Genomic DNA, 144179 nt, shown 5'->3' with positions numbered 1-144179 from the left:
TTAACTATTATCAAAACATACTAGAATAAGTATAAAATGACACATATTGATGAGTTGACAGTAACTTAAATTGTATTTACCTTTAATTTTTTGCTGTAATGTAAGGCCTATTGAATCGACGACATTGGATCCATCCCTCACCACCCTTCTTGTCCGAATAAAGCTCATTGCAGTGAATGCAGACAGTATAGTCATCCTGCTCATTGGCTCATCCCTCATTTGCTCCTTCGTTTTTTTTTTTTTTTTTTTTTTTTTTTTGAGTCTTATTTTCTTTCTGTTCCTTTTTGGCATCTATATTATGTGACCTTTTCTTTGATTTGTTTATCTTCCTTTCAGGTTTTTTTTTTCTGCCGTCCAACTTAGATCTTCTTTCCATCATTTTTCTTTTTCATCTCTTCTAATGTTGCCTGAAGATGAATCTTGTATGGGGAGCCTGTCAAAATGAGTTTTTTCTTTTCTCTTGTCCTCTTACGGCTGCGTCTTTCTCTCAGTGTTTGAGGGTAGTACCCGGTTTTGCCCCGCACATACAGCTTTCATAAAAAATGCCGTCATATGACTATACAGAACGCTACAGACAATTACTTAGAACGATAATGAAGGTAATTAAATGTTGTACAAAGAGAGCTACATACCTTTACTGTTGCAGAAATAGGAACGTAGTATAATCAATCTAGTTTTGTTCAAACATTTTAAGCAAAAACCACTCAAACAGAATTTTCTTCACAGAAACGAAAGAAGCGAGTCTATTGCTTTCTAATTTAATGGCCACTTCTTTTTCATCAAGGTGGAAGGTAGGTCCTCCCTTGTCCACGCGATTGCAGCGCTTACATGGGCTAGAAAGGGGCACCCGGTTTGCTCCCGACTTCCCGGATTCACCCCACTTTCTCCTAATGTAAACTTAAATTTTCCAAAAGATTTTTTTTTAATTATTTTTTTATGAGTCATGCGATGAATGTACAAAATTTTGAGTAAATTTACTTATGAATGAGCGAAATAGCCATTAAACTTACCAGAGACCCACATAAATAGTGTAATAATTAAAAACGTTTAAATAGGTAGCAATCGAAAAACCATTTTAAGACATATTTTTGACCCAAAATCAGCTTCCCTCCTTCGCCTGTTGTCGGGATATATTAAGGCTTAAAATCTGCCAAAGTTTCAGGAAAAGCACCAAATTTTAAAACTTGGCTAGGAATTAAACACTCCCACCGCCTACATCCATCTACAAATCGTGTGAAAGATGTCTTCTATTACTCACTAAAACTCGTTAAATTTGGAGAGTTTTATTAAAATTTCGCAGACTTTAAGACCATTTATTTCGATTACAGAGAGACCAGGGTAAAAACTTCATGCGTGTAAAAACAGTTTTTAAAATGCTTTTGCGATTGCTACTCATTTAATTTTTTCCATTATTACACTGACGTGTAGTTTCCTAGTTAGGGTAGTCTTATTTGGCTCACTTACTAGAGCAAGAAATTAATCCTTATACTTAAAAGAAGGCTTGTACTTTTTAGCAGTGCATCTGCTCTATTAGCTAATCTGTCTTTTGAGGCAGCTAACTATAAGTAGGAAATAAGATTGCGATAACATCCCATACCTATTGTTTGGAATGCTACTCCCATTTTGCAAAGCTTAAATGAATCGTTTATTTCCGAAATCCGTCAAGTGTGAACTTTTTTAAATTTTCAGAAAACTAAAGAAAAAAATATCCTCATTTTAAAATAAGTAAAAATTTTGGCGTGGAACAAATTTATGGTGTTTCTTATTGTATTGTGTGTCTAAAGTTGGCCATTCATACTCTATAATAATGTCATATTTAAAAAAACATTACAGCTGACGGGTTTCTGAAATAAACGATTTAAATAAGATCCATCTCTATTGCATACTGGGCACTGTGGTGGCAAATTTAATGAAAAGGTATATTCTGACATTCCTTTTTATTGGTTCAGAATCAGTTATTGGGGCGTTTAAGGCATCTTATTAACAGTCATATTCAACGGGCGATTCGACCCTTGGTCAGACAGTTAAACCAACGGTCGAAGACTTCTTCAACTGATAAGAAGATCTAAATCTGCGGTCATTTTCTTGCGTCACTACTGGTTAAGTGCTGTGGTTAAAAACGTGCAGCTTTCAAAGTTTTATTTGACCATTTGAGACTTTTACTGGTGTATATACCTCGTGTGCTACCTCATGTAACAATTTTATTTGTTTTGAATGAGGACGACAAAGAGATTGATTTCCATTGAATTTTTCGTCATGATAGGCTTCGAATTTTTTATGTACTTTCAGAGTTTATAAAATGCACATAATTTTATAAAGTTCATTTCTGCCAATTAGTCCGGTCAATTTAAACAATGGAAATAACAAAAATTCCGATGGAGCCAAATTTTTGTAGAGACCTTGTGTTTACCATTACAAATAAAGTGCCAAAAGTCCCCATCGATCCCATGTGAGTGATCCAAAAGTTATTCGGGGTCAAAGGTAAAAATTTTGGTTTTTTTTTTTTTTTTTTTGGATTTTTCCCGATAAGGGTTAGTTTTATCGAAAAGAACCTCTGATAAAAATTTTAGATCTTAAAATACTCAATAAAAGTGGTCTCTATGATTTTTTTCTCAAAGACCAACCATTTCCCATGTATCGCATACTCTCAAAAGACAGGCAGTCACTTACGGAATCATGGCCTTGAATAACATCTGGCTATTCTAGTCCGCGTGACGTCGTTAAAGTAACCAGGGGTGCCCACACCCTAAGGGAAAGGGCGCACCCTCTCAATATCGCGGAGACCCCCTAAAACAAGCCCCCCTCCCCAAAAAATAAGAAAAATTATCCTCAAAACAACTCCTCTAAACATTCCGATGGCGCAGACTGCTCCTAAGGTGGGCACCCCTGACGTACCTTCTTCTTTTAGAGTTAAACATGCAGTTCGAGTGAATAAACGTATTTATTACAAGCGTCTACTGTTTGTGCTGATCAATATTTAAGAAAAATGTCACAATTTTGCTTAATTTGCAATAATCTTTTGACTGAAGGTGAAACTGTTGTGGTTAGTCGTGGAATGCCAACTTAAATTGATGCAAGTGTCAGGAGAAGAGATAAGTTGGCTGATTATTTAAGAAGTCAAAAGTCCGTTACAATTCACGTGGATTGCAGAAAATTATACACCCGGAAAAGTTCAATCTATGCAGCAACGTGAGGCTGAACAAGCCAGTACTTCAAAAGTAAGTCCACCTCGTACTGGAATGCGATTAAGTGATTTAGAATCCAGGTTTGTTTTAAAAAAATACTGCTCATCTTTTGGCGATTAAGATGATGAGAAGAAGAAAACCTAGAATTCTAGTAGAAAAATTCATAAAGCAGACGTACTAAATCATACTCAAAATTAATACGTGCAAAAAAGGACATCTTTTGCAACTCTATTAGAACGATCTTTAGCTAATTTTAAAAGGGATTCTTTGAAAGTAAGTGTAGAAACTTTATGAATTTTTCTGCGATAATTCTGCGCTTTCATCTTTACAGCCTCTTCGTCCGCTTCATCGCCACAATATACACACAGTGTTTTTTAAAACAAAAGCTGGATTCATATTCACTTAATCGCGCTCTGGTACGAGGTAGACTTACTTTTGAAGCACTGGCCTGTTCATGTTCATCCCCACGTTGCAGCAGAGATTGAACTTTTCCGAGTGTATGATTTTCTGCAATCCACGTGAATTGTAACGGATTTTAGACTTCTTAAATAATCAGCAAACTCATCACTTCTCGCGACACTTGCATCGATTAAAGTTGGTATTCCACGACTGCCCAGCACTACAATTTCACCTTTAGTCAAAAGTGTATTGCAAATAAAGCTAAATTGTGATATTTTTCTTAAATATTGATCGGCACAAACAACAGTAGATGCTTGTAATAAATACTTTTATTCACTCGAACTGCACAATTAACTCTAAAAGCAATGCAGGTACGTCAGACTTTGGGACAAGTGGTATTTCACAATATTTGCTCTTTAGTCCTTCAAAATAAATCTTCGGCAGGGTCGAATTTACCTATAAGCTAAACAAGCTATAGCTTAGGGCCCCCGTTTTGTTGGGGCTCCTTACTCCCGTGCGTAGCTTTCACAATGCTGCAAGGTTATGTTTACGACCCCAACCATAGAACTTTTTATACATGTATTAAACACATTTAACCTACTAAAAATTCATTAATATTAATATATGATATTTTAAATAAATTTCAGTGATGAATTAAGTTTCAACTACTAGATTTTTTTTTTACAGGAACATTTTAAATTTAAGCATATTAGCGTTTAATATCGTATGAGGAAGAAATCCGTAGAACTGAATTACAACGAAAATCGTTTCTTCGCTCAATTAAAATTTCATTCTGCAAAAGAATTGAGCACAAATAATTGAGTGCATTATTTGTGCAAGTCATTGCAAAAAATTTTCATTTTTTTTTTTTTTTTTTTTAAATAAGCGCGTGCCCAATCCACCATGCTACATAGCCTCAAAACTTGGGGGACTAAATAATGTTCATATACGATACTGCAAGCATCGTGTTTCCAAAAATAAATATCGAAATTATCAGATATCATAATAATTTTAAAATAAACAGCGGATTTATATGTACTAATAATATAGCAGCAAACTCTGCGAAAACAGGAGGAAATAAAAAGAACTAAAATGTTTTTAGAATGTAGAAGCCAATTGATTCAAAAGTGCACGCTAGCAGATTTAAAAATTTAAAAAAAAAGGTCAAACGTACACTAGAATGTAGAAGCCAATTGATTCAAAAGTGCACGTTAGCAGATTTAAAAATTAAAAAAAAAAAGGTCAAACGTACACTTACTAATGGTTTTAAAGCAACAACTTTACTATATAAATTACGTAAAAGAGAACCCTTCAATTATCCAGCTTCGATTGTAAATACAAACTTTTTAACTTTGAGTACAGTAACCCGATTGGCGCGTGTTTAAACTCCGAATGTCGCCAAAGCATGCTTTTTTCATGAATCGGAAAATCCAACATTAAAACTAATATTACAGGAAAGAAAACACTATGAATTTCGAAAGAAAATAAGTTAACACATTAAAGTACATCCTAAATGGATTGGTTTGCCATCAAAGTCAAAAATATCGCTTAGGATACAAAAAACAAAACCTTGAACGTAAGCCTGGCAAAACAAAACAGTTTTTCACAAATTCCTGGGGAAATTTTCTCTTTAGTGAAGGCAAGATATAGGTAACAAACAAGTCAAAGAATGTAAAACTAAAAATTAAATTGCATAGTTTTCTGTATTTTAAAAGGAATACACCTTTTTTCTTTGAGCGCGTTTTGCGCGTACTGCTAATCCTATGGAAGGGAACTTGAGCGTTGGACGGTTTTTGCCAGTGACTAATGAACGCGCAATACGCCTGTGTCGCATCCCTTCTCAATGGTCGCATCTCTCAGTATAAAGGATTGCTAGGGTGAAACAGAGACGTTTGGTTAGAGACTGAAAGCAGTGGCGGCTCATGGGAGGGGCCAAAGAGGGCTTAGGCCCCCCTCACTTTTTCAGACAATAATTTACAACTTTTTATTTTTTTATTTTATTTATTTATTTATTTTATTTTATTTATTTTTTTTTTGTGCGTACGTGCTGGAAATTAAAAAAAAAAAGGTCTGTACCGTACTTTCGTGTGTTAATCCGCGGATTATCTATTAAAAAAGTGTAAAATTTATGAGCTGCGGATTTACGATGTCAGGGATTATCTGTGTGTGTGTGGTTTTTTTTCCCCTCAACACTAAACGCACTGAACCTGAATATTTACAGCAGGATTCGTCAAGACCGTTACAATGCCTGCAGGTTGTTTATTTTACATCGCTTGAGTGTTCTTACGCGGTTCAGGCTATGTAAAATAAACAACATACAGTAAAGGAAGAAGCCTTCATTTTCACAAGATTAGACCGTTTGCTCCCTTCTTGACTCTTATCTTCAAATAATTAGCCTACTATAATGACAATTTGGAGAAGAAATCATTATTTTTTATATTACTTTTTTACATTTTATTTACATCTCATTTATATTACTTCTTCACGTTTTCATTTTTGTTGCTAAAATCATATGTTAAATCAAAACGTCGTTTTATTGCATCGTATTATCCGCGGATTATACGAAGATTTTTTTTTCTTCACGCCGATTTTAGGAATTCCATTTTGAAAAAAATTCCACGGGAGAGCTCCAGAAACCCTTCCCGTAAAAATCTTCTAAGTTTGTCTACAATTCAGTTTTTGGAACTGCAATTTCGAAAAATTGGAGGGGGGAGGAGGAATGGGTGCGATCTCAGAAAAGATCATGGGTGCGCCCATGACCAGATAATGGGTGCGAGTGCACCCATGATCACTTTTTCAAGGCACGAGCCGCCACTGACTGAAAGTTTCCGAAAACGTCAGGGTGAAATAGTGCAACATCTTCGCTTTTCTGCATGATTTTCTTATCGTTCATGCTGCCATCTTGTGGATAAATGCATGAGTATCGATCAATAATTATTATAAAAATAAGGTTGCAAAGCCTATTAATGGAGGTTCTCCTTCTTTCTTTTTTTTTAGTATTCATTTATTCTTTATAATTACCAAAAATATAAACATTCGAATAATTAAAAAGGCTAATATTTTTGTTTACGGTGAAAAAAAAAATGAAAAGATACTTTTTCATTTAAGTGCATGATTATTTGCATTAGATAGTGCAATCTCATAAAGGAAAGAGAAGAAGAATGCATTGTTATTGGTTACACTTGGTATAAATAGGTGAACAAATAAATTTAAAATTCAGTAATATGATAAAATTCAAATTGCCTACAATTGTTAGTAATAGTAAAATTATTCAAATAGACAAGAATAAGGTAGCATTATTAAAGGTTTTTTTCATTTGTGTTATTCTGAGTAAGTACACTGCGCATTCACATGAAATAGACTTAATATATGTAACAGCTACGATTCATGAAAACAGTAATTTAAAATTGGACGAAAAAAAAATACGAACATTGAACGTTCTTGGAAATAGGTATTTGTTACATTTGGAGGATGTAAAATAACTCCTCTGAACAAAAAAAAAAAAAAAAAAAAATCATGTAACTTCAACTGATGAAAGTATTCAATCAACTTCGCTCAAAAATATTTTAGAAATGAAAAAAAAAAAAAAAAAGCATTAATAGAATTATTTTCTTTTTATTCATTTACTTTTTACAATTAGCATTCATATGAATTAATGCCAGATGAAAAATAACTATGTACAGTAGAATAAAAGTTATTAAACTAGTTTGTTGATAATCATATTTTTAAAAAAGAAAATGGTGCTGAAAAATGTCTGTCAATTAAAAGTGAACAACGAAAATTTTTGAATGAAAAAAAAAAAAACAATTCAAATTCGTTTACAACAAATTTAATGATGAACATTTCAGTTAAAAATATGAGTTTCAGTTTTACAGCAACTACATAAGATGTAAAACTGAAGATAAATAGCTTTATAAACTTTAGATAAAAGCACTCAAGTATTTTACTCTGCAAGACTCTCATATGTGAAACACATTTTCTATGTTAAAATTCTATATGAAAATTGTTTTATTGTAATAATGATAAAGGTTAAAAATGACTACTTAACATCATCAGAGATTGTGATTTTTTAATTTTTTGTAATCAAAAAATTCGGATTTTTTTATTCAGATTTTTTTAGTCTTGAAACATTTGTAGATATCAATTAACATAATTGATCTTTTAGTGCAAGTCCAGAGGCATAGTTCATAGTAAATTTTGATCATAAAATGTTTGTACATTGTGCATATCAATCTAGAATTTTTTCCCCAGTCCCTTCTCTCCCTTTTTTCACGCAGTTTTCAAACAGAATTTTCTCTTTTTATAAAAAGAAAACTGTCACACATGATGACAGAAGTTTTACAATGACAATTAGAAATCCATGCGTACAAACTTTGATTATCAACCACTACGTTTCAACTCTAGCTGGTCTGCCCCCCCCCCCTTCCCCAGCTACTACCACCAATCATTCAACTATACTTCTAGGAAGCATTGGTACTACTATATTTCCTAGAATTATAACTTTTATACTTTTTTCAAGATTAATTCTTAAAATTTGACAATTTTTTATGTTTATTAGCTCAGAGTCGACTAAAGTTCTGAAATAAATTCAATTGGGGTGAATAAGGCAATTATTAGTTAATTAATAAATTAATACTTAACATGATTGAATAAGTAAGCGAACTGAACTATGTCACTTTGCCCAGCATGCACTTGACTAATTTAAGAAAACGTTTAAAAAAAAAGTTCTTGACTGACAACAAAATATTAAAATATGAGCACCATTTTTATAAATCCTAATTGTTATCATTTTTTAATACTCAATGTGTTCATAATTTGGAACCGTACACGCTTTCGATTTTGTTAATACTTATTGTGAACTGCTTGACAATCTTACGTAATGTTAAGCAGTGTTCATTGATTTAAATCAGCTTGATTTAAGTTATAATTAAGTAATTCAGAAAAAAAAAAAAAAACCCGTTGATTTGAATCAAGAAATTGTTTTAACAAAATCATTGATTAAAATCAGTTGATTTTATTTTTATTAATTAAATTTGAGTTTTTTAGATTGCGTTGCTTTAAATTTAACTGCACTGCATTATACAATCTTAACTTCAACTCTGGCAACTACATAGATTACTCTTGTGTGTGTGAAACAGATTTTAAGACACTTGCAATATTGCTTTTATTCCAAAATTACAGTTCAGAAAATAGATATATATAAAAAATTGCATTCTTTCTTATACTCCATGATTAATATGTTTAAGTAAAGTAATTGTTTAACATATTATTTTACACTATAAATGTACATGATGATGGAAACTTTATCATTAAGCCAGGGGTGCCCACCAAGGGAGGGGAAGGGGTCATGCCGCAGGCTTATCCATTGAAATTTTTACGGGGGTTGTTTTTAGGGGTATTTTTCCCAATTTTGGGGAGCTCTTGATCAGGGGGGGGATTACGTGACATTTAGGGGGGGTGCTCTTTCCCTTTAGTGGGAGTGGCACCCCGGATTAAGCAAAGCGTAAAACAAAATCGCATTTTATCTAAACGTTATAACGTATTTATGAATCTTAAATATTTATTGAATATTTAGAGAACTAATCCTAATTTTAAGAGTAAGCTGAAAGGTTCATTAGTTCAGACTGCTTCATAATCAAGTTTTAACATTTGCCTTATTCACCCCAATTGAATCTATTTCAGAACTTTTGTCGACTCTAAGCTGATAAACATAGAAAACTGCCAAATTTTAAGATTTTTTTTCTTAAAAGTATGAAACATATAATAATAGGAACTAGTGGTACCACTGTTTCCTAGAAGTATAGTTGAAGGATTGGTAGTAGTAGCTGGGGGAACGGGAGGGGGGGCAGAGCAGCTAGAGTTGAAACCTAGTGGTTGATAGTCAAAATTTGTACTGAAGGATTTCTAATTGTCATTGTAAAACTTCTATCATCATGTGTGACAATTTTCAGTTTAAAAAAAGAGAAAATTATACTTGAAAACTGCTTGAAAAAAGGGGGAGAAGAGACTGGGGGGAAAAATTGTAGATTACTATGCACAATGTACATGTACAGACATTTTATGATAAAAATTTACTATGGACTATGCCGCTGGACGTGCACCAAAAGATCAAAATAAAAATTCTATGAACCTTTTTTTTAATTTTAAACGCTAAATTTATTTTGAATCATACATTATTTGTGTTAAAACTGATCTACTTATACCTATTATTCAAACATAGCTACTGCCATGAAATGGAAGTAGCTAAAAAGTTGCTGTTTCACCTATTGTGTGGGAAATACAGCCCGAGTAAAAACTTTAAGGCCAGTAAAAAAATTAGAGAATACGGGAAAAGGAAGGTAAAGGGATTTTAATATTGTTGAACTAGTAATCATTAATGTTCATTTGAAAGAAATAACGCAATATTTAAGTTTTTTAAAGTATGCTTTTACCAGAAAAGTAGTAGTATATTCAAAGTTAGTATTTCAGAATGAGTAACAACTTTAAGGCCACCAGTATTTCTTAAATACTAAATGTAGATTTACTGGAATAAATATCACAGCAGTTATTGAGATTGTGGAAACCCTTCAACTTGTAGTTTTTTCATTAATTTCTTCGAAGTTTTGGTGCTCTTTGTGAAGATGTCGAAAGGTAAGAAGTTAACTGATCGTGGAAGAGGGCAGATTGAAGCTTTTTCTCCAACGGGGATGAATATGAGTAGCCATACTATTGCGAAAAAAAATAGAAAGATTAAAGCCTGTGGTCAATAATTTATTGAGATTGAAAGACAATTATGGTAAAAAAATTCCGGTGGAAGACCTAGAGCTTTGTCCTCACGTGATGAAAGACGTGTTTGCAAACTTACATCAACTGGGAAGTACTCAACCAGGAAACTTATTCAGGCGACAGGCTTAAATGTTTGTCAAAAAAAAAAAAAAAAAAACGATGTATAACACATTTAGAAGGTGTGAAAGTTTTGTTTACGTGGCAAAATTGGCTAAGCCACATTTACTGAAAAGGCATAAAATAGAGCGTTTGAACTAAAGCCAAAAAGTCATGACCTGGGATAACCAATGGATACAAATATTTTTTCTGATGAAAAGAAGTGGAACTTGGATGGACCAGACGGATGGAAGCATTATTGGCATGATTTACGAAAGGAAAAAGAAATATTCTCAAAGCGCCAATTGGTTGGAGGCTCTGTCATTACTTGGGGGTGCTTTTCTTACAATTGTATGGACTCAATTGCGTTTGTTTCGGGTAAAATGAATTCACAAGCATATCAAAATGTCCTCCCAAGTCATCTTTTACTAAATACTGAATTTATTGCTGGAGAAAATTAGAAATATCAGCAAGACAATGCACCTACCCATTCGAGTAAAAGTACACATAATTGGTTAAAAGTCAACTATGTTGAAACTTTGAAATGGCCAGCTAAGTCTCCAGATCTCAACCCAATCGAGTACGTAATTGGTGACTCAGCAAGAAGAGTTTATTCAAATGGGAGACGTTTTACATCATCAATAGAGCTGAAATCTAGTATCGAAGATGAATGGTATAAAACAGATCCCGAACTTTGTCAAAAACTAGTTTTATTTATGCAAACAAGAATATTTGAAGTAATTCGCAGAAATGGCTCCTGCACAAGATTCTAAATGCTTGTATTTCTTTCTACCTATGCTTTTTTCTATGTTGGCCTTAAAGATTTTACTCAGCTCCTTCAGGCTCAAATAGTGATCTGTAGTATTTTCTGATGATAAAATAATTACAAATGATTGCTTTGTCGTTTTTTGTTTGTATTTAAGGTTAATGATTTTCACTCAAATTATGATTTGATCCTCAGTTAAAGAAATGGCCAATTTCTCAAAAAAATTTACTGGCCTTAAAGTTTTTACTCAGACTGTATATTATGTTTTTAAATGTAAAGTAGGGTTGGTTGGGGTAAGCGGGACCCCTTTTGAGAATAGTTCGTTTTTGAAACCTTATGCATAGGTTTTGAAGCACAAAATTTAAAACTTATGGTCTTATTTTATCTTATCCTGATGTAAATAATAGCCGGTGAGGAAGTAACCCGCGTGTTTCAACAATGAAACTCACGCCACGGTATGATAATTTGATAATATGTTTTGGTAATGTTTGATATGCATGGAAAAGTTTTATTGTGACCAGGCCGAACTCGATTCGGCGACTAAACAGTTTTACTGGTAAGACTGTCATTTTAGGAAAACGAAGGAACCAAAACAATTCGCAACTCCAATAAATTATAGGGGGTGCTGCAGCCACTGTCTAATGGCGGATGAAAAAGGTAAACAAATACTGAAACTTATAACTTGCTTTGAAGATTAGTGAATGACAGTAATTTATCATAGTGTTTGTAGGAAGCTTTCTTTTCTATTGTTCTGAAATTACATTACACTATAAACTATCTGAGGCCTGTAATTTACCCAAAAGAAAACATGTTGAATGGATGAATGTTTTACCTTTTTCGGTAGTATTGTAAATCACAGCAAAGTAGCGTATTCTAGCTCTGGAGATGCGAATATACGCTATCTACTGGAGTTTAGGGTTAATCCTCTGGTGTTAGGGTTAAAATTTAAACTATTAAAAGATCATCAAACAGGCAATTGATTCATTCAAATGTAGAAACAATTTTCACCCGTCATACCATGACGGGCGACTTTCTAGTCTATGATTAATAAACAAAAGTTCTTCATTATTTTCTAAAATAATGCTTTAAATATTCTTAACGATTATATTTTTTAAAAAATCGGATGGGGCTCCCACTTACCCCATAGTAAGGGCAGGGCCGACTCTAGTAGTTCTGCCGTCCTAGGCGATATCGACTAGTGCCACCCCCCACACACCCCCATTGAATAATAATAATCATTATATAAAATAATAATATGGGTTTTGCATATCCAAGCTGTGGTACACACTTTAATTTGTCTTTTTCATAATTAAAGTAGTGCATCTTATATCACTGAAACGTATATTAATATTTTCAAAAGACTTTTAAATCACGCAATTGGCCGCCTCTAAAACTTAATTGAATTTTTAGTTATATTTCCGAACTATGCTTTGCACGTCCAAACACTGATACACACTCTAAATTATTTGTATAAAAAAGGTTTAAGGCGGTTTTACATGATAAAGTATGTACATTTTAGTGTGATTTTTTTTTTTTTTTTTTGTAAATGCATCCATCAGATATTTACTGTCTTTTAAATCTGTATCACGGAAAATTTTAAAACGAAAAACAAAGCAATTTCATTTGTCAAATTTATTGAAAGCCTATAGGGACATATATTTTACTTTTACATATAAAGGTGTGCTTAATGAACGTAATACAGTTGACTAAGGTCAATTTGAGTAAATTTGCCAAAACTATAAGTTAAAAAAAAATAATTGGAAAAACTAAATGACTGCGTCTTTGTAAAGTTGGCTAAAAAAAGAACCATTATCGTTTTATCCTCAGTAATTATCCCAACATCATCTGCACAATGCCTATAAAAAGTGTCACTACTTCTTTTCGTTCTTGAAAATTCAATACTATTTTTAATTTGTATCATCAACTTCCAACATTAGACCTACTTAAATCGAAATGATTTTCTGTCATGTATGTTTCACAAATACATTATCACCAGCTTTAGCAGTTTTTAGCTGAACTATCAATTCCTATACTAAGTCGTCATAGTTGTCTTGTATTTCACCAATACAAATACTTAATCAGAGTTTCTCTTTATTTTGAAGTCCCCATTTTTATAGAGGGGCCCAATTACCCGATAGTGAGGAGGTAGGTATAGTACCCACTTACTTAGTAGGTGGGTGTAATACCCACTTACCACATATAGCAAAAATCTACGGGATAAGTGAGACCCCTCCTCTTAAACACTTATTTATAACTAGCCGCCTGCGGCGACCAGCTGGTTCGCCTTCTAATGCCATTTGCCTTTCTGTACAAGCAGCCACCTACGGCGGATGTTTGGCTAACTTGACATTTACCTTTTTACTTCAAGTTTGCCTCCTTCGGCGGCTGTTTAAATAAAATCGGTAGCAGTATTAATCAATCCATCTGTATCTTTTTTTTTTGTGAGATTCACACTTTTTAGCCAAGATTGCCGCCTTCGGCGGCTATCTACCTTTACGATCTATCTCTAAGTTTTCTTATCCATCTCTATTTATTTTAACCTCCCCGCCCATCTCCTAATAAAAACAAAGATCACTCAAAAAACCGCTTTTTTTTACTTAAGTAAAGCAAAAAAAAAAAAAAAGCTCAAATTTCCCGCAGTGTGCAAAAAGTAGCGTTTGACAAAGATAAAAAAATCTCGCTTTTTTATTGAATTAAATGCGCACAACTATGAAATGTAACGTAATACAGAAACAGCAAAAGATCCAGCTTGGGGGGGGGGATGGAAAAAGAAATAAATGCAATCCCTAAATAAAACAAAAAAAAAAGAAAGAAAAAAAAGCAAGCGCTGCCGGAAAAACACGTGGTTATCACGTCATAAAATGTAGAAGTAAGCCTAATAGTAAAAAAAAAAGATTAACTTTGCTTGCGATTAAGATTCCATCGTAAATATCGAATCGAAATCCAAGTAGTGACGTCACAAGCATAAAAGATTGAAGAACGTTTTTTTCGACCGATACGTGCAAAGACATGATGCGTTCATCATTTAAAAAAAATTGTAAAAAAAAAAAAAAAAACTATTGCGTATTTTTAAGAAAATTTTTTCTGAAGAGGGCGAAGTGTTTTTACTATTACCAACTTAAATTTCAGAAATGAGGCTTTGGATTCTTCTCGCAAGATGATATTAGAAAAAAACAAAACCCAGAAAAAAATGCAAATTAAAGGTTTTTTTAAAAATTCATAAAAAATACAAAAATTGTTCAATCTTCAAATTTTTTTCATTTATCATATTTAAAATTAAATTTTCTACACTATAGTACAAAAAATATTTGTGTGTTGCGATTGGTTCGGGGTCTGTGAGGTAAAAAGTGCAAAAAAACACATAAAACATTAAATAACTTTTTTCTAGTTAAAATATCAAAAATCGAAGCCCGAGGTGCACATCTTTGGCCAAAACTGTACCTGTATACCAAATTTCATCTTTCTAGGCCTTACCGTTTTCCCGGGAAGCGCGCCACACACACACACACAAACATCTTATTTTATTTTATGTATAGATATTTCATTCAAAAATTCTTGTTGCTGTATGAACTTTAAGTTATACAATTGGTGAAAAATTAATTATCATAAAAAATATTAAAAACTAACCTGGAAACACTTCTTTGAAAAATGTTGCTTGAACTCTCAAAAATAATTTTTTCAGATTTTTTTTTTTTTTTTTGACTAAGTGCTATGACTTAGAAAAATTTCACGAATCCCAAATATGTGCTAAACCAGTTACTGTGATGAAGTTTAATATGATCTGTGCAAAAGAGTTTGAAAGAGTTGAAGAGAGTTTGAAGAGTTTTGTTTATCCCTATTTCACTTTTAGGGGGGTAACCCACTTACCACAGTGACCCACTTCCCCCAACCAACCGTAATTAATATCTACAAATGTTTCTAGATTTAATAAAATCTGATAGAAAAAATCCGAGTTTTTTGATTTAAAAAGAAAATTAAAAAATCACAAACCCTGATGTTAAATAATCATTTCTAATAACCTTTATCATTATTACAATAAAAAGATTTTCATAAAGAATTTTAACATAGAAAATGTGTTTCACATATAAGCGTCTTGAAGACTAAAATGTTTGAGTGTTTTTTCTGTATTTGATGTAAAACTGAAACTCATATTTTTAACTGATAGTTCATCATTAAATTTGTTGTAAACGCATTTAATTTTTTTTTCCAATTAAAAATTTTCGTTGCTCACTTTTAATTAACTGACATTTTTTCAGCACCTTTTTCACTTTTTAAAGATATGATTATCAACAAACTAGTTTAATAACTTTTATTCTATTATACATAGTTATTTTTCACCTGGCATTAATAATGAATGCTAATTGTAAAAAATAAATGAGTAGGAAGAAAATAATTCCATCAATATTTTTTTTAATTCATTTCTAAAATATTTTTGGCCGAATTTAATTGAGTACTTTCATCAGTTGAGGTTACAGTAATTCTTTTTGTTCAGAGGATTAATTTTACATCCTCTAAATGTAACAAATACCAATTCCCAAGAACGTCCAATGTTTTCCGTCCAATTTTAAATTACTCTTTTTATGAATTGTAGCTCTTACATATCCTAAGTCTATTTCATGCAAATGCACAATGTATTTATTCAGAATAACCAAAATGAAAAAAACGTTATGCTACTTTATTCCTGTCTCTTTAAATAATTTTATTATTACTAACAATTATAGGCAATTTGAATTTTATCATGTTTTATATTACTGAATTTGAAAATTTATTTATTCACTCAAAAAAAAATACATTCTTCTTCTTTTTTCTTTATAATATTGCACTAATGTAAATAACTATGTATGTAAATGAAAAAGTCTATTTTTCATTTTTCTCCACCATAAACGCTAAATGTAACCTTTTTAATTCTTCAAATACTTATATTTTGCCTAATTATAAAGAATAAATAAATAAGGAAAAAAAAAGACAGTCTTCATCAAGAGGGTTTTGCATTCTTATTTTATAATTAATATTGATTGATACTCATACATTTGTTCGCTAGATGGCAGCATGAACGATAAGAAAATCAGGTAGAAAAGCGAAGATATTGCACTATTTCACCCTGACGCTTTCGGAAACTTTCGGTCACGAACGTCAACCAAAGTCATTCATTTCCTTGCGTCACCACTGATTAAGTGCTGTGGTTAAAAACGTGCAGCTTTTAAAGTTTTACTTGACCATTTGAGATTTTTACTGGTGGGTAAACCTCCCAGAACAATTTTATTGTTCTGTATGAGGAAGACAAAGAGTTTGATTTCCATTGAGTTTTTCGTCATGATAGGTTCCGAACAGTGGCGGATGGGGCAGCATGAACCGGCCCTAGCATTTACAGGTCAGCCGTCCCCTGCTCCTTAAAGAGAAGAGCCCCCCCCCCCCCCCGCCCCCTTCCCTCGTTACTTTTTTCAGATGTAAAAGAGAGAGCGCATACAGCTTCTAGTTTTAGGAGGGAGTCACCATTAGAATTTGAGGATTTAAATTAGGAGAATTGCGTTTACGAATGTGGAGAAAAAGAATTAATAATACGAGCACCTGCATAGTAAAAAGTCTCATATTCGTGCAGATGATGGAGGGTTCACGGGCTATCCCGCGGAAAATTTTCGAAATTACAGCTTCAAATACGTTTGTTAGACTATTTTTAGATGACCCTGGGCGATGTTTGCGGGAGGGGGTATTTAAAGAATTCCCACAGAAGGTTTTCAAAATCTGAGCTTTAAAACGTATGTGTAAGCTATGTTTGGAAACACTAGGGGGCGGGAGATGGGAAGGGGTTCGAGAATTCTTTCTTGACAAAATTTCTCAATTGAAGTTCCCATAACGCCAATTTAGGTTGCAATTAACGCTGTTTGGATGAGAGCGATGTTTTTTGAAACTGAGCTTCTTCAACAAGTTTTTACCGATTAATTGCCCCCCCTCCCCCCGTGCACTAAGTATCAGAAGGTCTTATGGGCAATAATGATTGAAGAGAAGGAATTTTTTTCGCAATATCGCGTGAAAACGGAATGTATAATTTTAATAAACGGCTTTACACTATCTCTGACAATGTTAATGAAAGCAAAGACCCGGTGCCCCCCCCCCCTCTTTAATTTTTTAAATTTGTTATCTTAAAAATGCATTCTGGATGATCGTAGGTAATGTTAGAAAGGAAGGAGGTTCGAGGAGACTCTCCAGGAATTTTTCGAAAATAAAATCTGAAGGAAGGGATTGTAGGTATTCTTTGATAACGGAAAGGGGACCGACAATTCTTCGAAATTGAAGCTTAAAAAATGTTATTTTCTTCGACTTTCAATGAAGTGAGGGGGAGGAGTTTTCGGAAGACAGTTCAGAATTGAAGCCCCTAAAACGAAATTTAAGGCGACCTTAAGTGATGCTGGGCGAGCATGTTGGGCACGCTCCAACGAAAACTTTCAAAATTAGCTTTTAAAACGCAGTTTTTGACGATCATTGGTAATGTTAGTGGGAAGCTGTTCGGGGATCCTCTTTCGGCAACTTTTCGAAATTTGAATTCTAAGACGCAGTTGTAGAGGATATTCGCTGATGTTATCAAGGGTTCGGGGTTCTTCCCAGAAAATTTCAGAACCATCTTTGGTGATAAACATAGGAGGAAAGGTTCAATAACTTCTGAAAATTTTCTAACTGGAAGTCCTAAAAACAAAATTTTAAATGATCTTTAAAGATAGTGGGGAGGCGTTTCTGCAGGATTTCAGTGATCACTCTCCTAGAAGCATTTCGAATTTGAAGTCCTAAATACGAATTGTAGGCCATCTTTGATAACGGTAGGAGATAGGAGCAGGGGCTGGGTTCCGATCTGAAAACTCTTCCCTTGCATTTATTCAAAATAAAAATTTTAAAACGTGTTTTTTAGCTACCTTGCACTTTAAAAAAAATTCCGAAACGTTACTGATTATATCCGTGGAACGTTTCGGAATTTCAGAGGTTTTCACCTATTTCCCCAAAAAATCAAGTATCTCCGCAAAAAAGTTTCCTGAATTCCTAAAAGATGCACGAACGCAGACCTTGCACTGGTATGAAAAATATTTTTGCTATCAGTTTAAATATTGACTGAGCGTGTTCATTAAGTGTATCGGCTTTAGATTGGTTACGACCCGTCCGGATTGACTAAGCCCCCAATGGGAGCAAAAAAGTCACTGGATAGCTACAGCTTTGCGAGTGTTTGTGAAGCAAGAATTGCAGGCAAGGAATACGCTTGGTTCTTGCTTGCGATTTTCGCGTAACTTTGGCCATGGTTGTCTAATACTTCTGGAGCTGTCTTGGTGAATCAAATAAATTACACCTATTTAATTTTTCTAGAAGGTTCACGACTGGCTTTACCAGGGGAAATTTCTTAATATTTCAGAAAGGTTACTGACTTTTTTCGGAAAACGTTCCTGGTTTTTGTAAAATATGTTACTGGTTGAAATTGGACCCATCAGCTGCCTATTATTTTCCAGGAACGTTTCTGACTCGTTTTTACAGTGTGGTGGTGTAAAAAGAAGGGTGTAAGGCTCAAGGACCTACCTCCCTTTTGCATTCTTGGTTAAGTCCCTATCTTCTTTTATCAAATTATGAATACAAATGTTGTGGAAATCAACCCTCCCCTCCCCCCCCCCCCCCCCCCCCAATATTTCTTTTCCAACACCATTTTAGTTCTTTGGTATTTCCATAGTGAAATTTTTAATTTCCAACCTGATGTTTGTATTTAATTGAAATTAAAGCGTTTATTATTCGTTAAAATGATCGTTTAACATTTTGGACTGCTCAGTGACACCGTAGGTCTTCTTTTCCCAACTTTATTTTATTTTAAAAATCATTCCTCCAGCTAGAATCTATTGATAAAGTTTTGGTTTACCTTCGTTTTTTGTACATTCAAACACTTAGCATTCATTACAATATTTTAAATCTCCTTACTGCATTTTTACCTTTTCTCTATTTAAAACATGCTTCGGCGCCGGCGGCCCCTATGAAACTCACATGCTTATTTATCTATTCATTTATTGTATTAAGTTGAAACTTGTACGGCGGCTCCTATGAAACTCACATGATTATTTATCTTTTCATTTATTGTATTAAGTTGAAACTTGTCATAGGTTTGTTCTATATGTATTAAATACTTTTTTCTGCTAAAAAAAAAGTTCGAAATTTGTCGGAATGTCTCAAAAAAATTCAGTTGCCTTTAGTTAGGTTAATAATAATAAAGAACCGTGGATGTTCCTAAATAATGTTCAAACGTTTAATTGTTTAGTATTCAAGGGTTGCATTTTCTTTTAAAATTTTGCTGAAAAAATTCTTTTTGTCACTTGATACTTTATTACTACTATTTTTTTTAATACTGAGGAAGTTTTCTTTTCTCTCTCTCTCTCTCTCTCTCTTTTTTTTTTTTTTTTGTTCATCACAAAAAAAAAAAAAAAAAAAAAAAAATTGGCAGCCTCGGTTCTACGCCTCCCTTTGCGACGGCCCTGCCTTTACGTGTGCATTTTCCCCTAGAGCAACTTTCTTATAAGTCGCTAAGAAATTTACCGGATTATTATGATTTTTAGAGATTATTTATTTATTTATTTTTTTAATTAAGAAAAAAGGGGAAGGAAAAGAAAAATCATGGATATTTTTTTTTTGTACTATTCAATTGAAAAATTCAATGCGGCCCAGACAGAGGCGGCCCACCGGGCATTTGCCCGGCTGCCCGCCCGCCCCATCCGCCACTGGTTCCGAATTTTTTATGTGCTTGAAAGCACATAAAAAAACATTAAAAACTTTGAAAAGTTTTTAAAATGCACATAGTTCAAATTCATTTTTGCCAATTGCTACGTAGCGGGATACAAAAATGATTGCGAAAAGACAAAACCGCTTAGTACATATGTGGCCTCATCTGTGAAGAAAGACGAGAAATGCAGATAGGTGATTATTCAGTGCTCAATTGAGAATTTTTAATTAAACGGCTTTATCCCCTATTAGGCATAACGCTGCCGCTGTCTTTTACGCCAAGATAAAATGAAAATAACCCAGTCGCGTTTACGCCGTTCAAGCAACCGTTCAGAGGAGCACTTGAGGTTGTTACTCAGGTAAGTTCGTCATTTTGATAATTCATTGTTTTTGAGCTTCTTCCGAGACTTTTAAAGAAGCTTTTTATTTTGGAGCAGCTAATCACTCAAAGCAACGCAGTTGCGGATCTGGATGATCCTTCTGGGAGGGGCGAAGTAATGCAGAAAATGGGGAGAGTGGGAACAGAAGTATGATGTTTTTTTTTTTTTTTTTTTCGAATAATGTGTATGATTCAAAGAGTTTAAATGAAATTTGAGAGTGTTTCGAGTACCAAGAATAAAAAATCGAAAATTGAAAGAAAAAAAGGAAAAATTTCTACTAATCAATTCTGGATCTGATCTATATCCAAATTAAAAATCTTCAACTTTTAAATCGTTTGAGTACTTGTCAAGTATTTTCAGTAGACATTTAGAGAGAGAGAGAGATCCTGATTGTACCCTTTTCCTTGTAAAAGAAAGGGTGAAGTATCAAAATGGCATCTCTTTACCAGTTTTCGTACCGAACGCAATGAAATACAAAAATTGCATTTGTAAATAAAACTTGCAGAGAAGATAGATATGGATTTGTTTGATGATTGAGCTATTTAATAACCATGTATAAGTAGGAGTGTCTGCGGGCTCTTCCCCGAAATTTTTTGTTAGAAACACATTTTTAGATGCTCTTAGTTGGTTAATAGGAGGAAGGGAGGTTTAGAGGTCCCTCTCCGGAAAACTTTTGAATTTTTAGGGTATATTTTCGAAAACACAATTGTTTTGCCTTGGAATGAGAAGGAACGTTAGGCATCATTAAAAAAACAATTTAAAATTTTTTTAAAAAGAATAAAAAATCTATAATGCAGTATTATCTCAAAATTGCCGAATCGTCAGCAAAATTCGCCGAATAAGGAATTTTTTGGGAAATCACTGTGACGTCTCTCATCGGGGCGCCCCTGAATGTGAAACGTCATCATTTTTTCATAAGCTTGACAGTTTAAATTTCAGTAACACTTTTTTGCGTGTTTTTCTGTCCCAAAAATCTTGCTTCTTTTAGTGGGGGAGGAGCAGTGGCGTAGATACGTTTTCTGCCGCCCGGGGTGGGTTCTTTAATTTGCCGCCCTTTTGATGGGAAATAGTTAATACACTAAAGAGTCAGAAGTGTTTTAATAAGTTTTAATAAAGAGGAAAATAAATATTTTTTCTTCTTATTTTTCTTGCAGAAGAAAAAAAAGGAACACCGAGCCCCATCGAAAAATTCCAAAAGTTAAGTCAAAATTCGGAATTTTAAGCAATTTTTGGTGACGCTAAAAGAAAAGAGGCTTTGAGCTCCCTCCAGATTCTTTTTTTTTTTTTTTTTTTTTCAAAATCAAAACAGTTTTATGTTTTCTTTGGTGACGGGGGTTGGGACATCAAGGAAATTTGCCGAAATTGAAGTCTTAAAAAAGCAATTTTAGTCTATCTTTGGATACGTAAAGATATTGGAGAAGGTTCAGCGGCGCTGTCCGGAAAGCTTTTCAACTAAACTGAAAAACACGTAAATGTAGGTTGTATCTATAGTGGTGTAAGGGCTTCCTCTAACTCCAACAAGACTGGATTTTCCTCCCGAAATATTTTCAAACTTGAAACCAATTTGAGTCTATCTTTGATTCGTTCGGGACTTTTGATTCATATTGAACGCTGAAGCTCCAAAAACGCAATTGTAGGCTCTCTTTGACGGTATAAGTTTACAACTATTTCCAAAAATGTTGGTAAGCCAGATGGTTTTTCCCGACTCCCGATGAAACTTTTTGAAAATGACGTCCTAAAAACGCGACTTCAGCCGTTGTTTGACGGACAACGTCATGAGAGAGAGTTTGGAAAGATGTTTCCCCACCCAAAATCTTTTTCGAAACTGTTGCTCATTTTAAGAAGGCTTTGCGGTCTTCCCTCAGAAATTTCAAAAAACAAAATTTGGAGCCAACTGTGACGACATTAGGTGATTTCGTGCACATTTGGACTCCCTACCATAGACTTTTTCTGAAATTTAAGTTTCCAAAATCTGACTTTAAGCTATTTTTGGAGACATTGGATGCAATGGGGATTTTAAAGTTTGAATTTGATATCTTTAATACACATATGGATCATTCCACGCATAAATTAAATAGTCGGCCGTGCTTTCATGTCTCCGATTTTTTCCATTATTTTTTTACGAATAGATATCTATGAGAAAAGCTCAAATTATTATTTTTTTTTCTAGATTTTTTGAATGAAAATTACGCTTTGGAGATTTTTTTCAAAAATTCGATTTTTGATCATTTTTCGGTGTTACCGTTTTGGCATAAATTCAGAAAATCTCTCTAATTTCTTTTTTTTTCAACGAAATAAGCTGATATTTGATATCAATTTCAAGCTAATATTTTTCTCTTTCAGCGTGAACGACAGAAAGTATTCTACGAACAGTTGGGTGTTGCCACTCTTTATCTAAAGTCATTTTTTATGTTTTTTCAATTGGGAGATTAAATAAGTTATGTCTCCGGAGTAACTACTACGATCTGCATCAATTTTTTTCGCCGCGTATTTAAATCATTATCTTGCTATGTAGAAAAAAGTAGAAGGGTGTTTTTTGTTGTTTTGAAATAAAAAAATAAAGTTTGTTTTGCAAAAAATATAAGTTTTCTATTACTTTAAATCCCTTTTAAGCTTAAAAAAGGTCAAAAACTTTTCAGAACAATTAATACTGGACTCTCGAAAATTTATATCAATAGTCAATCGCTGAAAAGTTGTTTACTTTTGCAAATGACTGTGCAAAAACCTCTGTTTCAGACTTCGCAAAAATAAATATATTAATTAAAAAAAAAACACTTTTGATTGAAAATGTACTAAATATTAAGAATAATAATTTGAAGAACAGTATAAAAATATTTTTAATGTAAGAATTTTGCTTTTTTTTTTTTTTTTTTGACATTAAAGGATGGAAAAAAAAAATACTGTTGAAAACTTTTTATAGCATAATCTTGTTTGAATTACGTTACACTTAACAATGAAGTTCCACATTTACAGTAAGTACTGAACAACTCCAGATTTCTCTGAAGAAGATTATTTTTGCTGATTGAAGTATGTTTTTAAACCTCTTTGAAACTTCTTGATAGAAATTCGGACTTTTTCATCTTCTGATATACAAAAGAAATAGTAATCCTTTTAAAAAATGCCGTCCACACACGCATGCCTTTCATTTCACATTTTACAATCAACGAAAGCTATGTGTCGATTAACTTTCAAAGCGAAAGAAGAATGATGCGTATTGCATTAGATTGTAAGAGCGGAAGATCATTGTCAGGTGTTATGTAATCTAAACAAATTTAGGCTATGAAAACTTTTCAATAGTAATTATTCTTCCCCCCCCTGTCTTTTATTTTCAAAAAAAAAAAAAATTATCTCCGGAGCACCTACTACGATCTGCTTCAAATCTTTTGTAGCATATTTAAATCATTTTCTTGCTATGTAGAAAAAATAAAACGGTGTTTTTTGTTGTTTTGAAATTAAAAAAAAAATTAATTTTGTTTTGCAGAAAATACAAGTTTTCTATTACTTTAAATCCCTTTTAAGATTAAAAAAGGCCATAAACTTTTCAGAGCAATTAATACTGGACTCTTAAAGGAATTGTATCAATAGTTAATCGCTAAAAAGTTGCTTACTTTTGAAAAGAATTGTGCAAAAACCTCCATTTCAGACTTCGCAAAAATAAGTAAATAAATTTTTAAAAAAACCTTTTTTGATTAAAAGTGCACTAAATATTAAGAATAATAATTTGAAGAATAGTATAAAAATATTTTTAATGGAATTATTTTGCTTTTTTTTTTTTTACTATTTTTTGCTTTTTTTTACTACGTATATGACAACCCACCTATCCTGAATTAAACACTATTTTAACAAAACGCGAAAGTCTTTCAGACTAAACGTACTCAATTACGTTAGGTAGTAGTTTATAGTAAGCCATGACTTCAAATGGTTATTAAAAATTAATGGATCGTATATAATTAGATAGGTATTAAAATAATTCATCATATAGTAATTAGAATCGGTGTTTATTTTATATTTGGGTGTTTAATTTTGTTGATTTTTGTACAGGAATTTTAAAATAAATTTGATTTATACGTTTTGGGTAGGAAATCGTATGTAAATATGACCAATTATTTTTTTTACTTTTCAGTTCCTCTTTGTTTTTTGAAGTCGGTTCTTTTTTTATTTGAAAGTAATTTATTTTCCATCATTAAAAATGGCAAGAACTTTATTGGTTGCCTAATATTTTTAGATTATATGAAGACTCAGCTTTGGGACACATTTACAAAATATTTCCGCGAATTTAATTTCAGGGCAAAACGTGATGATTCCATGCAGCTGTTTGACGAATAACCCAGAGGATTTGGAAGAATACGACACATGTTATGCAGCAAAGCCTACCCGATTGCAGCTACATTTTTCTGAATTTGATATATGGCAGTATAAATGGAAGCAGCAAAGAGAAAATAAAACTCTGCCATTGAAAGTGTTTTGAAGTGCATCGCGGCCTATTTTCCTAACATTAATTACCTTCTTCAAATTTTAATACCATTGCCAATCAACACTGACAATTTGCCAGAGAGAATTTTTCCACTCTGAGGAGGCTAAAAAGGTATTTAAAGAATTCTACTAGGCAATTATCTGAATGGCCTGGTTTTAATGAGACATTTGTAGAGATTTATACATTTCAGTGTTGATGACGTTACAGAAAGGTTTTCAAAATCTGATGGAAAACGCCGTATTGTTCTGTAAGAGAAGATATTCGAGAAAACTACAATGAAAATAAGTACTGGTTATATATCAGTGAGTTTGTACTATGTTTCAGCAATAATTTCATGAATTTTTCTAATGAAATTGAAAAGAACAATAATATTAATAAAAAAAATTTTCAGAAAAAAATAATAATAATAATTTTTTTTTTTTGGAATCGTTTTGGTAAAAAAAGGGGGGGGGGGGGCTCCATATTCTCTACTCTAATTTCCGAAGCTCTAGCTTTATGTTTATTCTCTTTAATTAATTAAATTGTCTCTCCTTATTTTTTGCCTACTGAATTAATATTTCAAGTTTTCAGTTGCTTTTAAAATACGAGGTACCTTTTAACATTTTTCAAACTTGTGTTTATTGAAATAAATAGACTGCAAACATAATTATATGCTTCATTTTTGCAACGATTAGGACTACAGAAATTGATAAGTTACAAATCCGATAGTATAAATTTTGTAAAGATTTTTATTGAATAAAAATTGTAATCACTTTTTTTGTAAACACAAGGTGTATGCTGACATGGACAAAAATACATATTTTACGGATGTGTTAAATACTGCGTTAAGAAGATCAGTATCTTACTACAATTGGGAAAAAATGCTTTCGTTGTGTTCATTTTTACATAATACTCATATGTACTTTAAGAGATGGAGATTTTTTTTTTTTAATCATAATAATACAAAAATCTTTGATATAAAAAATAACATGTATTGAAACACAAAAGCAGCTTCGAAATTTTGAGAAATACCACTTTCTGTGCAAAATATGCACGACAAAACGTTTGGAGGAACAAAATACATAAGAACCTCATTTTTTTTTACTTGCTGTTTTTATTTATTTATTTTTTTGTTTGTATCACATGTGAACCATATTCTGAGGTACATAAAATACACCGCAAGCTCAGTCATTCCAGTCGAGGACTGCAATTTCGTGCTTATTAGTACTCATCAGCCCGGCATAGGAAGTGACTGAGCTGGAGGGGGGAAACCTATTAAGGGTGCCAAGAGTGCCAAACAAACTGGTAGCTAATACAGAATTAGCACTGACCAGACGAGTGACCGAAGCAGTGGTTCGATTCAACTCGAAGATTGAAAGCAAAGCATGGTATTTTCAAAAAAAAAAAAAGAACATTCTGAGGTGTCTAGAATGAACATTAAATGATATCTTTTCATTTTTGGATACTGTGCGGAAAAATCATCTTTCCAAAGGCTTTCCTTTCGCATACGTTTATTCTGTTCAACATGTTTTTCATATGTTAAGTTTTTCCTGTACGTAGGCTCTTTATTTTCAAAAAGTTCCATGTTTTCCTTTTTTTTAAACGTACTCTTAGTCAAAGAGCTTCATTTCATATGTATTTTTCTTTAGTTTTATTTCTTAAAGTGCGTATTTCTTGATGAACATATAATTTCTAGATTTAGTTATGATAAACCTCTAAAATAACAAAAAGCATTGAATAATTCATATTCAGGGCTTTAGAAAAGCTCAAATGGAAATTGCTTTATCACATTTCATGATTTTTTTGCCTAATACTACAAATCAAATTAATACTATCGCCGCAGTTCGCGCATTTGTTTAATTTTCATTTTAGTATAAATTTATAAATTTCTCCTTACGATAAAAAGAGGTTTATTTAATTCACATTTGTACGCAAAGTAGTAGTTTTTAAAACCAGTTAAGTAATCAATTTCGGGATGGTTGTCCGGATTTTTTTTTTTTTTTTTTATGAAACTTAAATTGTTGCAGAAGAACAAGAAATTAAGTCTTAAATAAACGATGAACTCCAACCAAATTTATATAAATTCAGCAAAATGTATCGGAAGTTTAAAAATAACGAACATTTCTCGCACTATTTCGCAAAACCAGAAAAATTCAACAGTGTTTCATTAAAGGAAAGAAACATCAAAGAAAAAGGGAAAATCTCTTTCCGAAAAAGAAATCATGAAACTCAATTTATCGATTTTCCATCGATATTTTGTATGCATTTATGAAAGCTGTTTGCTTGGAGTTTCAAGGTTTATATTTTTCTTTCGTTAATGCGAAGAGATATCCTTGAGCACTGGCAGTCATTATCTCGTTAACGGGTTGTTACTGTGTAATTAAGACTAATATCCAACTCCAAGGTACTATTTTGACGAAAAATAGCTAAAGAAATGTAGTGTTGGCCAACTGAGTGGACTCAATTTAATTCATGTTTCCTCTTTTTTTTTTCAATGGATTTTTATTGAACCTTTATTTGGTTAGATTTACTGTATAAATTTTTTTTATCAAATACGTTATAATGACTTCTTCAAGATCAATGAATTTATCGAAAGTTCGTTTTTCCCTCTATTTTATTTATGCATTTCAAATTTTCTGCAAAGTTAATTCTTTTTTTTAATTCTTTTTGAAAATATTTTGTTCTATAATCCAAGCGGTTTAAAATTTTATGTTAATATCCACTAAAATTTCTTTTAGATGCGTTTGATAAAGTGAGCTATTCAACTGTTAACAGAATCTCCCAATTAAATAGAAGCAGGAAAGAAGGTCTTGCAAATGCGTGGAAGCAAGCATGATTTATAAATACTGCAAGAATATTTAACAAGTGTTGCTTATTGGGGCGAGTAAAAAATTTTTAAACAGTAGTGAGAGAAATAAAACATATGCATAAGAAATGTAAGGAGAAACTTGCAAATGTTTTTAATTTCTGAGATGGCTTTCTGTACAAAATGGAAAACGTTTTATGACGAAAAAAAAAAAAAAAACCATTGCGCAACATCTTACGATAAAATGTCGGAACAAACTTAAGAAAAAAAAAAAAAAAAAAACTTTTCATTAAGCAAAGAAAGTCAGAAGACGATTTTATTTTTTGATGGGTATGACTTTAGAAATCTTTTTTATTTATGCAATTGATATTTTTTGAACCTTTGTTGACAAGGGCTCAGAAGTAAAACGATTCTAAATTTATTTCAAAAACATTCAATGCCGACAAACAAAAAATATTCAAATGAAAGAAGGTTGACTTGCTTTGCAAAATTCAAAGTTTTGACATTAGTTCTATTTTGTACTGAACGGGATTGAAATAGTAGACGATGACCTGTGAGCATGACAGAAAGTCACAAAATCAATGCCAGTAAATGGGGAAGTAGGCTCGATTAGTTCTGGACTTGAAAAATGACTAGAGCAAGTAAAGAGAGCTTGGCGGCACAAACGAAAACGGGAGCTGTTTATCGTCCAATTGCGTCAATTATCGTTACAAAATCGTACAAGTTCGAGACATTCTTACAGAATTAAAAGTTATACTTTCATTTCATTTATTAGAGTTTTTTTTTTTTTTTTTCTTTTAAGCTAAACGACATTGAAATAGGAGAAAGACGAAGACCTGTTAGTAGACACGAAGTCACAAGATGAATGCCAGTAAATAGGAAAGTAAGCTCGATTAGTTATGGACCATCTTTTTAAAAAATGATTGCAGTAAACTCTCGATTATCCGCAGAATTGGGTGGCATAGGTGGCGCGGATAATAAAAATCGCGGTTAAACCGTAAAAAGGCAAAAATTGAGGACAAATATGGTAAAATTTGTCCTTCCTCAAAAACTCGGCTGTATTGATGCATAATACTTTCTGTAAACAGCGAAAATATATACGGTGCAGTTAAAATATTTTGTATTTTTGCACAATAGAACTTAAGATCAACAAATGTCAAGTGTATGTACGATGAAGAAAGCATAAAAAAAAATACATGTAAGTAAAGAAATAAATAAAACAAAGGCAACTGTGATTAAATTGAAAAAATAAGCAGTCATTAATACTTGTTTTTTGCTTAAAAATATACGTTCCTGATGTTGATTGACTCGCGCATAATACGCTCGTGGATAATCGAGAGTTTACTGTAGTATGAGTTACGAGTTTACGCGCGAAACCAAAACTGGAACTGTTTGTCGTCCAGTTGCGTTAATTATCGTTACAAAATCGACCGTTGCTCCGGAACATTGGACACCGGAACATTGGTACACATTTCATGCGTAACCGCAAATGAACTTCCGAGAGTGGCAATTCCACAGTCAGAAAGATATTCCAGACGAAAGCTAAGACTCAGACCTGAAACAAGCGCTCGAAATGGGCCACAAGGAAGGAAATGTTGCATTTCGCTTCTCGTGCGTATACCCCCGTGACACTTCGAACACCCTCAGGGAAGAAATCAAAAAGAAAAAATAATCTAGAAAAAAACTGGAATTTCGGAAACTTCGTCAGAGGTTGGTGGACTGAAGTTAGAACTGATTTTGAGTTTATCGATGGAAGAAACCTTAAGTAATGTTGCCGGTAAAAGAATGTAACAACGTGGGGACTTAGTTTTGTGACGTCTATTGTTTTGCTCGTCTTCCATTGGATATTTTTTTGTGAGAGTGCAGTTGTCATATTTAAGGGATACAAAATGGGTGAGTATTCAACCAAACATCCTTGATCTCTTTTTCATAACTTTTTATTGATGTTTGTCTCTTGCGCTAAACTACTCAGTTGACTTCAGTAATTAGAACATAAGGTAAAGACATGTGATATTCAAAAAGAAAAAAGAAAAACATTTTGTTCTAGTCCAGGCTAGTAGACCGTATATCTCTTTTTCGAACATATATAAGATTTCTCGACTGTTTCTATACTATCTTGATCTGCTGATTCCGAATCCGTTGAGTGCCAGATGCTAAACCTTGAGCGTTTTCGTCAAAATGGCGAAATTCAAGATGGTCGCTATAAAAGGTAAGAAGCAAAATAATGGGAAAATGCGTGCAATGAAATTTATTGGAAAATTTTAAATGATAGTATTTTTTTAGTCAGAACAAAATTTGCAGTAAACCCTCATTCATCCGGACCCCTTTCAGCCGAACGTCACTTAATCCGGACAGCCATTTAGAAGCACATATTGTTTAAGTACAAGGCAAGGCCGCTCAATAATGCATTGTTGCAGGCCTGTGTCATGCATGTGATATGGCAATAGAAACTACAGTAGCATGGGCGATGTCGAATAGAGTCAATAACAGCAAGCTGGAGTGCTGTTGAGATTTTTTCCTGCTTGTAGTAGCTTGTTTGTGAACCTTGGCACAATTTATAGGTTATTTTTTTTAATCTAATCTTTTTTGGATCCTCTATTAGTCCGGATTAATCAGGTTCTACTCTTATTGGAAAGAAATATTTATAAAATTGGATACGAATAAAATCACTATGCACACATATACAATAATAGATCAATTTGTTTACTGAAACGAAGAATAATTGACAAAAGAAAAATGATAAAGTCATACGACTCTGCCCAAATTGTGCTTTAATTTTCTCTGAAAAGTAGTTTTATAACTGTGACAACCATTATCGCTAGCACTATTTTCATTTAATGGTTTTGAGTAATTAGTGCAGTCACATTCATGACTTAAGCAGAATAAAATCCAGGATATGGATAGAATAGAGAATTTACCACATGAGTACAGTAATATTCTGCATTTGCAACTACAACTCATTAAGTTGAGCATTTCGCTGTGAGCTGACAGCTGGTCATGGCTGACTTTCGCTGTCCGTAATACACTTTCAATTATTTCCTATCAAGAGGGTTGAGAGCCAGTGGGAAAAGTGATCCAGCTGATTCTAAAAAACTGTTTGGTAAAGTGCAAGTTAGCCGTGAGGATTAAAATCAGCTTCAGTAGATAGTAAGCTGCTAAGTTTTGGACATAAATGTTTCATTCCGATCATCACAATTTGAAACGTAATTGGCCTCAAATTTTCTAGAGGCAGCTCATCATGCTAGTAGCCATATTAACTGGAAATAAATTTTGATGCTGACTGTACCACAAAATCTATTGTTGTCACTAAAACATCTAGATGAATTATGTCCTCACACAAACTAAGCTTTTTTAGGACAAGGACAGTAGTTGACTTTCCAATAGAAGAAAAAAATGACCCTGTATCACTGCCAGTTAAAGTGTGTGCTGCTAAGAGGTTTGAAAAAACAATTTTTTTTTCTTGTTTCTTTATGACCTCACTATTGCAAATGATACTTCGGCCCTGTGAGCATAAACTTATTGTGTTCAACTCAGTTCACTGATGCATTGCACAAGCTCTTATGTAAAGATGATGAGCTAAGATGCAAAGAATTTCTGTGTCATCAGAAATTACTCTTACATGTGACTTTTATTTTGATTATTCGCGAACCATGAAGTGCCATAATCGCATCAGCTTCTCCATGAGAAATGGGAGTTCGCTTACAGTCCAACCCTAATTTCAACTGAAAAAAACTTGTACCATTAGCAATTATTATAAATTGGCTTGGAGGAACATTCATTAAACTCTGTCTGCTCACAACAAATCTTAATTACTTGCATCTGATTTGCAGCTACTTCTAGTCTTATATCTCTATTGGGAAAGTGATGATTCTTCGTTCAGTTGAAAATCACGACAGAAACTTTTTTCTCGTGTGACTTGGTGCTAAAGTTATGGTATCTGCCAAATACAAAGTTGTTCCCTTGACGATGCCATTCGTTTATTCTAGCATATATAAATCCTGTATCCAGCGAATGATGTGAGTCGCCAATTTTCGTCTTCTTTTGGTGAATGAAGTTATTGCTTTAACCGTTTTTCTTAGCTTCTGGTGGAATCCTTGAGGTCAGCTTCTCATAAGCATCCCACTGTGACTTGATAATTTTAAGAATCTACTACATTTAAAATTGTACATTAATAAAATTGATCATACTAGAGTAAATGTTAACCACTTCCTTGGCTTGGTGATCGGGCTATTTAATGCACCAATGCAGGCAGAAAGTGTTTCACAAATGTTTTGTCTGTCATTTGAGTCTGAAGCACCACGAAAGTGACACTCTTTGACATGACAAGTGACCGCATTTTATACCTCACCGTTCTTTATTAAATCCAAATTATTTTTCAATACACCAAGTATTCCAAGTCATAGTGCCCAAGTAGCAGCTGTTGTTTTATTTTGTCAATGTTTTGCTAATAATACCTGAAGGCCCATGACTATAGCGTTTTATTTGATACTTTTTAAGTCTTTTTAACCCCTTAGAGTTTACTGTCAAGCTAAATCAAAACTTTTATGCTCCCTATATATCACTGTTAATGTTTATCTTTGGTAAAACATTCTATTTTTTTTAACCGATTAATGTTTAAAAGATGATTAATACCCGAAAATCCAACCTTACATTTTTTCGGCTGACATCTTATATTTTACCATTTTCATAAAAACGCTCAAGGTTTAGCGTCTGGCACTCAACGGATTCGAAATCAGCAAGTCAAATTCTTATAGAAACCACCAAAAATCTTACATATGTTCGAAAAAGAGGTATCACGACATTTCAATGGACACTAGCCTGAACTATTCTGGTATTTTCATGACATCAAGAATTTAACAATCATCAGGGCCATAACGATATCACAAGAATTTGGGAAAATGAATTTGGTGGCTCCAGAATTATTATAGTATATGGAAACACACATACACACATGAATTATCTCTCTCTCTCTCTCTCTATATATATATATATATATATATATACAAAAAAAAGGTGTATCATATTTTAAGATTACATTATTTCAAAACCTTAAACTATAATTATGTTCCAACACTTAATAGATCTGCGTGATTTTCTTTAGGCTTCCGTGTTTAATAGAACATTGAATGTTTTGAAATTTGATTGAAGTTTGTTGTTTTGACGTAAGAAACTTACTGTAAGAGTAAAGGGAAAAAAACAAATGTAATGTGTGTAAATAGTAATAATATTAAACATTTCAATTTACCATATACATAATCTTTTGCTATTAAAAGCAATAATTTCAGACACTCTGAAGAAATTTGAGAACATTAATTCATTATTTTTATGTATGGAAACAAATTAGGAAGGAAAATAAATGAGTCGGAATATTTCGTGTTGGTTTTCAATTGAAACAACTCACAAACTGCCGTATAGAAAAGTAGCACAAAATGAAGTACACATTTTTAGGCATAAACTTAATATAAAATAACGTAATATAGACAAAAAAAACACTTCCCTCCATAAAAAGCAATTTAAGTCCTCTGTTTTCAGATCTAAAATAAAATGCTGAAAATTAACCACAAGAAAAGACCAAAAAGGTTACAAAACACGTAAAAGGTACCATACTTAGTACTTTCTTTTAATTGAAACAGCTTCGGTTTTTTTTCCGGAAATCGTAATTCTAATAATGGTTAATCTATATTCGAGTTTGCAATTGCGTCCTAAGCGTTTTTTTTTTTTTTTTTTTTTTTCAACTTTGACTTTTCATTAGTTAAGCCGCAAATTCACTGTAGCGAAATTTTTTGTTTTTTTAACAATGGTAACTGTTTTAAAAAACAAAACAATTTATTATTTTTTTTAAAATCATTATCCAAAATATGAGTACAAATGAAAACATCATTAAAAGTTCAACGTTTGTAGACCACATTGAATAAGTAATATAGCTCTGAATACTTCAAAAGATTATCACTGTTTTTTAAAACTTTTCAAATAAACGTAACCTTATTTTAATGTTTGCACTGAAAAAGGTTGATTTACTTGTGCTTTGTGAATTGTTTTTGGCATATTGCTCTGAGGGCTCCAGCCATTTGTCTTCTTTTTTTACTCAGATTCTGAATTTGGAATCTTGACGTCCATTAAAAGAATTAAAGTTCGAGGTCGATTTGCAATAGACTATGGCTCCCTTTTCGCTTATATTCTTGGAAGTACTACTTCTATTGGAAAAAAAAAAAAAAACTCGTAATCTGATTTTAAATATGAGAGGAGTCTTATCAAACATCCTGAAAGACGCCAGATACTAATCGCGTATTTTTATCCTGTCTTAAAGCAGCTTTTGTAATGCAAGGTTTTGAACCCATGACCTTCCAAACTACGTGCATTATTAGTTCCGTGAATCAGGGAGTTTGAACACTTTATATTTATTACTAGAAAATCGCCCGTCAAGACATGATGGGTGAAAATTGCTTCTAAAATTCAACGAATCAATTTTCTGTTTGGTGATATTTTGATAATTGAAATTTTTACCCTAACTCCTTTGGATTAACTCTAATTTCCAGTTAGATAGCGTTCATCTCTGACCACTTTTTCGTTTCTTCATTCTTTTAAAATTATAGTCTTACCAGTAAAGCAGTTAAGTTGCCGGATCCAGTTCAGGCTTGTCTAAATAAAGCATTTCCCTGAATGACAAACATTGTCAAAAAAATATCATATTACAAATAACTTACTAAGTTTTTGGTTCTTCAACAATGAAATAATGCCGTCAAGCAGGCTATGGCGCGAGTTTCATTGTTGGTGACGTCCGAGCGTTACTCGATCAGTAATTTTGGTTGTTATATATATGAGGGTAATATTTTTCAAATTTTAATTAACAAACTTGCAGAATATGTGTCAAAAAAGTTTTTAAAAAAAATGCAGGCAAAGTCTTTCAAATGCTAAAACTTTAAGAACTGCATCGATGCAATAAAGTTTCAGATAAACAAACTATTTTAGCAAATTATTCAAATTCAGGAGGGAAAATTTCAAGACTTAAATATCACATAAATATAGATTTTAAACTTGAAATTATAAAAAAAGGCAATAAAATGGCTTACAAACCATTTATATTAAAGACATAATTCAAGAACATAAAACTTCACAAGCAAAAAACATTTTGCTATAGTTATAAATAAATTCCAAAACAATGAATAGAACTAAGTCGGTTAAAGGATTTAATTTTCAAATTTATTCAAACGATAATTTTAAATGTTCAGTTTTGGAAACACTCCTTTCATAATGCTTTGGTCTACAAATCCAGCAGTAATACTTTTTTTTTCGAGATGTGCATCTTACGACAAGAAACATTAGTATAACTTACTTAATCTCTACGTCTGTAAATACTGTAAATGCTTCTAATGTTGTTGTTGTTTTCTTGTGTTAGCTAGACTGGCAATTTGGGGTGAGCTGTTCCACAGTACACACATGTCATAACGACCCGTTTATAGGATAGCCCAAACGCAACACAACAACACATTCACATGAAGGAAAGACAAGGACAGGAGAGGAAAAGTACATCCATGCCCTAGCCGGGATTCGAACCCGAGACCACCTCATTGCAGTCCGAATGCTTCAAATATGATGCTAAAATTAAAATGGATATTTCATCTAAATTTAAAATTTTTCACAGAAGTCGAGCGTTTTTTTAGTAGTTCACATGACGGACTATTTCTAGCTCATTTGCATCTATTGAAGTTTTTCTTGGAAAAAAATTATCCTGTTTGGAAATAAATTGCATGAATTTATTTACAATATTCATACCTGGCGAATAGCAACTCGCAGAATTAGTTAATTCATTAGTTCAGGAATTCTAAACAGCTGGTCAGATGGACCGGCACCGGTCAACATAAAAATTTGAATTGTCCTCGGAAAATTTGCATGCATTTCTTTCGTGTGTCACCATTAATGCGCTGATGCATGACACAATAGTGTTTTTGACGCCCAGTTTCTACCAAATGGAGGCACCTGGGCACTCATTTAAGGCGAAATTGCACTAGAAATTTAATTCAGCTAAGGGATATTCCAAGCCAAACGAATACCCAAGGGATCTTTTACATGCCGCATAATCATACGATATGGGCGCTAAAGATTTTTCGCATCTGGAAAACCCACCGATTGGCCACCCAAGCCAGAGCCTGGGTCCCCAGGCGTAGAAGGCCAGCGCCTAACCATCACGCCACCAGCCGGCCTTTTTTTTTACATTAATGCCATAAAAATTAAGTCATAGAACTCATAATTTAGTCCTTGAAAGCTGGAAAACGATGGGTGTGATGGGGTGTGATCCTACTTTTGGCATTTCCTACATCTTACTTTTTTAACTGGTCGATGTGCTTGTATCAAAGAAAGAGTCGTAATAATTCTATATGCATTTGTTTGCCACAGATTAGATTTTCGTTACTTCTATCAGTTGTAAAGGGTGTCCCAAAATTAACGCAAGATTTGAATTTGCCGCCATTTTTGCAATAAATTGTGGGCAATCTTGAAAAAAGAACAATTTGGCAGCTGAGGGTCTAGGGTTATTACAAATGGAGCGTTTTCGATTCTATAATGCGTTTTCATCATCGAACAATTATTTGAAAAATAATGAAAGTTTGGGCGGGTCAAGCAGTTTACTGTTATTGACGCTCGATATCGCAATTAGGTAATGCGCAGGTGGTTGTGGGATTGCTGACATAGACGTTTGACTTCAAATAACCCCATAGGGAGAAGTCTAATGATGTAAAATCACACGATCTAGGGTACAATTCATATCACCGAAACGAGAGAGTACACGAACAGGAAATTCCTTATGCAGTGATTGAATTGTTTCGCTGGCTGTATAATAGCATAACACTCCATTTTTACTAACCCTAAACTCCCAGCTGTCAAATTGTTCTTTTTCCGTGGCTGCCAACAATTCACAGCAGAAATTGTGGCAAATTCAAATCTTGCGTTAACTTTGGGACACCCTTTATAAAAGACAAGAATAACTAAAGTGCGGGGTTACGTGTAAAGTGCAAGATATCGGGTTTGTTTGACTTCGTTTTAAGGGTGATACTGATTATACTATAATATACTCGCCACAAAATCTGACTGAATACTGACTATAATCGCTTTCAATGAGTTTTGTTACTTAAAGTGAAAACTAACAAATATAAGTATTTAATTGTCGTGGAGAACGGTTGTAGAAATATTTAATTGTCGTTGTACGGTTTCATCTGAACTGAGCTGATTCAGAGAAAAAAAGTATATCTTGCGTAGTGCGTTAAATATATGAATAAATAATAATAACAACAATACTAAAACCAAACACTGTGGCACGATAGCCCGTGAGGGCTACATCCTACTGTGCTCAACTCAATTTTCCTGACCAGGGGCTATAGGCTGCAAGGCAGATATTCCGGTTAGGTGGTCAGCCTAACGCGGAACCCCCAGTGTTTGGTTCCCAAGTACACTTGGTACCAGTGGCGGATTGGTTGAAAAAATCGGCCCTGGCATTAGGAGATGTAGCGGCCCCATAGCTCTTACAGATATTAAATTTTACCTAACGATTGGGATATCACTTAAATATGAGGAAATTATTCTTAATAACTAAATATGTTTTATTTAAACAAAATTTAGCACATAGGAACACTTCTGTGCTTCGATGGTGAACAAATTGATACAGTATTAGCTAAACCTTATTTTGGGAGAAAATTGTGATTGTAATTGTCCATTTAAGTATTTTTATAATGCCCGGAACTTGATTGAATATTTCCGCAATGATAACACTGCTTGGCTAGTATGCCATTTTCTGCAATCATAACAAGTAACTTCATTGCCCTGTTTTATGAAACTGATCTAGCGATGTTCATGGGTGGAAGACTATTGCCGTCTTAGAACGTGATGGGTCCCTCAACAGAAACACACATTACTGGATCCTGTCATAAACATTCCCTTTTTTATACTGCCATACTCTGACGACCCCCAGACTCGATACGAGGTCAGTAACCTGGTAGGTGGGGTCAGGTACGAGTTTGGCAGCCCCTTAATTTTTTTTTTCAAACGCATGTATCAATACAAAGAGAGAAAGTGGACTTAGCTTTCTGGATTCTGGGAGTCATTAAAGTATTAGCAATATAAACTTAATGGAAAGATTAACATTGAGTCTGAAAAGAGGGATCCAGGGGGCCTCTCCCCCGGAAAATTTTCGAAAGTGTAGTCTTAAAATCTCCATTTTAGGCAATATTTGGTGACGTTAGGGGAGCGTAGGTTCAGGGTTTCTCCTGCTGCAATTTTTCGGAAGTGGAAATCCAAAAACAGAATTTTAAATTATCTTTGAGTATATGCTATGAAGAGCGGTTCCGGGGACTCTCCTCTGAAATTTTTAAAAAAATGTTAGCTCTGAAAACGCAGTTTTAGAAGATCTTTGGTGATTTTAAGTCGAGATAGATTCCGAGGCGAGAATTCAGAAAATTTTCAAATTGAAATCTTAAAAGCCTTTTTTGGTAAAGACCAGGGCACCGGCAGTTACTCTAAAGTTAAGTTCAAAAAACGAAACTTTTTCTGACCTTCAGTGATGTTAGGAAAATGAGTTTTCAGGAGGTTCACCGAGGAAAATTTTCGAAATTGGAGGACTAAAAACGAGATTTAAAACGTTCTTCATTGATGATGCCGAGAGAGAGGAGGGGATTGGGCACTTTCTCAGAAAATTTTTGACACTGTTAATTTAAAAACACAGTTTTGAGAATGTTAAAAAAATGGGAGAGGTTCGAGTGCTTTCCTCTAGCAAATTTTCGAAACTGGAATTCCATGTTATGGCGGGAGTGGATTCGGCGTTCTCTTATGAAGTAATTCAAAATTGAAGTCCATAAATTTAAATTTCACACGATCTTCGATGATATTAGGAGGGGGAGGGAGGTTCTGGGAACCACCGGAATTCTTTCAACATTGGTTTTTATCAACTTATTTTCTTTTTAAACTGAGAGGCCCGAAACCGTGATATTGTACAGCGCACAGAATACTTTATATTTCGTCAAAAAATGTTTGAAACTCACATTTCGGCGGCCTTTAGCCTTTCATTTGATAATCTTAATAATGTAAAGTCTTTCATACTCCTCTCAATAGTACTTTAAAATTGCATTTTTTAAAATAATTTTACGGGAAAAAATATTTTCTCACTTTTATTCCAATTGTTATAAACAGGGTCGTCGAGAGCAAAAGGGAAAAAAAAATGACATAGGTCAATTTTTTTCACAGGCCCCTTCTACACCTTTCACCTTAGGATATTTTACCCTCTGCACGAGTTCAATTCTGAGCCGGGGCCCTATTCTCCAACTAAGCTGACATGACCTCACGTCGGCCTTTGTTGTAAGTTGCACTTTAGAGCGATTGTGAATTGTCATTTATAAATAAACCGTCAAAGAAACCAAAAGTATTTTAACTTTTTACGACCGCTAAGGTTTCCCTGTTTTTTTTTTTTTTTTTAATTTATTCATTTATTTTTTATTATACCACTAAAAATATATTGGCAACCCCAGGGCCCGACTAACTAAAAGCAAGGCTCTAGGCCCACATTAATTTGGAGGCCCCCTGAAGAATAAGCAGTGTTTGATTTACATTTTTAAAGCACGAATGCACTTCTGGAGACCTCTTTGTCTAATCACACAACTATGTATAAATCACTTATGTGCATTTATGAATCTCCCTTGGGCCCCCTCATAATCGTGACCAAGGAAATTCGTTACTGGCAGAATGATTAAACATTCTCCTTTAAAGAAGTTTTTTCCAATTAATAAGTCATCATTTTTATTTTTTTAAATACATGTATTTTTCATATCGTTGCAATGCTATGCATAATTCTTTGAAAAATGTGGAGCCTCTTAGGAACATGGGGTCCCAGGCCTAGGCCTAGTCAGCCTGTGTGGTAATCAGGCCCTGGGCAGCCCCATTTCAGAAATTCCCCCTCCCCCCTCTTGGTGACGGCCCTGCCTCCAACCCGCAAGCTTTAGCCCATGCGTAAAGAGGAGCTGAGGCTGTGTTTTGCGAATTTGCGTAATTCTGAAGACATGCGCGCAAAATTTACATTTTGCTGTTAGAGAGGCCCGAAATACTTTGCTGTTAGTTGATCGACCCAAAGCGTGACTGGCCCACCGGGCAAATGCCCGGTTGCCCGCCGGCTGTATCCGCCACTGCTTGGTACTCATTTTATCGACCCACTGAAGGGATGAACGGCTGAGTCAACCATGCCAAACCCGGGCCTGTAGCGTGGGAGCGCGAAGCACCTACTGAGCCACTGGGCTAAATAATAATAATATTAATAATAATAATAATATTAATAACAATAATAACAATAATGAACAATAGTTTTTCTCATAAAAAACCTTAATTCTTACTAAATATTGTAAAATTTAAATCTTTATCCTTCATGATTGAAGAATTTTTATTTAAATGGCTGAATCTGCAAACCTCCGGAATAATTACGGAAGGGTTCAATGTGTCTTCCACCGACTCTGGCCAGCGCATTTGCCTATCCTTCGGCAAAGACATGATTGCGGTCATGGAATCCAGAACAGACCTCAAGGACATACGTTTTTGACCTGTGGAAAAATCCTTCAGTTTTCCATGCTTCTCAAAATGAAAGAAGCAACCGGTAGAAGCAGTCATCCGGACACGTGGGGCGGAGGATGCACTAAAACGTTTTAAAAATTAAGGTAAGGGCAATAAGTTAAGGTTTTAAGAAAGCGAAATTCAATCAATTTATAACCAAGTCTAAATTCATATATATTTTTAAAAAGCATTTGTTTTAAGTTCCTTGCATTTAAATCTTCGCAATTCATGAAAAATGCGCTCAATTCATGCTGAAAATGAGTAATATTTTTACTGAATTTTTTTGTTTGGTTAAATTTGAGTTTTAAGCAGTGGAAAATGATGCGTCCCTTGTCTTATAAATAGCTTCTATCATTTTGCTTTCTTTCCGTATTTCTGAAATAACTTTTACAAGCGCAGAAACGTTAAATAAAATAATCTTGGGCTATGATTATTTTCTTTTTATTTTCTAATAAAATAAAAGCATCATGCTCAAAAGCGCGTGATATCCCCTTTAGAATAGTCCCCTTGAGGGCTCACTAGCTATAAAATCCCTATATGAACCTATTTGTTTAGACAACCATGAAAATGATAACTTTTTTTTGCGGGGAGGGGGGACTTTCTTTTGTTTTGATTTTGGGGTTATTTTGAAAGCACATCAAATCTTCTTTGAAGCTTTTGCGGAGAAGTAGGCAAAAAGTTAAATTTGACATGATTTAGGAAGTAATAACAAAATGCAAAAATGCTTTTTTGCATTTTAAATGTTTAAAATGTACGCCATTTCTTCTAATTAATAGTATGTCTTTAAAGTATTACTATAAACTTTTTCACCCAGATGAAAACTTTCGGCTAAAAAACAATGGGAAATCCTCTTAAAGAAACATTTAGAGATTGAGTAAAAAACATAAATTCTTCCGTAGTTCACTCAGTAACTAAAGCTACACTTAAGGGGCGTACCTAAGGGGGTTTTGGGGAAAAAATGTTGGGGGCTCCAAATTTATTTCCAACCCCGTTTTTTTACCTCGCGATAACCCAAGATGTACCTCCCCCCCCCCCCAATCATGAGCTAGGTATGTCACTGCTTCACTTCAAAAAAAAGTACGTTAAATAATTTCAATACTTCAAAGTTGGACTTGAGACAAAGAACTCTTCTGAGTGTCAAGACCTAAGAAAGTTTGAAAATATTGATAATATCCGGTCAATGATGAGACTTATCTTAAAATATGAAATTACGTTATTCTAAATATGTCTGATATCCGAAGAAAGTCAAGCACGAAAAAAAAAGAAAAAGATTAATTTGAACTTTTACATCTTGAATTCAAATTATGTTTTTCGCAATCACGAGTGTGTGTGTGTGTGTATGTAAGCGTGTGTGTTTGTGTTTGGAGGGTATGTGTTTGTGTGTGTGTGTGTGGGTTGTTGTGTGTATGTGTTTGTCTGTGGGGGGTATGTGTGTGTGTGGGTAGGTGTGTGTATGTGTAGGTTTGTGTATGTGTAGGTGTCTGTATGTATGCGTGTGTATATGTGTTTGTGTGTGTAGGTGTATGTGTAAGTGTAGGCAATTAAGTGACGCAACCTGGAGACGGTTTTCGCTAGAGGAGCAGCATCGTGAGGCGGCCGGCCGGCCGACCGTGGTGCTGCAGAGGGAGGCGGGGGGAAAATAAAATCATAGGAGTTCAAAACTGTCAAGTGAGAACAATAAGTAATCGTGATTTCTCAAAAAAAAAAAAAAAAAAACATTTCTAATAAAACGTTTGCAGGGATGCGAATACTGTAGAGCTCCGTCATGCAGCGGGAATTTTCACAAGAGTATTATAACATAACCGTGGCATAATGAAACTTGTTTTTTTTTAACCAAATGTAATCTAACAATAGTAAAGTAGTTCTGTAATATTAGATCTTGATACAAAATAACATTAACTCTATTTTAAGTATGGCAAAAATTATGACATTGCTAAACAGTTAGTGTATTTTCTTTAAACGTACAGAGCTTGGAATGAAATGTAGAAGTAGATACATCGTATCGTAAAAAAGTTGGACGAGCGAAACTAGAGAGACTTTGCGAATGAAAGAAAGCTGGATTCTTCTATCTATACCGAGGGACATGATGCTACAGTAAAACCTGTAAAGTTGACTACCCTTGTAAGTTGACCACCTCTCTAAGTTGACCGCTATTTTCAGGCACAGACTTAGATCTATATCATATAATTCAACCTCTATAAGTTGACCACTAAAGTAGTGCACTGCAAGTGGTCAACTTACAAAGGTTTCACTACTCGCAATATTATCGAGTTCATGATATACCGAGGTGTAGTATAACGAGGTTCGACTGCAGTTGCTTAAAAACTTTTGACGTCCCCGTCTTTAGCGCTAGTTTCAAATATCCGGAATGCTGAAAGATAAACAAACGCCCAGTTTCGTACAAAATGTTATTTCAAAATATTTACAATTTGAATTAATGATGGATTTGGTGTGCCGACAGCAATAAAAAATATTTAAAATGTACTGGTCCCAAAGAGTACACAAAATTTATCTACTAACCTAAACTGCTATTCAGGTGAGAAGGATAGCAGTGTAAGTTTGTTACCATGCCGATGATTGGATAAACAAACGGAATTGTATGAAAAATGTTAATTAATTGCATATAATTTGACTTTTTTTCCGTAAACCCAAGTATAAAATAACAGTAGTGTAAATCATATAAAATTATTTTAACGCAAGTTATAAGTAACTTTTAATAATATTGATTCATAATAATAATGAGGAAATGTACCTATCTTCAAATACAAATTCCACGCTTGTAGTTAAAATGTACGCAGTTTTGATTTTTTGCGGATGTTTTTTTTTTACAAAACCTTCATTTACTCGTAAGACTGATTTACACTACTCTCATTCTAACCACTACAAATAGAACTAAATTTCAAATCTGCGTAAAATGAAAGAAAGTCTGTAGCTGAAATGTTGCTTTCAAGCAAAACAAAGTAAAGGAAGTTTTTTAAAACCCAATATCATCAGTTTAACTTAATCCCATAATTTGCTCCAACTCTGATTTTCTTTCCCACCAAACCAACTTGATTTACATAATCTGAGCATTAACTTAATGCGTGTCGAAAAACTGAATTCAATGCATTACTTGCTTTATGCTATACAGAATTTCCACGCTTGAAGACAAAAGGAAAAAACACCATTTAGCTGCATCGAGTGTGTGTGTGTGTGTGTGTGTATCTGGTTTATTTCTTTTCGCCGGATATGTTTATTTCGACATCCATCGAACAGGTAGTTTGTGCTTGGAACTTTTCTTATGTTCCGTCGTTAATAGATATGGGACAAGAGAAGAAAGCAGAGCAGTTGTTTTATTTTAGAGCACGACTGCTTGTCCGCTGAGTTCATTTGCAGTCAGGGTTATACTGGGTGAAGGTAAAATGGTTAACATGTGACTGAAATAGACAACAAAGTGAAACTGGTTATGGATGTTTTTATACTTGGATTTATTTTTAGTTGCAAAACGAATACGTTATTCTATTACCCAAACGCAACACCTATGCAATAAAAATCAGTTTTACAAATTTGACATTATGTTCCTAAAGTTGGGATGTAATTGACTAAAAAATTTTTAAAAGTAATATATTATAGTTTTTTTCTGTATTTTAATGTCGAAAAATATGAAAAATAATGCCATTAGAAATGTTTTTTTTTTTTACAATATTCTTCTTTTTATTATTCTTAATCTTTAGTATATTTTCAATCAAAGTTTTTTTTTTTTCTTTTTTGTTGTCAAGTCTAAAGCTGAAGTTTTTGCACAATTCCTTTCCAAAGTGAACAACTTTTTAACGATTAACTACTCAAAAAAATCAATTTTTATCCGTTGACATTTCAGTAGTAATTGTTCTGAAAAGTTTTTATGGTTTTTTAAGCTCAAACGGGCTTTAAAGTAATATAAAACTTGTATTTTCTGCAAAACAAACTTTTTTTTTTTTTTTTTTGAAAATAACAAAAATCATCTTTCTAATTTTTTCTACATATTGAATGATTTAAATATGCTAAAAAAAACATTGATGCTGGTCATAGTTGGTACTCCGGAGATATGACTTATTTAATCTCCCAGTTGAAAAAGCATAAAAACCTGCTTTAATTAGTGAGTGGCAAAACCAAACTATTCACAGAATACTTTCTGCTATTTACACTGAAAGAAAAAAGTATTAGCATGAAATTGATACTAAATTCGTCTTAGTTGGTTTTAAAATAAAGAGATTAGAGAGATTTTTTTCTAAATTCATGCCAAAACGGTGACTCCGAAAAATGACAAAAACCGAATTTTTGAAAAGATTCTCCAAAGATTAATTTTCATTCAAAGAATCTAAAAAAATTAATTTCAGCTTTTCTCATAGATATCTATTTGTAAAAAAATAACGGACAAAACCGGAGACATGACGGCACGGCCGACTGTATAATTTAGACGATTTGACGTGGAATACGCAAAAATTGACCTTATGCAGAAATTTATACACTTAGAGAAAAACAGGAAGTGAAGGAAAAACAATGGAAAAGAACAAAGCATAAATGTCAGGGAGAATACTCCAAAATATATATATATATATATATATATATATATATATATATATATATATATATATATATATATATATATATATATATATATATATATATATATATATATATATATTATTTCCAATGGCACATTTAAAGACAGTTGAATATCAAAAGGATAACAACAAAACTATAAATGAAAACGAGCAATCCAATAGCGTTCCCAGATGGATGTCCGAGGGAGAGCAGGACATCTGGACAAATGAGGCATGTCCATTACTTCGTGGATATATATAAAGTCAGTTATTTGTGTACTACTTCGAGGAAAACTCAACAAAATAATGATTTTTTTACGACATTTGGGGATTGTAAAAATTTGATTTAATTGGTATTAAACTACTATTTTTAAATTAAACGGAATTAGCAATATTTATGGGTCTTTTTCAAACAAAAATTTTCACCAAAAATGAGATAATCTTTTTTTTTTTCTTCTAAATTTACAGTTACCTAGTTGTAGAGTACTCAGCCAAAAATATATATCGAAAATAATAGAAATAAAAATTAAAAAGAGCAATGTTAAATCACACGGAAACGGAGCGGATGGTGCCGGCGAGCAGCTGGGCATTTGCCCGGTGGGCAACCTCCATTTGGTCCGCATTGAATTTTGCAATTGAACAATGCAAAAATTAATCCAAAATTTTCGTTTCTTTCTTTTTTCTTGGTTACAAAATTAAAAATGCATACTTATGCTGTGAATAATAAGATGTTTCTGTGTGGCTGTAAAATCATCGGCCGATAAGACAACTTCGTTGCTGGATTCAGGGCCTGATGAATACTGAATAGATCGACTAAAAATATCTAAACTGTTCTATCCAATGGCAAAATTGTAAAGTTTGAACACAGAGACCCTCAAAAAAATATTTATCCTTGGGCCCCCTAATATCTTAATCGGGCCTTGGTTAGACCCTATAGTCCTGACAAAAAGTCTCTGAGAAATGAGACCACCAATTTCAATTTAGCGATTTTTAAAAAAAAAACTTCTCTGTATTAAAAAATTGTAATAGATAATACTAAATGGAGCAGAAGTGACAAAAAGCATTTTTTCTGCAAAAGTTTAAAAGAAAATGCAATTTTTGAATATCATTTCGAAACCAATTAATTAAAATTTCCCTAAGAGAAGGCTGCCGTAATGTATGTTTGAAAGAAATTTTTAACGAAGAAAAATAATATTCAGAGCATAGTACAAACTCATGATAAACCAGTTTCATTAAAAATGAATAGATAAATAAACATGTTAGCTTAAATTTAGTTAGACACACTTATTAAGCTTGTATTTCAAAAAATTGCCCGGCCCTTTATAGTTACCTAACATGGCCTACAACAGGGTATCGGCACCAGAAACAGACAAGGGTCCAGTAGACAGACGTAACTTAGGATTTAAATAAGAAGAATTTTTGGCGGGTAAAACTGATGTTACTGTAGCCTATAAATACGGTGCAAACATCTAGTGTAATTAGAGTAAATTTTATGAGCCAGTTGGAATTTACAGAACAGTGGTGGAAGGTTATGAACAGCTACCACGAGGTCAGCTGGTGTTTCATGTTTATTTGAATTTAATAAGGCTTTAGTTCTAGAAATATATAACTTTTGCTCAGTTTGAAGAAAAAGGGGATTTCGTCCATTACTCATCCCTTCCTCATCCTATCTGTTACTGGGTTGTGGTTATCATCAGATATTTCGGTGTCTGTTACTAGGGGTCGAACCTTTTTTTCAAAATGGAGCAAATTAAAACATAATTAACTAATTCAGAGGCTCCAGAATTAGCCAAACATTAAATGAGATGCTTTTGCATGAGAGAAAAATCGTTTAAAAAGTCTAAATACATTACGAGGCTCAGAAAATTGAGTTAACCTGATAGCGATGTCTTAAGCATGTTTGTTACTGGTGCAGTTACCCTACAGGTTTTTGGATTTCAATTTCGAACATTTCTTGGGGAGTAGTAATTTTTTTTATCTTAAATTTTACAGTCGATATTTAACGAGTCATCAAAATCGCGTTAAAATTGTCGATATTGGGAAAATAAATCTCTGTAAAACACTTTTTTCATCGCTTCGTGACAAACTTGGGTAGAAAATATTGAAAATGTCCCCTTGTTTTTTTAGTTATGAAAAAACGTGTATTGTTAATTAGATGTAAAAGGAAGTAGTGTAGTGTTCACGTCAGATTTTTTTTTTTTTTTTGAAGGTATGAATGCACAACCAAAAGTAAAAAGTAATTTTTTGCACTCAAGTTTCAATATAAACAAAATAATAATTTAAAAAAGTAAAAAAATAAAAATAACACGCTTTTGTAGCAATATGAACTAAAAAGTAAAGAATAATCTTTGGATGTAAGAACAATATATGACCAAAAGTATTGGTACACTTTCAAAAATTTACATTTTTACGGATTTCTCGAGAAATAAAAGACTAATTGCTCTGTAATTTTTTTTTCACATAAAAAGTATACTCCAGCGACAATTTTCCAACAAAAATTAAGTCTAGCTTTCATTTAAGGGGACGAACAACAAAGTGAGGAAGCAAAAAAAGTTTTTGATCATTTTTCATTGTAAATAGCTGGGAATAAGCTATAAATTTCAGAAATAAGTTAAAAACCTATCAAGAATTTATTTTTATATTTTCGTGAAAGTAATGTAGACCGGGGCACATTTACGAGGGTTTTTTTCAATGAATTTTCTAATTTTTATGTTTGAACCTAGGAAATTTTAGACATTGTGGTTTTATGAAACAGTTAATGAAGTCAAATTTTGTACATTCAGTTGTTGCTCAATTTGTGTTTTTAACTGTTTAACTGTATTAAAAAAAAAAAAAAAAAAAAAAAAAAAAAACGCTTTTTGAGTCCAAGTCGGTTTACGCATCGAGTGGGGCACGTTCACGCATATTAAAAATGATACCAAATAGTAAGTGAAATAGATATTTAAACAAATATAACTATTTTATTTCTCTTTAAGCACTTTAAAAATAAGAAAATCACAAATGATTAATTACAGATCATTTTATAGGTTAAACTAAAATTATAGGACTTATTGTTAATTAAAAACAGAAACTATTTAGCCATCTTCTTCCTCACTCTTAGATTTTACTAACAAAAATAATGTATTTCTTTTCACATACTTGTCATGGGACTGCGTTTTGACATCTAAGACGTTGAACACTGTCTAGTCCTTTTTTCGATTGGTCGTGTCCTTTCAAACAAAAGATGCAAGCGCAATTCTCTACTTTGTAAACAGAATCGTTCACTAATTTCCTTTTTACAGAGTGTACTAACTTTTCCCTGTCGCAGGTTACGGTTTCATACTTTTTTCTTTGATATCTTCTATTTCTGCTTCAATAGAAACTTGTAAATTTTAAAGTAATTTTAACTTTTTGTTTTGTTCTGCCCATTTTGTTTCTTTTCTTTGTAGCTTCTAACTGCTCTTGTCTGAGGGCTTCTTTAATCGGAGTATCAGTTAGGATTGTGAGCATCCCCTTTTTTTCCTTTCCTGGTTCCTAAGCTTTGATCCTACTTTTTCAAATGGTTTCAGTTGGGGTAGTCCATATGTGCTGATGTGGAAGGTTTATTGAGAAAAATACTTGGATTAATTGATCAGCCTTTTCATTATTTTGACATCTAACGTGGTTCTGTTAGAACATAATAACTTACCATCTTTAAAATAAAGAAAATATATCAGAGGCTGAATAGTATATAAAGTTAAAGCTGAACACGCATAAAGACATCACTCTATGACTGTAAGCTATAAGATACGAATCTTTTACTTAATTTAAAATGAATGGTTATTTTTTAAAATAAATAACCTGAAAATACTAAAGGTTTGAAACAGTACAAAGCAAAAAAAGCGTCCGAGGCCCGTTTAAAAGTAAGACAGAGTAGTAAGACACATTAAGAACGTGCGTAAATGTGCCCCAATGAAAATTTGTAAACGTGCCTCGTCGGCAAGTTTTCATTTTTTTTTTAATGTGCAACAAAATTTAATAACTTTTCTGTCCACACACATATAATTCTCAGAAAATGATAAAATTTTGCTTATTTTTATATGTATTTATTTGTTCTTAACTTAGTATTATTTATTCACAATAAGTTTCAAAATGTTCAACACAAAATTTACTCGACTTGGTAGAAAACAGATTTTCCTATACACATGCTAAACCAAAGCTCGACTGATGCTCAAAAACGTGTGAGAATATTTGCTAGGGAGCAGCATCAATCTGGTATGACTGTTGGCTCTCCAGTTATAACTCGTTTTCGAAAAAGGGCACTGCGTGCCCAATGCGTAAAGGTGCCCCGGCCTACCCTATCTCTCATACCCACAGAGATATAAGTATTTCTTTCAAAAATACAAATTGTTTTTGAAGGTTTTCGGCTCATATCACGCAGAGTTTTCGTCCAACGTTACTAAACTTTCGGAATATTTGACAGCATATTAAAGAAAGATAATAATAAAATACCAATCTAAGTCAGGGCAAAGCATCATGCAAAGATATCAAAAGAATGTATGTATTTTACTCATAGGCTCATACCGTAAGGTTCGCCAGCCTCCATGAAAATTTTCAGGAAGCATTTAAAATTTAACAAATATTTTTATTTTTATAATGTCTGTAGATTTAAATGGTTTAAGACGCTGACGACTGATAGAGCTGTAGAGAACTCTTCTTTCTGTACATGTTATTAATTAACGTGTGAACACGTGCTCAAATTAGGAAATAATTAGGATTTTTTTTTTTTTTGTCATGAATATTTTTTTTTTGATTATAGAACGATATTTGGACAATAATTCAACGTCTTAAAGTAACTTATTTCCCAGAAGATAAAGACAGAAATTAAATAATATAGACATGCTGAAAAATCAAAATTTTCGAATTAAAATAGTTTCAATAAAGTATTTTCTTTCTTTAAGCTGTGATGTTCTTCTATTTCAAAAGTTTTACTAAATTCGTCTTGTGTTTCCCTACATCCCTTCAATAAGATAAATTGCTCGCTCGTTTGAGTAACGATAAATTTGCAGATATATCTTAAACATCAGTTCAAAAAAAAAAAAAAAAAGAAAAAATAAATAAAAAAAACACCTTCACTTTCATAAATGACACGATTTTTACGATAGTAATATTATGCATGAACTTGTGATAAAGCTAAATGGCTCGTTACTTAAAAAGGCCTTTGTTCAAACCATTTCATGGAAATATCGTGGAAAAAACTAACAAACAAGTTTTGTTATTTAGTCGTTTTGATAAACCTAATAACTTTGAAGCCATTACTTTTATCTTTTCATTCCAAGATATTCTCTATATTTGCTGCATTTTCTACCAGTCATTGTTTGTGGAAAAGAAAACTTTCAGGATTAAATTTCGACTTAAGATTCGACTAACTATAGTCGAATTACTTTTGCGCGCTTTAAATAAATGCAGCATATTGCTTCCTCTTTTCATCAAGATAGTAAATCTGTAGACAACTGAGGCTCTTTTAATTACTTCTATTGTTTCAAAAATCATTTCAGTTTAATTTTAATCTTCCTCTGCTGAACTTCAAACCTTATACGTTTCTTATATTCGTAAATAAGGAATTAGTTTAAAAGCAAACATTTAATCAAATGTAGCCGAATCAGTTACCTAAAATCGAAAACGCGATTAGTTATTAACAATTTAAGAAACTTTGAATGTACTTCGCTTAAAAGTATGCTGAAATTACACTCATCACGCCAAAAGTTTTATAGTTTTAAAAAGAAGATTAAGAAAATCTTCAATCGCTAGCTCACACTTGTCAAAGTTATTAACATTTTCAGCACAAAAAAAAAAAAAAAAAAATCTGCTTTTCTTCCCAACCTATTTCATTTTTATAAAATAAATTCATGTTATGCGTTTTCCTTTCTATATTTCTGCTCTGACTTAAGGTAAAACTACTAGTAGTCGACACTTGAAAAGAAAAAATATACTAACTAGTGAAACGTTGGTGCCAAAAAGAGCAGCTAACAACAAGCTAAATGGTAAGCATTGCAAATTTAGATACCATTTTACATTTTTCTAGTTAATTTATTTTTTCTTCACAAGTGCCAACTACTCGTGCAGTGTCAACTACTGGTAACTTTATATAATTTGTTTATAGATATTTCATTAGGAAAATAAGTAACTATCGCAAAAAAAATCGCATACATCGCATAATTAATTTCCCTTTCCAATGCAAATACACACACACACACACACACACACACACACACACACACACACACACACACACACACACACACACACACACACATATATATATATATATATATATATATATATATATATATATATATATATATATATATATATATATATATATATAACTTTGAAAAAAAAAGAAAAAAGTTAAGGGACAAAACTCTTTTTTGTAAAGATACTATGTTAATCTTTATTGCATCCTCCCCCTGCCTTTAAAAAAAATTCATGAAGTGCTACTCCGAGTTCAAAAGACGAAAGTATACTTTACTAAAAAATTTCAAAGTAGCTACCTTCAAATCTCCTTAAGCTAACATATTCTCCCTCTGTTAAGGAAATAGTAAGCCAAATAAAAGTAATGCTACGCTTTTTTTTTTCCTTTTTCATGTATTCTGAGTTAATTCTTTTATAAAACTTTGATCAGAAAAAAGGTAAATATCACCAAATTAATCATATTTTCTGAAAATAATTTTCACACCTAATCCCTACACACAAAACAAATTCCCAAAATTATTGTTGCCATTTTATATTGAAATACTTCAAACATCCATTGAAAATAACATTAAATAAAATATTCAACAGAAATTAAACTTTGAAAATTAATCGAAGGTGTTTTATCTTTTTTTTTAAATTTCCTTAATTTTTAACATTAATGAACTCTTTAAAAAAGTTATTACTCTTAAGAAAGTTAATGATGTTATGAATAATTAATATGTTTTTAAACAAACGAAAAAAAACTAGATTCATGATATTATGGCTCTCTATGTACAATAACCTCAATTTATATGCAAATTGAAACCTTTAAACAAAGTTAATTCATTACAAAAAAAACTCAGTTTAGATTAAACCAACAAAAATCTGTAAAAGTCGACTTCAAATGGAATTAGGTGGGATTGACGGTCTGTAGATCCTACGACAGGTGGGGGTTACTTCAACACTATATCTTCAAGCCCTACTTCAAACTCATCGTCATTGTTAAAAGCAATTTTGGACGTTGATGACAAGGCACAATTTTGAGGAACTTCACGTTGTAAGAAGACTCACGTGTGACCCAAGGAGATTAAAAATTGCCGTCCGTGTGTACATATGGTTATGTGTCCTTGGGTACAAAGGTACGCCATTTTGGTTTTGCAAGCCAGTCTCATCGACAAGACCACAGTTTTAAAACATTAAAAATCAGAAACAAAATCTTCATATGTAGGGACTCATGATACCTACAACAAAAATAAATAATACAATCCACGAAGGACGGGGGAAAAAAAAAGAAATTGCTTTTTTTTTTTTTTTACTTAGATCCTACTAAAACCGAAAATATGTGATAGAATCTTAAATGTTCGTTTGATGGCGTTGAAACTTCCTGGAGTACTGGAGAGGGCTGTGACATACACGTTGAACCCCAGTTAGGATCTCCCTCAACGATACCCAGAATTTCCCGATCAACGTTCACAGGTACAACCGTCCGTGAGTACAGCAGCTTCCCCTATCATTTTGATAGATAAACTGTGTTAATTTTTATTTCCTAAAAAATACTTTTCCAAAAAAGTGTTACTCTGAGTTCAAAAGACGTAAGTAAACTTTAATAAAAAGGTTTCAAGAAAAGTAGCTACTTTCAAAGCTTGCTTAGCTAACATAATAAGCTCTCTTTTTCAAGGAAATAGAAAGTCGGAAAAAGAAATTCTGAAGACCAGAACAGAATTAGCATACTTACTCTGCGTCGAGACATCTTATAATTTGAATCCTGTTGAAGATAATTTTCTTGAGAAGAAAGGTTAAGAAAAACATTCCCTCGAGACAACTAAATTAGCCTCTTTCTAAAATAAGCATCGTAATAGGTTTTATTATGTTATTTGTATAAATATTAGTGCGTAGGCTTCAAATAATATCCAAGGAAAAAGTTAAATAAACTGTTTTTAGATGTAGGAAGAAAATGTGTTTAAAAGCTGTGAAAGTATCTATTTTAAAAACACAGTATTACGCCCACTTATAAAAGGGAAGAAGAAGCTAAAGCGCCCATTTTTCTTACTTTCCATATTTTTTATTCAATTCAAAAAACTATGCTTAAACTGTGCTTTAAAATAATTCACAGATTTTAAAACACAAATTCTGTTGAAAAATAAACTGATGAAAATAACGACACAAGATCCGGAAAGTATTATTACTTAACTCTTGCATTGCTAGTTGAAAGATGTTACGGTCTAGGTCGAAAATAAGAGTTGTGTCTAGTAACGCATGTTCGGCATCAGGCTTAAATAAAGGAAAAAACAAATAATGTAAAACTTCCCGTCGACTCAAAATTTAAATTTACACCTCTTTGATTTTTTTTTTTTTTTTTTTTTTGAAAATTCCAAAAATTTAGTCATCTTTATTAATAAGCGTAAACATTCCGTTTCATGGTTACCCCCTCTATGTGAATTCTTGAGCATTAATGGACCTCTGAGCGAAATTTGACGACGTAAACTGTGGATTTGTATAAGGAATATGATTTCGCCCCTCACAGAGGTGCGAAACCCATATACGTCAATTCCTGAGCATCAAAGGACCCCCTTGCCAAATTTGACAAAGATCTGGCGTAAATTGTAGATTTGTATAAGGAAAACAGGGAGTGGCGGGGAGGGGTAGGGTAGTTCAAAAAAATTTTTTAAAAAAAAAGTCCCTCCTAGAAAACAGGACACCCCTCAATATTTTTAGACTTGTGGATAGTAATATACTGGAAGAGTTTTAGCTTCCTATTTCAGCTGAAAGAGGGTGCTCAACCCCCTCCCCCAAACTTCATTAGTATGGGGAGTGGGAGCTAAAAAATACATTGAACTGAAAAAACAATGCTACATATTATTATATACACTAGTAATATGCATGTACATTGCAAAAAAATAATTATTTACAACAAAAAAAAAAACAGCTGGGGAAATTAAATGTTTCTAAATTTGTATCATTTTCTATGCTACGGCTAATGTTAAATTAAGGGGTCATTGAGCACCGTCTTAAAATTTGAGAAAGAAGTTTAAACTTTTACAGCATAATACTGTTAGTAAGTCTAAAAAAAATAAGGGATGTTCTGAACTCTAGCTGAAAAAAAGTTCTTTTGAGCCACCCTAGGGGGGGGAGGAGTAATGTTGAAAAGGGGGCCATGAGCAAAAAGTTAAAAAAGTTTTAGCACCCTTGATATAGACAAGCATGTGCAGTTAATGTTATGCTAACGATAACTTAAATTTAAATACGAATTACGATGTCACTAATTAATTCCTATGCAAAGCTCAGATGTGTAGAAGACATGCAAAGTTTTTCAAAACAATGCGCCTTCAGGCACTTATCTACTTAACCCCTTTTTGCTTGATGATCAGTTAAAAACTTTAAACATAAAAATAATTTTAACTTTTATTGCATATCACTGAAGTATTCTTATTGTGGAATGCAGGTTCAAACAAAAACATCATTCATATTATAATATAAAGCATTAATTGAAATCAAAACAACTGGCAAAAATAAATTTACAAAAAAAAAAAGGATGCATTTGCAAATCCAGTAAAATTAAAATTGCTCAAGAACTAACAGTAGACGCACCCCCATGTACGCACCCCCCCCCACCCCCGAAGTATCTGCAATTTTTAAGCAGCATGTCGATTTTCAAGCATTTCTATAATTCATCCATATTTTCCGTTACGACAATGAGTCTATATTAATTGCAAGAGACATTATTCTGCGTAAAATCTCGTCACCACGCTCCAACCAAATTGCTTTTTCTTGACATTACGACTTTAGAAAGTAGCAAAAACGTTTTTCATATTTCGAAATACTGCAATCAACAAGCGTCGAAAACCAATTTTTGTTCCTAAACGAAATCGGAAGTTAAGAAAGCGGAAAAAAGCCGTCTTCAAAAACAAGGCGTGTGGCAAACCATTAGCTGGGCCAAAAACACTAAGGTACTTTTTCCTTTGACATAGTTCTGCTCTACAACGCTAATCAGGGCAGCTCTGGTTTTGCCAATCACATCCTGCCCATGGAGAATCAGGGATGCACAACTTCCTTAAAGTTTAGATAACTCCAGACAGTTCTTTGTGTTGTCAGTTCTCGATTTCTTCACAAATAGCGATGTTTAGCTCTCTTGAGCAATTGCTTTTCATTTGAATTAAGCATTGTATTTCAAAATGGTTCAAAACTCTCCCTAATTTTTCATTAGGATTATTATTATATTCCATGGTTATATTTATTTATCTATTTGAGAATAGTTTTCTCTATTTCCTTTAATAATGTCACGCACTCACCATGTTTTATCTATTTGAAAAATTACTTAATGGAGGTTATTATTGGTGGTCATAAAGTGGAGTAGCTCTAAAAGTAGATTGTTTTGAACTTTTCCGCTAGTTTTGGGTAACTTTGTGGGAGCAGTAAATGGGATAACTTTTAGGTCATTATTATTTGAATATATATACTGCAAATGGATGAAGAGTCTGTGCCTATATTTATCACATCAATAAGTATTCTCTGTTTTTTTTTAATCACTTCAAGTTATGGAAGAATATTTTATGATAGTTGTGTTTAGAGAACATTTAAATGACGAATATTAAAAATAGACGATTAAACATATTCAAGTCTTGAAACGCATTCATTTCTTTTATTCTTTAAATGTGATAATTATTTGTCATTTTTAATCAGTTTTGAACCTTTTAATACAATCTGAAGCAACTAATTTTAATATACACCAATAGTGTGCAGTAATATAGTGCAATAATTAATTTAAAAGTCTCACTACTTTTTCGCAATTTTTTTTTCTTCATATGTTTTTACGTCAAATGAATAAGAAAAGAACCACATTAAACTTGCTCTGCTAAAAAATTCATATAACACTTTATAATTAAAGATGTTAAAAAAAAATGTTTGCAAACATTTTATACCGTTTTGGATTTAAAACAAAAGTAAAATAAATTAAAATAACTCATGCATTAAAAGCTGATGGTAAGAGGGAATCAAATTATAAATGGTTATGTCCACTTTCGTTTCCTGCATTTAACATATGATAGAAACAAAGTCCGGCCAAGCTTGTAAAATCTTAGGATCCAGTAGAAATGTTTTTCTCTTTTCAAAAAAATATTGATTACGCCACAGCATCTTTAATAACACATTTTTAGGCCGGTAAACCGCCGCAGCTAAAAGGTTTGTTTACTGTACTCGTCTTTAGTTACTCTGAAATCTAAGAAATTCTTCTACCGTCATCCTAACTCCGTCGTTATTAAGCTAGGTTAGATACTCTCAGAAGGATCTCCAACCGCCATCCAACCAGCTTTAATTAGATAAGGCTAGGAAGGGTAGGCCGGCCAGTTAATGAACACTTATGCGCAATTTCAGTCACAAAAATTCGGAATTTCGCTAAAAACTAGCATTTAAAACATGGCAATAAAAACAATTTAATCGATGTGCACAACTATTTCAAAAAATTAGGAGAACCTTCACAGTTCTACGTCTGGGTTTTTGTGGGGTTGAAATAAAACAAATGTGCCAGCCCAGTGAATTGGCGTTCCAACCAGTGGACAAACACTGCATTTCTTAGTTGCAAATGAATAGAAGGTAGTTACTAAAGCAAATTGTTCTAAGGAAAGAATAATCTAAGCCTAATTTAGAAAAAAAAAAAGGAAACGTTCATTCACTGGTCGGTCTATTCTACACTCTGAAAGATTTTCCTATCCTCATCCTGACCGGCATCCTTAAAATATACTAGATACTCGAAAACACCAAATCATACTACTTTTCATTCTAAAGTACATTATTTTAGAAATTATCAAGCAGATTATGCTATCAAACCGATCCCCGTTAATTCTATTTAAATGCCCTCAAACAAACCCAACTTATATTCTACCTGTCCTTATTGAATAATGCAAACACTGAGAGGACTCCTACCGTCCAGGGGTGCCCATCCCCCCCCAAGCTCAATGGCGCAAATTCCCCCCGAAAAATTTTCTCGCTTTCGAAACGAGTTAAACATAATAGTTTTTAGAGTGGAAATTTCCAATCAAATTTACGGGAGAGGAGGGGGAGCGCTAACAAATACCATTTGAACTGAAATGTTGTTGGATTGTTGATCCGCCTTGTCCTTCCCAAATTTTACAGCGTGGACCTTGAGTAAACAAGTTTTGAGTACCCCTGAATTTTGCTACACCTTTTTTTTTTCGAGCGCAATGAATAATTACAGGGAGAGTGGATTCGACTTTCTGGCTTAGAATGGAGTCATTACTAGATGTATGCAATATGAATCTTGAAAAGGAAATTTATCGTCACTTAGATAGCGGGTTCGGGGGTTTCTCCCCTGGAAAATTTTCGAAATTGTAGTTTAAAAACCAGTTTTAGAGGATCTCTGATGTTAGGGGGATAAAAGGTTTGAGGGCCCCTTCCCGGTAATTTTTCAATATTGAAACATTAAAAGCGCAATTGTAGATACTCTAACGTTGTGTTAAGGAGGGCTCTCCTTTGTTTTCAAAATTGTAGTTCTAAAAACGCAGTCTTAGACTATCTGTGGTAATAGAGAAAGAAGAGATCCTAGGGCTCGCACCAGGAAAATTTTCAAAATTAAAGTCTTAAAAACGCTATATTTGGATGGGGGAAAAAGCAGTTTTCTGAAACTGAAGCTCTAAAATCGCAACTGCAGTCGATCTTTGTGACGTTAAGAAAAAGAGTTTTCGGCAACTCTCCTGAAATTTTCTCGAAATTGAAGATCTGAAAACCAAATGAAAGACGATTTATTTAATAATGTTGACGAGAGGGGCGGGGGGCGTTCCACTTAAATTTTCAAACTTTTAGCTTTAAAAACGCAGTTTTGATAGATCTTTATATTGTTAGTGGAAGGTGAATTTCGGTGCCTTTAACCCGGCAGTTTTTTGAAATTTATACTGCAAAAACGCAATTCTAGGCATGTCTTTGATCGTGTGAAAGAAAGAGGGGGGAATCAGGGGCTCTCTCCTATGAATTTTTCAAAATTGCAGTACTAGAAACGCAATTTTAGATGACTCTCATCACTGTCACACGTATTCATGCAGAATTGTGCTACTTCCAGAAAATGCATAAAAAATTGAAAAGTCAAATCGTCGGATCCAGCTTTGAAACGGGCACCAACTCCATGTCGTCTGTGATGTGTTCCCTTCATTGAAAAAGAGACACGGTCATTAAAGTTTGGAAAGAGTACCAGGGCCATCGCTAGGTGAAAAAACTTCTGAGGAGGGGGGGGGGGGGGGGGTACGCTTTGGTGGGCCCTTAATTGTTTCAAACGCATCCATGTTTTAATGTGCAGAGAGAGAGAGAGGGGGAGAAGATTTGGCTTCTGGTTTAGCAGACAGGGATAGTCATATTACTAGACCTTAGTACTAGTAATATAAGTTTAATCGTAAGGATAATATTCAGTCAGAATTAGGGGGGTGTCGGAGGGCTACTTTCCTGCATTATTTCGAAATTGAAGACATAAAAAACACAGTTTTAGACTATATTTTAAGTTTGGGAGGAAGGGGAGATGAGGTCCAGGATAGCATCTTCCGATATTTTTCCCAAATTTAAGTTCCCAACACAATCGTACGTTTTATATTGATTATGTTCAGAAGAGGGGGTCCGGGGCATCTCCCCCGAAAATTTTCAAGATTGTTATTTGAAAAACATAGTTTTAGACGATCTGTGGTGATGTTAAGGAAGGAAGAGACTCGGGGTCATCGTTCTATAATTTTTCAAAATGCTAACTCCAAGCACGCATTCCCAATTGTGAATTATTTCTTGTTGTGACATGTATAAGGAGGGAGGGGTCCGGGGGTTCTCCCCCGGGAAAAATTTGAAAATTGTAGTTCGAAAAATGCAGTTTTAGACCATCTATTGTGATATTAAGGAAAAGAGATGCGCCCCCACCCCCGAACTTTTTTGAAGTTTTGAAGCCTTAAAAACGCGATTGTAGATTTTTTTTGTTGAAAATTTAGTGCACCGCCAGTTTCTTGAAATTAAAGCTCCGAAAACGTAATTTAATCGAATTTTTGATGAAAAGGGGGAGGGGGGAGTTTTGAAGGAGCTCGAGACCAGAAACGTTTCGTAATTGAAGCACTAAAAGCTAGATTTAAGACATTTTTCGATGATGTTGGAGAGAGAGAGAGGAAAGAGGAGGGGGGGGGGAAGCATTCTCTCGAAAAACTTTCGATCTGTTGAAACCGCAGTTTTAGAAGATTTTTGGTAATGTTAATGGGTGGGGAGATTGGAAGTCCTCCCCTGGCATATTTTTAAAATTGAAATTCAGTCAACGCAATCGTAGACGATTTTAAATAATGTTAGAGGGGTAGAAGGTTTTGAAGATCTCCCCTGAAACATTTTATGAATGGAAGTCTTTTACAATGAAATTTTTAAAGATATTCGGTAATATTTGGAGAACGACAGTTTCGAAAAACCTCAGCGAGTTTTTTTTTTTTTAAATTAAAGTAGAAAAGACGAAATTTATTCGGCCTCGAATGATGATGAATGATTAATTTTGAGGGCGTTTCTCGGAGGTTACGTTGGGAGCACTCTCACGGTTTTTTGAAATTGCAGTTCTAAGCTCTCAGGTGTAGGCCATGTTTAATGACGTTAGGGTAAGGGATGGGGTTTGAGAAAGCTTTCCCGGTAGTTTTTCAAAACCTAAGTTTTAAAAAGTCACTCACAGGCCAGCTTAGGGGACGGAAAAAGAAGGGTTTGGAGTTCCCCACTCTTCTTTTCAGTTTGGCTACGTCTCTCCTATCTTCATTGCAAATTTTAATTATTAGTAAACATATTGTGTTAATATTTTCTTCCAATTTTCCTTTGCCAAACACGATTATTTGCTTGGATTTTTCATAATAAAGTTTTCAATTTCCTGCCTAATATTTTTGTTTTCTTGCAATACAAGCGTTTGCGGACTTAAAAAAAGGACTTTTAACATTTTGAACGGATGTGGTAATTTTCTGAGATACCTCAGGTCTTTATTCCACTTCATTTTATTTTAAATATGCCACCTGCATCAAGATTTGATTATTTACTTACGATTTTTACATTCAAGCAATTAGAACTTTTGTTGTGAGTATTCATTACAATACTTTGAATCTCTCTTTGCATTTGACTTTTTTTTTTCTCTCTCTCTATTTCAAACCTATTTCGGCGACCCATACATTTTTCTCCACTTAGTAAAGATTTTCAAGACAACATTTTTCATCAAAAAAAAAAAAAAAAAGAATGTTTCGGCTACCCCTATCATATGGGATATCCCAATGAAGCTGTCCTATTTATTTATGTTTTTTTTTTTTTAACTGAAGAACCATGAAACGTGGTTTTGTATAACCAGAGCCGCCGAGAGACAAGGCGTGCACCATGTTAGTTTTGTTGCCGGTCCTCTCTTCCTTTATGCTAATTTTACTCTATGCACAATACTTTAATTTGAGCCGAGCCCATTGTTTTCGACTAGGCAGACATACCCACTCTGCGGCCTAGTGAAAAGTGTATTATACTGAATACTTCTTTTTTCGTTGATAAAAATGTTTGAAGCGTACATTTCCGCGGCCCTTACTTAGATATTCTTAATGAAAGAGAATCATGGATGTTCCTAAATTGTATTTTAAGATTACATTTTCTATTCAAATTTTACAAAGAAAAAAAAAAGACTTTTTGGCACTATTATTTCAATTGTTCATTTGAAGTTACTATTTTAATTTTTTAAAACAACGAAATTTCCCTTTTTCTTCGTTAGTTGCACCGCTAAAATGAAATTGGCGGCCTCACTTCTGAAAACTGCGGCGGGGGGGGGGGGGTACGGAGACTGCCCTCAAGAGTACGTGAAAAAAGCACTATTAATGCATCTATTTCTTGTTGAATGAGTTTAAATATTTTTTCTGTCCAAAATTTAAAATTTTCATGTTCAAAACAAAAAACTCTCCGGAAAAAAAAATCCCCCCCCAAAAATTTTGATGGCGCAACTTGCGCCATAATCCCCCCCTGTGGGCACCCCTGGCCTACCGTCATCCTACGTCTTTTGATTCAGAAACATAAAATTTTCATCAATATAGGGTGAACTACCACTCATTGATCATTGAGTGGAAGTTTCCACAAATTCTACTTAGTTTTCCTAACAACATCACGGGGAAAAAATTGAATGTTTCTCTGAATGTCATTAAATTTATCAAGATTAACAATAATCATTTTTCTGTTTCATTTCATATAATTCAAATTATTTTTAATAATATTTTTAAAAAGAAGATTTTGCTAGTAATTGACCACTTATGTTCAGTAAATGACCAGTGTCAGTCAGTAATTGAACACTTTTTCCACACAATAAAAATCAAAAGCTACATTGTTAAAATTCTACCATATCTATGTACGTACCTTTGTATGTATGTCCGTTTCCATTCCGAGCCGGGCCCCTCAACAGGCCCTGCCCAAGTTTCCGATTTGGTAGTCTCGGCGGCTCTGATGGTTTTTCTTACTAATAGTGAATGCTTTTTATGGAAAAAAAATCAGTTATAAATTATAGCGGTGAGTCTCTTATCTGCAATTATTTAGTGGTTGACTAAGAGCCTTTATTAAACAAACTTTTACTAGTAAATTGCTGCGAAAAATATTATTTACCAAATAAGATTTCTGTTAAATTTTATCTTAAGCAAAAATGCTAGTAATAACTTTGGTTTTGAGAAACAAGAAGCGTTAAAACCGTCAAAAGTTCATTACATGATTGGTTTGGTCAATTACTGGCACTGATAGCGTTTTAGACAAGTAGTTGACCACCCCTTAATCCCAACATGTATGGTTAGTTATTAAATGATTTTATTAATTTGCTTAAAACAAACATTAATGATCTGTATATCACAATAAATGAATCTATTAAATTAAATTTAACCTCAAGCAATGCAATTAAACATTTCATCTCATGACTTCTCTCACTACTAAAAGAGACATTCTTGAAACTTTCTAGATAATTTTCTAAGGGTTTCATCCCGAACTCCAATCCTTATAATCCAATCCTTATTCAAATCTTCCAAAAAAAATAAAGTTACAAGTACACTACTGTTTGTGAAAATTGCAGCACCACAAAGGACTTACGCGAGTGAGCTGAAAATTGCAGGAAATGTAAAGTAGGGCATGATATACAAATGATTAGAATTGCAGATCGGTAGCGCATGCGTTTGCTGAGCAGCACCCTCTGAACGGCGGATCGAACAGAATATAAATAGACGGCTGTAGTGAGGCGTGTATGATTATCGGTGGTTAAATGCTAGAGTAAACGTTAACTGAATCTTTACTATGCCTCTTCGACGAAAGAAAGCGAAATTTGAGCAAATTTTGGAGTTTGAACGGGGCAGAATCGTCGGCCTTCGTGAAGCTGGATTGTCTTATCGTGCAGTAGCCGCTCGTGTGCAGCGTAACAGCTACACAATCATGCGTGTTTGGAAGCAGAGGACGGACAAAGGTCGGACAGTTCGGAAACCCGGGAGTGGACCCCGAAATGTGACGTCAGCTCGCGATGACAGACACCTGTTGCGTATGGAACTGACGGATCGCACAGCTTCTTCTAGATAATTGGCAGCACAGTGGTCAACAGCTACAGATGTTTCATTGTGTGCTTCATCAATTCGGAGACGTCTGCTGCAGCGTGGGCTGCGCGCAACGATTCCTTTACTCAGGATTCCTCTCACGCACAACCATCGCCGCCTGCGGCTACAATGGGCCAATGTGCATAGGAGCTGGCGTGCTGATTGGCAGCAGGTCGTCTTTTCTGACGAATCCCGCTTCAATTTGTGGCATCATGATGGCTGAATTCGTGTCAGGCGCTATGCCGGTGAACGGCACATTCCAAGGTGCATTATCGAACGCCAAAGTGGACGAACACCCGGAGTTATGGTCTGGGGTGCCATAGCATATCATGGACGATCACAATTGCTACGAATTGTGGGCAGTTTGAACAGTACTCGATACATAAACGAAGTTTTACAGCCCCAAGCTATTTCTTTCCTGCAAGGATTGCCAGGGGCTGTATTCCAGCAGGAAAATGCCCGTCCACATGTCGCCAGGATTGTCAAATCCTACCTTGATTCGCAGCAGGTACAGTTTCTTCCTTGGCCTGCATATTCCCCGGATATGTCACCGATTGAACATGTGTGGGATTTCGTTGGGCGGCGTCTCGCTCGTGATCCTCGTCCTGTTGCTTCGACAGACGAACTTTGGTTGCGCATACAAACAATATGGAATACTCTTCCGCAGGCAGATATTCAAACTTTGTTTCACTCCATGTCGAGTCGTGTAGCAGCTCTTATTGCGGCGCGTGGTGGCCACACAAAAATTTCTATCTCTTTTTATTGTTTATTTGGTTTGAAAATGTAATCATTTATTTGTACCATTACCACTCAACTGTGTATTAAATTTCATTCAACTATGATGCTTCCTTCATGGTGTTGCAATTTTCACAAACAGGAGTGTATAAATTATAACAAAGCATTTCAAGGGAAGCAAGATATTTCTTCTAGCAATGAAATAAAGAATATGTGCTTATTTATTCCTGTTTTTTACATTTTTTGCTCCACTGACCTATAACTGGCGGATCACCCAACATACATTAGCCTTTTTAAGCATGGGCATATTTTCACAGCTTTTAGGTAACCTGAAATCTATAGTTTTCTTTCTGAAATGGTACATGGCCAAAAGCAAACAAATTCAATTTTCTACGACTGAATTAGAGATGGGCAATTTCGTTCCTTTTAATGATCCTTTCATCAGAGGATCGTTCATTCCTTTGATCCGTTCATTCAAGTCGTTCATTTGAACGACTTCATTCATTTAAAAAAGTTGCAGGTAATCTCTCTTCACGAAATAGTCACGTACATTCGAAATGTTTCATTAGATCAGCAATATTCTTTGAAGAAAAAAATTACTAAAATCATCTAAAAGTAAGAAAATATACCTATGAGGGATGAATAAAAAAAAATTTATTGAGGTTTAGATGTACAGAGCAATTATAATTCATTTTCTAAGACATTCCTCAGCTGCCGAACAGTAAGATATGGTTTCCATTCCAAAAATCGCAGGTTCTATTTCAGCATGTCACAAAATTAAGTTATTAAATTTTACTATATGTAAAAAAAAAATTGTTTGTGACGTCAGAAAAATTTCAAAAATGAACTTAACGTGAAACAGTGCACTATTTCTAAATAGAAATATCATATCTCTAAGTGTAGTAGTCTCAGGTGAATATAAAACAAAAAATAATTTTGAATGTGTAGTTTAGGTTATATTTTTAAAAATGTAGATCACGAAATAAATAAAAAAGAGAACACAGAAAAAAAAAAGAAGAAACAGGTCATAATACAAAACACGATAGTAAAGAAATGTTCATTAAAACTATGTACGGTTAAATCAGGGGCGGCATTTCAACATTTCATTTGGGGGGTCGAGTTTTTTAAACATGAATTTTCTCAGTGTGGAATAAAATGCGAGTACATTTTTTTTTTTTTAAGTAAGGTCATTAAAGAAATTCAAATTTTAATATCCACATTTTTAATTTATTTTATAGTCAGCTATAACAGAAAAGATCTTGATACTACCGTCTCTAAAGTAAATTTTTAATGCACGATTTTTGGAATCTAGAAGAAGAGGAAATCTTGGTACTATATTCCGTCAATATCCAGCGGCATGCTCTTGGCAGTATAGCTGAAGATGAAAGTCTCGCTTGTCCCATCATGCACCAAAAAAAAAAAAAAAATCTCTAACCTTCTGAGAAACGAAAATGATCTTTCACAGTTAGCTGAGTTGATTGGGATCGGTGAAAAAATAATTGAAGCTACAAAGTTATGTTAGAAAACGCATCTTTAAAATTTTTCTCTTTAAAAAAAAATCATGCAAGTTTAAAATTTGTGCTCTAGTCTTCATTTTTCATCATTGAAGTACACTGGCTCTTCGCAAAACAATTCTTTTTGCTTCGTTCAACAACTTTTACTTGTAACTGAAATATTTTATTTATCTTGTTCACTAACCTGCACATATGATATTGAACTTAGATTTATCACTAAATCTTGTGTTAATTTCATTAGAAACTGAATGAATCTATTATTTGATACAAAATATTAAGTCAATCATTTGACTTTGCATCATCATCATGTGGATTTTTGTCACTTTTTTATTTATTTATTTTTTAATATGTCCAATAAATCCAAATTAACAAGAAGTTCTTAATAGGAGCTCGATCAAGAGTTCTAGCTTCAACTTTTGAGGACCATTTTGTACCTCACCCAGCAAAAGTATCTGTTGATGCACGAATTGTTTTCAAAAATAGCGTGTCTTTTGTAAGAAGTTTCCATGAAAGTATACAATATATTGAACTGCTCAAATATGCCTCTTAACAGGAGGAATCAATGTTCACTCACTAACTGAACGTATATTTAAAATATGAGCTCAACAATAAACTCAAAATACCAAGAAACTTCTCGTAAAAATCGGGCCAGTCACACTGCACTGCCCTTTCACATTGGAAGCAGAAGCATCATCTTAACACTGCACTTACAAGCACAGTAAAACCTGTAAAGTTGACCACCTTTGTAAGTTGACCACCTGTCTATGTTGACCGCTTTTGTCAGGAACGGAATTTATCCTATCTTATATAATGAGGGAAAACCTCTGTAACTTGTCCACCTCTCTATCTTGACCACCTGTCTATCTTGACCACTGATGTACACCAAATTTGGTTTGGAGTATTGTAAAAAACCCTTTGTAAGTTGACCACTTGGTTTATTTTTTAAAACTTAATTAGTAAATTATTTTATTTTATAATATTATTTATTTTATATCTTTCCAAAAATATTTTCGATGCCAGACCAGCATTTTACCAACTAAATAAAACAGCAGCATAACTAAACCTCCTTGTGAGTTTAACAACATGGGAAAACTACTAAGAACCCTTTTACTCTCCAAACTTGTTTTTCTTTTCTTCTATTTGAGATTGCCTTTTGTACTCTCTGCTCAATGAAAACATGTGTCAGTAGAAAAGTACAAAGTATTTTTTTCCAGTTGCAATATTTTGTGCTAAAGAGTAAAGTTACTTGCATTGCAGTATTTCTGGTGCAAGGGATTAAGAGATAGGGAATTTTCATTTTCAACAGCCTTTTTGAACTACGAAAGTCCATCTTGTTATTCTTTGTGTTACAGTTTTACATAAAATGCCTTCAAAAAGAAAGTTAGTTGAACTTGAGATTGATAAAAAGTATGAAATATTAAAATTAATTGAAATGGGAGAAATCCAAAGAAAATTAGCTGACACATATGGAAATTCTAAAACTAGAGTTTAATAAATGCGCGAAACTTCAATAAGGAATTATTTTGTTGAACAATAGTTCATCATGGTTATAAATGTATATGAGAAAAAAAAAAAGCGAAAGATTTGTTATTTTTGAATAACTATGAATTTTTAGGAGCTATTAATATCAAACAAGTAACTTTTCATAAAAAATAAGATATAAGATTTTTTTTTTTTTTGATCAATTTACGGAAATTTTAAAATTGCATGACACATGACACATTATACGTCATTCTGGGAAAATTATCTCTAAAATATTTGAATAACATTTTACATTTTTGTTTCAAAGTAATGTCAAACAATGAAAGTGAGTTGAACAGAAAGAGTAAGTGTCAATTAGTCAAAAAATGAAAACATGGTGCAAGAAATGACAAAAAAAAAACATTACCCCCTTTATAAGTTGACCACCTGTCTAAGTTGACCACCAAAGTACTTCACCGCAAGTGGTCAACTTACACAGGTTTAAACCATATGAGGAAATTTCTTCTTTAGTTGAAACAAACTTATTCTCCATCTATTTTTTTATTATGAAAGTTCTGAAAATGATTCATGAATTTCAAAGTTTTTATCCAAATAGCGAAAAACACTTGCTCGTGGCTGGACAGGTCTCGAGTTTCATCAACTTTTACTAAAGATCATCTGCAGATTTTTTTTTAACTTCCTATTGCATATGATCACTGATTTGCGCGTTAGGTAAATTGAATTTCCTGATTTCTTAATATTCTGCGCAAAATATTTGGGGGTGCAACCGCCCCCTCTTGCTCCCCCTATTTGCCGCCCCTGGGTTAAATGTACATAAACTTAACAAAAAAATTAACATAAAGCGTCTGTTTTTTGAATAAAAACTGGCGTAAGTTGTCGAAAATGATTGTTTCTGACTCCGAAATAAATATCTGTCAACCATGACATCTCTCCAAAAGAAAGAGGAGTAGTTTCCTTCAAATATTTTTTTTTTCCAGCTACCTCACTGTAAAAATCGCGTTAGCTCTAAAATTTTTAACTTGGGGGAAAAAATTCGCGTTATAGCCATTTCGCGTAAGTCGAATCGCGTTGTAGCGGGAGTTGACTGCAGTTGATAGGAGGAATGTTATAGAAGACAAAAGGATTGCCAAAAAAGTGATAAAAGGTAATTTTAGAAATAATGCTGGCAACAGAAAGCACGAGAAGGATTTTAGCAGGTGCGTGGACAGGAAGTGGAAAGTCCAAACATTTTATTAATAGTCCAAATAAGTTATGCAAAACATTATTAATGGCTACAGTGGAAAATTGCAAATGAACTGCAACGGTTAAAGAAAAATGATGTATGAAGCGTAAAGTAAAAAGTTTCAAAATGAATATATTAAACTGCTCTGAGAAAAAGGAAATTTGAGATTCATTAAGAGTTAAAAATTTGAAGATGAATGTATAATTCAAAAAATAAATAAATGAATAAATAAATAAATAAATAATAATAAATAAATAAATAAATAAATATAATTAATTAAAAAATGCGATTTTTCACTAGTGCATCAATACAGTGCTCCAAACTGCTCAACGTTCAAAAGAACGGTCGTTCATTTTTTAGATGAGCGAACGGATCCGTTCATTTTAAAGATTCGTTCTTTTTGACCCGTTCATTCATGAACGACACATCCCTACACTGAATACATATTTTTTTTTTTAATCTTTAGATTGTATTGGACTTCCAGTTTTGTTTTTCAATAATTTTTTTAACTTTTTATTATTATTATTCTTTAAAAATCGCGTTTGTAGTTTGTTACCGGTAGTAAGTTCAATTATAGTTTATAATTTTGATTAAAACATTTACAACTTTAAGAGCACATGAAAAACATAAGTAAATACAAAAATTTGTCAAAAAAGAATTTATTTACACTGCTAGTCTTTCGCAATGCTTCTAAATATTATTAATGAAATAATAAATAACAAATTATCATCATAGCGCAAAACCCTTTTTTCCGCCAAATTAGTAGAATAAACCTATTAATTTGCTTTCAAATCCTTAAAACATAATACGTTTTAAGCCTAATTCCTGGGGTTCAGAATAAATTCACAAAAGTCTAAACCATATTAACCTTCTTTTCTCTAAAATATATCTTTATTGTTCCTTCATGCGTATATATTTTAGCGTTGCAGTTAAAGCATTAAAAAACATGCGCTGAAAAATAATCATTTGAAAATCATTTCGGAATTATTTTTTTTGTACACAATTTTCCAAAATTTTCTAAGGTATTGCATGAATCATTAGCACTCAAATAAATTTCAATAAATGGTAAAATGTTCAGCTGTTTCAGTTCAAGACAGAACCTTTCAATCCGTATCAGACTCAAATCAAAATGCTTTGTATACCTCTACAGCAAGCATTTAGAACATGACATTTTTTTTTTACAATGGTCATACTATACGTATAGTATGTATGCAGTAGATACTATACGTATCTACTTAATTAAGGAATATATCAATAAGATCGTAATAACTGAGAAATATTTTGACAACATTATAATAAGATAAGAAATGTTATAAGAAGATGAATCAAATTCAATGATGATAAAAATCTGGTTGGGAAGAGCTGTAAGGAGATATTCGGAAGCTCAGAGAATAAGGATAAGCGAAAAAAAAATCTTGGGTGTCAGCAGTATAGATTTCGTAAATTTACACGTTTTTATTTCAAAACAATGACCCTTAATATCTGTGACTTCCATCCGGGTCCTACTCAACTTATGTTCAAAAACTAATTCATGAGTACAGTACAGCCTGGGAAGGTAAATTGCAGTATCTGTAGAAATGAGTTCTTGAGATATTTCAAGACAAAACTTTTGGATTCCATACTAACAATAGGGCAATGTTGGAATTTGACTTTTTTTTTCATGCTTTATTACCAGCAAAAACCAAATAAGCAAAGCCTGTACGATACAGCTAAAATACAATAGCTGACAAAATGCAAAATTTGCAGATACTGTGCTTTATCTTCCCACGGCAACGTACTTTTCCTAACGCGGGTTGAGAAAAGTATCGTGTGAAATTTTGAAATGTGAACGGGGATTTAGCAATAGGTGTCCGTTCCTCCATGAGTGTTATCTAACTCATTGATTTTATAAAACACGATTCACCTTTAAACTAGAGTGCCGCAATCTCAGTAACGTATCACCTCACACTCTAAAGCTTTTTCATTCAAAAGACTTGTACTTGTTACTGATGGCTAAAAGATATTATCGACTAAAGCTCAAAAGCAAAAAGCATTCCTGCTCGTCTGTATAGTGTTTCATTAATTAATTAATTTATTGTTTTCATTTATTTGCATTACTGTGTTTAAAAGATAAAACAACGATTAAAATGTAAATAATAATGAGAAATTTGGACACGTCTTTCGAGTTTCACGGTCACCCCGAAACACGTGCAATTTAGTTTTTATTTGTGGATTTTCAGCGTAGTTTTATTGTTTTTAATTTCACACAAATGCAAATGTTTTAACTGCATAACGATGCGTCAGGGTTGAGAACAAATCTTAAAGTTTTGTAACATTTTGTTATTGCTGCGATATTTTTTTACCATAAGACGGAAGTTTTGATGTTGTCACGGCAAGTTTACATGTCGCTTTTGAGAAATGTTTACACATGTAATGACTTTACTTTTTGTCCTAATTTTATCAACATTTGTTTCCTTATTTCCTGCTTTTGGCGTCTGATCTTCTGGATGTTATTTTAAACAAATTCTACCCTTTTATTAATAATAAAGGAATTAATTTCAGCAATCAGTTTTTTGCTCTAATCGTGTTTATCATAAAGGAAAAATTTTTGACACTGTCGCCGAAAGGTTTCTGAACTTTAAAAAAGTTATTATTTTTTCTCATTCACATAATAATTTCTTTTTTTCCATAATTTTCATTTCTATCAAATTCTTAAAAAATATGTAATTTTCGCTTATTAGATGCCTGTGTTTTTTCGATAAATTTTGAAAGCTCCTACTAATTTTAGCTCCCATAATGATTTGTTTACGGACATTAATTCTCGTTTCTCTACACTTTCATTTTTTTCCTTCGCTACTGGCATATTTTGGCTGTATGAAGTATTAAGTAACTAAAACTAAATGTACAACTCCACCTATTCTCTTATGTATTTTACGGTTTATCATTAAGATTCACCTCTTTTGTTGGTAACGCTATTACCAAACAAGAAAAAAAAAACAAATAAGCTTCATAGCATTTGTAAATACTTAAAAGGACAACTTAAAACACTTAATCCGTATTACAGGTTTAAAGTTATGCACCTTAAAAATTAAAATTGGAGAGCCGTGTAAAAATTATTTCATTGTGTTGACCAATTGTAATTCTTCTCATCAGAGTAATTTTCTTTTCTATTTCTTTTTTTACCTGGTAAAGGTAGAAACATCCTCATTAGGACAACTCTATGGTAACAGACGTATCAACTGTTACACAAAACACTCCACAAGGACACCAAATGTGTCAGATTGTTGTTTCATGGCATGAGCCTTATGGACTTGAAATTAAATTTTGAAGATTTCCATAAATAATCTTCAAATATATAATAGCGAATTCACTGATTGAGTAACGCTCTGACGTCATCAGCAGTGACCTAGCATGATAATTTGATAATATTTTTTGGTAACGTTTGACATTCAGGGAAATGCTTTATTTTGACAAGGCTGAACTGGATCTGGTAACTTAACTGTTTTACTAGTAAGACTAATTTTAGGAGCATGAAGAAACGAAACAGTGGTCAACAATGAACGCTATCTACAGAAGTTTAGGGTTAATCCACCAAAATTAGGGTTAAAATTTCAACAATCAATATATCCCCAAACAAGCAATTGCTTCGTTCAAATGTAGGAGCAATTTTCACCCATCGTACCTTGACGGGCGATTTTCTAGTATTTAAATATCTGTGTTTTTTCCTTCAGAAGATACGTCCGTTAATGAGTCCAAAAATATTATTTAAATAGTGTTTCTGGAAGCCTTTATACTTTAGATTCATTTTGAAGAGATAGAGTCTATGTTCTTTATAAAGATCTTTGCATAAAACAAGAATCTAACATTTTTGGAATCACTGTAGGGTGTTTTGTTCAACAAATGACATATCTATCAAAACGGATTTCCCACAAGGAACTCAATATCCTTTTCCAAATAAGTGTGCATCAAAATAATTTTCGATAATGAGAAAAAGTACATAATTTTATTGCAGAATTGTAATAAAATTTATGCATGAAATTATTATACTGCTATTACATAAGTATAAGCTTGTGTATACTAATAAAACAGCTTTTGGGAACAATGCAATTATGTATGAAAAAAATCATTTAAATTCAACTGCAGTACTACAACAACTTACTGTAAAAACAGGTTAAAATAATATTTTTGAAAATGCTTGCCGTTATCGAACGGAAAATACGAAAACGAACCGTTTAAGTACAAGAAACAAATAAGCCGCTTTCTACAGCTAAACAGTACCCGTAGTACAAAAATAAATCTAATCTGGATTGTTGCATCAAAAATAGGTTTGTTAATTCTACAAATTCTTCAACCGGAACAGAGTTCTTGCGTCACATCATGTGACTTAATCCTATGCTTGAATAACGTGCACTCCTTTTTGACTTTTTGCCGATTTCCTTCGTCAGAAGATCATTATCGAATTTTCCCTTGGTTCAATGAGTTAGAACCTTGAAACGAAATCCGGATAGTAGCTGTTTGACATTACAACGATCAAAATCATCCAGCTTGATGCACGAGGGCAAAGCACTCGCTGGATTGTAAGTTGCGTGTCTAAGTTTTAATTGAAAGAAATAAAAACTAATTCATGTCAGTTTGTTTAACCTGCAGACATTACATAGAATCAACAAAAGGGGGGATTTTATTTTCTTTCTTTTTTCTGTCTTCCATTTAATTAGCAATCACGATCGCTTGCTGATTTCACTTTGCCAAGCCGTTTTTTTTTTTTTTTTTTTTTTTTTTTTGCTTTATGTAATTGGTAGGTATCGAGTCATATGATCCGAGACCCCAACATAAGATCCAAAACCAAAAGATACATGGTCAAAAAGTCCTACGAGCCGAAAGTCCACTGGATATAAGATACAGTGATCCTATGACAAGATAAAATGAATTAGGAATAAGACACACAAACTTAATGGCGTTTTAAGACGCGATAAAAAAAAATTAAGCATTAAAAAATAACTTCCTTTTTCGAAATATCTTAATAAAATTTATGCTCTGAAAAGATGTTTTTACATAGAACTAATAATTAATTTTATCCAAACTATAAGTGTTTATCCGTCATGAGAGTAATCCTGAATCCTTTCCCGTATTCCTGAAAAAGAAAATAAAAATTATTGTTGAGAAGACTGGGAAAGGAACTTCCGATAACTCGAAAAACCGATTACTCTAAAGATTTTGCAGATCTTTTGGGACTTCGAGTTGTTGAGAGTTGACTGTACATAGTTAGAAAATAACATAATGATTATACATAAGCTAAATTTGGCGAACGAAAATGAAAAGTTGTAGCAATGGAATAATTCGTTACATTTTTTCCATCCATGTATTTATTTTGCTGTTGTCGCTCGATGAACCTTCCCAACACAGTTCTGTTTATAGAACTTAAAATTAAAATAATAATAATAAAAAAAAAAAAAAACACAAACACACACACAGATACTGTACATAGAAGATAGTGTCTTACTTCGCCAATTGAATTTCCTCAACTACGGGTTCGATTTAACGTTTCTTAAAGAGTACACCAACTTACAACGCATAGGTATAGGCAACTAGCTCCACGAGGAAGTAGTTGACGAATATTTATTTTTCTTACGACAGGTTTCCGTTAAACAAAAACTAAATAAGCTACAAACTTAGAGCTTGTGGTGTTTATAGCCAAAAAGTGTGTACCTTTTAGTTTCAGTTACAATTAAATTTTACTTAAACATTTAATCAGAAAAATTAATGAAATCAATAACTGAAAAGTGTGCCTATTAGACCCTTTGATGCTCAGGAATTCACATAGGGGGGTTTCACCTCCTCTTACAGGGGTAAAAACCGCTCTTCGCCAAAAAAAATCTATGTAACAGAATACGCCTGTTACAACAATGACTGAATTCGCGGAATTTTAAAAAGGTCCAAAATGGTCTAAGCTTCAAATTTGAGTCATAAAATTGCTCTTTTCTTCACGTTGATAGGAAATTCTACACTATTTTGACTTGATTACTTGAGCCTGATTGTTGAACATATGTCACTAGACACAACTTTTATTTTCGAGTTAGATCTTACAAAGCAGTTAGTATGCTACAAACAAGGCGTTCCACATAAATGTTGGTACAAACTTGCAGGAGGCGTTGAAACGCTTCGTAATTGTCTATAACATTGCAGAGTCGGAAGTAGCTCTTTCATGGGGTAGAACCGGGATCGCAGCGAATCTTACGAGGTCTCTCTACGGGAGATCAAAAGCACACAAATGATTAGGTTGGATACTAAACAATTAGAAAAAGTATGATTTAATGCATCGACTAATGTTTAGCGTCTTAAACTGAAGTTTTTTCTGAATTGAAAAAATAATTCCTCACTGTTAAAAACGTGTGTCAGCAGTTTTGAAAATATTGTGCTTTAAAGACGATGGTTTTATCTTTTAAAGTAAAATGTTCTAAAGCAATATGCTTTAGAACATTTTACTTTGAAGAAAATGTTCTTTCAAGTTAAAGAAAATGTTCTTTCAAGTGCAAATTAGAACATTGTGCTTTCGAAATCCTCCTAACGCAGTCTTACCATCTCATTAAAAGGGTCCAGTTCCGACTCTGCAATGCTATATGATTCCGAATCATCCTTCAAGCCCCTACATCTCCTGCAAGTTTGCAGTACCAACATTTATCTATGGAACACCATATATACACATATAATATATATTAGGGTGGTCCTTATTTATATGGGAAAATTTTTTTTTCGGAATTCAACAAGTGACGCCCCCTAGTTTTGTGACACTATAATAAAAAGTAACGTGTGCAAAATTTGAACTCGATCGGTCAATAATAACACGTGCCCCTAGGCCGTTGAACTTTAACACTTTTGATAATTTTCTCACAAATTTTCGAGTTTTTACTTTAGACTCAGTGCATCGGTTCTCCTAGGTTTGCAAATTATTTTTACAGTGAGGTAGCACTAAAATTAATCTTTATAATTATTTTATATCAGCTAAAGATTTTACGTTGAATAAGAATGAAATAATGCTTTAGAAACTTTCCTTAATCGTACGCTTTTCTCAATGTATCTTGATAGTGTGTATTTTTTCCGATAGTCTTGGACGGTCTGTAAAATAAATTGTTTTTGTGACTCATATTCGGTAAATTAGTTGCGAAATTCTTCGATTCATATATTGTGCTCCTCTTTCAGTTGTATCATTCACAATTTTCAGTATTTTAACGATCTTTCTTCCCTTTAAAGAGTTTCCTCCATTTTGCCGTGAATCAAGATCAAATAGAAAAGAATCTTTTAGTATTTGTAACTTATCAAACAGTTTTATTGACTCGTAATTGATTCTATGAAGAGGAAGATCTTTACCATGAAAGTATTCCAAATCATCTACAGATATCTGAAATTTGTTAAACAGTCATCAGACACGTCTTTCTTATCAAAAGCATTTTTTGGACTAGTCTTTTCCTATCTTCAAATTTAATTCCTTCATCCAATACGGACAAAGCTACTAGTTTATCCCCTAAATACCATAAGTGATTTATAAAATTTCCAATCCTGCTGCATGTTTGTCGTCATTTTGAACGCTGCTAGCTTTTCAGACATATTATATTATTCAAAGGAGCCTCGATTGGGTTGCTGCGAAAAACCATATCTTCATACAGCATATAATTGTAAAACAGCTTTGTAAAACAGCATTGAAGGGTTTTCTTTTCATGTAAGGTCAATTTAAATTGTTTCCTAAACATAAAATTTTTTAAAATAAAATCCTTTTGCCACCTATGTGGCTCAGGGATAAGCTTCAGGTTGCCGAAAACATATCCCTGTAGGAGGAAATTCACCAGGAAATATTATTACAAGTTATGAGAATTACCTGTAATCTTTCTCAATTCCGCTTTTTACGAACAATAAATAATGTCACCAACTTCGGCTTTTAGAATTTAAGTGGTATGTGTACTTGATTGAAATGTTATAAGTTCTAAATGATGGAGTTTTTTCACAAAATTTTGAAGCGCTTAAATAATTGAATATCTGATCTAGAACTAAGAAAAGCAAGAACTTCTTTAAGGACACACTCTGCAGTATGATTTCAAGTGCATGATGATGGCAGTCCTAATGTAATATATCACCGTTCAGTTTTTGCTATAAAAAATTGCATGCACAATTCATTGGTATTGCAAGTCGTTGTATCAAACACTATAGCTAGAACAGTTAGTAATAAAGAGCTATCATATAAGATATCATAAGCAACTGAAGAAATATCTAAGGAATTCCGTGTAGCTGTTCAATATTAGGACTTGAAGCTATCACGGTAATCCTGTCGGCGTTCTTTTTCCAGTTACATCTGGATGTACCTTTGTATCCCAGTGAATAACTACAAAATCTAAATTTAAATTCATAAAATTTAATTTTACCTCTCGAAGATTTTCTTTTGCTCTCTTAAGGAATGTACCATTGATCACTAGGTCATTTGGATTCAAATTTACTGCATCTATATAGGCTGTAAATAATTGAACAACACCTTTATCTCTAATATGGCATTTGTCTAATAGTGATGAAAGGCGAGCAGATATCAATAGTTGTCAAGCTTTTTTGCATTGAGGTAGACTAGCTGTAGAAAACAAAAGTTCAACAGTTTAGGATAGATATCCATTTCGGATTCTCATTCTTGCGAATCGCAAGAATTCGATGATAATAAAGGACTATGTACTGAAGTAGAAGAAAATTAATTTAAAGTATAGATTTCTACATTGTTCTGATCTGGATATTTTTTTAAATTTATATTTTAGCTATGGAAAATACAGTATATTTTTATGTTAGGAGTAATCGAGGATTTTTCGAAATTTATATTTTTAAAATTAAAAATTGTATAAGCATTTAGGTATGTTTATAACTAAAGAACAGCGAATTAAAATATAATTGCAATTACTTATATTTATAGCATTGAAACCTTGCGACTCTATTTGTCACACCTATTACATACACAGGGAATTTTGTAAATCAACACCCCCAAAGCCTGGAGGAGGCAATTTGTTGCTGTCAAAGATCATTCATTAATGGTCTAGGCCATTCATTAATGGCCTATAGAACCCCTTGTGTCCATCTTGGTGGGAAGAAACGTTCCCCTGCTACTTGGGTGGAACAAGCGCAGAAGAGCGTTACGCTTGACCCAAGGCAATTGGTGTATATGTACCCTCTGTAACATGTTAAATTTTGCAGAATGAAGGTGAGAGAATGGTCGGTCTGGAAGTAGCAGCCCCTGTTGAGGTTCAAAATTACTTTAAATATAAAACGTTAGAATTATTTTTACATAAAAATGAGAAAATCCGCAATTTTTTCTTCGAAACTCAAAAAAGGGGGCCCTAGGGGCACGTGTTAATATTCATGGATTGACTTAAAATTTTGCTGGGATCAATTATTTGTATAATGGAACAAATTGAGGGAGCGTCGCGTAAAATATCTGCAACTTCAAAAATAAGGACCACCCTATATATATATATATATATATATATATATATATATATATATATATATATATATATATATATATATACACACACTCCTGTGTGTGTGTGCACATACTCTTGTTATGCCCCAACTCCAACAGAATGTTTAGCTGTATTCAAATCACGTAAACAGATTAAATGATCTGTATTTATCTTTTGTCTTAAAAGAGATTAACTGCTATTAATCCCCTTGTCCCACGGCGGTTATTATTTCTCTTCCTGTGAAGAGCTTACGTAGCGAAAAAGCGAAAGGAAGCCAGTCCTGAAGGGGGTGACCTTCAAACTGCAAGGATTCCTTGCCCTATTAATGATTTACCTGTTCTGCCCGAGGCAGAGCAGCCACTCACGTGTTGCGTTTTTCTTGCGTTTCAGATGGCGACATCACCGAATCGGGGGGCATCTAATTCGTGGAGCCCTTCGGCGACCAATCATGGTAGCATGAAGATTTCGTAAACACTTTTAATGGTTATCGGCAGCGGGTGAAAGAATGCGTATCGACTAGCTGCAGAAAGTAAGACGCAGCGGGAACCGCTCATCAAACTGAGGGCTGGGCTTTGTTTTCTTTTTTTATTGGTAATACCTTCATTAACTGTAAATGATAACAGAGGATGCCAATGCCAGCAATGACGTGGATTTTACTTTTTGAGGATGGACAAAACAAGCGAACCTCCTTCAGCTGGTATGTTTTCAACTACGGAATATGATTTTTAGTTTAAGTTTGTTACTTTCACTAGTGGAATTTATGTGCAAATAATTTGTCTCGAATTCATATTTTATTTTCTTATGAGCTAATGGAATCATACTTAATCTTATATGTTTATGATTGGTCTAAAATATAATGTACCGTTAACCGGGAACGACTTTGTCAAGAGAGACATCTTTACCGGCATTCGAAAACCGTGATATTTCGCGCTCTCTACTAAGTTCCGAAACCAGCTAATACTAGGTGCGGAAGAGTTTCTTTTTGCATGTGAAAACACTACCGCACATTAGCTGATTTTGGAAGAGAGCCAAATATCATAGTTTTGGAAAACCGGCAAAGATGTCCCACATCCCACCTAAGTAGTCCCAGTTGACGGAACTATATATGCACACACTAAGCTCCTGATTATCCGTGTTTAACGTTTTCGGTTCACGCGGACGATTAAACATTGTTCTTCCGAACCATAAATAAGTTTAAACGAAAAATAATACTATTTTCAATACATTCCGTGGACCTAAATGCTCATTTCTGAACTGTCCAATGCTTGGCTGGAAAAAAGAGTTACTCATGCTCCCCTCTCTCGTTGACACCATCCGTAATTTAACTCTTTTGATCACAAACTTGGCAGAACAGAAATAGATTTTTATGCAAAAACATAATAAATTGGCGACGTTAACAACATGTATGTAAAGATTTGTGAAAATTGCTGTATTAGAATTTGTGCAAATCGATTTGATACATGTGTCTATATGATCAATTAGGAATGCAAAACTACTACTATCTTCTAAAATTTGATGATATCATTACTCAACTCAGAGATGTTTGGATAATAATAACATTGCTTTCATTTAATGTTCAAGACTTTTGGATAAAAATGAAATCGTGTTGAGTGAGTGTGGTGAAAAGTCAAATAGTGAAGATAGCTTACCATTTTCAGAATGAACAAATTGGAATTTTGTTTTTGAAAATTACAGTATATTAAGAAACGATGTATTTTATTATAAAACTTGCATTGAAGCATTACTTTACATTGTTGGTAGAAAATGTGTACCTTCAAAAAAAAAAGGAGAAACTGTTAATTTTTTTTTCTCTGTGGGCCAAATTGAAAAACAAAATATTTTTCTCATGAAATATTTCCTATTTGATCAATTAAACATATTTTTTATAAAATGAATGAGTTACTAAAAGCATGAATGAATTAATAAATGGATACCGAAACAATAAATGAGTGAATAAAATAGTGAACGAGTAAGAAAATAAGTGAATGAACGAATAACTAAGAGAATCATTAAATGAATTAATTAATAAATGAATGCGTAAGTGACTTTTAAACGATTGAATAAGTAAATAAATTAACTATTTCACTTTGCCCCGCATGCACTTGACTAGATGTGCAAAACATTTAAAATAAAAATAAAATTTATCTTTACTAATAATAAAGCTGAAAGTCTCTCTGTCCGGATTTCTCTCTGTCTGTCAGGATCTCTCTCTGTCAGGGTTTCTGTGACGCGCATAGCACCTAGACCGTTCGGCCGATTTTCGTGAAATTTGGCACAAATTTAGTTTGTAGTATGGGGGTGTGCACCCCGAAGCGATTTTTCGAAAATTCGATGTGGTTCTTTTTCTATTCTAATTTTAAGAACAAAGTTATCATAAGATGGACGAGTAAATTACGAAATTATCATAACGTGGAACCGTAACATGGGCACAAGCCAATTGGCGAGATACGAAATTATCATAACGTGGAACCATAACATAGGTACAAGCCAATTGGCGAGAAAATTCAGCATACATTATTTGTAAATATACAGGTGAACCACTTTTAATTTTTCTATTACGGGCAAAGCCGTGTGGGTTCACTAGTATTAAATAAATAAATACTGCGCCGAATATTAGTAGGTCTCAATTAATATTTAAATTGTTAATAAAAATAAATTTATAATTTTATAATAGCAAAAATTATATTTCATTTGCAACTTGCAACGAAATATTGCATTACATTAACATACATTTTTATAAATTGCTTGTATTATTATATGCTTTGATCTTCAGAGGCAACTCTCCCTTGACTGGAATAGAATACATGTTTTTCATGGATAATATTTTTTCTACTTCAAGGAAAAATCTGATTATCTGTGCACACTTGAATGGGAGTTTGTAAATCATGTATATGTGTATAAAACTATAAGAGACGATTTTTTTTTTCTGCATTAAAATTAATTTCCGTCTGAACATAGTCAAATTTATCATAATTATTTTTTTAACTGATTGATTTTATTCCAATACAGAAATGTTCCAGAACAATAATAAATAAAAATATTTAGAATAGTGTTTAAGGGAAAAAGTTTTTTTTCCTCCAAAATTACGCAGCTAGATTTTATTGCTGCACAATGCCTTATAAAATGGGAGAGAAAACATTTATATAAATTCATAATGACTAATATGCTTCATTACTTTTGAAAAAATTAATTTTCTCAATTGAATTTTTTATTTAAAAACCAATCAAATGACAAAATTGCAAATTTTAGGAAAACATCTATATCACCATATTAAATTATTCAGTGATGATAACAACTGTGTATTGAAAGAAATATACCTAAATGTGTTTCTCTTTCAGTTTAAAACATAGTAATCCTTATAGAAAATATTTAATACGACGGTAAAAATCCTTTTTCGAAATTTTAGAGTTTGTCGCTTGACTGGTTTTTGAAATAAACGGTTCAACTGTCCAGCTACCGCTAGGTAATGGATGAAATGCAGCAACATTGCTTTAAAAAAAACATATTTTGTCTTAAAGCAATTAGCTTAGGATTTGAAAAGGAACGAATAGCTGTGTGTGAACGACACGTGAAAATGTGCTGCATAAAATCATAATTAATGCAAGGAAACAACGCTCGAATACTTCCTAACTACTTGTTTACCTTTTGATTTCCAGCATTTAATCTTTTCCTCACTCTTTAACATTGCATGTCTGTTAAGTTTTTGTCGTAACATTCAATTCTTTTCAGTTAACATAAAAGTAACTTGTCTAGAGTAGGAATAGGAAGTTACATTTTCTTTTAGTCCAAAAATTTCGAAATTTACAACGAAATTTGATTCGAAGAGCACTTGGATGGTACAATATCTAAGTAACCCAAACTTTTATGAAACTCTATGTACTACGATTGTCTCGTGCGTGTTAAATAAATCAGATAAATGATGTGGTGGCCCCACGTGTTTACAGGGAAAGGAATCGCTCGAATGAACAGCTATTGTTGAAATAGACAACATGACAATATATTAGATAAAATTAATGTTCAATCATTTCAACCTACTTTTTTTATATGTGATTATCAAAATGTAAATTATTTGACAATTTAAAACATTAGACAATCTAAACCCAAACTAACCAATTTAATTCTCTTTTAAAATATTCTTTTAAAAGTGATTTAGGATAAAAACCGACTAGTGAATGAACACTACTAATTGAACAGATTTAAACACTAAACGTAGAAAAGAAAACAAAAAGAAAATGCTTTGTCTGTCCTCTGTTTCCTGGTTAGAGGGTGTTTATTCACTAGGTTCGTTCACTTTTTTCCTTTTAAACCTCCTAAAAATTAACGCAGAACCGTAAACGTTATCCTTATTTTGAAATAATTACTTATATCTATTAATTTTTTTATTGTTATGTTCTGTATGCCGGTATTAAAGCAAAAATTAAATGCTAGCTTAAAAGCTTGTTATTTGGAAATGTATTAAAGGAGCTAATTACCGCGACTGATGGATTTGGCAAAAATTTTAAACCAGACATAGATAAGGACAGACTAGGAGACATTTGGAAAATTGAGATGACTTACGGAAGCGTGCAATCGTATGCATGTGTGTGTGGCGAAGAGCTAAATCTCATAACTGAAGTAAATTGTGCAAATTCAATCCCTTTCTTACCTTTTTCTTTTCATTCGAGAAAAACTTCTCAGAATTTAAAGCATGACATTTTAATTGCTCAGAAACATAGATACACATGCACGCATACACTTGCATATCGTCGGCTCTGTAATACAAGAAGGTTATTGCACATTAGGAAGAATGCTTCACTTTTGTTGAAATTTTTTGTTCGAAAGAAAACATGGTGATATTTCATCAATACAGTATGAAAAACTTAATTGTATCTACCTACTTGTAGCATTAATACCACGATGTGTTCATGCAGGCTTTGAAAAATGATGAAGGTGGAAATAGTTGTAGCTGCACATTGTCTAAACCTTCCCTGATATATTTTCCTTTTTTTCTTCGATTCAAGATATGATTGTCCCGTCAATATCGCTTTCTTCCGATCATATCCTAATGGTTCAGAGCTCACTCAAAGCTGAAGGTCTCTTGGCAATCCATAGAGTTGACATAAACACTAGAGTACGTGCTAATTCACACGAAAGGTAAAACTTCTTAGTGACACGAGAAGAAGGGGACTCTGTGGTCGAGCGTTGAGAAACGACAACTCTGATAGCTGCCTGCGAGCAGTAAGTGAAGTCGTGAGTTCAATTCCCTGGGTGTTATTTCCATCCCTTTCAGATGTAGCTTTCGTTCCGACTTGTGGTATCCGTGCTGATGTGTTGTACTTAGAGTGAAGCACGGAAAAATGCCTGTAATAATTTTAAAAAGATATATACATATACATACATACATACATATATATATATATATATATATTTTTTTTTCAACATCGAAAATAGAGAAAGTAGTGGTCAAGTAAGAGTTTTTGTCTTTGCCGACTTTCTCGCCACACCATGGTGAAGTTAAGTTACTTGCTCAACTAAGTAAGCAAGTAACGCACTTGGCTGAAAGCTGGACCGTTCCTCTAACCAAACTATAGTGGTCAAAATCGCTCCTGCGTCAAGCAAAAATAACCCTGGTGCATGTTCTAATGCTATTGCTACTGTATGAGCTCCTCATGTTTGACCAGACAAACCTTTAACGTTCATAACAGGTCGATCATCTGGGTTACAATAGAAAGGAAGAAGGAATGAAATTTGTGTACTGTATGTCAAAAAGAATAACAAAATTTTAGCCGCAACAGCCAAGTGGATGCGTGCGCTGGAAAAAATGGCTCAGTATAGCTGATAATGTTTCGATTTCCACCCTAACCTCAGATGCATAGTGCGGTTTTCTTAAATTGATTTTTGACCTTGACAATGTTTACCTTATTAAGGGAGATCGGCGAAAAATGGAAGCGTTATTGGTACGGAATTCAATAGGAATACTTTTACAAAACTTCTACTCTGTTTATGAGTAACCCAACTGAACTCATAGACAACTCTCCATCTCTATTACCCCCAAAAGAGGTAACATATTTCAAGGTCATAGCTCAACTTATCAGATCCACACTATACCCTCTCTCTTAGTGTTTTAAATATTTTCTGTGTATCTGCCAAGTAGTATCTATATAATTGTAATGGTAAAGTTAGATGCATAGTTTGTAGTCTTTACCAGAAACGTGAACAAACGCTCCAAAAGATAAATATAAATGTAAGCAGCGCAAATATAAGTAAAATTCTATAAATCTTCTATCTTTTAAAGAAACGATGTGTTGCAAAAGTTATTTGTGCAAACTAGCTCTGTAATTATTTAAATTATCCGTTTAGCAGAGGAATCACACATTTCATCAGATCAGCAAAAAAATTATATTTTCAATGAAATCCAGCCGAATTTGCATGCATTTTAACTTCTCTCAACGCGTAACCTTGCCGTTTAGTACGTAGAGGCCGCTAGCGGTGAAAACCGAGGTTGAAAATTTAATCACTGCAAAGGTTATATTTGAGTGTTTGAGTGCTCTTTGTAAAACCGGGTCGCTTGAAATGTGAAGTGAATATATTAAGATAATTATGTTCAACGTGTAGTTATTTCTTATAACAAAGAAGTTCTTTTATAAGGTAATTTTGCTATTTATCTTGTGTCGCAATTGATCCGCGTCAAGTGATTATTTCATCTCATAAATTTGTGCTAAATTTAAAGGTCTTTTCTTTTTCGTTCTTTTTGTTTTCAGGAAAATTAAGTAAAAATACATACTGCATACAAGGAATTATTTGAGTAAAATTTACTTAAAAATTCACTTTTTAGTTGTTGGAAAAAAAAATAAACGGCATTGATTTTATTACTATTGTAAATTTACCTTGTTAAGATTAACTTCTAAATAAAATTAAAGTTTACTTTATTCTTTTCTTAAGGCGAAAAGAATTATGAAAACTTGAAAGAGCATGGTTTTTTAGGATTGTTTACATGCATCCATAAATAAATACTTTGTTTTCGTTTGTCCCAGAAAAGATATTTTCAGTATTTTTTTTTTTTTTTTTTAATTTCTTCTTTTTCGTGCTTAATTGTCTCTAGGTACTATTCATAAATATGAATCCCGATTGATGATACTGCATAGTTGCAATTCAGTGATATCAGACCTTAAAATCTGCTCTTTAAGTTTCACTGTTGAGCTGGTTTTTGTAACGTATTTGGTAATGTGGATTGAATGTAATTCCAACATGCCTTTTTTGCACTCCACATAGTTTAGCAAATTAAAGTACGCAAAATTTATTGATTTATATGAATTCAACTAAAACACTACCGTAGATGACAAGCCTATACATATAAAGCAACATAGATAAACCCTACAAAAAGTTTGAATGTAAAACTCCAATTGTTCTGTGTTGCGAGACTCCCCACTTCGCCAGATACGGGTTTAAGTTGGAATTATTAATGTCTCAAATTAAAGCGATTAAATAACTAATTTTTAACACGATTCGTTACAAAATTACCATTTTTAGGGACACGTATCTTTGCTGAAAATTTTTATTGCAACTAAGAAATCAGTTGAGATTATTCAAATGACGGAAAAGTCGGCAAAGAAAAACAATTTCACTTAGAAAATATGTTAAATTTCCGTGAAGACATTCACTCGAGGAAAACAACTAGATTGGTTTGTTTTTCCGTGTTTTACATCTGTTAGATTTTGACGTACAATTCGATTCTTCATTACAATCTTAGCTAATTGGCAACTTACTTTCCTCAAGTGGTTGAATTCTTTTGTTACTTTTCTATTCGTTATCCAAACATGTTGTTCATTCATTGATAATAAAAGTTTCGGCACGTTTAAACAGTGTAGTGTTTATAGTGTGGCTCTAAAAAGTTGAGCTATGTCCTTGATATTTTTTTACTTCGATTTAGAGAAATAGTGAAGGCTCAGAGTTAAGTTGGGTTACTTTTGCAGTAGTTTTTTCGCAAGTGTCCCAAATCAAATCCGCACTAATAACACGTAATTTTTCCAATAAACTCTCCAAACAGGGGTAGTCATCATCAAGGTCATAGCTCCAGCTTTGAGAGCCACACTATATTTTCATTCACATTAAATGGATGAACATAAATAGACTATCTTAAGCGATAGAAGTAAGTTGTCGTATTTAAATCCAAAAGTGTCAATCAAGGACAAAGTTAAACAGATGAGAAGATAAAAGGTACATTTTTTAGAAGGATAGAAAATCTAACCATTTTGTCTGAGTAACATGTAACTTCAGTTAATATCTGAGTGCTTCTACTCCATTGAACCAAGGCATTAAATGTTACTTAGATTCAAAATTAAATGACTTGCGCTAGTAGAGTAACTTTTCAGTTCCGCATAATATGCTTTTTGTCGCGTTGACTTAAGAAACAAATTTGCCTTTTTTCTTGTTACTCAACTTCATCCATTTATTTATCCTCTTTTAGGCACTCCTTTTTAGACTCGATAAGTGAATGAACACTTTAGAGTAATTCAATTTTCAAAAATTCATACCATTGTTAGAAACTAGCATTTGGCACAAAAATTCTAAACATTTTTAGTGATATGTTAATTTTTAAAAATCTGGTAACTTTTAGAGCTTTCCGTCAGGTTTTGGGGGGTTGAAATGGAAAAAAAAGGTGCATTGACTCGATGAATGAACACCCTCAACCAGTGGAAAGACAAAGCATTTTCCAATCAATTTCAGTTTGAGAAAAAAGTAGAAGTTACTACTACTAATAAATTAAACAAATTCTTGATGTCTTATTTGATTTCAAAAAAAAAGCTACTTTGTCGAAGGTCTGCACAACTCTTTTAAAAAATTGATTGCTTAATTTATTAAGGTGGCGGCATAAAGCAGTTATACAGCAGGTTGGCGCGTATTTATGAGAAATAATTAAGGATGTGATTGAACTGAAACAGACGTTAGTAAAGCACTAATTATTAAGAAAATACAGCCTCTGCTGTATTTTCTTGTTAATTTGTGCTTGCTTTACTTTAATGATAAAACACCAATCAAAGCTTCATTTCATCACTTTTTATTTAACAGTTACGGATGGTTTATGTAATGTGTATCATGGGGGGGGGGGCATTCAGCGGTAGAGATTAGGGACGGAAACCACCTTCCGCTTACTATCTTAGGTGAAGTGAATGTTATTAACCAGTATCTTGAAGTCAGGCATAATAACATGGAATTCGGTAGATCTAATCGACAACTTGTTTAGAATAAAAAAGGACTCATTCTCGTGGTTTCTTAACTTTTAAATGAATGTGGGAACACTTAATGTCATTATTTGTAAGGAATTGTGATTATAGGTAACTTAACCCTTAATTGACGGTATTTGGGTAATTAATAAGGTATTTGGAGACATTTTTTATGCAAGTAATGGGGAGGGGGACGTAACATTATAGATTTCTTGCGCGCTCAACAAACTTCGGCAGATTAAAGAAGGAAAATTTCCCACGACTTCTGTTTATATCAATTCAACTGAAACGGCACCGTAAGTGACATACATGTAAATATTACAATGCAAAAGTAGACTCCTTAGCTGGTGTAGGGGGTGTGTAACACACCAGAAGAATTCAAGATTCTGGCTAAACACTGATGTACTTCACCACTCCTGAAATCTTTTAGTTTACTTAAAATATTTTTTAACAATACGCAAGGATAAAATATTTTAGACATACTTGTCATTTATTTTTTGCCAATGAATCATAATTTCCAACTGAAAATACCTTACTTCATATCTGCTTCTTGGGCACCTTGGCAATCAATATTATATTCTTTTATTGATGAATTTATGCTTAGAATTGTTTACCCTTGACCTCTCCTCATAGTTTAACATTTCTTTATCATTATATCATTCGTATAAGAAGCACTCTATACAAGAAACAACTTAAGTAAAAATACTCATTTTAACGAGAATATCCAAAATTACGGTCAAGTTGTTTATCCTAAACCGGCTTATTTACTTTCTAAGCTTCTTTGTCCAACTTTTCAATATGCTTACAAAATTGAGTTTCGATGAAGAAAATGCAGAAAATAATAGCAAAAATATCTATTTCATTGAGGTTTCTATTAATATGAGAAGAGATTAACAACAAGGAGCTCTGCATTGGTAAATTCAGTGCTCATGATCAGCATTGCGAAATTTGTTTCTAAATTTATCCTAATCTGATGAAAAGAACTTAGGGCAAAATCTTTAGATGGAATCTGCAGTTATTTATTGTTCAGGGTCATTTCTTTCAAATGTGGTCAAAGATCAAGAGCTTTAACAAAACAACCCTCGGACTCGATCACATAGTGAAATACAGACTTGGCTAAACATTGGTTTGACGTCACATCGTGCAAGGGGTTTAAGATTAAACCATAACAGGAATTTGATCTTTTGTGTTACAAACATTTGATCCTCACTGTTCACTGTCTTGATATTTCTTCCTACTCTACAATTTTGATTTACTTCAACCGCAATAATGACGAGTTCAGGTAAGAAAGTATATTCCATATAGATTTTTTTAATCATCTTTGTTAATGGACGCATATTTTTTATTCCCATATTTGAATGATTTATTTGCATAAATAAAACTAGTCGTGACTCTGTAAATATTGCCATGATGGAAGAATTTCTATTGCAACTCAATGAGGAACATAAAAAAATGCTTCGAAATTTTAAGTTATGTTTGACCTAGGTCGTGCTGCCACAAAAAAAGGAAAGTCTGGAAAGTTAGATTTGTAATGACATTAAAGGAATATTGTTTTACACAACTTAACATTAGGAATCAAGTGAGTAATTAATACCGTATTAGGTTAATTTTTAAATTAGGATTGCACTAAACACTTTCTATTGAGTAAAACGACGACTTTCTATTAGTGATGTTCCGGGTATCCGTATCCGCGGATATCCGAGAGAAAATAAAAATCTGTATCCGTATCCGTTACTTTTTCGACGGATCTAAAACTGATCATTTCTATTCTAAAAATTTTTAAATATTTGAATAATACTCTTAAATTCCGTTTAAATTAGGTTTTACTCCTTATTTAAATTATAAGGTATCATTTCAGAAGTTAATTTGTACCCTCCCCCTTCCCGTTGCAAAAAGGAAGGGGAAATAAGTTTTAAAAGTGTGTATCTGTGTCTTTGTGGCATCGTAGCTCCTAAACAGATGAACCGATTTTGATAGTTCATATTTTGTTCAAAAGGCGACTTGATCGAAAGTGTTCCTAGCTTGGCCTCGTTTATTTAGAACTTTAATTACCGGAGATATTAATTAAAAACAGAGTTAACGTTTTTCACAAGCAAGATATCTTTCTAGACTTTGAGAATAGTGTTGTCAGATGGTCAAATCCAGATTTCCTCACTTCCCTTTCAACTTTTCCCCAAAAAGGGATGTTTTTTATTGAAATTCCCCAAATTAAAAAATTATTTTTCCACCTTTTCATAAAATAAATGTTCTTCGTATGAATTTTTTTCTCTTTAATTCCCCCCCCCCAAATAACCGAATTTTCTTCTATAATTCCCCAACTTTATTTCATTTTCGCTTTTTTTTTGTCTACATAAGCACCTGCATCAAGAAAGGACTTTTACCCATATCGGATTTGATTGGATGGCCCTGGCCGACCGAGAAATTAGAAATAGCCGAATATTTTTCCTCTACTCGCATTTATTACTCGGCCTTCTGTTCATTTAATTTATGAACTTTGTATATATTTATCCAAGAACAATCTTCATCAGTCTCGCTTATTTTCACCCGTTTCACGGATCAACTAGTTACTCACGCAGAAATACGAGAATTTAAATACGAAAAAAAAAACTTTTTTCCTGAGGATTTTTTTTTCCTCAGGTTTTCCGCAAGAAAAAAATGTTTCCCCAAAGAATTCCCCTCAAAACCCATTTCCCCAAAATTTCCCCAGACAGCACAAGACTTCCCCAAAATGGGGAAATTTCCCCCAATCTGGCAACACTGTTTGAGAAAGCTAAAAACATACTTAAGGACAACTAAGTATAATAAAGGTTTAATAGGGGTTCTTGCACTATTGAATTCAAGCAATGTCATCGTCACACACTCAGGAAGTTATAAATAAAATCGAAAAACGAACAAGAAAACTAGAATTTATTCTACAATATTTTCTAAGCCTAATAGAGACAGACTGGTGTCTGTAAATGTAATAATCATGTTTTTAGTTTTGTAATTACAGATTAAAATGAGATTTTTCTTGGTCTTCAAACTCTGTGCTTCTAATAATGAATTTGATTCGGTATTTTAATTTTTGAATAATGCATAAATTCTTGTGCTTTCTGGTGACTTAATTTAGTGTCTGTTATTATAGTTTTTGGATTAATTAGTGCTAAATATTTATTCAATAATTTATTTTCGAGTTTTTTGTTGTCGAGAATCAATAAAATCAAGTGAATATAATTGACGCATATTGGGGGGGGGGGGGGGGGGGGGTGAAAATGGGACTCTAAACTCTGGACCCTCCCCTTGCAAAATTCCTGTGTGCGCCACTGTCCAGTATCCTACATCTACCGAGTAAGCTAGAAATAATTTTTCACATTACATCTAAGCATTAATGCAGCGCTCACCCATTCCTTACAACTTTCCCTCAATTTTAACGGAGATTTCTTTAAGAAGTAAAACATAATCTTGATTACATTTTTGTCGCAGTTGACATTTTTTGAAGAAACTGCCACTATTCTGACGGGAATACCTTCCGTAACAAATTTTACACTTAGATAGTTGAATTGGGAAAAAAAAATTGAGATCCGTATCCGCGGACCTTGACACTAATGATCCGTATCCGCGGATCTACTTTTTTAACGATCCGGCACATCACTACTTTCTATTGACTAAAAATTTGTTATGATACTTACGAACTGTATTCTTCATTTAAATTCGAATTTATTAAAGTAAAATGCAAATGATATCTTCACCACTGTTTTAAGAAAACTCGTCATATGTTACTAAAATTAGGACACTGAGGAAGTTTCGATGTGGAAAGAGCAAAGAATATGAGCAAATCTTTCAATTACATTCCTTTTAGTTTCATTAATAAGGAATGTCAAGATGATGAAAAACATGCTGTTTGATTAGACGTTTGATACCTTCATTACTTCTTAAGCATGTTTGCACGAGCCTTATAATGATGTCAATCAAAGCAATAGGAAATGTTTAAGAACGAGAGATATTCATTCCATTAGGTTTGCGAAGCAATTAGCAGTTCCATGCGCGCTTGACTGAAAGAATTCAACAACCCGGTTTTGAAGTGACTTTTTTTTCAAATATTGACAAAAATGTGACTTGATTATTTTACCGGTGAAAAAACCAAATATTTTATTTCTCAAGTATAAAGCATTAAGGAAGTTGTGGCGTATCCACAAAAAACACTTTAAAAAAAATATTGGCTCTGTTTAACGACTTTCAAGGGACCGCGAAAAATCGTCCTTAAGTAGAAAGCGTCCTCAAATAGAATGCTTTTAACACTACAGTGGACCATTTGGGACCGTGAAAAGCTGTCGTTAAATAGAGAAAGTCGTTAGAGCGTCGTTAAACAGTCAACTGTAATATCGCACACAGGCAGTTTAAGAGGCACATCTCAAGAACACGGCATTGGTTGGAAAATAAAGGTTTTACGTATAGTAGTCGTTTTAAGTGATTTAGTCTCGAATGTTAGAATAGGCACAAAAAATGGATGCTTACTAATTGGTTTTGTAGCCTAAATTAACAATGCGTACTTAAAGTTTGAAAAATGTTTCTCTCAAATTAAGAAATTTTAATTGTCACTATTGTTTATGTAGTTTTTACGCCAAAACGCACCAGTTACTTAAGCTAACTTTGTGCTACTTTTGTGGCAAGAAATTTCATTAAATTTAGATTTTAAATCAATGGTAAGTTTTTCTCACATTTTGAGTTGTGCCCCTTTCTATGCCGGTGTGCGACATGATGCGATTTGTCGTAATAAGTTTTTCTGATTTGCAAGACTCGCAACTGATTTAGAATCCTGTAACCAATGATAATATGCTCATAGAAATTTGGATCATTATACAGCTAATAAAAATTAACCATTCAAAAATTAACTTTCATGTGGGAAAATTAATCTCGCTCTGTTGGGACGCTCTTACCAACTGAGCTAATGTGCCTTCATCTCGAGATGCTATAAATTTATGCTTCTATTTTGTTTATGTATTTGTAACATGTTTTACTGAGGCTTACAACATTAAAATTGATGTATTCTTTCCTGATTTTAACAAGAACAGAACAGTAGCTCAGAATCCTGCAATGAGTTGCAAGTTCATTTAAATTTGGATTAGAGCTCTGCTGCAGAAAATGAGTCATCAAGACTAGTTTTCGACCCATGGGCATCGAACTCACAATCTCCGCATTATTAGTACGACATTCGAACCAACTGAGCCAATAGGTCTCTATTTAGAGATGCTATGAAGCTATGTGTAATAAAAACCAGAATTTATTTTTTCGGCGAAACAAAAAAACATTTGAGTAATCTCTATTTTTCAGCGAAAACTGAAAAATAGTCAAAATGATGCTTTATTCATGGAATTCAATAAAGTATTGATAAAATTTTAGCGTTCCCTCCCCCCGCAATAAAAAAAACCTTTGGGAAATAATATACATTTTTTGTAAAGATAAGTGACGATGCAGAAGACATAGGTACAGTTACGATTTGGAGAAGGCATTAAATGTAGGGGTAATGACAAAATTTGAACTATAAAAAGGGCTTAATTTGTATAGAAACGCACAGGAGCTCGGCTCCCGCATTCGCTCTACGATTTGAAATCTGGAAGAGATCCTGGTTTGTAATCTGTTTTTCTCTTCTCATCCCCAGCATTCTACAGCAAGAATTTTCTCCTTGTGGTGGGGAGTTAAGTCGTTATTTGTATTTGTTGGAACCCCGCTCAAATCGGACAATGTTCGAAAAAAGGCTCGCAACGCGCATGGATCACTGATAAATGCACAAAGGCCAAAATGTTACATTATTTCGGAATTTGTGCACAATAATTTGACTAGTTAGCGATTTAGTAAAACACTGGTGATCAAAGTTAAAACTCCACGTGAAGGATGGTCAAAACGCCCCTCACATCCCTATAATTGAACTGAATGTCAGAAAACATGAGTTTTTTTACTCAATTTTTCGATGAAATAAAATCAGCAAGAAAATAGTTTTAACGATGTGTTTCGAATTTTGCAGCCAAAAAAGTAATCCATAGGAAAAAATTCTACGCGACAATTCAATTCTATTGTGACCTAAATCCTTACGAGATTCTGAAAATTTCGCAAATATGCCAAACATATCTTGGTTTGGTCATACGTCATTTTTGCAATGTTTTATATATCGCAAATAGTTACTACATTATACATTTTTATAGTATTCTATCGTCCTTAGATGTCTGGAGCTGCTTGTTTATTTTTTTCTCCACACTGCATTTCTCTTCCACAATTGACTCGTTTATAAAGGTTGGGTTGTTTCGACCATACATTAAGTGTGAAATCAGACTTTGATCATTACTAGTTTGGCGGAGCCCAAATTGATCAAATCCAAGTGGTAAAAATAATGCACGAAATAATGCAAGATTTTGTACTTGCCGCATTTGTCACTGATCCATTCGCGTTGTAAGCATTTTTTTTTTTCGGATATTGTCAGATTTCGGTGTTTGAGTTTCAACATATTCAGGCACTAGAGGCTCGCTATATAGCTTAAAGTAAAGGGCTTGGGGAGGGGTTAGCTCTCAAAACTAACCCTTCCTGCTCCCCTGCTCCTAAACATCGTATGATTCGGGTATTATCGGGTATTAAATCAGTCTTAAGCTTTAACATTCGTATTTAAAATCTTTTAATTTGTCGCTGTTTGTACCTTGTGAAATGAAACATATAAATGCCTTTTTTTCCATATCTTTCTTTTTAAAATCAAATTATAAATCAGTCTTTAATTTGTATATTTGTAATTTAATACATGTTGCCGATTCATTTTAGACAGCATATTTGGTGAGATTGTGGTTTATTTTCCTATAAAAGGTGTCTAGAAACTTGACCTTGATGGGAAAGCGTTTCTAAAATATGTAAATCTTTAATTGCAGAAATAATTTTTAAGTTCAAAGAAATCATTTTAAAACTTTAGCTCTTTAATGCAGACTTAGTTTTTAAATTGCGACAGCGAAATTTTATTGCTATAAGTTCAGGATTTTCATATAAAAGATTTTTTCGAAATAATTCTAGAAGCACTAACCTAAATGAATTCTGAGAATAAGTCTTACATTTGATCTAAGAAAGAAAATGAAAAGTTTCAACTTTTCGCCCAAATGTTTTTAATTTGAACATTAATTGAAATAAAAAGAAGCTTCCAGACAACCCCGAACAAATTTTTCTGCTTCAAGTATTTTAGAACGCAGACAAATTTGAAACTAGTGTTAACTAGAACTACTAATTTAAATTAATAGTAAACTTATGTACAGTTTTCCTCGGGCAAACATTCTTACTAATTAGAAAATGGGAATTTAACTACAGAAACACATAGACGGAGAATATAAAGCGTGGTGGAATGTAATGTCAAACAATTTGATCATTATAACATAGAAATCGCAAGATATATGTATAATTTTATATAACTATGTAAGCATTGATTTTTTTATATAAAAAACGTAATGCTGTGTAACGTGAGTGGTAAATCGTATGTAATCCCAACATTATATTTTTATGCACTCCACAAAATTTAGCAAATCAAGGACACTTCCAAAGATTTTTGCATTTATCTGTATAAATGCAGCTGAAACAGTACCGTAAGAGTGACATATATATAAACATATTAAGTCATATAGCACTCCACAAAAGTGACGTAGCTCAAAATTTTGGTAACGCACTTTTTTTTAACTATACATTTAAAAACTAAATTCAATGCTATTTCTTGCAACAAAACTTGCATTAAGTTAGCTTACAATAACTGGCTTGTGGTGTCGTTAAGACGATGTAATCAATAGTGACACATAACTAAACTTTCATAATTTAGAATTTTTTTCAAAACTTAAGTATGCCTTAAAAATTAACATAAAAATAACAAATCATCACAATTTTTCGCGCGTATTTTAATAGGAGACTAAATCTGCTCTAACAGAAGACCTGGATTTTCTACAATGCTACTTTTTAAATGTCACTTTCGTTACCTGAGTGCAATGTATGAAAGTTTTACGTATTTCCTATGAGGTGTAATACACCGCACCTTAACAGTTAAGTCTTTTGGCTTTATGAGAACAAGTTTATGGAAGAAGTGAAAATAAACTAAATATTCTTCCTCTTGCATCAAAATGCTAAAAAATTGCAAGTTACGGAAAATTTCAAAAATTAAGGATCCCATTTCTCAATGTAAAATAATGAGGGATGAGTAGAATATTCCGATAAACATTTCTTCAGTTATTTTCATGCATCATTTATGTTGCCAAAAATGAAAAGTATATTGTCCAATGTTTCCAAGCAAAAAAAACTAAAGCGGTTATTTTTGAAACTTTTAATCGTGTGGAAGATTGAAATTAAATTTAGTTTCCAGATAGATGAAATTGCCTTTGGAATTATTCTTGTCATATTCCCTCAAAGAATAAATTAGAATCTTGACACTTTATGCCAGTATTGTTGTACGTAAAGACGCCGGTCTCACTCATGGAATGTGGAGTTTGAGATTTTCAATTTTATAGTCTAAGAAACGGCTACATATTCAATAGGTCTTTCAACAGTGACACGATTGAATCTTGCCTATTCTTTCAAGATCCTGAATACGTCCTTCTCAATTTTGTTAAAGATTGTAAAAGAATATCATGAAAATGATTGACTTTGAATATAATATTTCCATTCTTGCGAAAAATTGAAATTTTGAAGTCTGGTTGAATCACGTGGGATAACACTTCACAACTCTGCTGGTCTGTATATGATTTCAGTTTTCTACTCTTGCTTTTTCAAAGTAAGTTAGAAACACTGTACACAACTATATTTATTCACAATTCAACCATTCTGTAGTGGTTGCTTAAAAGCTACTTTTGAGTGCTGATTTGAAGTTGTTTCAGTCTCTTCGTTCCTTACATTATAATATTCTACGCACTACAATAAATATAGAAATTTTATGTCGCTATGAAATGCAAATAGTTTTAAAACTTTTTGAAGTTTGACGTTTCTTGCTCAAAGTTGCACTATTATGAAAATTTATTTTACGTCACGTTTCTCACACTATTCAAAATTAAGCCTAGTAGTAAGATAACTTTGAACTATGTTAATAATTAATTCTATAGTTTTATAATTTTAATTGCTTTATAATAAATTTTAAATAGTTTAATTAATATGCGATAACTTTAAGGGGTTTTTCTTCAGTGTTCTGCCAATTGATGAGTAACTCTAATAAAGAATGAACTATTCAATTGAAAATAGATTGTGTATGAAAGTTACCCTAAATGGTCATATCAATATATTTGTAATATAACGGCACTCAAGTCCCACCCATAAATAAAGGATCAAGGTTTGTTTTAACTCTCTTTATGATCAGATCACACTTCACTTGTTTCCATAATATATGGACGCATAAAGAGCTTTTTATTGCCAGACGAATAGTTGCCTTAAATTTCGTGTACTAAACGCACCCCAAGTTCCAAAATTACGTAGGTGTTTAAAAACTGAGGTAATAAGAGCTCTGTCGGGTGGTGCGGATTCTCAATCAATAAACATTAAGCTAAAAAATGATCAGAGCTTTCAAACGATACTGGTGGATGGAGCTGGGTGTGCAATAGAGGGGGAAAATGTCTGAAGTTTATGTAAATCAATAAAACTAAATTAAAAGCGAAGCTACCCTTGAATCACAAATCACTACGATTCAGTCACCCTACTTTTTCTAGTAGTGTCTAAGATGTTATCGTGATCAAGAGAAGAGATCACGCACGCAAAGCCTTGACCTTGGCTTCAAATGTTACTTCAGATTAAACATAGTTTAGCAATGCCACGCGTTTCGAATTCGACCTCTGCATCAGAAAATATGTCCACGTTTTACCCCCATATCTCCGCCACAACTGTCGAATATAGCATTATCGATTGCCTATCAACGCGGTTTCTCATTTCGATAGAATAGCGTGAGATGGTCCAAAGTTTAACCCGAACGCACGCTACAGTTCCAAAGTCTTGAATTTCAACTTTGTTTTTATTATTGAATAGGCATTTGGTTAAACGATGAAGCTTTGTTTATTACAAATGGCGTTGTATATGTTTTATACTTGACTGTAAAAAAATCTAATCCTGTGAAATAATCCTTGTTTGCTATTTTAGGAAAACCGCTTATTAAATTATCTTGCTTGAATTTATGGAGTGCCGAGATTCTTTCAACCTGTGTTCTACACTGCAGGAGAATTAATTTTGCTTACACTTTGTCTTTTGACTTCAAACATTTTGTATTACAAAAATGGTTCAGTATGAATACGTATATCACATAGGGTACGCTGTTTAAAAAAAAAAATCCTGAAATTTTACAGTAAAAGTTACTGACACATCCATGTTGCCAGTACATTTTTACCGTAAAATCCTATTTTACTGTAAAATTTTACGGTAGAATAAACGAGTTAAAAAACGCAAATTGCGAACAGCAGGTTCGATCTCGGGATCTTCGGATTGGCAGACGGTTTTTCTGCCCACGATACACGAATTGGTACACAAAGTTAGAGGAAGTATAGTGTTATCTACTACGCACTGTAAGTCACGTGGTGTATCAATTGGTGCTGTAATCTTGTATTTTTTCTGTACAATTGACTGTATAGAAAGAAATTTACAGTGAAAACTCCATTTCACAGTAATATTTACCATAAGTTTCCTGAATTTTTAAGTGTACAGCTTCAGTTGTATTTATAAAAATATAATCATTTTAAATTCTCCTACTTTAATTTGCTAAACTTTTTGGAGTGAACAAGAAAGATAATGCTGAGCTTATACATCCCACTTCGGTGCTTACATTACAAGAAAATCACATCACCTGTTACGGGTTAAGCAAGTTTTGAAAAACTGTTGTGAAGAAATAATTTAAATGTTAATTGGCATTGAGTGTGCAGTCACCTCATGCCCATTTTCTTCCTAACGGAGACACCCTCATTTGCATTGACAACTTGCTAACAGGATTGAAATTTCAACTACGTTTACTTGCATCTATCAATTTCGTGTTTTAAGAGTTTGCATGCTTAAGATTAGAGAGTGATTGCACTTTTTCTCTTGTGTTAAGCATTTATAATCCATGGGAAAGAACGAAGCAGGGTTTTGGAGTAGTGGAGTCGGGAGTTTGACTGATTTTGGAGCAAAGGAATAAGGAGTCGAAGGCTTGAAACTTCGAGAGTCGGAGTCGCGGTCATTTCCCCTCAAAGTCTGCAACCCTGCCAGTGCTGTCGAAGTTTGAGTCGAAGATTCTAAAACTCCGGGAGTAGGTATAGGTCGGAAAAACAAAGCATGAAAATGTGTTTCAAATGTGTGTGAATCATCCAGCGAAAACATGATTTTACACCCTAGGTTCTCAGATCTGGATGAAATTTTGTGAGGTTGTTCTATGTGTATATAAGAATAAATAGAAAATTTTATCTTAACATATCAGTTACTTTTTGAATAGCAGCACTTAAGTTCTCCCTAAAACTTGTCGTTTAGCGGAAACCGCAAATCCAGCAACCGCACATGCATATACAGTTTTCACTCCAAAAGTTTTTTTTTTTTTCAGATAATTGATTTTTTTTTTTTTTTTTTTTTGCATTTCGATCAGTATTGTATTGTTAAGTCAAATTTACAATTGAATTTAAATTAAAATAGCCTAAAATCTTTAAACAGCAAAATGGAGTTCAATTTCGGACATTGACTTGTGCTCAGTGTTAAATAGCAATTTTAGCTCTCCAATCTTCAAAATCCAATATATTCCTAAAAACTAGATTAAAAATGGTACACACTGATGCAGTAAAATTGGTGGAGTTTTGATAAAGTTAGAGATGATCAAAATTTTACTTTTGAAATGTACAAAAATTAACCAAAAGTGTCCTTCTTGATCAAAGAATACACTGAAAAACTTAGGCTTTCAATACTATTAGGGCATGTTTATTAGATAAACTAAATTGAAGAAAAATATTAATAAATGTTTCTTTTTTTTGATAATATTTAGGACGACTGCTGAATTTAAGAGAACTCTTAACTTCTAAGGTTGGGCTATTCTATCATACATCAGATGTACAGCAAAATTGCCAGTTTCTATGGGAAGTGGATGCATTTATTAGCTCCTACAGATTTCATCTTCAAAGTTTTAATCATGTTATGTTATAAGTTAAAATCTTACAATTAATTCACAACGGACCTATACGACATAATTTTGTACACTATCTTCATAGTTATATTAACGAAACAACCCACGGTATATTTTGTTTTTCAACTTTAAACATAAAGACGTTGTTACAAAATAATCACTTACTAAAATAGTTTTATTTTCACCTTCTATCATTCTCTAATTTAGCAATTTAAAAGTTACTTCTTACTGCCGATGTTAAATTTAAAATGACATTGTATGCTTGAAAAAGTAAATTTTTGGTAAACTGACATAGATGAAACAAATTTTCCATAAGAGGTTTAGGTGTATTTAAAAAAAATTGACAATCGGAAACTTTTGTCATAGAAGAAAGCTAAGATCAAGCAGACAATAATTTAGATACAGCTTTAGATTGACAACCTTTCGAGTGGACAGTTGGCAAACTAGTGTAACAAAAACAAATGAATCCAGTAGAGGGAAAAAAAGGTTCTTAGTTCATAAAATATAATAGAGTACTGAAATTTGAGTTGTTATGAAAATAAATTTATAAAAAGAACCAAGTAGTTGCGACTACCAAGAACCGTTGTGAAATAATTGTAAGCATTTCATTTATAACATGATTAACTTTTGAAGATAAAGCTGGCATCTCTAAAAGGCTAATAAATGCATCCACAAAAAAAAGTGAAATTGCGGGGCAAAGTAAAATGGTGAAGTATTTACTCTGCTTTTAGCGCAACCTATGTGGTAATATTTTAACTATACAGTAGCACATGTAATCTATTCCAGTCAATAAAAAATACCACAGAAGATTACAGCATATAATACAGGCAATTTTCAAAAATTGATACTCATATTGTAATATTGTTCGAAGTCGAATTATTTTGTTATTAGAAAATGAAGTTCTTGTTATTAGCATTTTAAATATTGAGACCTTCTAATATGCGTATTCATTTATTAGTTCATTCATTTACATTCAATTAGAAATTCACTGATATTTATTCATTCACTTATTTTCTTATTCATTAGCTCTTTTTTTACTTATTTTTCTTATTACATTCATTAATTTAATTTGCAGTTTATCGTTTCAATATCTTTTAATTTACTCATTAAACCTTTTATTTACTGATTCATTTGATCAAAAATATTTTCTATAGTGGAATAGAAATTATTTCATTAGAAAAATTTCATTTTTTCACTTTTTCCCGTGGGAAAAAGTGCAACATTTTCCACTTTTTGAAGGCTCAAATTTACTGCCAAAAATACAAAATCTTGTTTCAATGTAAGTTATATTACAAAATAGCATGTTCTTCCTTTATGTACTGTAATTTTCAAAATAAATTTGCAAGTTTTTCATTTTGACAAAGCTCAGTGATCTTAACCATTTCATTTTGCCCCACATCCCCATAATTTGCTTAGGAAAAAAAGCTGTGATTAACAATTAATATAGATCAGTTAATGTAAAAAAAAATAACTACTTAACTCGAAATTTTTAATGTTTCTATTAAAAGGATCAATTTTAATATTGATAGTCATTTACAATCGTGAATCTATTCTCTTAATTTGCACTTTTTGACATAAAATTACGAGTATTATTAAAAAATAACTGGTGAAATATTGTTTCCAATGCTGCGTATGTATTATGCAATGCAGAGGGTTTCATATGGTCTTTTCAGTAATGTTTTGCTTCTAATAGAGCTGATACTTCTACTGGAATGCAATTTTTGCCAATCGAAACGTTTTAACATTTGCTTATCAGATTTGAAAAATTACTGTCCACTGTTTCAAAACTTAATATTTTCCTGCTAGGCTATGTAATCATTTTTGACCTTCTGATAAAAATAAGGAAGCAGACTTTGGATTATCGATCGTAAGGAACGTATGCTATTTATGACGTGGATTGTTATTTTACGTCTTTCCAAATTCAATGTAAGAAGATGGGATTTTAATTTGCGTGAAAACATAGTGCTTTCTTTTTTAGATTGTATACGTTTTACGAAGATTTAAGAGCTAAAGTAATGTTTTTTTTTCAGTGGTTTAACACATAGTTGTGTTCAATGAACTAAATTTTGAAACGGTAAGATTTATCACATTTTGTTGCTTTGTTGAACATTTCGAAGCTGTTAACGTAAGGAATCTTTTGGCAATCTTCATTGCAAAATAAGAGCCCGCTCGAAAGTTGCTACACTTACCCAATAGTAATTTTAATGAAGTTGCACGGTTTCTCAACAAATCTCATAAGCAATATAGTAAATGCTAACAATTATGAAGAAATATTAAAGTTTGAAATCCATTATGAAATGTATATTTGAACTGCAAGTTTGATATTTGATTTGGAACTTTTTAACTAGTACTTTTAGTATTTAATAGTGTCTAAGTTTTTTACTTACAATATTTTCTTCTTCCAATCTTTACATTATGTTGTCAGATTTTTTTTTTTTTTTTGGCTTTTTTACTAAGCAATTCAATTTTCTTCCGTACGAATTTGCTTTCAAATTGAATGTAGCAGAGACAAAAATAAAATGAAAAAAAAAAAAACCGCGTACTGTTTTTTACGGTAATTAAAAGTCGGTACTCCTTAACTTATGTTTCTGAACCTATGTTTCAAATTTATTGGTCTAATTTGAAAACTTATTTGCTTTAAGAAAGTTCCTTCGCTTTAAAAGTGAGGGATAGAGGACAAAATCCAAGAAAATCTTCAGCCTTATGAAGACAGTACAAATTGAATGTAGCCGAAAAGAAAAAGCGAATTTTTCACTTTCGTTCACCAAATGTCACTTTCAAAGGAAGCAAAGATCACTCCTCAGTTAAATGCACATTTCCATTTTTGCTTTTTTTTTTTTTCTTTCATCTCACAAGTGCGGAAAATTGAAAACGAAAATTTAGCAAACTTTCTTTTTGAAGCATCAATTCATATTTCCGCTTTACCATCGAAGTAGAGGTCATTTTTATAGAAATAAAGCTCCCATGTAAATACTGTCATATCATCATTAGCATCGTATTCTCTCTAAAATGACCAGCTATTGTGCGTGTAAAAAGTAAAACCGGTTTCAGAATCAATCGCCGTCAATGGATACATTTTTCTTTTCAAGGACTTAGGCTTGCTTTTATAATAGTGCTTTCGCATCAAAATAAATGGTTAATTTAGCGCTATTTACAATTGTGCCTTAAGTCTGGAATCTCCTGTAGTGTCACGATAGTTTCCTTACAGACCGGAGAGTTAAGATAGGTGCTATCTTGCTGCTAAATGTTCATTTAAAGTGAGACTACTTAAAAGTGTCGCAGATTCTTTCATCATCTTAATTGATTACCTTTTTTCACACTTTGGAGTATTCATGACGTCACCGAAAGTTCAGTGATTCAATGCTAATCTCTTTAAAGGTAATGTTTGAAAAGGTGTTTGCAATGTATTTCAAAATGATATCGTTTAAAAGTAACTTTCTTCGGTACTCGTGTTTTTTTGATCTCGTGTATTAAATTTAAAAAATATTAAGCAATTTCAATCGGCACTTTCTTTTCTTATTTGAAATGCAGTGGCGTTAAATAACTCATTAGTAATTGGTTGGCATGTAGTCTTTTTTTCAAACACGGTATAAAATCATTTTTTAAATTAATAAGCAAACTTTTGAGTGCGGAAGTTTTTAGAGTAATTTTTTACAAAAGACTAAAAATTAGTCTTTTCTCCCAGATTTTTATGTTCTTTCAACGTTTAAGGTGTTAAAATTTCTCGTAGATATTCGCATTTCCGTTTTTCGGAAGCGGGTCCTTTTTCTTTCAAAAAAGGAAATTATAAAGTAGTTTCTACGGATTTTTTTGTTATGTTTTTTGACCACGTACATTTTTAAACTGCTTTTTTGAAATTTTAATTTGAAACTCAGTGACTTTAGTGACTCATAATGCGCAGGCTTCTTCTGTTCAAAACAACTCGGTATAAAAGATTTTTTTATATTTAAGAATTAACTTAAACATTGAAATTTTTAGCTTAAGCCCTCATGAAAGAATAATTTAAATGGAGCCTAAAACTGGCTTAAAATTTTTTTGGAGAAATAAACTGAATGATGTAACTTAGCTTTACATTGCTATAGATAAAAGCGGCGCGATCTTCTTTATAGAATCTTTCTCTATCAAAATAGCGAAGGCATCCACTTGAGTGCTTCATAATTTCCTTGTTATGCGAGAAATAATGACTCGTTTCCGTAATACCGAATTGCGTCAATCTATTATCAACACTGTAAACCTTGAAAGTGAACATAAAATGCGGAACTAGAGCTCAAGTTTGTTCATACGTTCCCTCCACTATTGCTCTACTTCTTTGAAACTGAACTACTTGACGCTTTCAGTCATAGGTATCAGTCGCATCAACTGTTGATAAAAACATAGAAAACATGACTAGAAAATTAGAGCTGTTATCGAAACGAAACTACACTAGTATGACGTAGTGTCATACGACGTGGCGAGAGGGGTGTAAGAATCTCCTTAGATAAATGAATGACATCGATTGTAGTAAAACGTGCCCGCCTTATTAGTTTTAAACATTGGAACTCGTGTTTAGTATATTTTCATGAGTGCTTTACCTGTGCAATTTCAAAACAATTTTTCAAAATGTCAATAAGTAAGTTGAGTTTGAATAAATATTTTTCCATAAACAATTTTTATTTATGAAATTCTAATTTTATATTATGAATGTTCTTGAATGAATGATAACGGTCGTAGTAAAACGTGCCCGTATCTTATTAGTTCTAATCTCTTGAATTTGTTGGTTTTTTCCATGGGCATTTTCCCAGTGAAAGCACATTTTTTTTTTTCAAATAAATCAATAAGTAGAATCTAGTTTTGTTAATTTTTTTTTCTTTCAAGTAATGAAGATTTAAGTTATTAACTTTAGCAGATGAAAAATAGTTTTCATAATGTTTTAATGATCTCCTCAGATAAATGAATGACAGCGATCGTACTGAAACGTGCCCGCATTATCAGTATTTTACCTATGAAGGTTCAAAAAAATTGCTTCAAAGTAATTAGATTTCAATGTTTTTTCATATTTTTTTTAAACAAGTAAATGTTTACGTAATTTTTTTTAGAAAAAGAAAAAAATTGAAGGTTTTGTATCATCCTCAAAATCATCATATAAATGAATAACACTGATCGTTGTAAAACGTGACCGCCTTATTTCTATTGAACTCTTGAACTTGTATTTAATATTTCCATAGACATTTTACCTGTGAAGGTTCATTTTCCTTTTTTCTAACTATACCAATAGCTTGAATTTAAACATTTTTCTAATGAAATTTTATATGCAATTTTTAATACAAATAAACTATTTTTTTACTTTTATATTATGATAACTGACAACGGTCGTAGTAAAATGTGCCCACCTTATTAGCTTCAAGCTCTTGAACTAATGTCTGTTTTTTCATGCATATTTTACCTATGAACATTCAAAAAGTGTTTTCAAATTGGGGCTGAGTTTGATTTGAATATTTTTTTATAAGTTTTAGCCGAGTTAATCTTTACATTTAATTTAGCCCCATCTATTTGTGGGGGGGGGGGGGTTACTACGCGGTACGCGGTTTTACAATGTGGTGCCCCCCAGGGTAGGGTGCATCAAACCCCCCATGTGTTCAACATTTTGATTCGCTTCTTTTAAAAATTTCCTTAACTAAAAAAAACTTTCGTAGCTGCATTTTAGTTTTATTTCATGCCAGGTTAACTATGAAGTGTTCAAATTTCTAAACGCAATTTAGTCTATTTTCCTTGTATTTAGAGCGTACATTGGCTCTGAAATTGATTATATCAGCATAACCGTGCATAAAAGTTGTATATAAATAATTAGCTGACTACAATGTGTGCTCATATCGATGCTAGGTACTCAGTCTTAAATTAAGATGTACTAAATATGTGGTCGATATTAGTTTCGATTTCACTAAATAGTTGTAAAGCGGGGAAGATTTTAGAAAAATTTCAGATATGTTCCTCATTTCATTCGCCCTGAACTTTTTTGATATACGAAGAATTGAATACGTACAGAAGTGTCTCAAAGGGAAGTCATGGAAAATCACTGTGACTTCCCTAAAAATTTCCTTAATCGGCCAATTTTGTCTGACGATTCAGTGAATTTTGAAGACACAATTGAAAAATTGCGTTATTTAATGTCCGAAAGCAGTTTCATTAAATGAAGTTATGCGTGCTTACTCGCGTTTTATAATTCCGCAAAATTTCGAGTTCCATTCTGCAAATTGAGAATTTCCGCCTTCCCAAAATTTTAGTTTCGGGTGCCCCTGAATATGGGCTTGTGAATCTATACTGCTGAGAAGGGGTGAAACAATTTGACTTTCGCATCCAAAAGTTATGCAAGGTTTTCTCGCATTGGATTAAATAAATATTACAGAAATTATTTGAATTTTTTCCATTTTAATTTCATTTTGTGGAGTGCACAAGAAATGTAAAGCTGGAATGCTGGGGTTACATACATACCACCTCACCATTTACATTGCAAAGCATCCTACCAGTCAAGGGTTAACTTGCCAAAGGAAAATTTGTTTCGTAAAAGTCAATTTTTTATGAAATTGACTATGCTTAACTTATTGTTTTACTTTATACAAAACTATTGTTCAGTTTTAGATTTATTTAAGTTTGCATTTTATACAAAATTCAACTGGTTTATGTTGATAGTACCGCATCCTCTAGCTCACAGTTTTCAACTAAATATCTCTGACAAATATTATTTAAATTTCTTATTTCAATAATCCCAGTTCTAAATGACAGTATGACTGTTTAAGCCACAGACTAAGAATATCTCTTACACGAAAGAGGGTACTGCTAACTGAATGATAAATGCAAAGAGAAGAATTTTAAGTTTGGACCACTTTCTCTAAAAGGTTCACCTATTAAATGATCGACGATCTATCATTTGCTGACAATTTGGAGCTCAACATCAATCAATAGCTATCGATTATTAAGATGAGGGATGTAAATATTTATTTTCCTAGGCTATTTTGGTAGAAACCTCTATTGGAATAGCGCATTTCTTATACAGTACACTCCCGATTATCGGCGGTCGGATTATCCGCGGATCTTTTCACAATTTAATTTTTTTAACCTTCATTAAATATTTTTTAAACTTATGATTGTGTTACTGTTCGTTTTTAGCTTTAAATGCGTATATTTTTTTTACATTGAATGTTAGTAGATGCAATGTAGCAATGTTTTTAGCATAACTTAAATGTATGTTTGAGTTTTATTCATAGTTTATAGCTATTGCATACATAAGTATTGTTTTTTTACCCATTGTTCGGATTATCCGCGGTTTTCGCTTATCCGCGGATAATCGGGAGTTTACTGTATATTGAATCTTATTCCGGTATCTCTTCCCGGAAGTATCTCTTTCATTAGTGTTCATCTTGTTCCGGCTTATTCAGGTCAGATCTTTTGCCAATAGTACTTAATTGATAAAGTTCGACATTTTCTTACCTACTGTCGAATAAGAAATTTTACTTGGAATTGCCTATACCGAGTTTTTAACGTTTTAGAAGTGCATTTGAACATATTTTCGAGAACAATTGGTACAGCCTGTTTATTACATTTAAGTGTAGTAGGAAGATTGATAATGACCTTCCCATTACTAACGCACAATTTTCAGTTTTAAGCTAATCTTTTCAAAACATAATAAGAAAAATAACCAAGTACTAATGCAAAAGGCATTGATTGGTATGAATAATCTCTCCTAAAGGTACTGATTAACAGGAATATTTTTTATAGTGACCTGTCTATTGCTCAATATTTTCAGTTTTTATTCCAATGTTCTCAGAACATGCATGAATTATTAATTCAGAAGGTATTAATGCATACGAATAATTGATGTCTCCTCAAAAATCTATGCCTTTAATATGTTTGACTTGTATCACAACTGAGTTTTTCCGCAAAGTAGCATCGTAATACACTCAAAGCATACAGCATAATTTTCACATTCAATTTTATGCTTTAGTCATATAATTTTTACTAGTATTACTATTACATAATTTGAAGTTTAAAAGCAAAAGAGTATTTTATGTTTGTTCAGTGGCACTGGAAGTTGCTTCGACTTTGTATGGAAAATGAAATTCCAACAATCATGACAGATTCGTAAAAGTCAACAGTAAAAGTATACCTTATTACGGCAATGACTATCTGCCGTATCGGTTTCAACGTTACTGAGTTTGTTTTTGTTTTGAGGTGGTGAAGCCATTGAACACAATTAAAATATGATTAACATGTTCAATTTCAGACATTTTGACAGCTCAAAAAAATTGAACAAACTTCCTTAATGGCAACGAAAGCGCGAGAAAAATTTGCTCAAAAATTAATCGAAAAATCAATATCTTGATCACAATAAACTTTAGTGCGCAAAAAGAGCAACAGGAATAACTTTAGCATCCTTAGTATGGAAGCAATCCACAATGTAAAAGCACGTGGCAATCTGTGGTGTTCAAGATAGAATAATGGCTTTCAAAATAACTCTGAAGTTAAATATCAAGTATTTTTCGTATACAATGTTGCTCAGTATTCTCTCCGGAGTTACGAAGTACTAGTAAAAATAAGAAATGCAGCAAAACAAAAAAAAAAAAAAAAAAAAATGTAGAAACAATTCAAATTTTATATACATATCTAATTGGCACTCTGAGCATGAGTCCTAGGTTAGATGGCATACATCAATGTGATGTACTCTAACTCCTGCCTCACTCGACTTATTATGGTACTTCAACGTTACTGACCGTTCGTGTTATCCTTGTGTTTTCGGGTGGAGGTATTGAGAAGACAAAGCGTGTGATTTAATAGCAGAGCTGCGTGAATTTATAACGCGCTTGTCAATAACGATGATCTAAATATGTTGGGTCGAGTGTGGCAAAATTTGGACAATAACATTGATGTACGCCATGTGAGCAAGGATTCACACATCCGTAAAATCTATGCTATTAAAACTGTGCCTGCTGTCAATAACGTTGATCTAAATATGTTGGGTCGAGTATAGCAAAATTTGGACAATAACATTGATGTACGCCATGTGAGCAAGGATTCACACATCCGTAAAATCTATACTATTAAAACTGTGCCTGTTACCCAATCTCTTCTGGACTAGCAATGTCTACCAGGTTAATACTGGTACTTTTGGATACAGGATATTCAGAACAAGGCGTTCCGCCCCGTCTCACTCCAGTCCTGAGAATGTCCATCCAGGGATGTCTTGACATCCATTCGCCACCTGCTAACGCTAGTTGGCGAGCGAAGCCCCTAGTATGCAAATACTACTTGAACCGTGTATATATATATATATTTCGTCTTGGGTTTCTTTTTCTTTCTTATAATAACGTTTTGAAACCCCGGAAGGAGTTGCGAGCAAAAGTGCGATACTAAACTTGTAACTGCTTATAAATTTTTCTTTCGGAAAGCATTTAGCAAATTTAATATTTCAAAATCTTATATTGATGCTTAAGGTCAAATTGAAATAATTAACGCTTCTTGGTCTTTTATTTCAATCAACGTGCTTGATTGTTGGACTTTGAAATGGTTTGATTTCTGCTTCCTCGATAGAAAATATTTAATAATCAATGCATTTGAGTAAATCATTACGCGGTTTTAAAATCACAAAGGTGAGGAAATCTTTCGTTTATTGGGAGAAAGCTTCATTCGCTGAAAGGTTTTTGTATAAGCGAGACTGACGGAAAAGGTCATAATTTCATTAGGAATGATATTTTTGCCAAATGATTTTGTAACTTGTTTATCGGGCTTTTAGAATTTTCCAGATATTTCTTCCTGAACCGGTGCTTATCACTGCTTTGAATTTCACTCCTAATCATTCATCTTATTTTGTGTTTTGACTTAAATTGAATGAAACAAGCACTTAATGGTTTTATGGGCCTTGGAGACATATTAACAAAAAAAAAACATAAAGTCATTAAATAAAATCTGTAGTTTTATTTTATGTTTATGAAAACAGCGCTTCAAGCGATGTGTTTTGTAGTAGCAGATCCATTTTTCTGGCAATGCCAAAACACTTTGGACCTGAATACCTAGACTAATATAACGCTTTAACTCATTGAGGACTATAAGCTTTGCAATAAAGCATGGGAATTTAAGACACTTAGCAAAATATATGTATACTAGCTGCGTGCCCGGCGTTGCACGGGCTCCCTAAAAATGAGAGAAGTCCAGTTGATGTTTTTGTAGCACTCTGACATCAGTTTCTAACGCGTTAAGGAATAAATAAATGGGCGTAATGCAGGGTTTACAAAACACCAGTAAAACATTTTTGGCAAAAATCTCATTAATGCTAGTAATAGTTATGAAATATACAAGTTATGAGTTTCCAATTAGCACAAAAGATGAAAATATATGCGTTATCAACTAGAATCTGTGCTAACGTTAAACCGAATTACATCTGATAGACTATATCTGAAATATTTATGTACAATAACAATCGGCTTTTTACATAAAATGACACATTGCTTGGTTGATTCGTGAAACTAATGAATCAAGACATAAAAAATACCAGTATGCATTAATTTAATGCCAAGTCATCAGATTCCAAGTAAGCTTTAGTTAAAATCATTAAAAGCGAACTTTTTTGTTCAACTGTTTCATTTAAAAAATTCCAATCTTAATTTAACGTGTTCTTTTCACTGTGCAAAATGTATTTCAAGTAAAAACAGGGAGGAAAGAGTTACTATAATTCGAAAACTCGCATATGTGAAGGGAACAAGTCCAAGAAAATAAACATAATTAGTCGCACATCATAAATTTACTAAAATAAAAGACTGGTAATGATTAACTTGCACTACAATAAACATAACTAAAGAAATAACTTACATATGCTGAAAATAGTTAAAAATATAGGTTGTAGAAAATAAAAAAAGGGCAGACGATAAATAAGGTTATATCCGAATAGAGTAACCAATTACACTGTTGGTTGTTTTGATTACGTCAGTCCCGCTGAAACTGTTGTTAAAATATCATTTATTAACGCAAATGTAAAATGGCAACAAAGAAATAGAAATCATTGCTTAGAATAAGAGAAACGAAGCTAATTTTTTACAATAAACTTCTAATCGAAAAAAATACCTTAAAGAGTAGTTTTAGATTTATACATCAGAATAAAAGAAATATTAAACCAATTTTGAAAAAATTCTAGATGAAAGCGTTAAGATTTAGACAGCCAAAAAAATCTCTTAAAACAATTAGAATTTTATGGAAAAAAGGAAAAAAATAAAAATTCCTGAATAACGTAATGTTAATTAAAGTTTTAATATCTCCGCTAGTCAAAGTCGTACAATTACGAGATTGGTCCGATTGTTTTCTTTGGAAAATTTCGAATTGAACAGTATCTAGTTCTACTCTCGATTCGCAGCGATTCTCGAGAAGATCGATCTTAAGACGGACGCGAACAGATTTTAATAGTATGGATATATATATACTTTGTTATGATTATTTTAATAACATGATAAAATTAATTTATAAATCGTTTTACCTCATAATTTTTTTAACTTTGGGGACACATATCGCTCACTCCTTTCTGAAACGGCATAACTGAAAACTTAGCGATTTTGAGTTATGCCCTTTTTTGAACTGTCATGAATAAGTAGTATATCTCTGAAAGACCTACATTTCTATTACTTAATGTTCGCTGTTAGAGTAAAAGTTTCATATTTGCATTTTCAAGCATTTTCAAAATGTTCTTTTCAAGAATGTCTCATCTTGGGTTGATCCATTAGGCATGAAATAACTGTCGTTAAGTGAAAGATGGTATTATTCATTCCAAAAATATTACACGCAAAAAAGAGCATTTTTCCTTAATTTTTAATCAAGAACGCACTATTTGCATTTATGTCGATATTGTTTTTTATTGCAAAAGCAGTTGATTTTACATCATGGGCCTTCATAAATTGCAGATATGAGATTGGAGCTGAAAATTGATTGAAGAAACTATAACAAATTTTATGTATGAAACAGTAAAATTTTTAACAACAAAGCAATAAGAAACTGGACAACGGTTCAAGAGAGAAATTACACAAATACATGAAATACAAAATAATTCAGTCGCTTAATTCAGCATCGTCTCCGTAATACGCAAATATCGGTCGCAAATATTTTCTTGGTTCGAAGAACAATTGAGTAGATGTTCTTTGTCCATCTCTATATTTTCATTGCATAATTGTCGATACTGAAAAGAGAACGATTGGTAAAAATGACATATTTTGAAACTTCAAATATTTTGTTTGAAATTTAGGGCAAGAACATCATAAATAAAACGCAACTTTTTACACTTCATGAAACAGAAGAAACATCAACTTTTCTTAAACGACCAGATGCGTGAGAAAAAGCCCGATCAGTGGCTTGGAATCTAGTTTTGCTTCATAATACCATACTTTTAATTTTTAAAATTGCTCTGCTGAAAAATCAAAGTTTTTTTATATGTGACGTTGTTGAAAGGAGTGAGTGATTAGTCACGTGTTCGTTTTTTTGTTTTCGAAAAAATTAGCATAAAGGTCTAGAGTTACTTACATTTAGCTGCTTTAGTTGTGGGAGGGAGTGACTAGGGAGCAGGGGGGTGCGGAATCCATAAATTCGATGTGTCGACTATTTCATTGCATGTTAATTTTGAAGTTTCAAAATACTCGCATCAAATTGGCATACTTACAAGCATAAGTATTGCTAGAAATTCAGTTTGGCGACCAACAAACTGCTTTACTGAAGAAAATGCTGTATATTTGTGCCATCTGTGATAAATAAGGCCAGATAATAATCTGGCCTACCTATTTTCATTAGAATGGAGTTCACACGGGCATTTTAGAAAATGTAAAATACAAGATCGTCTGTGTCACACGGGCAAATGAATTAAACGTTTAATGGGTAAACCATAAATAGCGTAAGTATTTGTCTGCTTACAAAGAGTGCCATACCTTTACTAAAAAATATTAAACTGAAATATATTCTGATACATTGATCAGTAACAAAGACGTAAGTTATTTGTGATTGTCGGTATACTATGACGTCTAGAACTTTTTTCCATGAACAGAAAAAAATCGTTCCTGTAGCTCTCGAATGGCTTAATATTAAATTTTGCTCATTATTGGCCAATGTTAATTCAAAACGTATTTAATATGATTTAACTCTACCAGCTTATAATTTTCGTAAATTTGAAAACTGGGATATGTCTCCCATTTGAAAGAAGTAAGCAAAATTAAATTGTTTTTTTTTTTTTTTTTTGTTTTTTCGACTCACACCCTTTCCAATGTCAACGCCTCCGTTATTGAAAATGCGAGAATATTTTTGGAGATAATACATATGCAATTTAAAGTTTTTTCACTATAATATTCCATACATAGTTTTAAATACTTTTATGCAGCAACAAGTTTCATTTATTCTCTTTCTAGGTAAAAGAAAGCTGTGTTCCACGAAAAGTGAATCTTCGAACAGACAGCCATCCACAACAAAGGTTGTAAACGAGCGAACAGAAAACCAAGTAAGTTTTCAATTAATAAAAAAAAATCAAACAGAGCTAAGGGAAATGGTTTGTGCTTATAGGAGAAACTTGTCGGAAATTTGATTTGTAAAATTTTGTTACCCAAGTGATTTAAATTGCATTTAAATTTATCTCAATATTGTCTTCAAAGTTGACTCTTTTACCTTTCTACTTTATACTTTCTTTCTTAAAATGTGTTTAAGAAAGTCAAGTATTATTCGTCGATGTAATTTCCAATTTATATAGGATTAGCTGATCCGTGCGAAGCATTCGTGCTTGCTAGCGGTAATTCATAAATCCGCTTTTAATGGTAATTTTTCAAAAAAGCCGTAATATGAATTGTATATTTTCCTCCAATGGTGGTGAAAAATGAAATACCTCATTTTTATAGTTTTATGAAGTATTAAAAATACACCCGCAAAAAACCTAAAGTCCTCATGATGCTGCGATTTACGATGATAAAATAGAAGTTTTCTTTTCAGATTTTGATGTAAAAGTACGAGTAAAACTGTGGCTCAGAATCCTGCAATGAGCGAAGATAATATACTCTATCAAATTTAAATAAAGATTACTATGAGAAGTAATTCAAAAACGACGAAACCCATGGTAGGCTCGAACCCATCACGACCTTCACGTTTTCAGCACGACGCTCTAAACAACTGAACTACATGGTCTTTCGTATCAATACTTTTTCTAAAAAAAGCCGAAAATAAAGGTTTTTTAATCCTCTCCAATGTAAGTTTTCTGTTTATTTTTTTGCCGAAAATGCTAAAAAAAACTTTAATATGAGGTAGAAAGTTCGAATAATTGGGCAAGTAGTCACGTAGAAACGCCTTTGAAATATGTATGAAGCAGCGAGAAACAAAGGAATGCAAGTGCAAAAATGAAAGCTTTGTCGAGAAGTAGTAGAAATAATAGAACCTCTCTGCTTTTCGGCAAGAGATGGTACCCAGTAACTCAGAGTGCTGCTATGTACCATGATTTTTAAAAAAAAAATCAAAGAAAGCCTACGTAGGATCCGAACTTAGAACGGATTTTATAAGAAACTTAAACTCCACTTACACCCCTTTGCTTCTCTTCCTCAAGCGATATTGAATACTAAAATTCATAATGTTCACGGTTCATTTATGTCTGTTTCTTTCTTATAACCGAAGTTTTCATTCCAATTTTTTTAGAAGATTTAAGTTTTGATGTAAATTCTACCTTTGTAGGCTTTTTATATGAATTAATCGTATAATCTCTTTGTGTGATTTTTCTTTTGAAATGTCAGATTACATCAAGGTCTGATTACATGCGGGTTACACGTGACCACAGTTTATTGTTTTAGATCTTGAGCTTATAAACCGATTATGTATGTTACGATATCTACCTACATCAAACAGATGGGGAAATGAATGGGGTGTTTCCATCTATCCCCTATTCTCTGGTGTAAAAGGAAACATTTCATTCGCTAACAAACACATAAAATTAAATTTTTCATACCCAGGTTCTTTCAAAGAGTCTAGTCTTGGAAACAATGGACAATTTTCTCCCTCAATTCATCCAGAAGAATGAGAAGGATCTAAATATGAAACATAAAAATTCTGTTTCTTTTTTACCCCGACCGATCCTACATACACTCCGCCTTTCCCTGGACGCTATGCAGAAATCGGCTATCAGAACGAAAGGAATATTGTGCTCAAGAAATACCTAGTCTAATTCTGCAATTAGTGGTGCTTTTATCACCACCGCAGAAAAGTTAAGCCACCTGCTTGTTCAAATTTGACGTGACTAATACTACTGATGGAGAAAAAAAATAAATCTTCTGTCTTACCAAAACGTCATGCGGTTGATCAGAAACGCTTCACGTTTATAATCTGAAATTAACCCTTATGCATGGTTTAGCTGAACACTGGGGCTGGGGTTGCAATTTGTTCTTAAGTATATAATGTGTAGTTTATTTATTTATTTTTTTGCCAATTTGTTATGTCATTTCTTTCTTCCTGGGTAAACTATTCATATTATAAAGTTCTACTTTCATTATTGAAAACAGAAACCGAAAAACTGTAATAAAATTTTATTGATTCAGGAAATGAAAACAAACATTTGAATTTTTCTAAAAGTAAATTTTGGCTAAGATATTTTTAAATCTAGTTTTCTTCTATTGTTCCTGGGGTTTTAAGCATAAAACAAATTGCTCTTTTTAGGATTCGCCTCCAGTCATGGATCTGAAAACAAAGCTTAAATTATGGTTTGTAATGGGCGTCATGTTTTTCTATGACATTGTGACGTTCCCAGTGTACTTCCTACTTCTTCAACCATGGAAAAGGTGGAAAGCAGACAGAACCGTTTGGGTAAGATGAAATGAGCCTATTTTCCTTATTTATGAATAAATTGAAATTGAAGTTGAGGTTTGAGTTGATTGAATATCTTAAACGAAAAGTGTCACTGTAAAAGTCTGAACGGAAGTTAATGTTTGAGCTGGAAAATACCTTATGTAAAAGGAAGCTAAAAGAACTAACTCAATTTCTTCTTAATGAATAGAGAAGCAAGTGCACTAATAAACATTTGACTGCTAAACTGTACAAAGTTCTCAGTTTCATACAGAGTCTCACCGGAAGATACCAAAAGCATATTGTCTTTGTTCTCAACTTAACATTTTTGAATTTTTTAAAGTAGGGAGGGGACAGACTTGATAACGTATACACTAAACTTTACATTAAAAAGGTGGTCCTTAGGTGTATTGAAGATGAAATTAAGTTTTTACAAGTCTCATCCCGCATTTTTCTTTTTGTGTTAGTAACTGGTAAAAATGTATAAAAAAAAATTGAATAACCCGTGCCGCAAAGGGTGACAATTATGAAATAAAGTAGCCAAATACCTAAACTTTTATTACAGCGGGTATTCACTCTATTAAAATTTAAAACAAATGTTTTAATAAGACACAACTAAATTAAGGACAAGAACAGCTTTAACAGAAAATAAAATATAACATTGCTAGGGAGCTACCACCTGTGATAGCTGTACCAACCCCACGGAACGGCAAGCCGAACTAAATACTATATTACAAGCGGAACGTAACGTAAACTACACCCCCTACAGAAGTCATGTGCATACGTTTAGTTTAAATCTCCACATTTGATGTTTAGTATATTATGGTACATAAAATAGTTTTTTTTTTTCTTTTTAAATTTGAAGAAAAACAGTTTAAAAATTATGACCGGATTTATGGTTTTTGCGGCATCACTTATAACTGTGGGTATAACCCAATTTTTTCCTGATGTTAGTTTTAGACCAGTTGTAAAAAATGAAGGTAAAAAATGCAGATCATCTTACTCTTGATCTATAAAATGGGCACTTTATTACTTTGAAATGCATTAAGAAGAAAATGCGTGTGGTGCTCGAACTAAATAGTAGCAATGTTTTCTCTTTAATGTATATTTGACCACTGAAATGGATGTTGTGTCATATACAATTTAAAAAAAATCGATTTTTCACTTTTGTCAGACCTTATTCAAGAAAATATTGATATATAACATGAAATTTTTCTAATTAGATTAGTTTTAGTTCAAGCTTAGTCTATTCCTCTTACTTTAACCAGCCCGACATTTTCCAACGCACCAGTGTAATAGTGTACTTTTAGTCGTAAGCTTTAACTTCTGATAAAACTTTCTAACTTGCTTTTTTATATATAAATTTAATGAAAAATATAATTTTATTAGCAAATGATTTTTTTAAAGCTTATATATTCTAATGAAAAATTATTTTCAAAGGCAAAACACATTCGGGAAAATGACCCATACAGTCCTTGTGTTCGTCTTGTTCGTCACTGCATTAACCCTTTGGATGGAATTAATACTCTAGATGAGCTATTCAGAATGTCTGTGGTTCGATTTGGAACAAAGAAGTGTCTTGGAGTACGAGAATTGCAAGCTGAAGCCGATGAATACTACAGAAATGGAAAAGTATTTAAGAAGGTATTGATTTTAAATTGTACTATTTACAGCTTTTTAATAAACAAGCAAGATGAGTTCAATGGGTTGGAACGCAGATCAATATTTCAAGACTCGACTGTTTGTAAAAAGAATACTTTTGGTTACATATTTACATAATTTTTAAAATAATATTATCTGCCAACAACGGGAGAGAACTGCTTTCACACTCCCATTGAAGCATTCAAACCTTTCTCAACTCTTTTGACGTTGCCATTCTGCAGAAGTATTATATAAATAGCGCAGACGGTAATTAAATAATGCAGAGAAATGTAAAAAATTGCAAACAATAATAAACTAATAGAAAAAATACAGCGCAGCAGACTATTAATTTACAAATAGCAGTATCACTGGTTACGGATTGCTACCATCAAAATGTGGTTTTTGGCTTTGTTTGCAAAATTCTTTGATTCACAACTTGCCTATTTTTATCTTTTTATAATCTTGGGTATCTTACACACTCGGAGAATGTTTCAATGGTTTAACGTAACGTTATAATTATGTCATGAAATATAATAAGTGTTTCAATGTTAATGTTAAATTTTAAGTTAAATTTAATGACGAATCTTAGTAATGGCTTGTGTTTTTTCTCGTTCTTAGGTACGGTTAGGCGAATATAAATGGTATTCTTATGTGGATATTGAACAAAGAGTTGAAAATCTGAGCAAAGGCTTGTTGGAATTAGGACTTCAACCAAAGAAACAAATAGTGATATTTGCTGAAACTAGGATAGAGTGGATGCTGGTGTGCCAAGTTTGCTTCAGAATAAATGTGCCAGGTATGTAGGCAGTGTCGTTCGTAATTTAGCAACTTGTTGTATCATTAAAGTTCGAAATACAGTAATCAACTTCTACTATTTCAGTGGCTACTTTGTATGCAACCCTTGGTGAAGACGGAATTGTTCACGGAATCAACGAGACGGAAGTCACACACGTCTTCACTTCTCAAGAATTGCTGCCCAAACTAAAAGTAAACATTTTGCGTTTGTTTGTTGCATTGATTATAATTTCATTTTGTCTTGCTGTCACAATTAACAAACTGTTCTCTTAAGAGTTGTCTACCCAGTATAACATTTTTAGCTGTTACTTTGTGAAGTTTCAAGATCAATTTTTATATCTGTTTAACATTCCTGTTTTTTTCCCAGAAAATAATCGAAAAATGTCCAGCAGTAACTCATGTAGTTTATTTTGAGAATATAAGACCTGTTGACACAACTGGCTTTCCGGAGAGAATATCGATCATTTCGTTTTCACAATTGGAGAATATGGGAAATAACTGTGATCCAAGTAAGTTTATATTTCCTATTCTTCCTGACACTTGCATTACCGATACTTCTTATTTTTTATATTTAGTTTAATTCCTACCGATTTACGGTTTAATGTGGCTATGTTAGCTCAATTATATTCTGGTTACATTATAATTTTTCTTGCGTATTTGCTGAAAAATTCATTCGAGACTGTCGACGCATAAATATAAAGAGCCAAATGCGTCAATCTGGAGTTCGTAAAGTTTCTCCTTAACAAAGTTTTATTTTCTTGTTTTGTAAATAAATGAGACTGCAGGTTTTCCATCTTTTATTCATTTTTGTACTTTTTATAACTAATTTTGAAGTAACTAGGATATCGTTGTTTTATTTTATCAACAAGTGTTAGAACCAATTATTATTCACAAAGCATAGCTTTGCCACAGTACGTAGTTTAGACACAAATAGTTAAACTTGATCATTTTAAGTGGAAAACTGCGTCCGTATACGGGGAAAGTTTTCCATCCTGCTGAAAATGCAGAGACAAATTTTCCTACGGTACTTTAAACGGTAAATAAAGCTTACTTGTCGATATTTTTATTAACTAAAGGGGTATATAAAATAAGAGTAATAAAGGAAATAATTGGATTAAGAAGACAAATTCCACTTCATGATTTTACAGAGGAATATTTTTAACAAAAGTCGTCATTGTTTGAATCATGATGAACGCAAAGCGAAATTATGAAAAAGTAACATCCCCTTTGGTACAGTCTGTATACGCCTATTTCTTGCATTTCGTTCCCGAAACCCACTTTTCTTTTACCTTCATGCGAAAATTAAGTTAGAGGCAGTAAATGTTTTAATATCTTTTATATTTGAAAAGGAATGTCCGAACAGCATCCTGGCAGGGGTTGGTTTTTTATCAATCTCCCCTTCTATACAATTTCTCTTGCAGTTTACTTTTTTACATAGTTTTCCATTTTCGGCTCATTTTTAACGGGAGTTCTTTTTTCTTTAAATACCTTGCTTTCTTCCTTGGTAGTACTTTCGCAAGAGGTTTAACTTTTGATGTAGGACAAGTATGTTTGAATGCAGAAGAAACTACTTGGGCAGCAACAGGGAAGGTTTAATTTGGACTGAAAGAAGCCACTTATTTAGGAGTACTAGCTAGCTGGTTTGATGCTGTATGTTAATTTTGAACTAAGTCGCTTGTAGTACGAAGACCGGCTTCGTCGCCATATGGGGACTAGTTTTGTGAAAGTGCAGTTACGTGACTAACTGCTAAAAAAAACTAATTCATTACAGTGAATGACGTGCCAAATCAGTAAATGTAACGCTAATACAGTAAATTCAAATTTTAAGAAAGACATGAAATTTTACTCATGATTGGGGGGGGGGGGGACTTTTCCTGACTAATTTGACAACAGCTTTTAAATTAAAACTTTGTAGATGTGTGCGGAGTGTAGCTCTTCGGTAAGTTCTGTTAATTCCTTCAAGAAACTTTAAACTCAGGCGAGTTGAAGAACTTTTGCCTAATGGAAAATCGCTATATGTTCGTATAGTATGCTTTTCACAGCAGTTCATATCGAAACGGCGTATCTTGCTTCTGTTTCAAAGTTTGTTTCACCAATATTTTTCAATTTTAGAGATATATATATAATGCATAAAAAATACATATTTGTTTTCTAATAGTCTGCAATTTTCTTTGCAGTTTCGAAACCAGATCCACCAGAACCTAGTGATTTGGCTGTAATCATGTACACGAGTGGTTCGACAGGTATACCCAAAGGTAATGTTGGAGAAACATAAATATTTCATACCTTAGCTGTAGATAGGAATTAATATTAATAAAATTCTTTAAATTCTCCTACAAACTACTTTTTATAGGTTTTACTTTTGTATTCTTTTAACAATGTTTAACTTTGAAAGTGGGGTAAAAAGTAAACATTTTTTCATAAAAAAAAATACTAGAATTTTAACTTTATGTTAAAATTTGCATTTTCTTTTCAGGTGTTATGCTAACTCATAAAAATATGGTCACGACAGCTACTGGTTTGCTAGACTGCATCCCCAAACTTGCGTATGTATTTTTCTATAACGCTATATATTTCGAACTCAGAACATCGCTACTTATAAATAGCGCAGATCTTTAAAAGGATTAAATAAACCAGTTCTTGATTTGAATGTTTTTAAAGCAAAATGATTTTAGCACTTCCAATCTGTCACTAATTTTTTGTGATGTTTTCTTACTTTTAAGTCATAACCCTACTTTCCTTCCCCTTGCATCTTTCATTTTTGAAACTGACTTTTTTTTTTGAAAAATGCTTATATTTTCACCTTTAAACGAAATTTAGAAGCCCAATTTTTGTATTCTTTGGTCTTTGCTATTTAATTTCAGCGGAATTCTGTGTGCTTGTTTTGTTCATATACAAATGTACTTAATTCAGGATGGGTACAGCCATTCTTGCAGGTTTCCTATCTCTTTGAATTCCTATTTTGTTTAAAAATTGGTTTTATACTGCAGAAATTTGTAACTTTTGTGAAAAATTTACTTACAAAATCGGGAAATATTGGCTGCTGGAAATTTTCGTACTTGAAATTAACATAAGGAGAGAAGCAAAGCATTTAAGAGAATTTTAGAGTTAATCAATGTTGAAAATATCCACTAATGTCCACTCAGGTACCTAAATAAAATAATAGTTTAAAAAACTAAAAAAAGCACGTTTTTGTAGCAAAATGAACTAAAAAGTTAAATATTTGGATGACAAGTATATAAAGTAATTGACCAAACACTTAATAGGCAGCCCCCCCCCCCACGTTTTTTTTCTATTACAGTAAAATTAAGTGTTTGGTCAGTTGCTTCATATACTTGTCATCCAAAGATTATATTTTACTTTTAGTTCATTTTGCTACAAAAACAGGTTTTTAGTTTTTTTAAACTATTATTTCAAATAAGATTTAGATACTAAATATTGCTAACACTTATAACTCTTAAATGAAATCTTTGTGCGTGTGTTCAGTTTTTATAATGGAATATATCGTAGTATTCTATTGTATTATTTGCATCAGACATTTTGAACGCTTTCTGGTAAATTCATGTGCAAACATTGCTACACTCAGCAGCTCTGATTTATACGTTGTAAGTACTTCTAATAAGCCACTGGCTATTTGTCCAAACGAAAGTTGAACCCACAAACATACAAGTTAATAAAAGCGTGTTAATTAGAATAAACTAATAACTTATCGTTAATAAATTAATTTGATTATAGAATATTGCATTGTCATTGGGTCTGAGGTTGCATTCCAAATTTTAAAAGAATCCGATCACAAGAAGTGGGCGAAAATTGAATTGCAAGATTATAAACTTAAATTCGGTGTAGATGGGATTAGAACGCACGCCCAATGATTCCCGGAAGTGGATGTCAGCGAAGACCCGCGCCTTAGACCGCTCGGCTACGAACGCTTATAAAGTGGTGGAATGTACTAACAGCTATAAGCCACTAGCTCTTAGTCCAAAGGAGAGTTACTCACAAACATACAAGTGAAGCTAATAAAAGCGTGTTAAAAACCAAATTGAATGCTCCTAAGGTTGTAAGCAACAGAAGTGAATTATTTCTGAGGAATGTATCGTAATTTTTGAACAAACACCGAATTTCAGTTTTTAAATTAAGATCATAATATTGTGCAATGGGCCGAATTCATATCAGTACTCTTCTGTCAACTATTTCTAAGTGTTTAAATGCTTGAGCTTCGGATAATGCGTATAGAATTCCTGCAAAAGTCTTCTCTTGCGATATAAATTTTTTCAACATGAGCTCATTCGTAACTTTTGTTTTACAGACCTGATGACTCATACATTGGATACCTACCATTAGCCCATGCTTTTGAAATAGCTGCTGGTAAGTACATTTATTTTCACATTGAACTGTGCCGTACATTTAGATCATATAATCCGGTTTTGCCTTGCGACCCTTTTTAGTGCTATAAAAGATTGGGTTAGCATCACAAATCAGCGATTCCAAACCCATTGTTAACTCTGGACTTCTCTAACGAAGCAGTATACAATTGACTTACATGTTCTCTAAATATACATTACATCTTTTTCGCATGTTATACAACCTGAATTAAATGTCTTTTTTCCCCCGTAGAGTGCTTCTTCTTTGTCATGGGAATACCAGTTGGATATTCATCCCCTCATACCTTTACTGATAAGGTATGTAATACTACTAATAAGTCATTCAACTAGATTAAAAACTTTCTCGCATTATTTGGATTCTACAGTAACATAAGTCTTACTCAAGTCATACATTTATCTGACTAATCATTAGATCAGAATCGACTTTTTTTTCTCAGCACTGATTTATATAAATGCTAAGTTCATTGAAACGTTAAAGCTATTAAATTGTAGGATGTATAATGTAAGCAAAGTACTATACATATGTTTTATTTTATCAGAAATATATAAGCTATTTTTGAAATGTGTTGTAGTTAATGAATTAAGTATGTTCATTATAAATGTTATTTTTTCAACTTTCAGTCTACTGCCATTATGCCTGGATGTAAGGGTGACACCTCTTTGCTTAAACCTACTATACTGACAGCAGTTCCAGTAAGTATTTTTTTTCTGATATTGGTTACCTTTATTATAATCGAATACATACTATTAAAAATATATTTTCAAGAAAATAGAGAAAGCTTTTTCAAAACTGAAAATATAGCTAGGGTAAATGACTAGTTATGGGCATGGTTAAGGGGTTTTTATTTAGATTATTAGTAAACTGATATCGCAGTTATAGTTCATGAAAAAACTAATTCTCACGGTGTTGGAACTTTGAAAATTTGCACTTTTATAGCAAGAAAACTTTCAGTTATTTTGAACTACGATTTGTGTATATTTTTTGCCATAAATTAAAATACAATCTTAATCAAGGACCCAACGAATAGTATAATAATAAAAAAAAAAACTAAATACGTGGCAACTGAAAGATCATATTGAGACTGTTTTCTTTATGCGCAGAATATTGGCTCTTTCCCCGTAATCGAGACGGAAGGTCTTAAAGACAGCCAAAGTTTAAGATTAGTCTCAAACTTTAAAGATTTCGCTAGAAAAGGGAGGTACCCACGAAACTTCACTTTCTACATGATGCAAGACATCAATCTGCAAAGCATGTGAAGGTGTCGATCCTTTCTCACCAAAGCTCGCTAAATTGGGCGATTTTTCTTAAGATTTCGACAGATTTCAAGATGTCGTATTTCGATAACGGGGACGCGATGGAAAATAATTTGGGCTTCTAAAAACAAGCTTTACTTATGCTTGTTTGTTTGCTTATTTGAATTTTTTTTTCATTATTACACTGTTCTACAGTTTAATAAGGGTTCAAGAAAGTATCCTTAACGTTCGTTGTGTTACACTTTACTGTTAAGATTAGTGGTATGTAAAGTCCACGTGTACATAGGAACTTTATATGAGTGACATATGTATCTCATGTCGATTAAAGGGCTTTAATTTGTAGTAGATTGCATACTGGCATTCAAGTTTCAGTTAACAAAAACATTTTTTTCCAGAAGCAAAACCTCTTGTTTGCCTTCCTGGCGATCCATACAATGCATCCAGATAGTATTTTTTATAAATGGTTTAAAATATCAGCATTGCTGACATGCTTCAGGGTATTTAGATAGGAAGCTTTTCTTTTCATATTTGCGTTGCGTGCTTGTAATCAAAATTGGAAACATTGATAAGCCTCTTTAAGCTTCCTTTTAGCACGCAGTGTGCAAAACAATGTCATTAGGTTCCAAATATGCTTCAGTTTATGGTTATAACTGTTTGTATTGAAGCAACTAGATAATGTCCATGGTGCATTAAAAATAGTGGAACATCTGGTCTTTCGCAAATTTTGAGCCGTTATGTTTTGGAATTACTTTTCATTAAAACATACTCGTGAGAATCTCGAAACATAATTTAAAATGCCTTTATTGTCATTTTATTCAAAGCGGTAACAAATATGTCGGCTACTAGCTCATTTCGTACCTCTGGCGGAGCGACCAGGGATAACAGCGACTGTTAAGCAGGGACTAGGTGTACTGACTCCACGGTGCAAGAATGATTGGAAATGATCATTGATTTGAATTTAAAACCAGTAATATAATATACATATGTTATACACATAGTTCAATATAAAAGATGCTAAAGCATGGATTGATTGCAAATACAGTATAACCCCGATTTAACGATTGTCAAGGGACTGGAAAAAGATATCGTTAAATCGAGGAGCATATACATAGTGCAGTTAAATCCTGGACTGGATTTAACTGCGCGAAATATATCATTAAATCGAGAAAATCGTTAAATCGGGTATCGTTAAAACGAAGTTATACTGCACAGTAACGAAGTGTGATCCTTGTCATCACACGAAAAAAGAATTAGAGTTAATGATACTACTCTACTTCAACGCGCGGAAGGAACACAACGAACGTGCAGTCTTTTGAAATCAAATCAAGGAGTTACGTCTACTAGATCAAACTTCACGTCTGGAAAATGTAGAATTTTAAACTGATTTTAGACCGAAAACTCGCCCCACTGGATCTGCGCTTGCTTTCTTAGTTCGAAAGAATCTTCGCGTGATGTGCATCATGAATTTGGAGAATTTCATTGCTGTTTTCAGCTTCAAGTTTTCAGCTTGAAGCCAGCGTTAGTCAATTTCTAAAGTTGCAATTTCTGATCATCGGCAGCTTTCTACTGCCTCAAATAAAACAACACTATCAGTTTTCCTATAGTTTAACTGCGATGAGCAGTAAATGTAGGGTAAAACAGATGAAGGTCAACAATTTCTGACAGCGTAGAAAATTTTGTTGTACGCAATATTATTCAATTTTGCCTTAAATTCTTTCACTGTTTCAGTAAAATTGTAAACCTTTGAACAAGCATTGTGCATTTCTATTCCAAGCAATCAATTTTCTGATTTGAAGACATTAAATACAAAGTTCAGATGTAACGAATATTGACTCCGGATAAAATCGAAACAATACAATACTTTAATGATTTTCGAAATTTTTCTATTCTGATACTTCCAATGTTAGCTGAAATGTATTTTGATGAGCAATTTATTTCTGAATGACGTAGCTGTATTACCTGAACTCTTGAGATCAAATATCTTACTTTTAGTTGATGCTTGACAGAATAAGGAAAGGAGTGAATGAAGTCACCGGCAGTAAAGGTCCATTTGCCAAAGAATTCTTTAAATATGCTATCCAGTACAAATTGTTTTGGTTCAGAAAAGGCTTCAATACGCCGCTTTTAAACAGGTGGGTAACATGTTTGAAATTTTATTTTCACGAACTATAAACACTACCTTTATTATCTGATTTTTTAAAACTACTGGAAAGTTTGTGAGTACAGAAAGTACTCATTATCATATTTTGGGGATAAATACTTGCAGAGTTACATTTATTGGTTAATAACTTTTCGGTACGCAACGGACTTGTGCTCGTCTCGTTTCAGTAACTGCCATTTTGGTCTGAAATTGTAGTTTGCATGACTTGCGGAACTTAAATTAAAATTACTCCTACGAGTAGAAATAAGCAACAGCTCACAAATTGCTCCTGATTGTTTGCATTCGTATCCATCTTTATAAATTGCAAACCTTTTCTAAAGCTTCCGTAAGAGATTGTGCGCGATTATATATAGTCGGCAGAGTCCTACAACCAGGTAACAACATAGGTGGAAAAATAGGTTTTACTTTTGCTGAAACATTTGTTAGCAATATATAAATATTTCAAATTAAGTAAAACTTAAAAATGTGGTTTTAAATAAAGTCTTTACAATTTACAAAAATCTTAAAAAGTGTCCTTTTGAAGCAGTATGAAAAAGCCCTGATTTGTAGTTACTACTTGTACAGTCATTCTACGGTCATGATATGCAAGATAATATTAGTATTTTATTTAGCAAACAAGCTCAAAATTGTTTCTAATATACTTTTTTAATAATTAAAAACTTTTTCAAATAACTCAAAACAAAATAAATTTATTTTGATAAAGAATACCAATACCTATTATGTAAATATCAAATTCCTTCTTGTAATTGCTTAGCAATTTGTTCCTGTATTATCTGCCAATGTTTTAATGGACATAGTACATAGTTTTAAATCTCTCGCAGTTTTCTAACGTAGAGGAAAACGCAGAACTGAATATGAATAAAAATTTCCTTTAATGCATGAAATTAACAACTGAATAGGTGAAGTAAATAAATCGAGCGAAAGGTTTTTATGCAATACTATAAGAATGAACTTAGGCTTAAATTTAATATGTGTAAAGACTTATCGTTTTATTCGATAATGCTGGTATGATTTGTAATTTTCCAGAGACAAAACACCAAGGAAATGTCCGAAATTAAGGATAAAATAATGCTTAAATGTAAAAAATAATTTGCATTGAAAGAACAGCTTCCAGTTATTATGTGAAAAATTAAGAAATTAAATTTTCTGAGTCAGTCACCCAATCAATCTTACCTTTATCGATATCAAGTTCAAAGAGAAAGGTATTGTGGAATTACTTTTTAATTACCTAACAAGAAAGCTGTTAGTTATTAATTAAATCTCTTATTAGATAGTGTTTTGAATAATGTACTACTATTTTACAATCGCCAATTATAAAAATTTGTATGAATTTTTCAGGCTTGTATTTAAGAAAATAAAGAACATGGTTGGTGGAAACGTTCGTATAATTGCCTGTGGGGGCGCTCCTTTATCACCAGATACCCATGACTTTATTCGTATGTGCTTAGACGTTCAAATGATCCAAGCTTATGGCATGACAGAAACTGCAGCTAGTGCCACCATTATGGCAAGTAAGTTACTTTTCTAATTATCAAGCGACAAATAGGAATAAAAATGGTCTTTCTTATAATTAACACTTGTCTTTTAATTTCAGTAAATGATCACAGTACGGGCCGTGTTGGAGCTCCATTGAGCAACTGTTACATCCGTTTAGTTGACTGGGCCGAAGGTAACATTTTGTTAAAATTTTAAATCTTTCTAATTTAAGAATGTTTGTTTTAGTTTATAAATTTCCAAAACCTTGGTTTATTTTCTGATGAAACTGGAAACTGTTTGTGTATGAACTCGGTTTTCTATTACTTCAACATAATCATATCATAAAAAGCAGTGCTTTGTAAGTTTTTATACCAGTGGTAGCAGGCAGGATGCGAACCTCTGTCTTCAAATTGAAATCATCAAAATGTATGCTATGGTTTGTTCAGATTCATTTTTAATATTTCACTATCGAGAATAAATGTATCCTTCTGTAGTTGACGTATCCAGTGAAATCACATTTGATTGATCTATTTCTGAAATTATGGCTTTTGTCTGTCTTTCAATATTTTGTACATTAAGGGAAAAGAAAATTAAGTTCCCGGACCAAACTTTCATTAAAGAACAAGCCTTTTACTATTTTTAAATAACGATCCAGATGAACAGTTGTGTTTCGAAAAATAAAGCAGAGTAATATGTGTGCATATGCAGGCAATGGTGTAGTAAAGGGTTCAAAACTCTGCATGAAAGCCTCCTCCCCCCCCCCTCCCTGAGCCTTATGTCATCAAAGATGGACACGTGTAATTCAGCACTGCACTTTCGAAATTTTTTGAGTAGGTTAGCCACGACCCCCCGCCCCTCCCCTCAATCCTTCCTAGCATTACTGCTCAAGATATCATGAAACTAAGTTTTTAGTTGCTGGTACACTCTATTATGAGGTAATCCCAAATAGACCACGTGTTCAGTGTGAAGATATTGATGAAAAAACTTTATTTTTTAAAAATATTATTACAACGAAATTTATGAATGTTTTTTTAAAAAATACATTTTTGTAACTTGATTTTTGAAAAAGTTCCAGGGAAAAGCTTCCTAATCTCTATCCTATTGTCAAAAGAAATAGAGTACAATTTCATTTTAGATGTGTCCTCGGGTGAGCAGCTGAACTCTTTCTTCTCAAAGATAGCTTGAAATTAACTTCAATTTAGAAATCTGCTTCGGGAGGAAATACCGAACCTCCTGTCCCCTCTTTCTCCTACTGTGTTCAAGCAAAGCCTAAAGTTACACTTTTACGATTTCAATGACAAAAAATTTCTGGAGAACCACCAGATCCTTAACGACACCAAAGTTTGTTTAGAATTATGTCTTTTTGGACAATTTCGGTATTGCAGGCTATCTTTGGTGATTTGAAGGGAAGGAGAGGGGCTCAGTGATCAACTTGGGGAAATTTTCCAAAGTCGAAAATTTCTGGAGAAAGAAATGGAACCTACTTCATTCCCTTATGCCTCCAAACATTATCTAAAATAGTTTTTCAGACGAATTTCGAGGAACTTTCCCATTAAGAGCTCTCGATCCTTTTAAGTTTAGATAGATAACCTAAAATTATCTTCAATTTTTAGGATTCCGGAGGTAACTCAAACGCATCCTTTCTTCTAACGTTACCAAAAACTGCCTGAAATATTCATTTTTAGGTTAAATTTAGATAATTTCTCTGAAGGATTGCCCCGATCCCCCACTTCGACAGTCTTTCCCTAACACCAAATATAGACTAAAACTGCGTTTTTAAAACTTCAATTTTGAACATTGTATAAAACTATAACAAGCTTTAATGTATAATTATAAGGTTGACAGTTTCCATTCTGATAGGAGGATGTTAAGTTGCACCTAATCAGAGATTTCTTAAATGTACTTAATGTTTAATCAATCGTTGTGATTGCAAATGTCATGCAATATAACCCAAAAATCTTCACTATAATTTTTCAAGTCTGTAATCTCAGATAAATAGGTTAATCTCTTCGTTGGGGTTTACTTTGTTTGAATTGAAATTTAATCAAAAGATGCTTGGCATACCTGTGAGTTCAATATTAGATTAGAATGAATCAAACCTTTGTATTTTCTTTACCCGAAGTAAGATCTGATTCGAAATTATTCGATGTAAAGATAACCGTTATATAATCCGTTTTAGTATTTAATCTAACAAATTTTCAAATGTTCCCTGAATTTTTCAATTTACTTACAAAAGTAACATTCATTTCTTGGAAATCGATAATGGTTCATATTCAGTTTCAACTCTAATATCTTGAGTTAATTTCATTTTTTTACCTTATTGATTGTTTCGATGGTTAAGAAACCTTGATTCTTTCAGGAAACTACCATGCCACGGATAAGCCAAACCCCAGAGGAGAAATAGTCATTGGAGGTGATTGTGTCACGTTAGGATATTTCAAGAATGAACCATTGACCAAAGAATGTTTCAAAGAAGAGGATGGTGTTCGTTGGTTTTACACTGGTGATATTGGTGAATTGCATCCTGATGGAACTTTTAAGATTATTGGTAAGATATTTTTCTTTGTAACTTCTATGTTTTAATTTCTTAACCAGAAAGTGTTCTAGAAAAAGGAAAGCATGTATTAAACCAAAATACTTTTATAATTCCAACTAAAAATACATAAACATTCTTTCGGTAATTCGGGAATTTGCAAAGTTTTTTAAGCTTCCATTTTGGAATTATATCTACGGATTTTTTTTCGAACATTCTAATTGAATGCATCGATGCTAAATTAAAATATGTATATTTTAACCACAACATAATGTATCTTGCACAAGGTTGAAAATTTTTCAAATCACTTTACAATATCTGCTTGAACGAAAATGTCATTATGAAAATCATTATTGAAACAAGATGTTGATTTTCTTTCCAGGGTAATAATCTATTAACAATTATTTACCAGTTTGTTCCTAGCTTATTTTCATCTTTCACATACCACAAAATATTTATATTTGTTTTCTCTCATCTTAAACTATATAGAAGCTTATATTTATTTTCTCTTAGATAGGAAAAAAGATCTAGTGAAACTACAATATGGTGAATACATCTCTCTTGGAAAAGTTGAAGCAGAATTGAAAACGTGTCCCTATGTCGATAACATATGCGTCGTAGGAAATGGATTGCATGATTATTTAGTAGCATTAATTGTTCCAAATGTGCAACAGCTCAAAACACTTGCCACTTCTATGGGTAAAGAAGATGCATCACTGAAAGAACTATGCTGTGATCCATCTGTAATAACTGCTGTGTCTAGAGCAGTTGTGGAACATGGGCAAAAAAGTAAGTTTTTATTACTTAGTTAATAAAAAAGATGTAAACATTCTTAATTGTAATTTTTGGCAAAATAGAAACCAATTTGGCTTACCAATTCACTACTGTTTCAACAGCTGAAGAATGCATTGATGTCGAGCTTTTGAAATGGACACTTTGCTTTCGTAATATGAAAACTTTAAAATGCACATGCGTTCTATGTGCTATTGCTGAGTAATAGCACTTGGGTTTCTAGACAATAAGCTGTGCATCAATAAAGAGTTAAATTTGTAAACGGGTTATTTTTTACAATCGCTCTTAGAGATTATGATATTGATAAAACTTGAATTTTCTCTCACTCTATTCAAGATTAATATCCAAATTATGTGAACTTTAAAGTTTTAAAATATAGCATCTGCTGTATTTTTAAAAAGTACAAGCTTTCAAAAGTTTTACAAGAAGCAACTAGTAAGCACCAAAAGTCCTGTGCAGTGAGCTAAATAGCCTATATGCTTCAATTTCTTAACTTTTTTGAAGTGCAGAAAATATGTAGAGTTCTGCTCTAAAGAGGTTAGAAGAAAAATAAGCTTAAAAATATTAAAGAAGTATTTCCAACCATGGTGTTGCGTTGGTATCTAAATTGAAACTGTTATGTCAAATGACTCCTATAGCGTGTAAAGAATTTTTTCAATAAAATTCTCACACATTGATGCTTTGAAGATTCCCTTTTGAACAACAAAGAAATGATACCAATGTATCAAAAACATCATTATTAAAAGAGTTGGGTAACTCGGATGCAATTTTTCTCTGAATTGTAAAGCACTAGTTGAATCGTCATTCCATAGTGCCGAGAACGCAAACTTAATATGAACGTCTGTGCTTGATAAAGCTGTTCTATCTTGTTGACACTTAGGAATACGCTCTAAAGAATTTGCTAAAAGTTAAGAAATTGGCCACACAAGAATTACTCCCAATTCCTGTCTGAAAATCATCACTTTATGTAGCTAATATTTTGATTGCTGATGTTTGTTCATTACCTACTTGATAAAGAAGTTGCAATGAAAATTTGTTAAGCAATTCAAACAGTCTAAGGACCTTCTGGGGCAGAAATCCAAGCCTTTATTTTTCTCACATTAACTAAGTTTTTCTTTTATTCGCTACCAGAATAACATAATTATCACGTCGCAGCAATTCATTGTGGTTCATCTTGGCAAAAGTTTTACTACTTCCAAATAAAGTTTTTTAACTTTTTTACAATGTAAACTAAAATGAACAATGTGAACGAGTTAGTCCACTTAAAGTTGAGCAAAAAAACTATTTTGGATGCTGTATAAGTTTGCCTTCCATATGTTTCATTTCAATAAATTATGTTTTTTCTCTTTCAGGCAAATTGATGCGTACTGAAATTCCTACAAAAGTGACCTTATGCCCAGAGGAATGGCAACCAGAAACAGGACTGGTCACAGCAGCTTTCAAAATTCGAAGGAAAATGATTGAACAGTACTATCAGAAGTCGATAGACGAAATGTACAATCCTACTTTAAACGGAACTTCGAAGTCAACGTGATTTACGTCCAATTTCATGAACGTTTTGTCAATGCAATTTAAGGACTAAAGAAAGCGAGTGTTGATATTTTGTCTGTGCAATGAAGGAAATAGAAACTGTTAAATAATTTGCCCAGATATGAATTGAAAACACGAAGATTGAAAAATGATTTTCTGTGCGTTCGTGTTAAAACGTCTCGCTATTGTCCTTCATGCATTTCTGGCATTTTCTCGGCTAAAGCATACGAACGAGAGCATTTATTAAACGCCCAAATCAACTTATACATTATCAGACTTTATATTCCAGTAAGTTATACAGCAATTTTTATGCCAAAAAATTGTAACTTTGGTCACAAAAGCTTTAAAAGTTGTATTTAAAATTTTATGGTGGAATTTGTGTGAATGGTGTAGTGATATGAAGTTTATAAGGCTTGAAATGGGGATTAAATGTGGATCGAAAATGCATGGGCGATCATCTTCAGAATCGCATCATTTTATGTATTACATTCTTTACAAAAGAGGTTGTTAGATTTTGTCGAAGATCTTATGCTGAATATTTGATATTTCATGGTTCTATTCTTAAAAATATTTCATGTTTACAAAGGTTTTACTAATCATATTTGTACAGATGTTTTACTTTGTGAATAAATTGTTATATTTTGTAAACTTGAGTGTTAGGTGTTTTACGAGCACAACATATACTTAAACTTGGTCGATATTTTACGAAATTCTAACTCTCTTAGGCTAAGTTTAAACTCACCTAGCAAATTATCGTCCTTGCAAACTGCCAATAAGCAAAAACATTAGCCATGCTACGAGTTTTTGAAAAAAAGACAATGCTATAGGCGCTTTATTTAACCCTCTACAGTCCAAATTTTTCCTGAAGAAAAAAAAATACTATGTGCATAGGATGATAATGAATGATGCATTTCACATGGATAAGGTGGATTTTTATTTTTTTCAATATTAAAAGTTGTGTCCCAGATTGAAATTTTAACTCGTGTAAGTACCCACAACCTAAGAATTTAAAGTAGGCGTAGTTCACTCTTAGAACATGAATATAAATGGAGGGAGCAAGTCCAATCTCTTTGGCTTGGCAAAAGCTGAGGCTAAGACTCCAAATCACATGACTGAACAACGACAAATGGTTGACACGTTTTGCGTGAAACTAGCAAAAGAAACCAGATTTCTTCCAATGCGTCGATTTTAAATCTACCACGTGACTTGGGGTCTAAAAGGTTCAAGTAAGAATGTCTTCACACCCTCCATTTTATCTCTTCGCCATGAGTTCACCACTCAAATCACGCTGGAGGAATATCACTCCTCTAAGGAAATATAACTAAATTTGACATTACTTCAGAGTAACGGTGGGTAGTAGAAAGCTAACAAACAGGACCACCCTCATAAGTCCCTGTAAGAATTGTTAGTGTACTCACTATGCTTGAACATGCGTTTAAGAGAGCATGTAACGTCTGTCAAGTATGTTCAAACTAAGTGTGGCATCCTCTTAACTTAGCCATAAATTATACAGTGGCTTCCAAAAGTGTTCGTACACCTTGAAATTTTGTAGTAAAACCAAAATAACGCGAAATTGAATTGGAATATTAATTTTTTTTTTTACATTCCTATGCCATTCTAAATAAAACTGTTCTTTTTTTTTCAAAACATTGACTGATTTTATTTTTGAAATTTGCGAAAAAAAGACAGAAAAAATGCCACAAGTCATCGTACAATGAAATATTTTCGTATAAATTCATGGTAAAAATTATCACATGTCGATGTTTTATTTTTGCATTGTGTTGAGACTAGTAATTTAGCTTTATTTTTTTTTGTTTGTCTAATATTCTGCTTATTTTTAAATGGCTATTCATAAAAAAACACCATTCGAAATTTGATTTGTTTTTCCTCACAGTAGCGGTAAATTGATTGGAAATGTCTCTGGATTAGTTAATTTATACCATTCTACAGTGAAGTGCTTGATAAAATGCTTTAAACAAGAGTCGGATCGAAAACGAAGCAAAAAAGTCAACCGTCAAAGTTCACAAAGCGTGATCGGAGATTTACAGTTCAAAAAATTGCAAAAATTACACATTTGAGTGCTGTAAAAGTTTCTGCAGAATTTAATGAAACGTTTTAAGTTTAATTTTCACCTAAAACTGTTCTCAAAGTTCTTTGATTAGCTAGATTAAATGGGACTTCCCTCCCGCAGAAATTTTCTTGTTCGTGCGAAAAACAGAGAGCTTACGCTTTTCGTCACAAAGTCAATGATAAATAAACTCAAAATAATTGGAATAACGTCTTACTTAACGCAAGAAAATAAATTCAACATTTTTGGTTAAAATGGTGTATAATTGTAAATCGAAGGAAAAAATGAGGAATTTAATGTTAAGAATCAGAACTTAGTTGGAAAAGTTAATCAGGACGGTGAAGGTGTTCTCGTCTGAGGGTGCATATCAGCATCAGAACTTGGTCGTCTGGAATTTTTTGATGAAATAATGAGTCATGCTGTTCATTTAAATATTTTAAAAAACAATTTCAAATAATTAGCCCAAAATTTGGTTATCGGAAACAACTTTGTTTTATCAAGATAACGATAAGAGCACACGGTTTTCAACGTTTGTGTCTGGTGCCTTAAAAATTGCCCTTAAGCTTAAAAATATCTCCTCAATCGCTAGATTTAAACTTAATGTAACATATTTAGAGATATCTGGTGGAGGTTAGATTACGAAAATACGGCATTGAAACGAAAAGAGAGCTAGAGACGTTAAGACTCGAAGTGTAGTTGAACACTTACTCGGAAATTGCACTAAAAAAAGAATAAAAAACATCGAAATCTATTCTCAGATGTTCAAATGCTGTTGTGGATGTTGAATGATAGTCTACTAAATAACTAAATAAAAAGTTAGATTATTCAAAAATATACTGACATCTTTTAAAGTATACGAAGACCTTTGTGAGATAAAATTTCTGGCACTTTTTGGTTTTTGATTTTTAAAAAACTAAATTTTAATATATTATTAAAAATGTTTATGTAGTTTTAAAAATAGATCATAGATCTTAAAATTAAATACCTATTCCGAAATATTAATTTTAACCAATGGATAGGGGCCTATTTCATTGAAAGTCGTAAGTGTACGAACACTTTTTGGGAGCCACTGAATTAAACAAGCTAACAGATAGTGGAATGCAGTTGACCTACTAGCGTATGTAAGCTTTTCTCTACTAAACCAATTGCAAAAATATTACTGTATACTCGTTAGTAAGAAAAGATGTTCAACATCTTTAATCTCGCCTGAATGTAAATTTTTCTTGAGAAACCAAATTAAAGAAGCTTGGAAGCATATTAAAATATAAGAGTAAAAATTTAATCCCTAAAGAACTGAGCGGGATCAAACAAAGCTTGGGCTTCTGAAATTTTTGATTATTTTACATTTATTGCATTATATTGGTATTTTAGGTCCAATAATTATAACAACCTGTAAAATCTGTTTAAAAAAAAAACGACAGGATGTGATAGTTTCAATATGGCAACTTATTTATTTTAGCAGGATAATGAGATTTACAAAACTGTTTCCGAATGAATTGAAAACAATACTACTCAAATTTCCCTAAGCATAAACCATTTTATCAGGTAATGTCTGTTCCCATTTGTGAGAGAAAATATCCCCCCCCCCTCCGATAATAGATGTACTCGCGCAACGTAAGAGTAAAATCAATCCGTGCTTAAAAGAGAAGTAGATAGCATGGTAATATAAGACAAGATTCGTAATTTAATATCTTTTGATTCTGCTTTATTCTCAATCGATTTTCAAATTAACGATTTTTCCGAAGTGATCAATATATCAACACACGACGAATACTTTTAGTTAAGCTAAAAAAATTTTTGAAACGTGGTGAAGTTTACTAAATGTAATGCGACGCACTTAATTTCAAGAAAATTTGTATTGATTTGTACATTTCGAAATTAGTCGAAAACGCCATTTTTTGGTTTCGACAGTCTTAAGCTATAAGATGGTTTTAGGCTAGATTTACCACGGCGAGGAAACCATAATGTGAAGCATCACTAATTACAATTAAAAATATTTAAATATTTTTAAAATACTAGTGATGACCAGAAACAGGTACAGCGTCTAATTAAGCTGGACCTAATGCAAATCCAACAGTCCAGTCCTGTTAAAAAAAATTCATCGCATTGCTAAGCAGCGAAAAGATTCTAAATGTCTGAAACCTCATTGAAATAACTTTTCCTAATTTCAAGATTCTAAATCTAACTTATTCTAAGCTAAAGTTCAAAACATGTTCTAACATCCGATTAAAACTGAGCTCACCAAAGTTTTATTTTAAAATAAATGGATCGTGTTCCTTCAACGTGTTTGTTAAAACTTCTTGAGCAAATTGTGTCTAGTCTAAACCTTTGGACTGAGGAAGTTTGTATAGTATCGATAAAAATAGTTTATAAAATAAGTGTATTTCGCTTTTGCACTAGTTCATTCAAGAAGTAAATGCTCGTTTACTTATTTAACATTATTTTCGAAATTATTTGTAATTTTGCAGTATATGGGTATTTAGATATGTATTGGGAGGAACGTGAGGCATAAAACAATGCCCAGTATTCGATTTTTAATTCAACTATAATAAGTACCGTAAAATGGCACAACTTTCTGCCTTGGTGGCTACAATGGGCCACTGTTAATATGGTGATTTCGCTCTCTAGTAGCATCTTTTTCGAACTTACAACCCAAAATCAAAATAATAGAATACCTTTTACTTTTAAAAATAAAGTTTATTCTAATCAAATATATACTCAGGAACATTGAAAATAGCGCCCCAAGAAGGAAGTATTGGATTGAAGTGAAATTTAATGAACAGAATAATACACATGAGGGATACACTTGATCCCAAAATCTAGACAGTTAAACGAATACAGGCTAAGAAATAAGATAAATACAGTGCTACTTCAATAGCGCGTTGGACCACTTTTTGCTGCAATACATGGCGCAATACGGTGCAACATTGAGCTAATTAAACTTCTGATTTTGTCCTGAGGCAGATGGACACCAAATTTTGAATAGCCATTTCTAAATTTTGCAGAGTAGCATGGCGACATCTGGTCTTTCTGCTGATCCCATGCATGCTCTATAGGGGACAAGTCATGGGAGCGGGCTGGCCATGGAAGAGTCTCAAAAGGACGTAAGAAGTCTTGAGCAACTCTAGCTGTATGAGGGCGAGCATTATCTTGTTGGAGAATTGCTCTTGGGAGGCCATTTAGGAACGGTCCTAGATGTGGTTGCAGAATGTCATTAATATAACGCTGACCCGTTAAGGTTCCACATAACACAACTAGAGTGGACCGGTTAACATAGGCTATAGCCTCCCGCACCACTACGCCCGCTGTGCGGGCAGTGTGTCGTGCGATAGAACTGGTGGAGTGGTACCTTTCTCCAAGGTGCCTCTACATCCGTGCACGGATACTATCTGACCACAAAATGATTCGGGATTCATCACTGAGCACCACCTTTTGCCAATTAGTGATATCCCACATCGCTCTGGCTTCGCACCATTGCAAACGGAGTTAACATGTTTTGGTGTTAAAGTGAGTACACTAAAAGGGCGCTTGAACTGCAGGTTGATTTCCGGAAGACGTTTAGAAATGCTTCGGGGAACAACTGCTACCCCTACGTCTGCTGGTATGGTGAAACGAGCGACTGTGGGATCCACGAGCACTTTCCACACGATCCATCCATCCTCTCCCCGCGTGGTCTTCCCGGTCGCTCCAGCCCCGGTTTCTTGGAAGTAAGTACCATCTCGTATCCACTGCCTCCAACGTTTTCTAACGTGCCACTCTGAACGGTTCACCTAGACAGCAACACGGCTCGTTGTCTAGCCTGCAATTTTCATGCCGATAATCAAACCTCCCTCAAACTCGCTTAACTGTGAGAAACGCTTTCTAACTCATCTACCTGGCATTCTTCACTCATTAAGGTTCTCCGACAATCCGGATGTAATCGTAACCTTTATAAATCTTAAATTATGCACTGCTTTAAATAGCACCTTTTTCTCGATTTCACCGATACTGTATGGTAAACGATCATGCGCATTGACACCAAACTTGGATCATTTGCATCAGATATTACTCTTCGTATATGCAAAATTTCGTGATTGTATCTTTCTTCTTTCTTGGGGCGCTATTTTCAATGTTCCTGAGTGTATGTACAAATTTGGTATTTAAATGAACGTGCCACCTTTCTTAGACCTTAAAGTGTACATTTCATTTCAAATATACTTAATTAAAAATAATCTTAGACAGAAAATTCCTAAAGTTTATAGTGATGAGAGTTTACATTTAGTCAAAAAATTAGAATATTCAAATTAAAGAATGAAAAACAATTTCAAAAGAAACAATATCAATACTTGAAAGCGGAATTTTTGCTGTATTCAACGCTTTAATTCTTTCCCACATGGATTCTACCACCTATTCACGTTCATCGCTTCTCTCTCTCTGACACTGTTTCCATACCCTCTTCAATGCGGCAACGAGCTCAGTTTTATTGGCGGGCACTCGGTCTTGAACAGCTTTCTTAGATTTGATGGTACCACAAATTCTTGATCGTATTGAAGTCGGTATAGTTACTTGACCAGTTTAATACCGAAATTCCTCATTCTGTTTAAAATCTACGAGTTGATTTAGAGATGTGACATGGAGTAGAATCTTGCTGAAAGATTAAATGCATCACTGAATGTGTCATTGCTGTACCTCAGATGAAGTATCATGCAGTATTATTGATAAACAGCAGAAGTCACTCATTGTTTTAAGATACATACAATCGCCCAATTCTAGCAGCCCTCATGCACCCACACTTCATAAAGGATGTTTCAAATTTGAGACAACATCTTACACAAGATTTCTCATACGCGTTACTTTTTAGACGCCAAACCCGAACACCTTTTTGTTAACGGATATTTCATAAAAATATTTATCACTGAATATAATAATTTTCCAACCTTGTTGCCCCTGTTTAGCTTCTCTTTACTCCAGAGAGTCGTGCACGTTTCTGCTTTATGTTTACCTTTGGTCTTACTTCGTAGATAAGCAATTAAAAACGCAGTTTATGCAATTATTCAAGTGTAGTTTACGCGGACACGATAACTATAGATTATTTCCAACACTTATGGACATAAGAAGAATTTTTAACCGACTTCAAAAAGGAGGCGGTTAACAGTTCATACCGTATGTATGATTTTTTTTTTGTCCACTCACAGCGTCTCACCTAGTGAACCGATTTTGATGATTCTTTTTTTAATGGATAGGGGATGGCTCAACTTAGGTCCCATTACTTTGTTTGACCATATTTATCCTTTAGAAAAAAAGTTATCGGCAAAAAACCATAAATTTCATGCAATTTCCCTATTAAATAATTAAATTAAAAACCCATTGTTATGAAAGTTTGGTGCCATACGACAGTAACATTAATAGTAATTGTAATGATAATTTTGAATGAAGGCTTCTCTGAAGCAAGCATCAAGTTTCTTCAGGGGGATATTTCGATAATAATCGGGAATCTGGCGCTGTCGTCTCATTTTTTGGTGTAAATAATTTTATTTTGGTAACCTTGCTGATTTATTAACAATATGCGAATTATCGAAATCTTCCCTTCTTCAGTGCTATTGCTCCATAGTGGTGGTAAACCTAACCTGGAAGCGAGGTGATGCAGTAATTAGGATCTGCTTAGCCTTCACAATGCTACCATTAGGTTTGCCTCAACTACAGTAGTATTTTTTTCGTTATCATCTATACCAATAACAAATGATGGGGGCTAAGTAAGAAAATACAGAATTGCATCTTACATGCTGTGAAATGTAAATTAGTTAGGAAAAACGTAATACTTAAATGGTTATAATTAAATTAACTACACATTAATTCCAAAGAGGAACAAAGATAAGTTTTTAGTGCCAATCGCTTAAAGTTTAACGCGTGTTTATAGCTTTTTTTTTAGTATGGAGCATTTTTATGAAAAAAAAATAAGCTGAAGTTTCGTGATGGTAACTTCTTACTATTTCTGAAATACCTACATTTACACTAAAAAGAATGAAATAAAAAAATTTTGAAAAAAAAAATAGAACCGACTTCAAATTTGCTCTAAAAAGTGAAAAATAATTTTATTCTTTAAACACCATGCTTTTAAACATAATTTTTGAAGTTGGCGCAAAAACGATAGATAAAATCATTCGCAGCCATAACTCAACTACAACTATAAATTTAACCAGGCCCAGTTTCTTCACTATCACATAAAGTATGCATTGATGACAACATATTTGAATAACGATATAAATGTTTCGTTCGTAACTTTGGATGCTTTTCTGAAAAAAATATGAACAAAGCATTGTTACACCGGATTTTACGTTTTGTTTTTGCGCCAACTTCAAAAATTATGTTTAAAAGCATTATCGATGGTGTTTAAAGAGTAAAATTATTTTTCACTTTTTCGAGCAAATTTGAAGTCGGTTCTATTTTTTTTTTTTTTTTTTCAAAATTTTTTTATTCAGCAATTATTTTGAAAGATTCACTCTCATTTGGGTTCATCCCTGCCAGTTGTTACAATTTTTCTATCTAATTTACTTCGGTTATTTTTTAGTTGGTCAGTCCTTCTATGCTCCTTTAAAATCTTACATACCGTAGATTGTAAAACGTTCATTTGAATTGAGTTGGATTTTTTTTATAACTTCAAGCAATGGTACAATACGTAACTTCGTTTTTTCCCTATTTATCATCTTGACGAACCATTTTGAGCTATAAAAGGCTTTTAAAAAGGCGTAAAAGTATCTGGGCACCAAGCTTCATACTTGTGACAAACTTTCGATTAACAGGTATGCAAATATTTTCACTAATCTTTAAAATTCACATTGAATGAATAGATTATTCTAAATTTTTGACCCATATAAAAATCTAAATAATTTTCAATCTGTTAATGATCCAGAAGTTGTTAAAGTAATTTCCGAAAAGTTGTTGAAATTGATTTACCCATTTATGAATAACGTGTTTTATTCCTTTTGATTTGCATGCGATCATTTTTCCTGACTCAGGGACAAGTTTTGTCCGAACAGTTCAGATATTCTATTATTTTGAATTTGGTAGTACGAGTTTCAAAAAAAAAAATTACCTGGTAACATAACCATTTAGGTAACTAAAGACGCCTTAGCAGAGATTGCCATTGTTGTTGTATACCTTTATAACTCAGTCGTTCTTAGTGCGTGATTCGGCTCACTCGTGCAATTGCCAAAAGTCTCTTTTGGGCAGACCACTTATCTGGGGGCACAACAGTGCCTCCGCCAAGTCGAGCGCGAAGCAAACACTGCCGTACCATCCTTTACTGGAACCATTTCGCCGCATTTTCAGGCCCCTATTTGAGAACCTTCTGATGAGACCAGAACGCAGAAATTTTCGTCATCCAGTAAGCTATAATCACATACTTAAAATCCGAAATTTCAAGTCTGTAGGTCATTTAGTTCCGAAGTTAAGCGAAAGCAAAGTTTCGTATTTATGACACTCACTCACTCACTCATGATTATCAAAATAGAACTAGTACTTCCCATAAACTCAGAGAGGTGAAATTTGGTACATAGTTAGGGTTTGATGACTACATAAAGGGAAAACTATAAAAACTAGGCTAATCGAAGATCTGGAGTGACATCGATTAGAAAACACAAGAGCCCAACCAAACTATTACAGATCGACATACCGCCTTTACAAAAAATATTCAACTTGGTGGTCCGCTTCATTTGACGTCAAAAATCGAATGTCTGAAGTATCTAAGGAAGAACTCTCCGCTGGTCTCAGCTGTATTAAAGATATGGTAATGCCCCCTTCTAATATTGGTACATCAAAAAATCGACTGTCATTGCAAAAGTCTAGCGTAGTGGGACACATCTTCTAATTTAATCTAGCCTAACTTTAGCCTACCCCAACATTACACAAATTAAATGGTTCTACAAAAGAAGTGAAATCCCACCAAAAACATTCTGTAAAAAACTAGCCAAGTCTCGATGGAGCTGCTTGTTTATCTCTAAAAAGCAATGAAATCTAGACAAAGTCATGACAAGTCTAAGGTTCCTTACTGCGATTTCTTTATTATTATAGTTAATGTTGTGTGACTTGGCCGTTAAAGGATACACAAGGGTACAAAACCAGGTGCTCCATGACACTATTGCACCAATCTGTCTCCAGAACCGCTACATATTGACGATGGAAAATTGCCACTTGGAAAACGTGTAAACGAAATCGACTTGTACCCAATAACGTATAAAGAATGTTTAACAGTCAAGTCACACAACATTACTTATAATAATAAAGAAATCGCAGTAAGGAACCTTAGACTTGTCATGACTTTGTCTAGATTTCATTGCTTTTTAGAGATAAACAAGCAGCTCCATCGAGACTTGGCTAGTTTTTTACAGAATGTTTTTGGTGGGATACTGTTTTTCAGGATCTGTTAAGTTCAGATTTGCTTCACTATTTTGTCGAATTGATCCACTTCTTGACTTGTTGCATAGTTTACACAAGCTCTCAACATTTATCGAAATTGGTATGTTGGGGTACTACAACGGGCCACCTATTTTTCATGGTTTTTAGTGGCTTGGAGCTTCATTTTATTTTTTTTAGGGATGCTTTCGTCATATTTTGTGTTATTTGTTGTAGATAATGGCAAGAAAAGACGGAAGAAAGCTTGAGAGTCGTCCGTATCGCCCATATTCAGAGGAGTTTTTGCAAAAGGTGCCAACTAAAATCCGGACCAAATATAAAATGTGATAATTTTTAAAAAGAATTGATTTGATGACCCTTGTAATGTGAAATGTGATTTCACATTTCATTTTTCGAATTTTTTGTTGATCTCATTTGAAAGTTGTCCGACCTACGTAGTTCCTGAGATCTAAGTATAGGTACATAGCCTTTAGTTGGTGATATTTTTCTAGTTTTCAAATGTTTCTATGGCAAAACCTTGGTAGATAATATAAAGAACGTTACCTACAATTTTACAATGTTGAACTTGATTCATCACTCGAGACGTCAAGTGATGACTAAAGCTTGAAAAATTGAATAAAGAAGCTGATGGACTAAAAAAAATCTTTATACAGCTTAAAGCAGAGGGCAACTTGTAGCCTCAGACAACAATGGGCCATATAAAGTTTTCAATGCGTTTTCTAGATTAAATTAAGGTGCCCCAAAGATGTAACCCGTTGGGATACAAGTATGGGTCATGGGGGAAAATTCCCCTTTCTCTTCTATTCAACTTATTTTTTTTAAACATTTCATTTAAAAGACGAGATGCATAGCTAGCATCGCTAATATCCTCGAATTTCTAAATCAAAGATGTACACGAATTTTTCATTGAAAACATTGAAAAATGGCCCATAGTTGTACCATTTTACGGTAGGAGTGTAATAAAAATCACGACTTTTTTATTTAAAAGATTTTATAGAGTATTTTTTTTAAGCCGGATGTTTGTACCTTTAAATGCAATCAAGTTTAAAACTTTGTACAAACTTGCATCTGTATTTTTGAAGTTTTTATATATGACCTCATATTCTTCACAAAGCTCTATCAAAACAAATACGATAAAATTGAACAGAAGTGAGCAACCAAATAGATATTGTATATCTATCTAACTCACAAAAAAAGTGGCATATGCTTTACCAAAACAGGTAAAGCTATTGAAAAAGAGTACCTCTCAGATATACAGGATGTCTCAAAAAGTTGTTGGCAAACATAACATGCTGGTGTGTCATATCATGATGAACAAGATTTGTACATAGTAACATACGTTCGCAAACACAATGCTGGCGCACTGCATGCACAGCAAGTCAGACACTAACGAATGCAAAACATGTCGCATATTTATTACACAAAGACGATTTTACACAAAATTTTAGTTTTCAAGGAAGGCTTGTAGCTGTTGTTGATATTTGCTGCCTTTAGCTGTCATACACGCGTCGCAACGACAAAGTACCGACCGTTATAATAACGATCCATTCTGACAAGATTTCACCGATCGCTGCGTTGTCGTTACAACGTGATTATGAGAACTGACGAGTCGCAAATGTTAGCAACTGCTTTAAGCTTTCCTTAAAAACTGAAATGTTGTGTAAAACCGTCTCAGTGTAATGATATGTGGTATAATGTGCATCCGTCAGTGTCTAACCTTGTGTGCGTGTGTAGTGCTGGATTAACATCTATTTACGCCCTAGGCCAAACTTAGAGATTACGCCCCACCTCACATATCCGAACGCTATCGAAATCGTATCTGCACCCCTTCCCCCTCAGCCATTCCCAGAGGCGTCGTAGCGTCCAGTGACAAATTAAGATTTCGTGCTCTCCCCTTGTTTGACAAAATAAGGGATGGGTTTCTTTCTTTGTTTTCTTTCAATGATTTTTGAAAAAGGGGGTTCGGGGTTGCTCCCCCGAGAATTTTTTGAAATTGAAGCGTTAGAAATGCAATTTAAGGCTATTTAACGGGAAGTAATGGCATTTGGAATTTGGAACTTGCCCCGGAAAGTTTTCGCAACTGAAGTCCTACATACGTAGTTGTATGCTATCTTTTGATGATGTTAGAGAAAGGGATGAGTTCGGGGATTCCCCTCTTCCTCCGTATAAATTAGTTTTTAAAACGAAATTTTCGACGATCTTTACTAGTGATGCTGGGGAGCGTTCTCCTGAATTTTTTTTTAAAATTTAGGTCCTAAAGCGCAATTTTTAACAATTTTTTTTTTCTTTTGATGCGGGGCGATTGTTGGCTCTAACGAGATGTGGTACGTGTGCACGTTCGTATTTTGTCACTCGGTAAATTTTAGGTTTTATCCGGTAAATTGATGATTTCCCCCTCTCCCAAAAATTTTAACTTTGGGTGCCCCTGATGATTGGCAGTTATAAATAAGTACGAATTAATAAATTATTAATTGCGAAACACATACTGACGTAATTCAAAGACATCAAGAGGAAAATAGTTTCAGTAACAAGTTTTATAACTGAACATTTTCTAAATCATGGTTTTTACTAATTTTCCTGCAAATGACTTATTTCTAATAAGTTCTTTCACTTTTGAAAAGCCAGGGGCGCCCCCCCCCCCCAGCTACTAGCGCACCGGTCCTCGAAACTATGCGCTTTCGGGTTTTTTTTTTTTTTTTTTTTTCGCTCTCGAACTTTAAGTGAGTTAAGGTTGACGCTGTCTTGGAGGACCCAGTCCGCCCCTGGGCAAAGCTATATTCTTAAGAAATTATTTTTCAAATCAAAGAGATTGAAAATTATCTGCTTTGACCAGAAAAGGAACTCGATTCAATCATCACGCCCCTCCCCTATCCTAAAATTGCTTTTTTTTCTGCCTAACGGGCTGCCTGTAATCTATTCTAGTTGAATTTTGCTTCTCCATGTATACTAAAAGCGTCACATTTTTTTCTTTTAACAAGCTGTTTATTTTTTTTCCTCCGTGACGTACGCCCTTTTTCGACTTGCACCCCTAGGCCAAGGCCTAGGTTGGCCTATTGGGTAATCCGGGTTTGCGTGTAGTGCGCCCGCATTGCGTTTGCGAACACATGTTTCTATGTGAATCATGTTCATCATGATGTGACACACCAGCA

At 33.1% G+C, this 144179-nt stretch overlaps 1 protein-coding gene across 5 annotated transcripts; it reads left to right on the top strand.

Annotated features, from left to right (window-relative positions):
• The first annotated feature begins 29381 nt into the window (after positions 1–29381).
• On the top strand, positions 29382–131219 carry LOC129219416 (long-chain-fatty-acid--CoA ligase 4-like). Of its 5 annotated transcripts, none has more exons than XM_054853809.1 (18): positions 29382–29479; positions 111607–111695; positions 113882–114028; positions 115448–115651; positions 116267–116444; positions 116529–116635; positions 116811–116952; positions 118621–118698; positions 118920–118989; positions 120750–120808; positions 121058–121122; positions 121447–121518; positions 124072–124211; positions 125579–125751; positions 125835–125909; positions 128076–128264; positions 128763–129038; positions 130394–131219. In XM_054853809.1, the coding sequence occupies exons 1-18, from the start codon at positions 29476–29478 to the stop codon at positions 130573–130575; spliced, it is 2250 nt and encodes a 749-aa protein (XP_054709784.1). In that variant the 5' UTR covers positions 29382–29475; the 3' UTR covers positions 130576–131219. The 5 variants fall into 5 exon arrangements, with proteins under 5 accessions (XP_054709784.1, XP_054709781.1, XP_054709782.1 ...); XM_054853806.1 differs by lacking the exon at positions 29382–29479 and adding an exon at positions 77426–77606; XM_054853807.1 differs by lacking the exon at positions 29382–29479 and adding an exon at positions 87367–87394.
• Positions 131220–144179: the final 12960 nt, after the last annotated feature.

The sequence above is a fragment of the Uloborus diversus genome, chromosome 3 (genome assembly GCF_026930045.1).
Source record: "Uloborus diversus isolate 005 chromosome 3, Udiv.v.3.1, whole genome shotgun sequence".
In the NCBI taxonomy this organism is placed as follows: domain Eukaryota; kingdom Metazoa; phylum Arthropoda; class Arachnida; order Araneae; family Uloboridae; genus Uloborus; species Uloborus diversus.
The sequence above is the reverse complement of the archived record's forward strand: the minus strand, read 5'-3'. Positions and strand labels throughout refer to the sequence as shown.

What these genes read in the sequence shown, in the direction of transcription:
- LOC129219416 (XM_054853806.1), top strand. Translation starts at nt 77,576, where the DNA reads ATGGACAAAACAAGCGAACCTCCTTCAGCTG. An exon ending in AAGCAGACAGAACCGTTTGG is followed by an intron (nt 114,029 to 115,447) that starts GTAAGATGAAAT and finishes TTATTTTCAAAG; the next exon opens with GCAAAACACATTCGGGAAAA. An exon ending in TAGTGCCACCATTATGGCAA is followed by an intron (nt 125,752 to 125,834) that starts GTAAGTTACTTT and finishes TTTTAATTTCAG; the next exon opens with TAAATGATCACAGTACGGGC.